The sequence below is a fragment of the Staurois parvus genome, unplaced genomic scaffold, assembly GCF_062004578.1.
Source record: "Staurois parvus isolate SC_StPar_1 unplaced genomic scaffold, SC_StPar_1.0 ptg000140l, whole genome shotgun sequence".
NCBI classification, from domain to species: domain Eukaryota; kingdom Metazoa; phylum Chordata; class Amphibia; order Anura; family Ranidae; genus Staurois; species Staurois parvus.
The window spans coordinates 2140839-2285017 of record NW_028317936.1 but is presented as its reverse complement, the minus strand read 5'-3'; the positions used below and the strand labels follow the sequence as shown (position 1 = coordinate 2285017).

The 144179-nt window shown below is 45.0% G+C and overlaps 1 protein-coding gene across 1 annotated transcript; it reads left to right on the top strand.

Moving 5' to 3' along the window:
* The first annotated feature begins 59517 nt into the window (after positions 1 to 59517).
* On the top strand, positions 59518 to 94163 carry LOC149465221 (tumor necrosis factor ligand superfamily member 15-like). Its single transcript, XM_089673550.1, has 4 exons — positions 59518 to 59942; positions 82033 to 82057; positions 87998 to 88045; positions 92651 to 94163. The coding sequence occupies exons 1-4, from the start codon at positions 59757 to 59759 to the stop codon at positions 93061 to 93063; spliced, it is 672 nt and encodes a 223-aa protein (XP_089529676.1). The 5' UTR covers positions 59518 to 59756; the 3' UTR covers positions 93064 to 94163.
* Positions 94164 to 144179: the final 50016 nt, after the last annotated feature.

Genomic DNA, 144179 nt, shown 5'->3' with positions numbered 1-144179 from the left:
ATAAAAGCTATTAGAAGGATTTTCAGCTTTATTCACTTTTTTCAACACACTGCTATTATTTTGAACACAACTGTATTCCATTAAACTGGTGGTCAGTGAAGAAGAGTCCCCTTAGATTGGTGGTCCACGGAGGAAAAATCCCACTTACATTGGTGGCCAGTGGAAGGAATGCTTCCAGATAGCTGAAAAGATCATTAGTATCAGTGATAATTTAACTAAAAGTCAGAAAGTGATCATGATATAAGGAACCTTTAGCATTTTCTGGAGGAACCCTAGAGTTCCATTGAACTCCTAGAAATCTCTGGAGGAACCCTAGTGTTACATGGAACCCCTAGAAATCTCTGGAGGAACCCTAGAGTGCTATGGATACCCTAGCAACCTTTGGAGGAACCCTAGAGTGTCATGGATACCCTAGCAATCTCTGGAGGAACCCTAGAGTGCCATGAAACCTCTAAAAATCTCTGGAGGAACCTTAGTGTTCCATGGAACCCCTAGAAATCTCTGGAGGAACCCTAGAGTGCCATGGATTCCCTAGCACCCTCTGGAGGGACCCTAGAGTTCCATGGAGCCCCTAGCACCATCTGGAGGAACCCTAGAATTCCATGGAACCCTTCAAAACCTCTGGAGGAACCCTAGATTTCTATGGAACCCCTAGCAACCTCTGGGGAACCCTAGTGTTCCATGGAACCCCTAGCAACCTCTGGAGAAACCCTATAGTACCATGGAACTTCTAACAACCTCTGGAGGAACCAGGGCTTTTTTTCAGTGGGAGCGTGGGCAAACGCAGTTCCGGCACCTTCAGCACTGAATGCACGTAATTCCAAGGAGCACTAGGGTTCTTCTGGAGGATCTATTAATGCTATAGATGGGGAATCTATTGTCACTGGCAGAAATCTATTTTTTCCTTGGGGTCTATTGTTGTTGGGAGGGACTTATGTTACTGGGGGGGGCAGTTGATGCTGGGAACAATATCTTGTTGAGGGGATGAGTCTATTGTTGCTAGGTGCTGGAGGGTCTGTTGATGCTGGCTGCTGGTAGATCTGTTGTTGCTGCTGGGGGTGTATGGTTGCTAGGGTGGTATTTTGTTGTGTGGGGTCCATTGGTGCTGGAGGGATCTATTGTTGTGCAATGGATCTATTGTTGCTGGCTGCAGGGGATCTACTGTATTTTACTGCTTCTCTTGTTATCATTACATTCAAATTACTTAGCACCACAAATGGATACTTACTTTTGTATTCTCTAAAAGGGGCGGTACTGAGAGGTGGGTAGGGGGTGGAACCAAGGGACAGTGCTGGGAGGTGGGTAAGAAGCAGAGACGAGAGTTGACTCAAAAGGTGGGGAGTTCCTGCACCTAGAAAAAAAACCCTGGGAGGAACCTTAGAGTACCATGAAACCCCTAGCAAACCTCTGGAGGAACCCCAGAGTACCATGGAACCCCTAGCAATCTCTTCTCTGGAGTAACCCTAGAGTACCACGGACACCTATCAACCTCCGGAGTAACCCTGGAGTACCATGGATCCCTAGCAAATTCTGGAGTAACACCAGAGTACCATGGACCCCTAGCAACCTCTGGAGTAACCCTAGAATACCATGGACCCCTAGCAACCTCTGGAGTAACCAGAGTACCATGGACTCCTAGCAAACTGTGGAGTATCCCTAGAGTACCATGGACTCCTAGCAACCTCTGGAGTAACCCTAGAGTATCATGGAACCCCTAGCAACCTCTGGAGGAACCCTAGAGTACCATGGACCCCTAGCAACCTCTGGAGTAAACCTAGAGTACCATGGACCCCTAGCAACCTCTGGAGTAACCCTAGAGTACCATGGAACCACAAGCAATCTCTGGAAGAACCCTAGAGTACCATGGACCCCTAGAAACCTCTGGAGTAGCCCTAGATTTCTATGGAATGCCTAGCAACCTCTGGAGTAACCCCAGAGTACCACAGACCCCTAGCAACCTCTGGAAGAACTCTAGAGTACCATGGACCCCTAGCAACCTCTGGAGAAACCCCAAAGTACCATGGAACCCCTAGCAACCTCTGGAGGAACCCTAGAGTATCATGGAACCCCTAGCAACCTCTGGAGGAACTCCAGAGTACCATGGTCCCCTAGCAACCTCTAGAGTAAACCTAGAGTGCCATGGACACTTAGCAACCTCTAGAGTAACCCTAGAGTACCATGGAACCCCTAGCAATCTCTGGAGTAACCCTAGAGTACCATGGACCCCTAGAAACCTCTGGAGTGACCCTTGATTTCCATGGAACGCCTAGCAACCTCTGGAGTAACCCGAGAGTACCATGAACCCCTAGCAACCGCTGGAGTAACCCTAGAGTACCACGGAACCCTAGCAACCTCTGGAGGAACCCTAGAGTACCGTGGATTCCTAGCAACCTCTGGAGTAACCCTAGATTTCCATGGAACCCCTAGCAACCTCTGGAGGAACCCTAGAGTACCATGGACCCCTAGCAACCTCTGGAGTAAGCTTAGAGTACCATGGACTCCTAGCAACCTCTGCAGTAACCCTAGAGTACCATGGAGTCCTAGCAACCTCTGCAGTAACCCCAGAATACCATGGAACCCCAAGCAATCTCTGGAGTAACCCTAGAGTACCATGGACCCCTAGCAACCTCTGGAGTAACCCTAGAGCACCATGGACTCCTAGAAACCTCTGGAGTAACCCTAGATTTCCATGGAACCCCAAGCAATCTCTGGAGTAACCCTAGAGTACCACGGACCCCTAGCAACCTCTGGAGTAACCCTAGAGCATCATGGACCCCTAGAAACCTCTGGAGTAACCCTAGATTTCCATGGAACGCCTAGCAACCTCTGGAGTAACCCTAGAGTACCACGGACCCCTAGCAACCTCTGGAGGAACCCTAGAGTATCATGGACTCCTAGCAACCTTTGCAGTAACCCCAGAGTACCATGGAACCCCAAGCAACCTCTGGAGGAACCCTAGAGCACCATGGACCCCTGGTTGAGAAACACTGATGTAGACCATACTGTGGTCATTTGTTTTTTTACCGATAGAAGATACCACCTCAGGTGGTCTTTTGAGTCACCTCAGTCCTTCACCAACCACAGGCGCTGATTAAAAGAATTCCACCCCTCCCCTGCTTACCAAATTCAAATTAGAAATAGCCACACATCCGTCATATCTTTTTTTTTTTTTTTCTTTCCCTAAAAACTTTGTTGCAAAATGGACATTTTTGAAGAAAAGTTGTTTGGGTAAAAGGATAAAAAAAAATAAAGGTGAAGGGTGTGCAGCATTTTTTCAATCAAAAGTTGGCGTTTATGACTGGTATCCCATGAATGGCTTTCATTTTAAGAACAAAAGACAAAAATGTGACAACACAAACATTTACGGGAACTCTGAAGGGCAAATCTTGAGTCATCACAGTGTATCCCATCTATACTGAGAGGTCACCAACTCATGAGTTCCTTCCTCTGCAGTGGTTCCCTCCATAGACCTTCCTGCCAAGAGGAAGTTACATTTCAGATAATTTCAGCCAGACTATTGAGTCACTTCAGAAGATCTTTGATAATGCGGGTGGGTGAACCTCACATTCCACCATTATCACAGCCTCTCATAGTTCATTTGAATGATTTTCGAAAATATCTACCAGTGTAATATTTAAGTAGAACTATGGACAGGATTGCAAATGCGCTATGCTATCCCACATGGAAAAAAATATATATTTTAAATATATTTTAAAAATATTCTTCCCAAATATATTGACATATTTTTGAAATACTACAATTTTGGCCATATTCAATATATTTCAAAATATATTTCAATATATATACACATATACTGTATATATACAGTTGCAAGAAAAAGTATATGAACCCCTTGGGATTACGTGGAGTTTTGCATGAATTGGGCATAAAATGTGCTCTGAATGTCATCTAAGTCACAACAATAGAAGAACACAGTCTGCTGAACATAATACTACACAAAAATTAGATGTTGCCATGGTTTAATTGCACATAATATGTAAACATTCACAGTGCAGGGAGGAAAAAGTATGTGAAGCCCTAGCTTAATGACTTCTCCCAGAGCTAATTGGAGCCAGGAGTGAGCCAACCTTGACTCCAATCAGTGTGATGATATTGGATGTGTTGCTGACAGCTGTCCTGCCCTTAAAAAACACACACCTGTTTTGGGTTTACTGGTTTCAAGAAGCACTGTGTGATGTGAACCATGCCTTGCAGAAAAGAGCTCTCAGAAGACCTACGATCAAGAATTGTTGACTTGCATGAAGCTGGAAAGGGTTACAAAAGTATCTCCAAAAGCCTTGATGTTCATGTGTCCACGGTAAGACAGACTGTCTACAAATGGAGAAAGTTTAGCAGTGTTGCTACTCTCCCTAGGCGTGGTCGTCCTGTAAAAATGACTGCAAGAGCACAGCGCAGAATGCTGCATGAGGTAAAGAAGAATCCCAGAGTGTCAGCTAAAGACCTACAGAAATCTCTGGCACATGCTAACATTTTTGTTGACACATCTACAATAAGGAAAACATTAAACAAGAATGGAGTACATGGGAGGACACCACGGAGGAAGCCATTGCTGTCCAAAAAGAATATTGCAGCACGTTTGAAGTTTGCAAAAGAGCACCTGGATGTTCCACAGCACTACTGGCAAAATATACTGTGGACAGATGAAACCAAGATTGAGTTGTTTGGGAAGAACACACAACACTATGTGTGGAGAAAAAAAGGCACAGCACACCAACATCAAAACCTCATCCCTACTGTAAAACATGGCAGAGGGAGCATCATGGATTGGGGCTGCTTTGCTGCCTCAGGGCCTGGATGGATTGTTGTCATTGATGGGAAAATGAATTCCAGAGTTTATCAAGACATTTTGCAGGAAAACGTACGACCATCTGTCCGCCAACTGAAGCTCCGCAGAGGATGGGTGATGCAACAGGACAATGACCCAAAGCATACAAGTAATTCAACAAAACAATGGCTGCAACAGCACAGAATACGTCTTCTGGAGTGGCCCAGTCAGAGTCCTGACCTCAACCCGATTGAAATGCTGTGGCATGACCTTAAGAGAGCGATTCACACCAGACATCCCAAGAATATTGCTACACTGAAACAGTTTTGTGAAGAGGAGTGGTCCAAAATGTCTCCAGATCGTTGTGCAGGTCTGATCTGCAACTACAGGAAACGTTTGGTTGAGGTTATTGCTGCCAAAGGAGGGTCAACCAGTTATTAAGTCCAAAGGTTCACATACTTTTTCCTCCCTGCACTGTGAATGTTTACATGTTATGTGCAATTAAACCATGGCAACATCTAATGCTTGTGTAGTATTATGTTCAGCAGACTGTGTTCTTCTATTGTTGTGACTTAGATGACGTTCAGAGCACATTTTATGCCCAATTCATGCAAAACTCCACGTAATCCCAAAGGGTTCACATACTTTTTCTTGCAACTGTATATATATATATATATATATATATATATATATATATATATATATACTGTATGTTGAAAATATATTTTTACATATATTTGGAAATGCATTCCAAAAATGTAGATTAAATGTAGTTTTAAAGACATACAGTATATTTGAAAATGTATTTTTAAAAATATTTTTCATATATTTTGCAATATATAAAAAAACGCATTTCAACATACTGTATATATATTTTTTTAACATATAAAAAGTCAGTTTAACATATATTTGTAAAGGCATTCCAAAAATGTAGATTAAATGTATTTTTAAAGACATACAGTATATCTGAAAATTTATTTTTTAAAATATTTTTCATATATTTTGTAATATATCAAAAAAATGCATTTCAACAAACAGTATATATATATATTTTTTAACCTATAACAAAGTCAGTTTAACATATATTTGTAAATTCAAAAATGTAGAATAAATGTATTTTTTAAAGACATACAGTATATCTGAAAATGTATTTTTAAAAATATTTTTCATATATTTTGTAATATATAAAAAAATGCATTTCAACAAACAGTATATATATATATTTTTTAACCTATAACAAAGTCAGTTTAACATATTTGTAAATGCAAAAATGTAGAATAAATGTATTTTCTAAAGACATACAGTATATTTGAAAATGTATTTTTAAAAATTAAAAAAAAATTGAATGTACGGTGTATTGTAACACTGAGAGACAGAATAGCAACAAAAAATTCAGCAGAAATGCATGTCTAACAAATGATGACTGATTTGCATGTTCATGAGGGAAATAAGTATTTGATCCCCTATCATTCAGCAGGATTTCTGGCTACCAGGTGTCTTTCATACAGGTAACAAGCTGAGATTAGAAGCAGTCTCTTAAAGGGAGTGCTGCTAATCTCATTTTGTTACCTGTATAAAAGACACCTGTCCACAGGAGCAATCAAACAATCAGATTCCAATCTCTCCACCATGGCAAAGACCAAAGAGCTGTCCAAGGATGTCAGGGACAAGATTGTAGACCTACACAAGGCTGGACTGGGCTACCAAACTATCACCAAGCAGTTTGGTGAGAAGGTGACAACAGCTGGTGCAATCATTCACAAATGGAAGAAACACAAAACAAGTGTCAGTCTCCCTAGGTCTGGTGCACCATGCAAGATCTCACCTTGTGGAGTGTCAATGATCATGAGAACAGTGAGGAATCATCCCAGAACTACACGTGAGGATCTTGTCAATGATCTCCAGGAAGCTGGGACCACAGTCACCAAGAAAACAATTGGTAACACACTACGCCGACAAGGACTGAAATCCTGCAGTGCCCGCAAGGTCCCTCTGCTCAAGAAAGCACATGTCCAGGCCAGTAAAAAAAATGTAAAAAATCGAATTTCATCATAAATTTAGGCCAAAATGTATTCTGCTCCATGTCTTTGCTAAAAAAAAAATCCCAATACGTGTAAATGAATCAGTTTAGTTGAAAGTTATAACGTTTACAAATGGCGGTATATATATATACTGGGATTTTCACATTTTTACTAGTAATGGCAGCGATCAGCGACTGACAGTATAGCAGGACTGCGGTGGGCATTCTGACACTGGGGGGGAACTGACTTGGTGTCACTGACATCCCCAGTGACACCAATACAGTGATCAGTGCTAATAAAAAGCACTGATGCTGTACTAATGGCACTGGGCAGGAAGGGGTTAACATGAGGGGCGATTAAAGGGTTAACTGTGTGCTGGATGTTTTTTACTAAGGGGCGGGCGTGTGTGCTTCACTGCAAGCACACTGCTTTGGACGGCTGTGCTGTGCACAGCCGTCCAAAGCAGTGTGCAGGAGCTGACAGGGAGGAGAACTGTATTGTTTACAAACAGTTCTCCTCCCCGTCGGAGATCCTCGGCAATCACCGGGCACCGGCGACTAATCGCCGGCCGGGACCCTGTGATTGATAGCCGTGGGCCACGAATGGCGCCCCCTACCCGGAAATGCAAAATCACATATATATGTACATGATTTTGCACCGGAAGGTACATATATATGTACAGATTTTATCGCACCGGAAGGTGGTGATGCAATTGTATCTGGACACCCTAAAAGTCCCATCTTTCCTTTTTTGTATATATTCATAATTAGTCAACAATCACCAAATTCACACACATAATTATTGTTGCTCATCATTATTGCTCATTTGTGTAGTTCTGTTTTCCATTTTCCTGTGACATATTTTGTTGCTCAAGAACATTGCACATCCAATACAGGTGGACAAAATTCAGTTCTGCTTTTCTGTTTTGTATCTTTGTCATCAGATCATTTGTATTTATGAGGTTAACCCGAAATACACATAGCATCTTCCTACCCCCAGGCAAGGAAAAGATCCCCTTAGATTTCTAGGTTTTAGGGTGGGTATTTAAGGGATGTTCAGTACAAAGGTCCATGAGGTCTACTGGTTGTGTTCATGGAATAAGAGCATCAGGAGAAGGCAACGCGTTTCGGGGGGGGAAGCCTCCTTTTATCTCAGGGCTAGTATACAAAAAAGAAGAAACATGATATGAGTGCTTCAGTTTGTGACTAACTTAGAAGTAGTTTCTATTATGAATGGACATGAGCGAATCGAACTCGGCGAAGTGGAATTCGTTTCGAATATTAGGAAAATTTCGATTCGCGACGAATCCGAAAATTAGCAGACTTCGGATGCGCGAATCGAAATTTTTCCTAAAATGGCGGCGACATGTGCGGCGACGGAGCGGGGATCTCTGGGAAGGCGCGCAGCCAAGCGCGCTGACCCATAATGCATTCATTCATGACATGTGATCGCATTAGCCAATCAGCAGCCAGCCAGCCAGCACTGTGTAATGGTCGAGCTATAAATTGCGGCCATTTTAGAATTCTCCATTTGCCTCCAGTCATTCAAGAGAGGCAGACCTCTGTGTATTGAGGGAGAGAGTTAGGGACACAGAAACGTTACTTAGGGCCACAGAAACGTTACTTAGGGCCACAGAAACGTTACTTAGGGCCACAGAAACGTTACTTAGGGCCACAGAATCGTTACTTAGGGCCACAGAAACGTTACTTATGGCCACAGAATCGTTACTTAGGGCCACAGAAACGTTACTTAGGGCCACAGAAACGTTACTTAGGGCCACAGAATCGTTACTTAGGGCCACAGAAACGTTACTTAGGGCCACAGAATCGTTACTTAGGGCCACAGAAACGTTACTTAGGGCCACAGAAACGTTACTTAGGGCCACAGAATCGTTACTTAGGGACACAGAACCGTTACTTAGGGCCACAGAAACGTTACTTAGGGACACAGAATTGTTACTCAGGGACAGACACAGAATTGTTACTGAGGGACACAGAATTGTTACTGAGGGACACAGAATTGTTAGTCAGGGACAGACACAGAATTGTTACTCAGGGACAGACACAGAATTATTACTCAGGGACAGACACAGAATTGTTACTGAGGGACACAGAATTGTTACTGAGGGACACAGAATTGTTACTCAGGGACAGACACAGAATTGTTACTCAGGGACAGACACAGAATTGTTACTCAGGGACAGACACAGAATTGTTACCGAGGGACACAGAATTGTTACTGAGGGACAGACACAGAATTGTTACTGAGGGACACAGAATTGTTACTGAGGGACACAGAATTGTTACTGAGGGACACAGAATTGTTACTGAGGGACACAGAATTGTTACTCAGGGACAGACACAGAATTGTTACTCAGGGACAGACACAGAATTGTTACTCAGGGACAGACACAGAATTGTTACTGAGGGACACAGAATTGTTACTGAGGGACACAGAATTGTTACTGAGGGACACAGAATTGTTACTCAGGGACAGACACAGAATTGTTACTGAGGGACACAGAATTGTTACTGAGGGACACAGAATTGTTACTGAGGGACACAGAATTGTTACTCAGGGACAGACACAGAATTGTTACTCAGGGACAGACACAGAATTGTTACTGAGGGACACAGAATTGTTACTGAGGGACACAGAATTGTTACTCAGGGACACAGAATTGTTACTCAGGGACACAGAATTGTTACTCAGGGACAGACACAGAATTGTTACTGAGGGACACAGAATTGTTACTGAGGGACACAGAATTGTTACTCAGGGACAGACACAGAATTGTTACTCAGGGACAGACACAGAATTGTTACTCAGGGACACAGAATTGTTACTGAGGGACACAGAATTGTTACTCAGGGACACAGAATTGTTACTCAGGGACACAGAATTGTTACTCAGGGACAGACACAGAATTGTTACTGAGGGACACAGAATTGTTACTGAGGGACACAGAATTGTTACTCAGGGACAGACACAGAATTGTTACTCAGGGACAGACACAGAATTGTTACTGAGGGACACAGAATTGTTACTGAGGGACACAGAATTGTTACTGAGGGACACAGAATTGTTACTCAGGGACAGACACAGAATTGTTACTGAGGGACACAGAATTGTTACTGAGGGACACAGAATTGTTACTCAGGGACACAGAATTGTTACTGAGGGACACAGAATTGTTACTCAGGGACAGACACAGAATTGTTACTGAGGGACACAGAATTGTTACTGAGGGACACAGAATTGTTACTCAGGGACAGACACAGAATTGTTACTGAGGGACACAGAATTGTTACTCAGGGACACAGAATTGTTACTGAGGGACACAGAATTGTTACTGAGGGACACAGAATTGTTACTCAGGGACAGACACAGAATTGTTACTGAGGGACACAGAATTGTTACTGAGGGACACAGAATTGTTACTCAGGGACAGACACAGAATTGTTACTCAGGGACAGACACAGAATTGTTACTGAGGGACACAGAATTGTTACTGAGGGACACAGAATTGTTACTCAGGGACAGACACAGAATTGTTACTGAGGGACACAGAATTGTTACTGAGGGACACAGAATTGTTACTCAGGGACACAGAATTGTTACTCAGGGACACAGAATTGTTACTCAGGGACAGACACAGAATTGTTACTGAGGGACACAGAATTTTTACTCAGGGACACAGAATTGTTAATCAGGGACAGACACAGAATTGTTACTGAGGGACACAGAATTGTTACTGAGGGACACAGAATTGTTACTCAGGGACACAGAATTGTTACTCAGGGACAGACACAGAATTGTTACTGAGGGACACAGAATTGTTACTGAGGGACACAGAATTGTTACTGAGGGACACAGAATTGTTACTCAGGGACAGACACAGAATTGTTACTCGGGGACACAGAATTGTTACTCAGGGACAGACACAGAATTGTTACTGAGGGACACAGAATTGTTACTGAGGGACACAGAATTGTTACTGAGGGACACAGAATTGTTACTCAGGGACAGACACAGAATTGTTACTCAGGGACAGACACAGAATTGTTACTGAGGGACACAGAATTGTTACTGAGGGACACAGAATTGTTACTGAGGGACACAGAATTGTTACTCAGGGACACAGAATTGTTACTCAGGGACAGACACAGAATTGTTACTGAGGGACACAGAATTGTTACTGAGGGACACAGAATTGTTTCTCAGGGACACAGAATTGTTACTCAGGGACACAGAATTGTTACTCAGGGACAGACACAGAATTGTTACTGAGGGACACAGAATTGTTACTGAGGGACACAGAATTGTTACTCAGGGACAGACACAGAATTGTTACTCAGGGACAGACACAGAATTGTTACTGAGGGACACAGAATTGTTACTGAGGGACACAGAATTGTTACTGAGGGACACAGAATTGTTACTCAGGGACACAGAATTGTTACTCAGGGACAGACACAGAATTGTTACTCAGGGACACAGAATTGTTACTCAGGGACACAGAATCGTTGAATTAAAGAGTATGTCAGACAACATGCAGAGGAGTGGCAGAGGAGGCAATGTTTTAGGAGCGAGCAGACGTGGCAGCAGAGGAAGGGGTCGAGGCAGCACTAGTCACAGCCAGAGGCCAGTGCTCCCGGTGTCATCCAGCGGTCGTGTCTCCACCGACAACCCTGCCGTCATTGATTGGTTGGCTCGGTCGTCTTCCTCTTCCCAGGTCACCTCTGACACCTACAGCCAACGGTCGGTGGGTACGTCAGACACAACCGTTAGTTGGCATGGCCCGGGAGAAAGCCCACTGAAATCACATGTCCTCTACCTGCCCCTGTCCTTTGGTGTTCCCTCACCAAGCGAAGTATCGCATGCTGTGGGCTCAGCCCCACTGTACAGTGAGGAAGAGCTAACAGAGGGCGGTCAGGAACGGGGGGAGACATCCGCCTCTTCAGCAGCCAGGCGAAGAAGTAGTGGCGAGGAGAGTGGCTCGGTAGCCGGTCTAGAGACAGGTCTGTCTCCTGACCCACACGCAGCCGAGGGGGCTAGTAGTGAGGCGGAGACCCTAATTGATGATGATGAAGCTGATCGCACTTGGCAGCCTCGTCGTCATCAGGCTATTGCTTCCGCATCATCAGGAGAAGAGGGTGGCAGCTTGGCAGCGAGCAAAACAGTCGGTGGGTTGCCCAGGAGGCAGCAGGGTCGCAGCAGTGTCAGTGGAGGCAAACGGCCACGGAGTAGAGCACCAGCTCCACTGCAGCCTACCACCACGGCCAATAGTGGTGCCGGTGTGCACGGAGGAAGTAGCAGTCAGCCAGTGAGGAGTATCGGGGGCAAAGTTTCCTACTCGGCGGTGTGGCAATTTTTCGTCAAGCCGCCCGAGGAAGTAAACGTAGCCGTATGTCGACTATGTGGCCAGAAAGTCAAGCGTGGCCAGGGGGCCCATGTTGGGACTACAGCGTTGCGTCAGCATATGCAGCGTCGCCATTTGGTGGCCTGGGAAAACCGTGATAAAGATACGGCGGTTCTGCCTGCCCCAGCCCCCGCTCCATCACCCGCTCCGTTACTTGCTCCTTCACCCGACGTCAATCGCCCTCTATCAGCCAGTCAAGGCTCCAACACCTCTGCTGAGGGGAGTTGTCGCTCGTTGGCATCTTCTGCTCGTTCAGATGCTCCTTCTCCTGCTACTCCTCTTCACGGATTCCGTCAGCAGTCTTTCTTGGAATCCGTTTCCAAGAGACAACAGTTTGCGAGCACGCACCCGACGGTGCAAAAGCTGAACGTCCTCCTGTCCAAGTTGCTGGTGCTGCAGTCCCTCCATTTCCAAGTGGTGGACTCAGCACCTTTCCGAGAAATGATGGCTTGTGCCGCGCCGCGGTGGAGAGTGCCAAGCCGTCATTTCTTTGCCAAAAAGGCAGTGCCAGCCCTGCATTCACATGTAGAAGAGATGGTGGGCCAGTCTTTGAGCATGTCGGTCTCTGCCAAAGTGCACGGCAGCGCCGACGTGTGGAGCTGTAACTACGGTCAGGGACAGTACATGTCATTTACGGCCCACTGGGTGAACGTGGTGCCGGCACAGCCGCACCAGCAACTTGGACAGGTCACGCCGCTTTTGCCTCCACGTTTGCACGTCCTTGGTCCACAAAAGATGTCCGCCTCTACCACCTCTGCTTCCGCCGTGTCTTCAGCCGCCACCCCCGTGCCAAGTCCCATTACCCGACCGGCATATCACATGTGCAGGGCGCAACGGTGTCACGCTGTGCTGCACCTGGTATGCCTTGGCGAACGTAGTCACACAGGGGAGGAACTTCTGAGTGTAATGAACAGAGAAATCGACAGATGGCTGTCTCCGTGCAAACTGAAAATCGGAACCATGTTGACCGACAACGGAAAGAACATGGTGTCTGCTCTGTGTCAAGGAAGGTTGTGCCATGCGCCATGCATGGCTCACGTGTTCAATCTGGTTGTCAAGCGGTTCCTAAAATCCACCATCCCACTGCAAGACATCCTTAAAATGTCACGTAAACTTTGCATGCATTTCAGCCATTCCTACACCGCAAAGCACACCCTCCTTGAGCTGCAGCGGCAGAACGGAATTCCACAGCATCGCCTGATCTGCGACGTTGCAACAAGGTGGAATTCAACCCTACACATGTTAGACCGCCTTTACGAACAGCGAAAGGCCATCACCGATTTCCTGATGTTACAAGCGGATAAAGGTACTCCCCTGTGTAACTTCGATGTCAGCCATTGGCAGCTCATGCGTGACACCTGCCGCTTGCTGAGGCCCTTTGAGGAGGCCACGCTATTCGTGAGTCGGCAGGACTATGGGATGAACGACGTCATTCCTCTGTTGCACGTCCTGGAACAAATGCTGTTAACAATGGCTGGTCAGGGTGCGGTAGACGTGGCGCACAGATCTCAACGCCACATGACCCCTGTGGGGGCAGGACAGGAAGAAGAGGAGGAGGTAGAGGAGGACATTTGTGCTCAGGAATTATTGAGTGAAATGGGTGGTTTTTCCACTCAGCGGACAGGAGTGGAGGAGCAGGAGCATCTGGTAGAGGAGGAGGAGGAGGAGACAGAGGACCCAGACGCACCATGGCAGTATGCTGTGGAGATGGAGGCAGGGAGTCCCTCGCATTCCTTGGCACAAATGGCCCATAGCATGCTCGGTTGCTTGCGTAGCGACAGCCGAATAATAACCATCAGACAGAGGGATGACTTTTGGCTGTCCACCTTGTTGGACCCTCGCTACCGTTCAAAAATGGTGGCCTTTTTCACACCTGCTGAGAGGGAGGCCAAAATAAAGTACTATAAAAACCACCTATGTAGTCAGTTGGTCTCTGCCTTTCTGCGCCAACGTCCATCCTCAGACACTGTGGGCCCTGTGCGCTCGCGTTCCGCTGCCATGGCAGCAGGGGAGGGGTGGGGTGGTAGGAGCAGTGGCAGCTCCACCAGCAGCGGCTGCCTCAGTCTGCAGTCGATGATGAGTAGCTTTCTTCACCAGCGCAGTGAGGAAACTACTAACCAGCCGCAGCAGCAGCATCAGGTGGACCTGGAGCAGGACCTCAAACAACAGGCTTGGGCCTACTTGGACAGCACCCTGCCAACCGAGGTAGACAATCCCCTTGACTACTGGGCAACGAAACTTGACCTTTGGCCCCAACTAGCTGAATTTACCCTTGAAAGGCTGTCATGCCCGGCCAGTAGCGTGGCATCGGAGCGCGTGTTTAGTGCGGCAGGAGGTATTGTAACTCCGCGGAGGACACGACTGTCCACCCAAAGTGTGGAGAGACTCACGTTTGTGAAAATGAATCAGGCGTGGATTAGTCTGGATTTCAAACCACAAGTTCCTGACACAACTGACTAAATCCGCCATGAATCATGCCCCAAACATGTGCCACTTTCAGGTCTCCTCACACTGCTGGTGTGTTCCATTTTTTGTCATAGGGTGCTGGCAGATTACGGGCCTCCCATTGCTGCTGCCAGGCCCGTAATCTGTCATGGGCCCCTGTACCGCCTCCTCATGCTGCTGCCAGGCCCGTAATCTGTCATGGGTCCCTGTACGGCCTCCCATTGCTGCTGTCTCCATCGCCACACTCTGCCATGTGCCACTTTCAGGTCTCCTCACACTGCTGGTGGGTTCCATTTTGTCATAGGGTGCTGGCAGATTACGGGCCTCCCATTGCTGCTGCCAGGCCCGTAATCTGCCATGGGCCCCTGTACCGCCTCCTCATGCTGCTGCCAGGCCCGTAATCTGTCATGGGTCCCTGTACGGCCTCCCATTGCTGCTGTCTCCATCGCCACACTCTGCCATGTGCCACTTTCAGGTCTCCTCACACTGCTGGTGGGTTCCATTTTGTCATAGGGTGCTGGCAGATTACGGGCCTCCCATTGCTGCTGCCAGGCCCGTAATCTGCCATGGGCCCCCGTACCGCCTCCTCATGCTGCTGCCAGGACCAGAGTGTGTCATGGGTCCCTGTACGGCCTCCCATTGCTGCTGTCTCCATCGCCACACTCTGCCATGTGCCACTTTCAGGTCTCCTCACACTGCTGGTGGTTTCCATTTTTGTCATAGGGTGCTGTATGGCCTCCCATTGCTGCTGCCTCCACCGCCACACTGTGGCTCCACACTCTGGTTTTGGCCCCGTGACTGCCCAAATGAGTGAAGTGTGCAGTGATTCTAAGATCGACGGCACTCATCTGCATGTCATACTGACTGACAGTATTATTTCTCTTCCCCAGCAGACTCCAAGGGCATTTAAATTAAAGGTACAGTGTTCTGCACTAATATGAAGGCTCTCTGAAGCCTAGAAACACCCTTTTATAAGTTAAATTCGCAGCGAATATATTCGCATCGAATCGAATTTATTCCTCGAATTCGCCGAATCAGCCGAATCGAATTTTTGAATACTTCGCTCATCTCTAATTATGAATACACATAAAATAATAGTGGTAAATACATACAATGGTAATATACACAATATTGCCCAAAGTATTGGCCCCGGATTCAATTGGATTCAGGTGTTCCAATCCAATGAACAAACCATTGCAATCTGTCAATCCTTAAAGCCTAATTCTAGGCAGCTATAAAAGGACATAAAATGAATACAACTCTGTAATCATGAATACATCAATAAATGCACTATATTGCCAAAAGTATTTTCGTTCGAAAATCGTACCTAAGAGTAATCTGCCGATTTTCGCTCTGTTAGTGGGGCAATGACACCGGCTGATTTTCATGGTTCTTCCCCATTTTGTTTATCGGGCATTCTGAAAAATTCGTGAAAAAACGACCGATTTTCGAAATCATTGGTGGCACCATTGGATTACAGAACGAACCATGTTTTTCGATTTTTGATCGGAATGGCCTGCTATACACTATATTGCCAAAAGTATTGACCCCGCCCTCCCTATCATGTGATTCAGGTGTTCCAATCCCCTCCATGGCCACAGGTGTATACAATCAAGTCCCTAGGCATGCAGATTGCTTCTACAAACATTGGTGAAAGAATGGGTCACTCTCAGGAGCTCAGTGACTCCAAGCGTGGTCCCGTGATAGGTGGCCACCTGTGCAATAAGTCCATCCGGGACATTTCCTGTCTACTAAATATTCCACGCTCAACTGTTAGTGGGATTATAACAAAGTGGAAGCAACTGGGAACAACAGCAACTCAGCCACCAAGTGGTAGACCACGTCACATGACAGAGCGGGGTCAGTGCATGCTGAAGCGCACAGTGCGCAGAAGTCGCCAACTGTCTGCAAAGTCAATAGCTAAAGACCTCCAAACTTGGTGTGGCCTTCAGATGAGCCCAACAACAGTGCATAGAGAGCTTCATGGAATGGGTTTCCATGGCCGAGCAGCTGCATCCAAGCTTTTAATCACCAAGCTCTGGAATATACAGTTGCAAGAAAAAGTATGTGAACCCCTTGGGATTCAGTGGAGTTTTGCATGAATTGGGCATAAAATGTGCTCTGAACGTCATCTAAGTCACAACAATAGAAGAACACAGTCTGCTGAACATAATACTACACAAACATTAGATGTTGCCATGGTTTAATTGCACATAACATGTAAACATTCACAGTGCAGGGAGGAAAAAGTATGTGAACCTTTGGACTTAATAACTGGTTGACCCTCCTTTGGCAGCAATAACCTCAACCAAACGTTTCCTGTAGTTGCAGATCAGACCTGCACAACGATCTGGAGTAATTTTGGACCACTCCTCTTCACAAAACTGTTTCAGTGTAGCAATATTCATGGGATGTCTGGTGTGAATCGCTCTCTGAAGGTCATGCCACAGCATTTCAATCGGGTTGAGGTCAGGACTCTGACTGGGCCACTCCAGAAGGCGTATTCTGTGCTGTTGCAGCCATTGTTTTGTTGAATTACTTGTATGCTTTGGGTCATTGTCCTGTTGCATCACCCATCCTCTGCGGAGCTTCAGTTGGCGGACAGATGGTCGTACGTTTTCCTGCAAAGTGTCTTGATAAACTCTGGAATTCATTTTCCCATCAATGACAACAATCCGTCCAGACCCTGAGGCAGCAAAGCAGCCCCAAACCATGATGCTCCCTCCGCCATGTTTCACAGTGGGGATGAGGTTTTGATGTTGGTGTGCTGTGCCTTTTTTTCTCCACACATAGTGTTGTGTGTTCTTCCCAAACAACTCAATCTTGGTTTCATCTGTCCACAGTATATTTTGCCAGTAGTGCTGTGGAACAGTCAGGTGCTCTTTTGCAAACTTCAAACGTGCTGCAATATTCTTTTTGGACAGCAATGGCTTCCTCCGTGATGTCCTCCCATGTACTCCATTCTTGTTTAATGTTCTCCTTATTGTAGATGTGTCAACAAAAATGTTAGCATGTGCCAGAGATTTCTGTAGGTCTTTAGCTGACACTCTGGGATTCTTCTTTACCTCATGCAGCATTCTGCACTGTGCTTTTGCAGTCATTTTTACAGGACGACCCCGCCTAGGGAGAGTAGCAACAGTGCTAAACTTTCTCCATTTGTAGACAGTCTGTCTTACCGTGGACACATGAACATCAAGGCTTTTGGAGATACTTTTGTAACCCTTTCCAGCTTCATGCAAGTCAACAATTCTTGATCGTAGGTCTTCTGAGAGCTCTTTTCTGCGAGGCATGGTTCACATCAGACAGTGCTTCTTGAAACCAGTAAACCCAAAACAGGTGTGTGTTTTTTAAGGGCAGGACAGCTGTCAGCAACACATCTAATATCATCACACTGATTGGAGTCAAGGTTGGCTCACTCCTGGCTCCAATTAGCTCTGGGAGAAGTCATTAAGCTAGGGCCTCACATACTTTTTCCTCCCTGCACTGTGAATGTTTAGATGTTATGTGCAATTAAACCATGGCAACATCTAATGTTTGTGTAGTATTATGTTTAGCAGACTGTGTTCTTCTATTTTTGTGACTTAGATGACGTTCAGAGCACATTTCATGCCCAATTCATGCAAAACTCCACGTAATCCCAAGGGGTTCACATACTTTTTCTTGCAACTGTAGGTGTGGAGTAACCAAATAGGCAGTCTGAATATTTCTGCAGCCAATCTAACCAATCCCTGACCAGGAGGGTGACCAGCAGGGGGCTGAGGTGTGCATAAATAGTTTTAGGCCTAGAACAGCAAGGTCCTTTTCCTGGTGGAAAGAGGTGTAGGGGCTATCTGGCCTCCTAGGCCAACCAGAAGGAGCCTGCAAGAGGTTCAATGTGGTCCCAGCTAAAAGAAGAGCTGGTAGGGGTGGGGGGGATTCCTGAGCTAGAAGAACAATCTAGAGTAAAGTCTGCAGATGACCTGGCTCACAGTACAGGGTCTGGCTGATATTGTAAGGCGGTATCCATGGATACAGGGACATAGTGAGTAAAGGCCTGAGAGAGATCCTGGAGAGGCCATTGCTGTTCTGAGCTATTTTTGTGAGAGACTGTTCCAGAGTTTGCTGCCTTAGGGCTGTTTTCAAAGTCAGATTCCCCTGAAGCTGTATGTCCACATCCTTATATAATTGAGACCTACTTTGAAGACATTAGTTCTACTAGATCAGTGATCTCCAACTACGGCCCTTTGCGTGCTCTTATCTGGCCTTTGGGGAACTGTTCCACTCACTATTCTTCCAACTGATACTAGGCTCTCAAGGAGCTCTGACAACAGTCCCTATACTGTCCCTCCTCCTCTAGAATCTTTCCCTATGCTAGGCACGCTCTCCCTGTCTGAAGAGTTCCTGTTCCTAACCTAGCCACACTCAGAATGCGCACCAACTGCAGTGAGCTACGGCTTTTTCTGAGCATTGCCCTCACTAAAGATGGCCACAAAGGTCACTTGGTGGGAGGGAGTCCTATTAGGTGGTTGGTACTGGGGCTAAGAGTTCAGTTGGACCTGGAAGCAGGAAGGAGAAGGAGGACAGCAGAATGCGTCTCCCAAAAGCTCTGCACAGCCAGACAACAGGCATTTTCTTCCACACTGCGCATAGTGGAGTCAAAAAACAGTCCTTGAGCTTGGTTTTTGCTGTTTAATTAAGAGGTTAAAAACTTGCATGGGGTCTAGGGGTATATGGGATGCCCAAGGAAACTGCAAACTTGAGGACAACTTAGTGCAACTATGTACAAAAAATGTGGGCAAAAATAGTCTCTCTTCTAAGATCATTCATAGCTCTTTGGTGTACCTCCTCAGATCCCAAATAAATCCTCCTCTTCACCCAGCTGCCTGAGGGAATTTCCTTGGCAAGGGGGCCCAAGAACTGTAGATTTAGAACAGTACCAGATGAAGACTAGTTGGCCTTCTCCTTTTATTTGGCCCAGGGGGTGTAGGAATACTCACTCTGTCTTTCCCTGTTTTCTTGGTGGGTTGCTGGCTGCCTAAGGCCTAGGCCAAGGAGACAATAGGACAGAAAATATCCTCCTTTCTAGTGAATGCCTGCAAGTAGGCCCCCTCCCTGGGGCCTCCTTTCACGTTCCTCTCTCCAGCCTTCCTCTCAGTCAATATTCCACCAGACACTCTGCCCTTGCTGCACAGGCTCTGCAATACTTAAGGGTTGTCTTGGTCACCATGCCCAGCCTCCTGCCAGGGCCAAGGTCCCTCAGGGTTGCAGATCCGAGCTTCCTTCCCTCCTCCATCCCTCCTCCAGGAATCTCTCTGGTTTCTGTAGAGTTGGAAGAGCTACAGAAGATCTGACCTTAGAGCCTCCCAAGCCTGTCCTGAAGTGACCTCTCTATCTCACTCCCAGGCTGGCTCACCCCAGGCTGATACTCGGCCCCTGCTTAAAAAAAGAAAACAAGAAACCTATCAGGCTAAGCTAGAGGGTGTTACATAGAAAAGGGTTCATCCTGTAAGTGCTATAGCCAAAGAATGGTATAGGAGGTTTCCAGATACCCTCTACAATCTTACAGGCTTTCCGGATTTAATATGCTTTAACCCCGATTATTCTTTTAATTTTTAAAAAAATTAGTATTAGATGTCTGAACAGTTTTATCCCCTACTCATTGGTCTTATCAGGGTGAAGCGCGTAAGACACCGAGTGTGGAATCCACTGGCAGGTCAGACCTGGAGGCTTCCAGCCCTGATCAACAGTGCCCCCTAATGACTCAATGGTGCCCTAGGCCAGCCTTTCTCAACCTTTTCAACACAAAGGAACCCTTGAAATAACTTTCTGGTCTCAGGGAACTCCTGCTAATAATTACAATATCTACAACTCATGATACATTAGTGCGATGATCAGTGGGAAGATTACTTCTTACTCTCGAGGTCATTGGGAAGAATTATCCCTTCACAGATAGCCAAAAAAATCAATGATGTTAGTAGGAACTTATCTGAGAGGCAGAAATTGCTCATTGCTCAAGGAACCCCTAGCAACCTCTGGAGGAACCCTAGTTGAGAAATCCTGCCCTAGGCAGTGGACATAAACTGTTGCCACACCTTTGAAGGTTATCGGACGTAATGCCGGTGTATAGACCTGTACAGATCTACAATATGGGATAATCCAGGGATATAGACATATTGTTGAGGTTTGAAGCCTCAAGGCCCGAATCCAGTGGCTGGCTCCTGGAATCAAATTCAGTATTTGCTATGCATAACATAGATAACCAGGTGACGTTTCCACTATTCAGCTTGTTTTACCTGCTTTATGACTTGCTTTGGCGTGGCATTCTCAGACAGGTTTGTTTTGCCCTTCAAGGAACTTGTTTGCATTATTTTTGTTAGCGGCCCTTTAACCCACGCTTTCTGCAAGTAGTACTATTTTTAACCTTGGTAGAAGATTCATAATTAAATTCCAGTAAATGTAGAATTGACCTTTCAGATATAAAGCTTTCAAAAGGCATTATTCCCATTTCTTTTACCCCTTGCCCTCCTCTAGTAGGGTTTTGTTTGTTTCATTCTTTAATAACCTGGTCAATTATCTTGACACCTTAAGGGCTTTCTAAAACATCTTCCAACGCCTAAACTGGGCATATTTGTATATTTTCGCTTTGAAGAATAATTATCTTCCCCGTGGATCTTCAACCTTTTTCAGCGGTGGGAACACAAAGGGTTGCTATGGTTAGGGGACTTCTTGGATGGTAATAAGCCATAGTCACTTGACTATTTTCAAATTAACTTAAAGGGGCAGTATATAGAGGAACCAATGCCCTCCATGTTCCTCCTGCAGAAGCTGGCCCCTCCTGTACAAGTGTAGAGGGGAGCCACATGGGCCCCCTGGAGCTTGGGGCTGGGTTGCAATGGCGGCCCCTGCAACTCCTTTAGTTCTTCTCCTGGGCAGTCTTAAAGACTTATGCTGTCTCAGCCAATCCCTGGTCAAGAGGGTGACCAGCAGGGGACTAAGGGGTGTATAAATAATCTGCAACCTAGAACAGCAGGGTCCTTTGCCTGGTGGAGAGATACCCACTCTGGCGGGGCTGTCTGCCCTCCTGGGCCATCCAGTGAGAGTGTACAAGTGGTTTAACACAGTCCCAGCTAAAGGAGAGCTGGGGGGGGGATTCCTAAGTCTTACAGGACAGTCTGGAGTAAAGTCTGCTGAGGATCTGGCTGGGGGACAAATGGTATAGAGTCTGGCTGATACTGGAAGGAGGCATCCATGTATTCAAGGACACAGTAAGTAAAGGCCTGAGTGAGATTCTAGAGAGACTGTTGCCGACTGACCTCTTTTCGTGAGAGATGGTTCCAGATTTTTGCTGGCTTATGGGCTGTTTCCAGTTTGGGATCCCCCTGATGCTCTATGTCCACATTGTCTTATATTACAGGCCTTTTTTGAAGAAATTAGTTCTCCTAGAGAGTGTTCTCAGTTCAAAGTGCACTAGTTCTGGAGCATCCCAAGGCTCACCCTATGCCCCATCAAAGTTCTTCAACCAATAAACCAAAAATACCCTTCTGCCTAGTTATTGAGTGGAGAGACTGAGCAATTGCTGTGTTTGTACAAATGGTGCACAATTCCTCCACCAGATGTCTGCTTACCTCCAGCAGTGCGACCTCACATATATATAATGCTTGGTCTAACCGCACGTTTGGTCCCAAAGTGGACTCTGAAGATCAGCTTGATAAGTAATGGATCCCAATGGCTCACTCCAAAGAACACCCTTCATCAGCAGTAATCCTCATGAACAAAAAACTTACCATAGTGTTTACCCTTTAAAAAACTTTATTTATCACAAAAAACTTCCACATATGCACTCACATGTGACAGGTGCCAGACCGCACCAAGTATGAAAAGCATCCAGTAAAAATCTCCACAATCACAAGGAACCTGTGCCTCCCAAGTCAGTTACAATCAACTACAGGGGTATATGCTCCAGCATGATGCCAAGTCATGAGAAAAAACATGACACACTAGCAACCAAGGGCCCTACAAGTGTTTCCAGAGTGCTCCATGGTCTGCAGAGTCCTGGAGCAATGTATATTACTGCTGTGATCAACGCCGACTTCTCGTTGCGTTGTGATGTCATACGAAGGCTACTCCCCAATGCGTTTCGTCACTGATCACGTGACTTTATCAAGGGGACCTGATTGGACCGTCCAACGCTATTCAACCTTATATATAGACCCCAGTGCCATTTTGTTGAAGCCCAAATTTCAGATGCTTACAATCTTTACAATCGGAATTTGGTCTGGGCACGCAAAAGGCCTTGCGTAAACTTTCAATTGAGCACCAAATCCAAGAAAAGGGAGGTATGGGCCCAAATACAATATAGCAATATTACTACACCACCCACATTGTTAGAATTGTGGATTGGAATTGCCATGCAGGTAACAAAGCTTGGGCTATGTTGGGACAATCCTTCTCCCAGATACCGTTAGAATGTGCTACCTGGATGCCATGATCGTGATATCCTATCTCTTTTAATACAGAAGGTAATAAAAGACACTACATTATGGTTTTTCCACTGGGTAGCTATGAAATATAATATTTCTTTAGCTCTAGGCCCACTCACTCCTCTGGCAGACAACCCAGATTTTCCACCTGAGATTAAAAATAAGCTGATCGCTACCAGAGAAATTGGTGCCCCTTTACTAGCCAAACATTGGTTCCACGCAGAATGAAAACCCGTGGTGTGTTACAGGAGGAATGCCGTACTTAGACCCTTCCATACTGGACTTCAAGACAAGGGGTGGGGAGTATGGGTATCTGCCCTGGGCACTGTGGTATCATGGGAGGTAGGAGAGAGGGGATTTGTGTTGGGAGGGGGAATTTGGGGAATGGTAGGGGGTAAGAATTGTTCTAGGAGAGGAAAGTTGGAGGGGCTGCTCCTACAGTGATATGGGGGGATTTTTGTTGGGAGGGGGGATGGGGGAAGAGGATTTGTACTAGGAGGATCGTATTTGTGCTAGAGGGAAAATCGTTTTTTTTGGGGTGGGGAAGGGTTGTGCCAGTAACGATGACTGGGGGTATTTGTGCTAGCAGGGGAAATTTGTGTAGGGAGAATGTGTGCTAGGAGGGGGGACTGGGGGGATTTGTTCTGGGACTGGGCTTTTGAGGTTTTTTGCTCAGAGGGGAAATTGTTTCTTTTTTTTGGGGGGGGGGGGATTTCTGCCAGGGTTTTTTGGGAGAGAGGCTTTGTTCTGGCAGGGAGGATGGGGGGAAGGCAAATATTTCTGCTGGGAGTGTGGATTTCAGCAGGCGCATATTTGTACTGGGAGGAGGGGGAATTTATACTTAGGAGTTAGCATGCAGATTGGAGCTTAATTTTTTTCGGGGGGGGGGGGAGGGATTTTTGTTGACACATAGTGCTCATAAATCTTGGGCAGGGTGTTATTTGGCATGTTCGCCCTGGATTCTGGAAGACCTTTTCCCAGAACTGCTGGACTATTTAAAAATTTGTGGTGATATTACCAGCACAAAAAAATATTCTTTTACAAGCTCCTACAGCTTTTGACCCACTCTGCTTGAAGGCTATTTGTAACGTACATGTAAGATTTGAACAGCTGAGATGTGACATAAATATAAAGATTAGAGTAGCTGAGATGTGACCTGTAGAAAATATGACACTGTAGATTTAGTTTCATTCCTTGTCATTAAAGAAATATTCAGTCATAGGTATTCAGAGACATGTGCTCACCTATTAGCATCTGAAAAGACAGAGCAGCTTCCAGGATGGAAGTGACACCTGGGCGCCAATAAGATTTGTCTATAATCAGACTTTGCCACCTTCCTGAAATTTAGAACGCAGACTTTAGGCTTTATGACACCAGGGGGGCTCCGATCTGTCTGGGGAGCTTTAAAGTATATCACAGATCAAAGTCCCACCCCACAAGCCAAAGTCCTAGGTGTCACTCTAGACTCAAACCTGTCCTTCCAACCCCATGTCCAATCACTGGCAAATTCATGCAGGCTCCACCTCCGCAACATCTCCAAAATACGTTCGTTCCTAACCCCAGACACTACTAAACAACTCATTCACTCTCTTATTATCTCACTTCTGGACTACTGCAACTCCCTTCTCACCGGCCTACCTCATCGCAGACTATCCCCGTTTCAGTCTATCCTGAACTCAGCGGCCAGACTCATCCACCTTACCAACCGCTCCGCTTCTGCCACCCCCCTCTGTCATTCCCTCCACTGCCTCCCGATTGCCCAACGCATTAAATTCAAATTACTAACACAGACATACGAAGCCATTCATAACGCTGCCCCAAACTACCTCACCGACCTGATACCCAAATACCACCCAAAACGTAATCTTTGCTCCTCACAAGACCTCCTACTTTCTAGCTCCCTGGTCTCCACCTCCCACGCCCGATTGCAGGACTTCTCCAGGACTTCCCCCATCCTCTGGAACTCATTACCCCAATCCATCAGACTGTCACCTACCTTCCTCACCTTTAGGCGCACCCTGAAAACCCATCTCTTCAGGGAAGCCTACCCCGCCCTCACCTAACAGCCGATCTCCTCCACTCCTCCCCCCACAGCCACTTCCTCCTGTACCACTATCCCTTCCCTCCTAGACTGTTAGCTCGAAAGAGCAGGGCCCTTGAATCCCTCGTGTTTGTTTTGTTACTATATTGTCTCATGTACTGTCCCCCACTATAATGTACAGCACTGAGCAAGCCTTTTAGCGCTATATAAATACTGTATAATAATAATAATAATCAAAGGAATAGATTTCATCTCTCATAAAAGCTAAAATATTAGTTGCAGAGAGATGAAAATACTTCCTTCTGATTGGGCACTCTGTGGGCTACATCTGCATGTAAAAACCATATTTGTGGCCTATGTAGAATGCCAAAAAATGCAGGAAATGGTTTTGTGGCGCCGGATTGCGACAGCAGAACCGTGATTGGTACTGTCGCGATCGGACTGCTGCGCTGGTGTCGGAAATTCAATCCCTGACTTGGTGATTCAAACTGTTCCTGTTTCAATCGACTCTGGGCATTTCAGCACCCAGAACATCCTGTGGGCTGATACAGGAACACCCCCCAGAGTCAATTGGCCAAGGACTAATGTCCAGCCCACATCCATATTCCCATAAATTGAGGACCCTGGGGTATGGACGTTGTGATTCGTATGGAGCCTGTTCTATTTCACTGACGTATCGTGGACTTTCTCTGAATTGCTCCAGTCGCAGGATAAATCTTGGTAAAAGTTTTATTTCTGTTTTTTATTCCCTTTTATTTTATAGTCATTAGCCAATTGTGTGTCTTCTTGTATTTTCTGTAACTTTTTTACTTTGTACACAAAAAGCAAAGTGTTGAAGAAGAAAAGCCCGGCGGGGTGGAACGCCCATCCGGGAACTCACATTTAATGCAGCGGAGAGTCAGTGGTAGTAGGCCTGAGCTACAAAGAGTAACAAAACTGTTAGAAAGGAAACAGGACTAACCTAAAACTGTGGATCTTATTGGACTTGCGGTGAGATACAGTTAAGAAACCTATAATGAAGTTTGATCTAAACCAGCCATTCACAACCAGGGTTACTCCAGAGGTTGCTAGGGATTCTTTGAGTTATGGCTGATTGACCTCCCATCTGATGGTTCCCACAGTTCAAGAGTCAATGCCACTTGGCAGAGCCAACTGCATGGCACCAGTGATCTTTTGAGCTGTCTACAGTGGTGGTCAGATTGCCATTTCTAAAAAGGGGATATTCTTCCCACTGACCACCAATGTAAGGAGTCCCACAAGCTCCCTAAGCCTAACCATCTTCCATATTCTGTACCCAGAGGTGTATTGGTATCTATACACTTTGATCACACTAAGAAATGATTCCTGCAGTGAAAAAATCAGGACCCTTCCTTTATCCTAATACTCCATGTGGTTTTTTTTTGCTGATATTTCTGCTGCTACTGCTCAAGGAAATTTGCAGCAATGACCAAGATTTTAAGGGAATACCATGTCCCATACTGGTGGGGATTCCCCATTAAGCTCCTATAAAAGTTCCTTCAACTCTGTTTGGCTTTCTCTAGAGGCTTAGAGCTGCTCTGATGAGAGCTACCTCTTTCACCTCAAAAAGCTGCACACCAGCATGTCAATAAGAACTAGTCATAAATTGCCTGTAGGTCTATTGTATGTGCACTTATGTTTTCTCTTTCTAGTTGAGGTAGAGCTCATACACATCCAATGGGAGCCATGAATCTGGAGGTTCTTGCACAGATTCCCTTCTGAAATAAGGTAGTTCTCCTTTACATCATAATGTGTTGATCTCCTTTGGTTCTCAATGTTCAAGGTCTCCTGTTATGGTCGAAACCATCTATCCATCCCCTCTCATTAATGTGTCCCGGGAGCATCCTATCTGAGCGCTATTACCCTTGTAGGGGGCAGCATCTTATAGTGGTAGTGGACATGGTCTTCCTTTATGCCCAGCGCTCCAGGCATTCAAAAATGTTTAGGACTGAATTTAAAATTGTCCACAAGCCTTTGTCAGGACAAGACTATTCTGTGGAGACTAGGATTGAGTTTGTGTTTGTTTGGAACCAGGTTCTGACCTGATCTTAGAAGTCAGCTGTCATTACTGGTCCAATGGGATTCCCCACAGCGGAGCAGATGTTACAAAGGATCAAGGATGTTCATGACATGATTGACCTAATATGGCCACATGACCAATGTCATTGAACTCATTGGACCGGGAATGACACCTGGATTCAGGGTTTGGAGCCAAACCCAATTCCAAAAACACACAACCTCATCAGTAGTGGATACTAGCTCTGTCCTTGGACCCCTTTTCTTCTCCATCTACACCTCCTCCCTGGGCACACTCATACACTCCCACGGCTTCAACTATCACGTCTACGCTGACGACACCCAAATCTACCTCTCTACCCCTCTCCTCACCCCCACTATCTCCGCCCGCATCACTCACCTCCTAAACGACATCTCAGACTGGATGTCGCTGCATTTCCTCAAGCTCAACCTCTCCAAAACCGAGCTCCTTGTCTTTCCCCCTGCCCACACCCCCCCCCCCATCCTATCCATCCTCACCAACAACACCACTATCATTCCCGCCCCGCAAGCCCAAGTCCTTGGCGTCATTCTTGACTCGAACCTCTCCTTCCAACCTCATGTCAAATCACTTACAAACACATGCAGGCTCCACCTCCGCAACATTGCCAAGATACGTACCTTCCTCACCCCAGACACCACCAAACTTCTAGTACACTCCCTCATCATCTCACGCCTTGACTACTGCAATTCTCTTCTCACCGGCCTACCCAAGTGCAGGCTCTCCCCGCTCCAGACCATCCTGAACTCAGCGGCTAGACCAGGGGTGGGCAAACGTTTTGACTTGAGGGCCGCAATGGGTTCATATATTGGACCCGGGGGCCGGACCAAGAGTAGATAAATTATGTGTATGTGTCATCCATAGTAAGTATAGTAATATTCCCCCATAGTAAGCATAGTAATTAATCCCCCATATAGTAATTCATCCCCCATAGTAATTCATCCCCCCTATAGTAATTCATCCCCCATAGTAATTCATCCCCCATATAGTAATTCATCCCCCATATAGTAATTCATCCCCCATAGTAATTCATCCCCCATATAGTAATTCATCCCCCATATAGTAATTCATCCCCCATATAGTAATTCATCCCCCATAGTAATTCATCCCCCATATAGTAATTCATCCCCCATAGTAATTCATCCCCCATATAGTAATTCATCCCCCATAGTAATTCATCCCCCATATAGTAATTCATCCCCCATAGTAATTCATCCCCCATAGTAATTCATTCCCCATATAGTAATTCATCCCCCATATAGTAATTCATCCCCCATAGTAATTCATCCCCCATAGTAATTCATTCCCCATATTAATTCATCCCCCATATTAAGTCCCCAAGTCCCCCCTGTGTCAATTCACTTACCTTTGCTCCGCGCGTTCCTCTCGCCGTGTCCCGCGCCGTTCCGGTGTACCATGAAAATCTGTCTCCTATGAGGATCTGTCCCCCTCGACGTATCTGCGCATGTGCCAGTTTCAGGCATTAGCAGCCGATCGGCGATCTCCGGCACATGCACAGATACGTCGAGGGGGACAGATCCTCATAGGAGACAGATTTTCATGCTACACCGGTCTTCAGGGCGGACTGTGAGGGGAGCCTAGCTCCGCGGGCCGGATTAAAAGGTCCGCCGGGTCGTATACGGCCCGCGGGCCGTAGTTTGCCCATTGCTGGGCTAGACTCATCCACCTCACCACCCGCTCCACCTCTGCCACCCCCCTCTGCCTCTCCCTCCACTGGCTCCCGATTGCCCAACGCATCAAATTTAAACTTCTAACCCTGACCTACAAAGCCGTTCACAACACTGCCCCTGACTACCTCACCAACCTGATCCCCAAGTACCGCCCTACCCGTGCCCTTCGCTCCTCACAGGACCTCCTTCTATCCTGCTCCCTGGTCTCCTCCTCCCATGCACGACTGCAAGACTTCTCCAGGTCCTCCCCCATCCTCTGGAAATCACTGCCCCAATCCATCAGACTGTCACCTTATGTAATAATAATACTTTATTAGTATTGTAGATTCTGCCCTGGAAACCAACAATCACACACAGCCTAATATGGCCAAATTACCATATTGGGTTAATGTCATTGGACTCATTAGACCAGGAATGACATCTGGCTTCTGGGTTTGTAGCCAAACCGAGTTCCAAACACACGCAAGCTCATCTCTAGTGGGTACTTTAGTAGTATTTGAAAATATCCCCTGGACACCAACAATCACACACAGTCATGACATCATTGACCCAACATGGCCACATGACCATATTAGGTCAATGTCATTAGACTCATTGGGCCAGGAATAACACCTGGCTTCTGGATTTGGAGCCAAACCAGTTCTAAACACACACAAGCTCATCCCTGGTTGATGTTTTAATAGTAGTTCCTCCCTGGACACCAACAATCACACACAATCATGGCATCATTGACCCAATATGGCCACATGACCAATATCAATCTCATTGGACCAGAAATGACACCTAGCTTCCGGGTTTAGAGCCCAATCCAAACACAAGCAAGCTCGTCCCTCGGAGATACTTTAATAGTAATATAGATGTAGATAAAAGCAAGCCTTAACTAATGTTCTGAGAACTGAGAACGTACCGATGTGTGGAGGTGCCACCAGCACAGCAATGAAAAAGGCTACACATTCTATTCTCCAGAGAGAGAGATATAATTTTCCTGGTACAAATCATTAGTAACACCTCATCTGGAATATGCAGTTCAGTTTTGGGCACCAATTCACAAAAAAAACATTGGGGAACTGGAGAAAGTACAGAGAAGGGCAACCAAACTGATAAGAGGCATGGGGGAGATCAGCTATGAGGAAAGATTAGAGGAACTGAATTTATTCTCTCTGGAGAAGAGGAGATTAAGGGGGGATATGATCACCATGTATAATACATAAGGGGGGATATGATCTCCATGTATAATACATAAGGGGGGATATGATCTCCATGTATAATACATAAGGGGGGATATGATCTCCATGTATAATACATAAGGGGGATATGATCACCATGTATAATACATAAGGGGGGATATGATCACCATGTATAATACATAAGGGGGGATATGATCTCCATGTATAATACATAAGGGGGGATATGATCTCCATGTATAATACATAAGGGGGATATGATCACCATGTATAATACATAAGGGGGGATATGATCACCATGTATAATACATAAGGGGGATATGATCTCCATGTATAATACATAAGGGGGGATATGATCTCCATGTATAATACATAAGGGGGGATATGATCTCCATGTATAATACATAAGGGGGGATATGATCTCCATGTATAATACATAAGGGGGGATATGATCACCATGTATAATACATAAGGGGGGATATGATCTCCATGTATAATACATAAGGGGGGATATGATCTCCATGTATAATACATAAGGGGGATATGATCTCCATGCATAATACATAAGGGGGGATATGATCTCCATGTATAATACATAAGGGGGATATGATCTCCATGTATAATACATAAGGGGGGATATGATCACCATGTATAATACATAAGGGGGGATATGATCTCCATGTATAATACATAAGGGGGGATATGATCTCCATGTATAATACATAAGGGGGATATGATCTCCATGCATAATACATAAGGGGGGATATGATCTCCATGTATAATACATAAGGGGGATATGATCTCCATGCATAATACATAAGGGGAGATATGATCAACATGTATAATACATAAGAGGGGATATGATTTCCTTGTATAATACAAAAGGGGGATATGATCTCCATGTTTAATACATAAGAGGGGATATGATCTCCTTGTATAATACATAAGGGGGATATGATCTCCATGTATAATACATAAGAGGGGATATGATCTCCATGTATAATACATAAGGGGGGATATGATCTCCATGTATAATACATAAGGGGGGGATATGATCTCCATGTATAATACATAAGGGGGGATATGATCTCCATGTATAATACATAAGGGGGGATATGATCTCCATGTATAATACATAAGGGGGGATATGATCTCCGTGTATAATACATAAGAGGGGATATGATCACCATGTATAATACATAAGGGGGGATATGATCTCCATGTATAATACATAAGGGGGGATATGATCTCCATGTATAATACATAAGGGGGGGATATTATCTCCATGTATAATACATAAGGGGGATATGATCTCCATGTATAATACATAAGGGGGGATATGATCTCCATGTATAATACAAGGGGGGGGGGTATGATCTCCATGTATAATACATAAGGGGGGATATGATCTCCATGTATAATACATAAGGGGGGATATGATCTCCATGTATAATACATAAGGGGGGATATGATCTCCATGTATAATACATAAGGGGGATATGATCACCATGTATAATACATAAGGGGGGATATGATCTCCATGTATAATACATAAGAGGGGATATGATCTCCATGTATAATACATAAGGGGGGATATGATCTCCATGTATAATACATAAGGGGGGATATGATCTCCATGTATAATACATAAGGGGGGATATGATCTCCATGTATAATACATAAGGGGGGATATGATCTCCATGTATAATACATAAGGGGGGATATGATCTCCATGTATAATACATAAGGGGGGGGATATGATCTCCATGTATAATACATAAGGGGGATATGATCTCCATGTATAATACATAAGGGGGGATATGATCTCCATGTATAATACAGGGGGGGGGGGTATGATCTCCATGTATAATACATAAGGGGGGATATGATCTCCATGTATAATACATAAGGGGGGATATGATCTCCATGTATAATACATAAGGGGGGATATGATCTCCATGTATAATACATAAGGGGGGATATGATCTCCATGTATAATACATAAGGGGGGATATGATCTCCATGTATAATACATAAGGGGGGATATGATCTCCATGTATAATACATAAGGGGGGATATGATCTCCATGTATAAATACATAAGGGGGGATATGATCACCATGTATAATACATAAGGGGGGATATGATCTCCATGTATAATACATAAGGGGGATATGATCTCCATGTATAAATACATCAGTGGTTCATATAGTGAACTCGGTGTAGAGTTATTCACCCTGAGGTCATCACAGAGGACAAGGGGGCGCTCTTTACATCTGGAGGAAAAGAAATGTAATCTCCAAACACGGAAAGGTTTCTTCACAGTGAGAGCTGTGAAAATGTGGAATAGACTCCCTCAAGAGTTGGTTCTGGCCAGCTCAGTGGATTGCTGCAGGAAAGTCCTGGATCCTTTCTTGGATACACAGAATATAACTGGATATAACATTTATAGGTAAAGTTGATCCAGGGAATATCCGATTGCCTCTCGGGGCATCAGGAAGGAATTTTTACCCTGCAGGAGCAAATTGGTTCATGTTTTGCTGGGTTTTTTTGTCTTCCTCTGGATCAACTGTGGGTGTAGGATTATAACTTTGTTTTTTTTTCTATGGTTGAACTGGATTTACTTTTGTCTTTTTTTCAGCTAGACTAACTATGTAACTATTCTTGTCCTCACAAATATTTTTCCCATTTAGATTTATTTTTAGTTCATAAAAATCTTTTGTAAGCACAAAAAATTGAATTTTAAATTCCCATAAAGCTTCTACAAGGAGGACAATGAAGGAAAGAGTCCAGAAGTGTTTAAAAGTCCCTCCAGGATATTACTTCCCACATTACCTCATCTGAGAAAGCTTCATACAAAAGCTCACACATTCTCCCACCACTACGAAGCGAAGACTCAAAATGACTAATTGTTTTTAAACCAAAACAAGTCTGGAATGTTTTGACTTTGCTACTAAAGGTAAAAGTGCAAAAAAAATCCCTAACTAATTACTCATCTGGGGACTCGACTCTAGAGTTCGGCAAGGGATTTCACTTGCAATTCTGTTTTTTTTTTGGCTGTTTTACACAAATTAGTCTCTGATAAACAAGCCTCCTGTATGGAAACTGAAACATTCCTCGGCCAAATGGAACTTCCCACTATTGTTAGAGCGCAGAGAGAGGAGCTTTGCAAACCGATTTCCACTCCTGAAATCTTAACCACTGGTGAATAAGTTGCCTTTTGGCTCGTTTACACTTGCTTCAAAATTTGGCATTGGACACACTTTTTAACCAGTTGCCGCCTGGCCTATGGCTAGATGGCGGCCGGGGGAACACTTCGTCCCTCCGGGAGGATGCCATTTAGCGTCCTTCCTGGAACGCGCACTGCGCATGCCCGCAGGGCCGCGTTGTGGCAAGATCTGTCACCGGCCATGTACCTCGGACACGGCAAATGACAGATCTGTGTACCGGCCCCCTTGCCAGTACCATGTGACCTGCTGTGACCAGGTCACATGACAGTTGTATACAATGGATGGCTTACTTTCACGCCATCCATTGTATACCAGTGTGTCTAGCTGTGAATGGTCACTACAATCATATGCACAGGCTGGGCCAATCACAGCCCTTCTGTGTCATGTGATCAGCCATGGTCAATCACAGCTAATCACAACAAAAAAAACCTGAATGAATCGATGTCATTCAGTTAAATGCTTGCTTATAGCAAAGAAATTCTTTGCTATAAGCAATCACATTGTGTAAAAAAAAAAAAAAAAAACACTGATCACTTCCCCAGAGTAGTACACTGTTACTGTGGTAACATTATACTACTTTGGTCATAGTGAAATATGAAAAAAAAATCTTAAAAAAAGAGAAAAAATTAATAAAAAATAAAAAAATAATTGAAAACAAATTGAAAACAAATTATATATTTTTTTTTTTTTGTACTGTCACCAGTCAGTGTCTCTGTTCACCGCCATGCTAGTTATATGGTGACACCGTACTGCACTGGTGACAATATGTAAAAAAAAATAGTGAAAAAAGTTTTTTAATTGTTTCATGTTCTGAAAAATTCTGACAAAAAAATTTCAACTTCAAAAAACTCGCCATGCCTGTTATGAAATACGTCGGACTGTCTACTTTGCATAAAGGGGTCATTTAGGGGATATCTGTACCGTCCTGACATTTGGGATATATCTGTACTGCCCTGACATTTGGGGGATATCTGTCCTGTCCTGACATTTGGGGGGGATATCTGTACCATCCTGACATTTGGGGGGATATCTGTACTGTTCTGACATTTGGGGGATATCTGTACTGTCCTGACATTTGGGGGGATATCTGTACTGTCCTGACATTTGAGGGGTCTCTGTACTGTTCTGACATTTTGGGGATATCTGTACTGTCCTGACATTTGGGGGATATCTGTACTGTCCTGACATTTGGGGGATATCTGTACCATTCTGACATTTGGGGGATATCTGTACTGTCCTGACATTTGGGGGATATCTGTACTGTCCTGACATTTGGGGGATATCTGTACTGTCCTTACATTTGGGGGATATCTGTGCTGTCCTGACATTTGGGGGATATCTGTACTGTTTTGACATTTGGGGCATATCTGTACCGTTCTGACATTTTTGGGCCTCAAGAAATTAGATTGGCCGTCAGAACTTCAGGATTGATCAATTTTCAGATACAGGTAAAACTCGAAAAATTAGAATATCGTGCAAAAGTTCATTTATTTCAGTAATACAACTTAAAAGGTGAAACTAATATATGAGATAGACTCATTACATGCAAAGCAAGATAGTTCAAGCCGTGATTTGTCATCATTGTGATGATTATGGCTTACAGCTCATGAAAACCCCAAATCCACAATCTCACAAAATGAGAATATTCCACGCAATCAATAAAACAAGGATTGTACATAGAACAATATCGGACCTCTGAAAAGTAGAAGCATGCATATGTACTCAGTACTTGGTTTGGGCCCCTTTTGCAGCAATTACTGCCTCAATGCGGCGTGGCATGGAAGCTAACAGCCTGTGGCACTGCTGAGGTGTTATGGAAGACCAGGATGCTTCAATAGCGGCCTTCAGCTCTTCTGCATTGTTCGGTCTCATGTCTCTCATCTTTCTCTTGGCAATGCCCCATAGATTCTCTATGGGGTTCAGGTCAGGTGAGTTTGCTGGCCAATCAAGCACAGTAATCCCACGGTCATTGAACCAGGTTTTGGTGCTTTTGGCAGTGTGGGCAGGTGCCAAGTCCTGCTGGAAAATGAAGTCAGCATCCCCATAAAGCTTGTCTGCGGAAGGAAGCATGAAGTGCTCCAAAATCTCCTGGTAGACGGCTGCGTTGACCCTGGACTTAATGAAGCACAGTGGACCAACACCAGCAGATGACATGGCTCCCCAAATCAACACAGACTGTGGAAACTTCACACTGGATTTCAAGCATCTTGCAGTGTGTGCCTCTCCATTCTTCCTCCATACTCGGGGTCCTTGGGCCTCTCCATTCTTCCTCCATACTCGGGTCCTTGGGCCTCTCCATTCTTCCTCCATACTCGGGTCCTTCGGCCTCTCCATTCTTCCTCCATACTCTGGGTCCTTGGGCCTCTCCATTCTTCCTCCATACTCGGGGTCCTTGTGCCTCTCCATTCTTCCTCCATACTCGGGGTCATTGTGCCTCTCCATTCTTCCTCCATACTCTGGATCCTTGGGCCTCTCCATTCTCCCTCCATACTCGGGTCCTTGGGCCTCTCCATTCTTCCTCCATACTCTGGGTCCTTGGTTTCCAAATGAGATGCAAAAGTTGCTCTCATCAGAAAAGAGGACTTTGGACCACTGAGCAACAGACCAGGCCTGTTTTTCTTTAGCCCACGTAAGACGCTTCTGACATTGTTTGTTGTTCAGGAGCGGCTTGACAAGAGGAATACGACATTTGAAGCCCATGTCCAGGATCCGTCTGTGTGTGGTGGCTCTTGATGCACTGACTCCAGCCTCAGTCCACTCCTTGTGAAAGTCCCCAACACTTTTGAATGGCCTTTTCCTGACAATCCTCTCCAGGCTGTGGTCATCCCTGCTGCTTGTGCACCTTTTTCTTCCACACTTTTCCCTTCCACATAACTTTCTATTAATGTGCTTTGATACAGCACTTTGGGAACATCCAACTGCAATTACCTTTTGAGGCTTTCCCTCCTTATGGAGGGTGTCAATGATGGTGTCAGGTCAGCAGTCTTTCCCATGATTGTGATTCCTACTGAACCAGACTGAGAGACCATTTAAAGGCTCAGGAACCCTTTGCAGGTGTTATGGCTTAATTAGCTGATTAGAGTGGGACACTTTGAGCCGAGAATATTGCACCTTTTCACAATATTCTCATTTTCTGAGATTGTGGATTTGGGGTTTTCATGAGCTGTAAGCCATAATCATCACAATGATGACAAATCACGGCTTGAAATATCTTGCTTTGCATGTAATGAGTCTATCTCATATATTAGTTTCACCTTTTAAGTTGCTGCACTGAAATAAATTAACTTTTGCACAATATTCTAATTTTTCGAGTTTCACCTGTATATCCCATAGTTTGTGAACTCTATAACTTTCCTGCAGACTAAATAATAAATACTAATTTGGGTTATTCTCACCAAAGACATGTAGCAGAATACATCTTGGCCTAAATTTATGAAGAACAATTATTTATTTGCAAACTTTTATGACAAACAAAGAAAAACTTTTTTTTTTCTTTCAAAATGTTTGGTCTTTTTTTGTTAATTTAGCAAAAAATAAAAACCCCAGTGGTGATTAAATACCACCAAAAGAAAGCTCTAGTTGTGTGAACAAAATGATAAAATTTTAGTTTGGGTACAGTGTTGCATGACCACGCAATTGTCATTTTCAAAGTGAGAGAGCGCTGAAACCTGAAAATTGGCATGGCCGGAAGGGGGTGAAAGTGCCCGGGACTGAAGTAGTTAAAGCACTCTGAATGCCAATCAAAGCCCCTCTACCTAGATAAAATGGTCACATTAACCCCTTCTCTACAGGGCACTTTCACCCCCTTCCTGCCCAGGCCAATTTTTAGCTTTCAGTGCTGTTGCACTTTGAATGACAATTGTGCGGTCATGCAACAGTGTACCCATATGAAATTTTTATAATTTGTTTGAGACAGATAGAGCTTTCTTTTGGTGGTATTTAACCACTAGGGGACCGCCCACAGTATATATACTGTGGCAAAGCGGCCCCTGTAGGCAGGATCACATATATAAACGTGATCCTTGTTTACATGCTAGGGGGCACGTGCGAGGCGCATGACCGCCCTGCTCACGGCAACGGCCGCGGGAGTCAATCATCAGGTCCCGGGCAGTGATTACCTGCCGGGTCCCGGCGATTGCCGGCAAACAGTAACACAGAGCACAGCTGCATTGTTTTCAATGCAGCTCTGCTCCCTGTCAGTTCCCAGCTAACTGTCCAGGAGAGCAGAGATTCGCTTTCCTTTCCAGGACAGTGTGCAACAGTGAATTACACCCCCCCCCCCACTAGTAAAACACTCCCCTCACACAGTTAATCCTTTGATTGCCTAAAAATTTTAACCCCTTCCTCCCCAGTGCCATTAGTACAGTGTCAGTGTTTTTGCACTGATCACTGTATTGGTGTCACTGGGGATGTCGGTGACCCAAAGTCAGTTCCCCCCCAGTGTCAGAATGTACGCCGCAGTCCCGCCATAGGTCGCTGATCGCCACCATAAGTTGCTGATTGCCGCTATTATTAGTATACAAAAAAAATCCAGTATCTATACCACCATTTGTAGACGCTATAACTTTCACGTAAACCAATTCATTTACACGTATTGGGATTTTTTTTAGCAAAGACATGGAGCAGAATACATTTTGGCAGAAAGTTATGATGAAATTTGATTTTTACATTTTTTTACTGGACATGTTTTATAGCAAAAAGTCCAAAATGTTTTTTTCTCAAAATTATCGGGGTTTTTTTATAGCGCAAAAAATAAAAACCGCGAAAAAGGCGATCAAATACCACCAAAAGAAAGCCCAATTCATGGGGAAAAAAATTATGTAAATTTCATTTTGATGCAGCGTTGCATGACCGCGCAGTTGTCAGTTAAAATGACACAGCGCCATAACACAAACCGCTTCTGTAACTGCTTTCTGACCGCCCTATAGCAGACATACTGCTACATTGCGGCACAGGTGTGCAAAATCACATATATATACAGTTGCAAGAAAACGTATGTGAACCCCTTGGGATTACGTGGAGTTTTGCATGAATTGGGCATAAAATGTGCTCTGAACGTCATCTAAGTCACAACAATAGAAGAACACAGTCTGCTGAACATAATACTACACAAACATTAGATGTTGCCATGGTTTAATTGCACATAACATGTAAACATTCACAGTGCAGGGAGGAAAAAGTATGTGAGGCCCTAGCTTAATGACTTCTCCCAGAGCTAATTGGAGCCAGGAGTGAGCCAACCTTGACTCCAATCAGTGTGATGATATTGGATGTGTTGCTGACAGCTGTCCTGCCCTTAAAAAACACACACCTGTTTTGGGTTTACTGGTTTCAAGAAGCACTGTCTGATGTGAACCATGTCTCGCAGAAAAGAGTTCTCAGAAGACCTACCATCAAGAATTGTTGACTTGCATGAAGCTGGAAAGGGTTACAAAAGTATCTCCAAAAGCCTTGATGTTCATGTGTCCACGGTAAGACAGACTGTCTACAAATGGAGAAAGTTTAGCACTGTTGCTACTCTCCCTAGGCGTGGTCGTCCTGTAAAAATGACTGCAAGAGCACAGCGCAGAATGCTGCATGAGGTAAAGAAGAATCCCAGAGTGTCAGCTAAAGACCTACAGAAATCTCTGGCACATGCCAACATTTTTGTTGACACATCTACAATAAAGAAAACATTAAACAAGAATGGAGTACATGGGAGGACACCATGGAGGAAGCCATTGCTGTCCAAAAAGAATATTGCAGCACGTTTGAAGTTTGCAAAAGAGCACCTAGATGTTCCACAGCACTTCTGGCAAAATATACTGTGGACAGATGAAACCAAGATTGAGTTGTTTGGGAAGAACACACAACACTATGTGTGGAGCAAAAAAAGGCACAGCACACCAACATCAAAACCTCATCCCCACTGTGAAACATGGCGGAGGGAGCATCATGGTTTGGGGTTGCTTTGCTGCCTCAGGGCCTGGACGGATTGTTGTCATTGATGGGAAAATGAATTCCAGAGTTTATCAAGACATTTTGCAGGAAAACGTACAACCATCTGTCCGCCAACTGAAGCTCCGCAGAGAATGGGTGATGCAACAGGATGATGACCCAAAGCATACAAGTAATTCAACAAAACAATGGCTGCAACAGCACAGAATACGCCTTCTGGAGTGGCCCAGTCAGAGTCCTGACCTCAACCCGATTGAAATGCTGTGGCATGACCTTAAGAGAGCGATTCACACCAGACATCCCAAGAATATTGCTACACTGAAACAGTTTTGTGAAGAGGAGTGGTCCAAAATGACTCCAGATCGTTGTGCAGGTCTGATCTGCAACTACAGGAAACGTTTGGTTGAGGTTATTGCTGCCAAAGGAGGGTCAACCAGTTATTAAGTCCGAAGGTTCACATACTTTTTCCTCCCTGCACTGTGAATGTTTAGATGTTATGTGCAATTAAACCATGGCACCATCTAATGTTTGTGTAGTATTATGTTCAGCAGACTGTGTTCTTCTATTGTTGTGACTTGGATGACGTTCAGAGCACATTTTATGCCCAATTCATGCAAAACTCCCAAGGGGTTCACATACTTTTTCTTGCAACTGTACGTGATTCGCGCTCCCGTGGTTTTCACGCCCCTTCCAGATAGTCAGATTGCCTGTCAGTACACCAGTAATCACATTTAACCCCTTGATTGCCAGGAACAAGCTCATACACAATAAACCTCCATTGCTAGTATAGTGTCTGAACGGATCAATATCTTTGATCAGATCAGCACTATACCAGCGTTCACATTAGTATAGCGTCCCCAAAAATGCAGCGTTAGCAGGATCAGCCACCGGCACCTGCCAGCACCTGCGTTTAGTCCCTACGCTTACTCCCCCCTTTTCCCCCAGCAAGTGCTGTGTCAGTAGGTCCCTGTCACTTGATACATTGCACACAAAACCGCAGTGTTTGCAGAATCAGGCCTGATCTCTGTTAGCACTTGCCGGTAAATTTTGATGACTCTCATATGCAGCAGAGTGCCAGTACTAGTGCCACGCTACGTTTTGGTGAACTGTCGAGTACTAGTGGCCTAGTACATCTTGGTCTTTCACATATCTCTTATATTGTAGGCTCCAAGGGGCAGAGCCCTCCTAAACCTCTTGTATTGAACTGTATTGTTGCTGTATTGTCTCCCATTATATTGTAAAGAGCTGAGCAAACTGTTATATAAATGTTGTATAATAATAACCAGCACTGCAGTATCACATGGTGACGTGGCGAGTCCCATAAGTGCAGTACAAGCTGGTGCAGTGGCGAGCACAAGTATTGTCCTGCAACCACCAAGAATTCGCACACAGGCCTGTAGAGCCCCTAGTATCCTTCCGGATGTGCTTGCAAATCCCGATTGACAGCCCACAAATTCTGGAGCACCTGTACTTCCCCCATTCACTGCTCAACCCGGAATTCAGGTGGAAATAGCAAATTTAACTACTCCCCTTGATGTTTTTGGAGCTGTTTTTCACAGAATATCTGTATGCGCTGATTGTGGATCAAAGCAATTTATATGCACAACAATTTATCGCCGCCAACCAAAATTCAAACCTTGCCAGACCAGTCGCATGGAAACTCATTACGGTTTTCGAATTTATATTTTTTTGGGGCCTAACCCTCAACATGGGCATTACTAAAAGAAATGAATTGCGGTTGTATTGGTCCACAGACCCGATTCATCATATCCCGTGTTCTCTGCTGCCATGGCCAGGCATAGATATGAGAGTATGATGTGTTTTATGCATTTCAATGACAACACACTCTGTTGTCCTTGAGGTGACCCTGAATTTGACCGGCTACACAGAATTCAGTCCCTCGCAAATCACCTTAATCAAAAATTTGCAGATGTCTATACTCCCCAGCAAAAAATCTGGGTTGATGAGTCCCTCATTAATTTTTCTGGCCGCCTTGCGTTCAAACAATTTCTCCCCAGCAAGCGTGCCAGATATGGGGTCAAGATGTAGAAGACCTGTGAGGGCAACAGGCTATATTTATACGTTTCGGATTTACGAGGGAAAAGATAGTCACGTGGAGCCTCCCCCAGATGCCCAGACTACATTGGGAGCAGTGGCAAGATAGTTCGGGATTTGGTGTCATCCTTTTTCCATATGGGGTACCACTTATACGTGGACAATTTTTATTCAAGCGTGCCACTATTTAGACATTTGTACAATCTTGGAACTGGCACTTGTGGCAAAGTGTGACCTAATAAGTGCCCACCATTAGAAGTTGGTGGATGCAGGGAGGTATATTTTAATGGTGGGCATACCACACACTTTTTCTGGCAGAGATTTCTTCTCTTTTTTTCATTCAGTCTACAGGCTGCATACAAAAGAAAAAAAGAACATAGCATATACACCCAACAAGGATCAGCGATGTACTGGGACTTTGAATGGTTATACCAGGATGATGCCTACAGCTGCAGGCATCATCCTGGTATAATTTTTTTCAGCCGGCGATCGGATTTCATGTAAAAGCAATCCTAGTGGCTAATTAGCTGCAGGATTGTTTTTTCAAGCAGTGGGAGATGATGTCCCCCCTCCCCCACTGCCTTCCACGGCCTTCTCGGGCAGTCCCGTGCCATCGGGGAAACCTGAGAATGCAGCCGGTGTTTCTGCCAGCTGACCATAGAGCTGATTGGAGACCAGAGTGGTGCCAATCATCTCTATAGTCTAAGAATTCGGAAGCTACAAGCATTTCATCACTTCAGTTTCGCAGGATATAAACAGCGCCATTTGTAAATTGGGAAAGCATCTGATCACCGATTTTGGTTTGATTAGATAATGTAAGGGCAGAGGAGATATCCAGAGTCTGATAGACCCCAGATTTCTGAAAAAAGAATATATGACAATGCCCATTGAAGTTATAGAGGATATTTGCATTCCTTGTGATAGCATTAAAAGTGATAACAAAAAAAAGAGACAGTGTAAAAATAATTAAAAAAATCAAAATAACTTAAAAAAAAGTACCCTCGTAACCCCCCCCCCCTCCCCACGCATGTGCGCACCTGCGTTGGCCCTGTGCCAGTATGGAAACAGCAGTTGCACCATGCATGTGAGGTATCGCCACGAACATCAGATCAAGGGCAGCAATTCTAACACTAGAGCTCCTCTGCAGATCTAAAATGGTAGCTTGTAAAGGCTTTTAAAACGTTACCTACGGATATTAAAAACATATGCAGTTTGTCGCCATTGCACGGGGCATGAGCAGTTTTAAAGCATGTCATGTTTGGTATCTATTTACTCGGAATACCATCATCTTTTAAATCTTACCAAATAATTGGCCAATATATTGTGTTTTTGTGCATTAAAAGTAAAAAAAGTGTTTGTTTTTTTTTAAATTGCGTTTAAAAAATCGCTGCGCAAGTATTATGTGACAGAAAAAAATTGCAGCACCCACCATTTTATTCACTAGGGTGTTTGCTTTAAAAAAATATATAATGTTTGGGGTTTAAATAAATTTTCTACTATACTGATTTTTTTTCATGTGAACAAAAAGTGTCAGAAAAGGCTTGATCTTCAGGTGGTTAGAAGAGTGAGTGATGTGTGGCATAAACTTCTAACGCTGGGCATAGAATGCCCCCACCCCCCAAAACGACCTCTTTTTGGAAAGTAGACTCCCCAAACTATTTGCTGAGAGGAATGTTGAATCAATAGAAGAATTTATTTTTTTACCACAATTTATTTTTTTTGGAAAATGACAAACGAAAAAAGTTTTTTTTTTTTACACAAAATTGTCACTTAAATGATTTATTTCTCACGCAGGCCATGGGTATATGTGGAATTACTCCCCAAAATACATTCTGCTACTTCTCCCGAGTATGGGGGTACCACATGTGAGAGACATTTTGGCAGTCTAGCCAAGTACAGGACCCCAAAATCCAATAAGCACCTTTAGACTTTTAAAGGGCTTTATTTCCTCATTGCACTTCCAGACTACCTATCATAGTTTCGGAGGCCCTGAAAAGCCAGGATAGCACCTAACCCTCCCCAAATTACCCCTTTTTGGAAAGTAGACACCCCAAGGAATTTGATAAGAAGCATGGTGAGTATTTTGCAGATCTTGTTTGTTGCCACAAGTTTTTGGAAAATGAGGAAAAAAAACAAAAACAAATTTAAAACCTTGTGAGAAAAAATTAGATCTGCAAAATACTCACCATGCCTCTTCTTAAATTCCTTAAAGTCTACTTTCCAAAAATGGGTAATTTGGGGGGGTTTGGTGCTATCCTGGCATTTCAGGGCCTTCGAAACTGTGATAGGTAGTGAGGAAGTGAAATGAAGAAGTTACGCACCTTCAGGCTTTCAAAGTGGTCATTGGATTTCAGGCTCCTGTATGTGGCTAGGCTCCCAAAAAGTCTCACACATGTGGTATCCCCATACTTGTTAGAAGTAGCAGAATGTATTTTGGGGTGTAATTCCACATATACCCATGGCTTGTGCGAGAAATATATCATTTAAATGACAACTTTGTGTAAAAAAGAAGAAAAAATTAAATATTCCAGAAACTTGTGGAAAAAAAATAAATCTTCCATGGACTCAATATGCCTCTCGGCAGATAGCTTAGGGTGTCTACTTTACGAAAAGGGTTCATTTGGGGGTGTTTGTACTATCCTGGTATTTTAGCACCTCAAGAAATGTGATGAGAAGTCAGAAAGGAAAAGCTGTGAAAATTCCATTATCTATACCAGGGGTGGGCAAACTTTTTGACTTGAGGGCCGCAATGGGTTCATATATTGGACCCGGGGGCCGGACCAAGAGTAGATGAATGATGTGTATGTGTCATCCATAGTAAGTATAGTAATATTCCCCCATAGTAAGCATAGTAATTAATCCCCCATATAGTAATTCATCCCCCATAGTAATTCATCCCCCATATAGTAATTCATCCCCCATAGTAATTCATCCCCCATATAGTAATTCATCCCCCATATAGTAATTCATCCCCCATAGTAATTCATCCCCCATATAGTAATTCATCCCCCATAGTAATTCATCCCCCATATAGTAATTCATCCCCCATAGTAATTCATCCCCCCTATAGTAATTCATTCCCCATATTAAGTCCCCAAGTCCCCCCTGTATCAATTCACTTACCTTTGCTCCGCGCGTTCCTCTCGCCGTGTTCCCGCGCCGTTCCGGTGTAGCATGAAAATCTGTCTCCTATGAGGATCTGTCCCCCTCGACGTATCTGCGCATGTGCCAGTTTCAGGCATTAGCAGCCGATCGGCGATCTCCGGCACATGCGCAGATACGTCGAGGGGGACAGATCCTCATAGGAGACAGATTTTCATGGTACATCGGTCTTCAGGGCGGACTGTGAGAGGAGCCTAGCTTCCCTCACGTTCGTCACGTTGCCCCGCCTACACACATCCTGACAGCCACCCTGACAGTATCAGGCTCCGCGGGCCGTAGTTTGCCCATTGCTGATCTATACCATAGTTTGTAGACACTATAACTTTCACACAAAGCAATCAATATACACTTATTGGGATTTTTTTAATCAAAGAAATGTAGCAAAATACATTTTGGCCTAAATTTATGACAAAATTTTAGGTTTTTTTATGACAGAAATGAGAACATATTGTTTTTTTCCCCAAAAAAATTTTTCTCTCAAACTTTTTTTGTTTATAGCGCCAAAAATATAAAGCGCACAGGTGATCAAATACCACCAAAAAAAAGCTCTATTTGTGTGAAAAAAAGGATATAAATTTCATTTATGTACCGTATTGCATGACCGCGCAATTGTCAGTTAAACTAGCGCAGCGCTGTATAGCAAAAAAATGGCGTAAATTGCAGTATCTATACCAATCCTTTGTAGACGCTATAACTTCCACACACAGCAATCAATATACACTTATTGGGATTTTTTTTACCAAAAACATGGAGCAGAATACATTTTGGTCTAAATTTATAACCAACTTTGAGTTTACTATATATTTTTTATAGCCGAAAGTAAAAAATATTGTTTTTCTTAAAAATTTTTGGTCTTTTTTTGTTTATAGCGCGAAAAATAAAAAGCGCACAGGTGATCAAATACCACCGAAAGAAAGTATAAAAAAAATAAAGAAAAATAAATAAATAAATTACAAATAAATATATATAAATCAAGAGTTCCCAATCGTGATCAAATAGAAATAAAATGAGTAATTGTAAACGTTGAGTGTTTTGAAATTGCAAAAAAATAATAAAAATGTAAAAACATTAGATAGATAGATAGATAGATAGATAGATAGATAGATAATAGATAGATAGATAGATAGATAGATAGATAGATAGATAGATAGATAGATAATAGATAGATAGATAGATAGATAGATAATAGATAGATAGATAGATAGATAGATAGATAGATAGATAACAGATAGATAGATAGATAGATAGATAGATAGATAGATAGATAATAGATAGATAGATAGATAGATAGATAGATAGATAGATAGATAATAGATAGATAGATAGATAGATAGATAGATAGATAGATAGATAGATAATAGATAGATAGATAGATAGATAGATAGATAGATAATAGATAGATAGATAGATAGATAGATAGATAGATAGATAGATAGATAATAGATAGATAGATAGATAGATAGATAGATAATAGATAGATAGATAGATAGATAATAGATAGATAGATAGATAGATAATAGATAGATAGATAGATAGATAGATAGATAGATAGATAGATAGATAGATAGATAGATAGAACAGTATGTCACTTATGTAGAGGCAAAAATACCATGGTAAAATATGTCTTAAAATTGCCAAAAAATTTAAACAATTGAATTATATATATATATATATATATATATACACAAAAAATATATATATAAATCAAGAGTTCCCGATCATGATCAAAATAATCAGAATAAAAATAATCAAAATAGAAATTAAATCAATAGGAATGATTATAATGGCAATAGTAATTGTAAACGTTGAGTGTTTTGAAATTGCAAAAAAATAATAACAATGTAAAAACTTTATATATATATATATATATAGTGAACAGTATGACACTTATGTAGAGAGAGGCAAATATACCATGGTAAAATATGTCTTAAAACTGCAAAAAAATTAAAACAATTTAAATATATATATATATATATATATATATATATAAAAATATATATATATATATATATATATATATATATATAAATCAAGACTTCCCGATCATGATCAAAATAATCAGAATAAAAATAATCAAAATAGAAATAAAATCAATTGGAATGATTATAATGGCAATAGTAATTGTAATCATTTAGTAAAAATTGAGGTCTTTATTGCTGTCTGTGTCCCCGTTAGGGAGATTCATCCTCATCTCGTTGTCCTGTTTACCACTATCACTGAAAATGAAAGTAAAAATCCCAAATTTGATGTTGTCCCCAGAACAGTAATAGAGGGGATATCTTCCAATGGGGACACTAGTTATGGTGACCTGGGGGATTCCCTCAATTTGTAGGGATTTCCTCCCATTTCCTGTTTTGGGTATGGGACGGGAAGTGAAGGGAAATCTACCCAATGTGGACACAGATGACGAAAAAAAAAAAAACTGAAAGGGGTTAGAACCTTCCCTTACTCTATCCAGAAATTTTTTTTTTCTACTTTAACGCCAACGCATATGCACCCTCATAGTCTTTCGCATACCACAAATAACCTGAAGACGTCCAACTGGTTTTGCAGGTTCGATCTATATTCAGCTTTAATCGAAGCAATGCGCGATCACAACTGTTTTCCAAGCCGATACTTTGACGGGACCTTACAATAGTTCTAACCCACCATTTAAATGTTTTTCCATTGTGTTTGTGACGAGTCATAATTCCAATTTAAAATATTTCCCCATTATGGGCGACAAGCTGGAATAGCACCCTATTGTTACATGTTTCAATTCACGTAGCAACACTCTTGTGGTAAGTATTTAAAAATTGCTACTTACCCTTTTAAGGCAATGTTCATGGAGGGGGGGCAGTAAAATCAGGTGGTCGGTTAAACTACCATTGGGACTGAGAAAAAAAAAACTGGCATTCAGGAAGCAGAAGCCCTAATTGTAATGTTAGGCATGGTGGTGTGGATAGTTATGTGGACTATAATTAACTTCTGTATTGTGCTGGCAGATCTTATTGTCTGTTGTAAACAGGGATGATCTGAGTTTTTGGTCCAAATGTGAATTCAGACTGGACGTTAGCTGCTTGGACTTTCGTTTGAATACTGAGTGTTTGGGGAATTTGGCAAGGATGAAAGTGGCAGCTTTCTGCTGTCCATGGTTTCTAAGGAAGCAGTGGTTGTCTGCACCCACTGCTTTCTTAGCAACCACTTACATCACCAGGTCCATTCACTCACATAGCTGGGAATCCTCCCTCTTCCCTGGCCTGCAAGGCTGCATGCTCAGGTAAGGGTCTGCTGTAGAGTTTTTTTGGGGGACCATACCCTTTCATATTCGGTGTGGATGAATGTGGCGGCTTCCTGCTGTCCATGGTTGCTAAGGAAGCAGTGGTTGTCTGCACCCACTGCTTCCCTACCAACTACTTACATCTCCAGGCTCATTCACTTACATAGCTGGGAATCCGCCCTCTTCCCTGGCCTGCAAGGCTGCATGCTCAAGTAAGGGTGTGGTGTGGATATTCTGGGGGCACCATACTTTTTCCCATTCGGCGTGGATAAAAGTGGCAACTTCCTGCTGTCAATGGTTGCTAAGGAATCAGCGGATGCCTGCACCCACTGCATCCTTACCAACCACTTACATCACCAGGCCTATCCACTAAATGGCTACTAGCTAGGAATCCCCCCTCTTTCCTGGCCTGCATGCTCAAGTAAAGATATGGAGTGGATTTTTGAGGGGGGACCATACTTTTTTCCATTCGGCGTGGATAAAAGTGGCAACTTCTTGCTGTCAATGGTTGCTAAGGAATCAGCGGATGCCTGCACCCACTGCATCCTTACCAACCACTTACATCACCAGGTCTATCTACTAAATGGCTACTAGCTAGGAAATCCCCCCTCTTTCCTGGCCTGCATGTTCAAGTAAAGATATGGAGTGGATTTTTGTGGGGTGTCTATACAATGTCTCATTCGACGTGGATGAATGTGGCAGCTTCTTGCTGTCAGTGGTTGCTAAGGAATCATCGGTTGTCTACACCCACTGCATCCTTACCAACCACTTACATCACCAGGCCTATCCGCTAAATGGCTACTAGCTAGGAATCCCCCCGTCTTTCCTGGCCTGCATGCGCAAGTAAAGTTATGGAGTGGATTTTTGAGGGAGGACCATACTTTTTTCCATTCGGCGTGGATGAAAGTGGCAGCTTCTGGCTGTCAATGGTTGCTAAGGAAGGAGTGGTTGCCTGCACCAGCTGCCTCCTTTTTTAAGGGTGTGGTGTAGATATTTTGGGGGGACCATACTTTTTCCCGTTCGGCATTGATGAAAGTGGCAACTTCCTGCTGTCAATGGTTGCTAAGAAATCAGCGGATACCTGCACCCACTGCATACTTACCAACCACTTACATCACCAGGTCTATCTACTAAATGGCTACTAGCTAGGAAATCCCCCCTCTTTCCTGGCCTGCATGCTCAAGTAAAGATATGGAGTGGATTTTTGTGCGGTGTCCCTACAATTTCTAATTCGGCGTGGATGAATGTGGCAGCTTCTTGCTGTCAATGGTTGCTAAGGAAAGAGTCGTTACCTGCACCAGCTGCCTCTTTTTTTTTTTTGTAAGGGTGTGGTGTAGATATTTTGGGGGGACCATACTTTTTCCCATTCGGCATTGATGAAAGTGGCAACTTCCTGCTGTCAATGGTTGCTAAGGAATCAGCAGTTACCTGCACCCACTGCATCCTTAGCAACCACTTACATCACGAGGCCTATCCATTAAATGGCTACTAGCTAGGAATCCCCCCTCTTTCCTGGCCTTCATGCACCACCTGCCTCTTTTTTCTTTTTCAAAAGAAAGCTTTATTGAGTTTACCCAAACTTACATGACATTGGTTCCAGAACCACAAGTCAGACAGATATAGACAGTCCTTACCAATGCTTCACATACACAAGTATGACAAGACGGCTACAGAAAAAGACATTCTGCTCTTCACACTTTAGACCTCCACCATCAGCATGCAACAGAATCCTCCACATTACAGCAATCAGCCCATAATGGTCTCAAAATCACAGAAAGACCTCACATTATTTACAGCATAGGTTACCAAATGATATCATGTTACCTCAGCAATCTATCCATAAGTAGTTCCATTGGTGCCAACCCACCCCAAACTTTTTCGAACCACCCACCCCAAACATTTTCAAATTTATAAGGACTTCCACTATGTTGATAATTAACCCGTGCATATCTAAGAACGGTTCCCACAGATGTTAACCATTCTCTATATGTGGGAGGGGAAGGGTTTTTCCAAGCGTAGTAAAATTGCTCTACGTGCCTGAAATAATGCTGTAGAAACTGCTTCTCCAATAAAAGGTGTCAGGGACCACATCATCATCCAACATGCCTAGGAGGCAGCACCTCGGGTCAGAAGAGTTTTGTGCACTGAAATGCTAGGTTGATGGTAGCAAGTATCGATTCTCCATATCTATGCAGTTTAGGTCAACGTTATGGCAGAGTCTTTCTCAACCTTTTCAACACAGAAGAACCCATGAAATAACTCTCCGGTCTCGGAACCCCAGCTAAAAAATGACTCTATCTACAACTCATGATACGCTAGTGTGATGGTCAACGGAAGGAATGCTCCTCACACTTGTGGTCATTGGAAAGAAATCCCTCCTTGCAGATAGCTAAAAAAGATCAATGGTGTCAGTGGGAACTTGTCTGAGAGGCAGAAAATGCTCATTGCTAAAGGAACCTCTAGCAACCTCTTGAAGAACCTGAGTTCCATGGAACCCTGGCTGAGAAACCCTGCCATAGCACGTGAATAAGATGGTCATGGTCTCTACTACATTTAGGACATGCTGCATCAGGAAGGAGCCCCATTCTAAACAATTTGGAGGGTGTATAATGTACCCTCAGAAAAATGTATAGTTGGGAGAGGTGTTCCATGAACTATTCTGTACCGCCTCCAGCGCCACTTCCCATTGGTCCCCCGTTATTTCCCCCACATCTAATTGCCAACGCGCCTTCGCATCGCAAGGAGAAGCTTCCAGATAAATGGAAAGCAGAGTAGCATAACAACAGGATTTCATACCTTTCTGTACTGCGCTGCATTGTAGCATACTAAAAATTGGCATGGGAGAGAAAAGGAAGTTATTTGTGATATTTTGGGCCACGACAGCATTGGCGTAATTGTAGGTAATAAAAATACATAGACTACGGCAGATGATATAGGGCCTGCAGGGCAGAGAATGTAGGAACCATCTCGAAAGACATGTCTCAAGTGGGTAATACCATAATTGCTCCACGTGGTATCATCGGAGTGGTTGGCTAGTTCCGGACAGGAATGGTTTCCCCACATTGGGCAATAGTGGGTGAAGCCCGTCACCCCTTTGCAACTTAATTCCAAACCTTATGCATTAGACCAGGGGTCTCCAAACTTTCCAAGCAAAGGGCCAGTTTAGGGGTTCAGGGTTTAGGAGGGCCGGACTGTGGCCAGTTGGGGGGTAGAAAATGCCTGACATCAGTACCCCATCATTGGTTTTAAGAGAAGAATAGTACCCCATCTATTGTGTTAGTAGATGAAAGGTGCCCCATCATTGGTGTCAGTTGGTGGAATGGTGCCCCATCATTGTTGTCAGTTGGTGGAATGGTTCCCCATTATTGGTGTCAGTTGGTGGAATGGTTCCCCATCATTGGTGTCAGTTGGTGGAATGGTTCCCCATTATTGGTGTCAGTTGGTGGAATGGTTCCCCATTATTGGTGTCAGTTGGTGGAATGGTTCCCCATTATTGGTGTCAGTTGGTGGAATGGTGCCCCATCATTGGTGTCAGTTGGTGGAATGGTGCCCCATCATTGGTGTCAGCTGGTGGAATGGTGCCCCATCATTGTTGTCAGTTGGTGGAATGGTTCCCCATTATTGGTGTCAGTTGGTGGAATGGTTCCCCATCATTGGTGTCAGTTGGTGGAATGGTTCCCCATCATTGGTGTCAGTTGGTGGAATGGTGCCCCATCAATGGTGTCAGTTGGTGGAATGGTGCTCCATCATTGGTATCAGTTGGTGGAATGGTGCCCCAAGGGCCAGATAATGGCAAGCAAAGGGCCACATCTGCAGTTTGGAGACTACTATAGTAGACGATAAGTAATTGATTAGGCTTAGCTAGACACTGTGATTCTAGGCCCTGAGGGAGGGAAAGTGACTTGGTGCCTTTCAGTACTATGGAAAGAGAGGAATCATTAAGCATCGCCCCTGGCTCTTCCTCCTGAATAAGACCCAGCCGTAAATGCTGCAGCCAGAAAATACAGCCGTGAGTTTGGAAACGCAATACCCCCCTGCAGCCTTAGGAGGCTGCAGCTGTTCCAACCTAATTCTAGGAGGGCCGAATTCCCACAACAGCTGGAGGAACATGGGGTTCGATGTCCTAAATAATAAAAGAGGCAGCATTACCGGGACTTTATGGAAGAAATTAAGTAACTGGGTCATCATAATCATTTTGACCAAATTTGCCTGTCCAGCCGTAGAGAGGATCAGTTTATTCCACGGCTTAATTTTGTCCTGAAATCTGGAAAGTAAGGGAGCAATATTGAGGTGGCAATATTCCGTGATAACCGGGGATATAACCACACCCGAGTATATAAAGAAACTGACTACCGTAACCGGGCAAAAAGAGGACAATCCTGGATTTACCTTACCCTCTAAAGGCATTAAAGCAGACTTGGACCAGTCCATTGTTAATTCTGAGTATTTACCAAACTCTGTAACTGTGGACATCGCTGCTTTCACCGAGGTGTCCATGTCAGCTAGCATCAAAAGCATGTCATCTGGATATAACAAAACCCCTTGATGTCCCGTTTCCCTGATGCGGGCCACCAATGGCTCAATAGTCAGGGCAAGCAGGAGAGGGGAAAAGAGGGCACCCCTGTCATGTTCCCCTACCCAACGAGAAAAAAAGAGAATAGAGTACCCCCCATTCTTTTGGCTGCCAAGTAAAGGAGGCGCACCCAGGAGATGAATCCTACGCCTAAACCAAAATGTTTCAAGAGTTCCCATAAATATCTCCAGTCCTCGCTATCAAACGCTTTATTGGCATCTAAGAACAGGGCTCTAGAGTCACCATTATCCAAAGGGGTATGCGTGTTCAGATACACCCGGTGAATATCGATGGCCGTTGATTTACCCGGCATAAAGCCGGTTTGGTCTGGATGAATAACGTCAGTAATCACCTTGTTGAGCATCCTAGCCTTCGCCAAAATCTTCACATCCAACTGGAGCAGAAAAATGAGGTCGATATGAGCTAGGATCCATAGGGACCTTTCCCGGCTTTAGTAGGAAAATGACTAGGCCTTGGACATGGATGTCGGCAGACACTTCCGATCCTGTGCAGCATTAAAAACATTAAGTAGATGGTGCAAAATGACATCAGCGTATTGTCTATATGCCATTATAGCAGGGGTATCCAAACTATAGCCCTCCAGGTTTTGAGGAACTGTAAGTACCATGAGGCCTTGCAAGACTCTGACAGCCCCAGGAATGACTCCCAGAGGCATGATGGGACTTGTAGTACTTCAGCAGCTGGAGAGCCATAGTTTGGAGACCCCTGCTCTACAGGGATCCCATCTTCCCCTGGTGCTTTATTAGCCTGGGAACTCAAATACCACCTCCTGCAGTTCCTCAATAGGAATAGGAGCATCAAGACGAGTTCTCTGCACAACATTTGGTCTCGGGAGAGAGATATTTTGTAAATATGCCATGAACTCATTATCTGTATGCTGCATCTTAGGATGGTACAAAGCAGACTAAAAATAACCTAGCTCATCCATCACCTTGTCTGGGGTATTCAAAGTAGTGCCCATGTGAGAATAAAGGGCTGCTATGGGTGGAGGTGTACACCGGGCATTCACTAACTTAGCCAAGAGGCGGCCGGTATGCTCCCTCTCCTCGTAGAAGGCTTGCCTCCTAAAGAAGCTGAGGAAGATGCCAAACAAGTCGAAGCATCCTGTGCAGAAAGCCAGTCCTCAGATGCATCTGCAATGCATTTACTCTCCAATCTCTGAACCGGGTGAGACAAATGGCTGTTATCTCCGATATGAATAGACCCCTTAAAAAAACATTTAAATGCATCCCAACGAACCAGTTCATCAACTTCAAGGGCCTTATCCCGAAAGAAGGCAATGGTTCGAGATTCTATACAGTCATGAGTAGTAGTTAATTGAAGCCAAAATGCATCCAACTTTAAGGGGGGCACAATTAAGAGTGGAAACCTGGTCTGGCCTTGACCTTAACAATCAACGGGGAGTGGTCTGAGATACCACGGGGCACCTAAGCCTCATCCGCAACCCCAAGTATGAGCAGCTGTATTACCCAGGCACAGGTCAATCCTGGACAGGGACGAGTGAGATATGGAAAAACACGAAAAGGTCAATTTCGTTGGGTGTCTCGCCCTCCAAATATCCACCCTTCTGAATTCCTCCATAAAGCGGGCCAACGGGGGTCTCCTGCCAGGCGGCCTCCCCACAAAAGAGAGATAAGTGCAGCTATTAAAGTCTCCTAGTAGAAATATGGGAGTATCGGGTTTGTCTGGTAGGAAGAATACCAAATGTCTCAACACAATAGTAGAGAAGGGAGGCGGGACCGGGACATAGATCATTTTAGGAACATACAACCTACAATATAGAAATATATATCTGCCTTCATCATCGGTTCGGGTTGTCAATTCCTGGAAATCCAGGTCCCTGTGTATCAGCACACTCACCCTCCTAGAAAAAGAGGTGTGATACGAACGCCCCACCCAGGCGGAACCAACACAGAACAAGGTGTCTTTGGTAAGATGGGTCTCCTGCAGTCCACATACAGCAGGTTGGTGTTTTCAAAGAGAGGCATTTATCAAAGCCACCAGCTGCATCCTTACCAACCACTTACATCACCAGGCCCATTCACTAACATGGTGGGGCATCCCCCCTCTTTCTAGGCCTGCAAGGCTTCATCCTCAGGTAAGGGTCTGGTTGTTGACTTTTGAAGGGAACTCTACCCTATACCCTCCTTTTTCTTGATTTTTGTATTGGGTTTCCCCTTAAAATTCATTCCATAGCTGAAGGGCCCTGGCATAGGGAACCCCTCATGCAATGCTTGTTTTTTTTTTTTTTGCATGTGGATTCTCCATTGTGAGGAATTAGCTCAGCTACGGCGGGCCTCTACCTGTGCCAGGGCTCGCTGCTGGGTTGTCAAGCTCTGCTGTGGGGCTGCAAGGCTCTGTTGTAAACTCGTATTTGTCTGCTGTTGATTGGCATTTGCCAGACCAAGCTGTCCCGGTGACTCGTCTATGCTGATCTTACGTCGCCTGCCCGCATCCTCCACCATATGTGATGAATTAGCTCAGCTATGGCAGGCCTCTACCTGTTCCAGGGCTTGCTGCTGGGTTGCCAATCCCTGTTGCAGGGCTGCAAGGCTCTGTTGTAAACTCGTATTTGTCTGCTATTGATTGGCATTTGCCAGACCAAGCTGTCTCAGTGACTCCTCCGTGCCGGTCTTACGTCACCTGCCTGTATCCTCCACCATATGTGATGAATTAGCTCAGCTATGGCGAGCCTCTACCTGTTCCAGGGCTCGCTGCTGGGTTGCCAATCTCTGTTGCAAGCTGCGAGGCTCTGTTGCAAACTCGCATTTGTCTCCTGTTGATTGGCATTTGCCAGACCAAGCTGCCTTGGTGACTCCTCCATGCAGACTTTACGTCACCGGCCCACATCCTTCACCATATGTAAGGAATTAGCTCAGCTATAGCAGGCCTCTACCTGTTCCAGGGCTTGCTGCTGGGTTGCCAATCTCTGTTGCAGGCTGCTAGGCTCTGTTGCAAACTCGCATTTGTCTCCTGTTGATTGGCATTCGTCATACCAAGCTGTCTCAGTGACTCCTCCATGCCGACTTTACATCACCGGCCCACATCCTTCACCATATGTAAGGAATTAGCTCAGCTATGGCGGGCCTCTACCTGTTCCAGGGCTCGCTGCTGGGCTGCCAGTCTGTGCTACGGGGCTGCAAGACTCTGCTATAAACTCACATTTGTCTCCTGTTGATTGGCCTTCACCAGAACAAGCTCCCTCAGTGACTCCTCCATGCCGGCCTTATGTCACTGGCCCGCATCCTCCACCATACACGAGGAATTCCTTCAGCAATGGATTCTACACAGGGGCGGACCGACCATTTGGAAACTCGGCACTGCTCGAGGGCCCGGGGTCAGTAGGGGGCCCCATGAGATGCCCCTGGTACCTTTTTCATAGGCTTTTTTGAGTTTGGGCAAGGACACAGGGGACCCATGATCCCCTATTGCCCGGGGGCCCTATGAAGTGTCAGTCCGCCCCTGGTTCTACGTGACTCCCTGTAGGTGACACCACGGTTAAAAGGCACGGCACACAGCAGAACTTGGTGAAACACACGTGCAGTTTACTCATAGTCTGCATACACACAGCACACGCATCAAAACAGAAAAATAAAACAAAAACAGGAAAGAAGTCCTTGCCACGCTGGGAGACTCCAAACACCGCATCGTAATTTACTGCCCTGGAGAAACCTACTGCTGCCCAGACACCCGACTGCCAAATCATAGTCTTTAGTCGCATGTTGCTGCTCTCCAAGTCCGTCCTGCAGAGAGATCGAGTTCCAGGATGGAGGCGTCCTGCCCAAGCAGCCTGGGAGTTTTGTAGACCCAGACCTGCTCCAACTGGGCCCGGTGACCCCTCAGGGAGCCAAGCAAGCTCACCACCCAGCGCAAAAAGTATCTCCCATCCTGGACACAACCAGTAGTTTTTTTCTAGCCATGGGAATCCCTGGCCATGTAAACGAAGGAGCCAGGAAACGGTCGACCATGTGACCAATGGCCGGTTACAACATGCCTGACAAAACCTTGACAGGCCTCACCGGGCTTTTTTGTGGCATTGGCGCAGTAATGGCTTCTTTCTGACAACTCCACCATGCAGCTCATTATTGTTCAAGTGTCATCGTATTGTACTCCTTGAAACAACCACACCGACTTCTTCCAGAGCAGCCTGGATTTCTCCTGAGGTCACCTGTGGGGGGTTTTCTTCAGAACTCCAACAATTCATCTGGCAGTTGTGGCTGCAATCTTTCTTGGTCTTCCTGACCTTGGCTTGGTATCAAGAGATCCCAGAATTTTCCACTTCTTAATAAATGATTGGACAGTACTGACTATCTTTTACTATCCTTTTCCATCTTTATAAAGTTCCATTACCTTGTCACGCAGGTCTTTTGACAGTTCTTTTGGAAGGCCATTCATCATTTAGGATCATATACAATGGAAGGCCATTTATAATCTAGGGACATTTATAATGGAAGGCCATTCATAATCTAGGGTCATATATAATGGACGGCCATTCATAATCTAGGGTCATATATAATGGACGGCCATTCATAATCTAGGGTCATATATAATGGAAGGCCATTCATAATCTAGGGTCATATATAATGGACGGCCATTCATAATCTAGGGTCATATATAATGGACGGCCATTCATAATCTAGGGTCATATATAATGGACGGCCATTCATAATCTAGGGTCATATATAATGGACGGCCATTCATAATCTAGGGTCATATATAATGGAAGGCCATTCATAATCTAGGGTCATATATAATGGACGGCCATTCATAATCTAGGGTCATATATAATGGATGACCATTCATAATCTAGGGTCATATATAATGGACGGCCATTCATAATCTAGGGTCATTTACAATTTAGGGCCTGTTATAATCTAAAGTAATTTATAATGGAAGGCCCTTTATAATCTAGGGTCATTTATAATGGAAGGCCCTTTGTAATCTAGAGATAATCTAGGGTTGTTAATAATCTTGGGTCATTTATAATCTAGAGATAATCACGGGTCATTTAAAATGGAAGGTCATTCATGATCTAGGGCCATTCATAATCTCAGGTCATTTATAATCTCAGGTCATTCATAATCTCAGGTCATTCCTAATCTTGGGTCATTTATAATCTCGGGTCATTTATAATGGAAGGCCATTCATAATCTTGGGTCATTTATAATCTCAGGTCATTTATATTCTCAGCCCATTCATAATCTCGGGCCATTTATAATGGAAGGTAATTTATAGTCTCAGGTCATTCATAATCCTGGGTCATATATAATCTCGGATCATTTATAATTTCGGGTCATTCATGATCTCAGGTCATTTATAATCTCAGGTCATTTATGATCTCAGGTCATTCATAATCTAGAGATAATCTTGGGCCATGCATAATCTCAGGTTATTCATAATCTCAGACCATTCCTAATCTCAGACCATTCCTAATCTCGGGTCATTCCTAATCTCAGGTAATTCCTAATCTCGGGTCATTTATAATCTCGGGCCATTTATAATCTCGGGTCATTCCTAATCTCGGGTCATTCATAATCTCAGGCCATTTATAATCTCAGGCCATTTATAATCTCAGGTCATTCCTAATCTCAGGTAATTCCTAATCTCGGGTCATTTATAATCTCGGGCCATTTATAATCTCAGGCCATTCCTAATCTCAGGTCATTCATAATCTCGGGTCATTCATAATCTCAGGCCATTTATAATCTCAGGTCATTCCTAATCTCAGGTAATTCCTAATCTCGGGTCATTTATAATCTTGGGTCATTTATAATCTCGGGTCATTCCTAATCTCAGGCCATTTATAATGGAAGGTCATTTATAATCTCAGCCCATTTATAATCTCAGGTCATTCCTAATCTCGGGTCATTCCTAATCTCGGGTCATGTATAATCTCAGGTCATTCCTAATCTCGGGTCATTCCTAATCTCGGGTCATTCCTAATCTCGGGTCATGTATAATCTCAGGTCATTCCTAATCTCGGGTCATTCCTAATCTCAGGTAATTCCTAATCTCGGGTCATTTATAATCTCGGGTCATTCCTAATCTCAGGCCATTTATAATGGAAGGTCATTTATAATCTCAGCCCATTTATAATCTCAGGTCATTCATAATCTCGGGGTCATTCCTAATCTCGGGTCATGTATAATCTCAGGTCATTCCTAATCTCGGGTCATTCCTAATCTCAGGTAATTCCTAATCTAGGGTCATTTATAATCTCAGGCCATTTATAATCTCGGGTCATTCCTAATCTTGGGTCATTCATAATCTCGGGTCATTCCTAATCTCAGGTCATTCCTAATCTCAGGTCATTCCTAATCTCGGGTCATTTATAATCTCAGGTCATTCCTAATCTCGGGTCATTCCTAATCTCAGGTAATTCCTAATCTAGGGTCATTTATAATCTCAGGCCATTTATAATCTCGGGTCATTCCTAATCTTGGGTCATTCATAATCTCGGGTCATTCCTAATCTCAGGTCATTCATAATCTCAGGTAATTCCTAATCTCGGGTCATTCCTAATCTCGGGTCATTTATAATGGAAGGCCATTCATAATCTCAGGTCATTCCTAATCTCAAACCATTTATAATCTCGGGTCATTCCTAATCTCGGGTCATTCCTAATCTCAAACCATTTATAATCTCGGGCCATTTATAATCTCAGGTCATTCCTAATCTCGGGTCATTTTTAATCTCGGGTCATTTATAATCTCGGGTCATTTTTAATCTCGGGTCATTCCTAATCTCGGGTCATTTTTAATCTCGGGTCATTCCTAATCTCGGGTCATTCCTAATCTCGGGTCATTTATAATCTCGGGTCATTTATAATCTCAGGTCATTTATAATCTCGGGTCATTCATAATCTCGGACCATGTATAATGTGCGGTCTTCCCAGCAGTCCCGTCTGTGGAGGATCTCCCATCTACACACATCTCAGGACCGATCCGCCCCGCAGCCAGATTTGGGGAGAAGCCGTCGCGCCCCCCCGTCCTCCCCGGACGTCATCTGTGGTCTCGGGACGCGGCGCTCAGCCACCATCCGGGGACTTCACAATACACAGAAAGCAGGAATCCGATCCCGGCTGAGTGGGCGGAGATCCGCACTTCCTGGTCACATGGTGGAAGTCTCCGCCCACACAGGCGGCTCCCTATCCTATCACCTCCTATGGGACTTTCCTCGCAGAGCCCCTGCAGAGTCCTCCGACTTGGGGAGTCGAGTATCGGCGCCGTATCGGTCGTAGGCGGGACACTCCCTCTCTCGGGATGGGAGGGCAGAAGTGGACGGCGGGGACGGGAGGGCGGATTTCGGTGGCTTTATTTATCGGTGAACGGACGGCGGCAGAAGATGAGTGTTGTCGGCGGCGGGGCTCTGGGATCGAGCGCACGACTCAGTGACCTATGGAGAGGGATCCGGAAGTCGGGGACATGCTGCGGGATCGGGATCGGGATCAGCGCCTGATACAGGACGGGAGGCTGCGCAGGCTGCAGTGGGCTGTCACCGGCTGTGCCGTCTGCGTCGTCGCATTGCTGGGACTCACCGTCTACCAGATGTCTCAGAGGCCCGCTCCACCCAGTACCGACAAGGTAACCAGAGGGCCATACACCGTACAATCTGATTGGACAACCTCCCGACGGTCCCCTACATAATACAATCTGATTGGACAACCTCCCGACGGTCCCCTACATAATACAATCTGATTGCACAACCTCCCGACGGTCCCCCTACATAATACAATCTGATTGCACAACCTCCCGAGGGCCCCCTACATAATGCAATCTGATTGGACAACCTCCCGACGGTCCCCCTACATAATGCAATCTGATTGGACAACCTCCCGAGGGTCCCCTACATAATACAATCTGATTGGATAACCTCCCCGAGGGTCCCCTACATAATACAATCTGATTGGACAACCTCCCGAGGGTCCCCCTACATAATACAATCTGATTGGACAACCTCCCGAGTGTCCCCTACATAATACAATCTGATTGGACAACCTCCCGACGGTCCCCTACATAATACAATCTGATTGGACAACCTCCCGACGGTCCCCCTACATAATACAATCTGATTGGACAACCTCCCGACGGTCCCCCTACATAATGCAATCTGATTGGACAACCTCCCGACGGTCCCCCTACATAATGCAATCTGACTGGACAACCTCCCGACGCTCCCCCTACATAATGCAATCTGACTGGACAACCTCCCGACGCTCCCCCTACATAATGCAATCTGACTGGACAACCTCCCGACGCTCCCCCTACATAATGCAATCTGATTGGACAACCTCCCGACGCTCCCCCTACATAATGCAATCTGACTGGACAACCTCCCGACGCTCCCCCTACATAATGCAATCTGATTGGACAACCTCCCGACGGTCCCCCTACATAATGCAATCTGATTGGACAACCTCCCGACGGTCCTCCTACATAATGCAATCTGATTGGACAACCTCCCGACGGTCCCCCTACATAATGCAATCTGATTGGACAACCTCCCGAGGGTCCCCTACATAATGCAATCTGATTGGACAACCTCCCGAGGGTTACCCTACATAATACAATCCAACCGTACAATCTGATTGTACAACCTCCGCCATCAGCTTATGTAGTGATTGGATACGTTGTGTAGATTTGTCCTGATATTGTAGTCTCACGCCGTCCACACACTATACAATCTGATTGTACAACCTCTTTTATATTTACCGTTAGGGCCTGTCTGATTGGATGCAAATTGGATACGTTGTGTGGGGTTTGTCCCTGTGTTACATAGCTTTGGTAATGCTCATGGTTAGCCATACACTATGCAATCTGATTGTACAACCTCCCGAGGGTCATCCTTCATAATACAACCCGACCGTACAATCTGATTGTACAACCTCCTGAGGGTCATCATACATGTTACAATCCGACCGTACAATCTGATTGTACAACCTCCCGAGGGTCACCCTACATAATGCAACCCGACTGTACAATCTGATTGTACAACCTCCCTTAGGGTCATCAAGTCAACGTGGCAAATCCATTGCTTGCCCATTTGATTGCAAAACGGAAGCGTGTATGGTGATTGTACAATCAGATTGTATAGTGTATGGCGGGTTCAGGAGGCAGACGCCTATTGACCTCCCACCGGCCATGTAATGTGTGTCAGTATATACGGCTCCCGGTCTCTGGTTCCGATTGGCGGCCGGAGGCTCCCGGTCTCTGGTTCTGATTGGCGGCCGGAAGCTCCCGGTCTCTGGTTCTGATTGGCGGCCGGAGGCTCCCGGTCTCTGGTTCTGATTGGCGGCCGGAGGCTCCCGGTCTCTGGTTCTGATTGGCGGCCGAGGCTCCCGGTCTCTGGTTCTGATTGGCGGCCGGAGGCTCCCGGTCTCTGGTTCTGATTGGCGGCCGGAGGCTCCCGGTCTCTGGTTCTGATTGGCGGCCGGAGGCTCCCGGTCTCTGGTTCTGATTGGCGGCCGGAGGCTCCCGGTCTCTGGTTCTGATTGGCGGCCGAGGCTCCCGGTCTCTGGTTCTGATTGGCGGCCGAGGCTCCCGGTCTCTGGTTCTGATTGGCGGCCGGAGGCTCCCGGTCTCTGGTTCTGATTGGCGGCCGGAGGCTCCCGGTCTCTGGTTCTGATTGGCGGCCGGAGGCTCCTGGTCTCTGGTTCTGATTGGCGGCCGGAGGCTCCCGGTCTCTGGTTCTGATTGGCGGCCGGAGGCTCCCGGTCTCTGGTTCTGATTGGCGGCCGGAGGCTCCCGGTCTCTGGTTCTGATTGGCGGCCGGAGGCTCCCGGTCTCTGGTTCTGATTGGCGGCCGGAGGCTCCCGGTCTCTGGTTCTGATTGGCGGCCGGAGGCTCCCGTTCTCTGCTTCTGATTGGCGGCCGGAGGCTCCCGTTCTCTGCTTCTGATTGGCGGCCGGAGGCTCCCCTTTCTCTGCTTCTGATTGGCGGCCGGAGGCTCCCGGTCTCTGCTTCTGATTGGCGGCCGGAGGCTCCCGGTCTCTGCTTCTGATTGGCGGCCGGAGGCTCCCGGTCTCTGCTTCTGATTGGCGGCCGGAGGCTCCCGGTCTCTGCTTCTGATTGGCGGCCGGAGGCTCCCGGTCTCTGCTTCTGATTGGCGGCCGGAGGCTCCCGGTCTCTGCTTCTGATTGGCAGGGCCAGGACAAGGGGTGGGCTGGAGGGGCGGCTGCCCCGTGCACTGGGTGGGCACCCCAAGGAGATTTGTGTTGAAAAGAAGAATTTGGGGGGAGGGGTTCGGGCCGGTTCATACTCCATGCGTTTCAGTTGCGTTTTTTTCTGCATCCAAAACGCACAGAAAGTCGGTGATATGGTTGTCAGGCATAGTTTGCATCAGTGCTTACCGTTCCGGTGGCAGAAATAAAAAGTAGAACAGGCGGCATTTTCCTGCATAGAACTGTACTGGAACGCGGTAAAACGCATCAAAAACGCACACGTCCCTAGAACTGTACTGTAATTAAATGCATCAAAAACGCACGTCCCTTAAATTGAAGAAAAAGAGGGGAAAAATGAATGAGCTGGAATGCAAAACAACCACAACAGAATGTGTAACAAATGCACCAGAACGCATCAAAAACGCACGTGGGGAAACGCTTCTGGAATGCATCAAAAACGCACGTGGGGAAACGCATTCCAGTGGCTGAAAAAAGTAGAACAGGCGGCATTTTTTCTGCACAGAACTGTAATGGAACGCAGTAAAATGCATCAAAAACGCACCTGAACGCACATGTCCCTATCGAAGAAAAAGAGGGGGGGAAAATGGACCAGAAAGCATTAATAACGTACCAAAATTTCACTGGAAGGCACATGTCCCTATTGAAGAAAGAGAGAGGGGGAAAAATGAACCAAAGAGCATTAAAAATGCACCGGAAAGCACCAAAATGCATCAAAAAAGCACTGAAAGCTCCAAAAACGTACCAAACCACATCAAAAACGCATTAAAAAGGCACTGGAACACACGTCTCTATTGAAGAAAAAGAGAGGGAGAAAAATGAACCAAAAAGCATTAAAACTCAAAGGAACGCACCAAATTGCATCAAAAACGCACTGGAATGCAGATGTCCCTATTGAAAAAAAAGAAGAGGAAAAATGAACCAAAGAGCATTAAAAATGCACCAGAACGCACATGTCCCTATTGAAGAAAGGGGGGGGAATGGTCCAAAAATCATTAAAACCGCACCAAAATGCATCAAAAACACACCAGAACGCACTAAATTGCATAAAAAAAAAAAAATAGCACACACCAAAAACACACCAAAATGCATCAAAAACACACTAGAACACACATGTCCCTATTGAAGAAAAAGGGAGGGGAATAGACCAGAAAGTATTAACGTACCCGAACGCATCAAAATGCATCAAAAACGCACCAAAATGCATCAAACGCACTGGAACGCACATGTCCCTATTGAAAAAAAAGGGGGGGGGGAATAGACCAGAAAGCAATAACGTACCAGAACGCACCAAAATGCATAAAAAATGCACTAGAATGCACCAAAAACGCACCAAAATGCATCAAACGCACTGGAACGCACATGTCCCTATTGAAGAAAAAGAGAGGGGGGAAATGGACCAGAAAGCATTAAAAACGCACCAGAATGCACCAAAACGCATCAAAACCATGCTGGAACACACACATCTCAATCTGAAGAAAGCAGAGGCCTTGCTGGCAGGAGAGAGGTGTGCGTTGATTATACACGGGTCTCTCCCCCACAATCGTCAGCTGGGACCCGATGATTGACATCCCCAGCCGCCAATGGTGGCGCGGGTAGACGGTGCACACGCTCACCCCCTACACAGAAATGCGATGTCACATGACTGCGCAGCCCCGCCTCCCTGGAGCAGTACTCCTACTATGGGGCGGGGAGCACAATATAATGTACACTAACAATAAACGCACATGGTGCTTTGCAGGGCCTCGGCATTTATATAGAGGAATAGTGTCCATCATTGGTGTCAGTGGGAGGAATAGTGCCCCATCATTGGTGTCAGTGGGAGGAATAGTGCCCCATCATTGGTGTCAGTGGGAGGAATAGTGCCCCATCATTGGTGTCAGTGGGAGGAATAGTGCCCCATCATTGGTGTCAGTGGAAGGAATAGTGCCCCATCATTGGTATCAGTGGGAGGAATAGTGACCCATCATTGGTGTCAGTGGGAGGAATAGTGCCCCATCAATGGTATTAGTGGGAGGAATAGTGCCCCATCATTGGTGTCAGTGGGAGGAATAGTGCTCCATCATTGGTGTCAGTGGGAGGAATAGTGCCCCATCATTGGTATCAGTGGGAGGAATAGTGCCCCATCATTGGTGTCAGTGGGAGGAATAGTGCCCCATCATTGGTATCAGTGGGAGGAATAGTGCCCCATCATTGGTGTCAGTGGGAGGAATAGTGCCCCATCATTGGTATCAGTGGGAGGAATAGTGCCCCATCATTGGTGTCAGTGGGAGGAATAGTGCATCATCATTGGTATCAGTGGGAGGAATAGTGACCCATCATTGGTATCAGTGGGAGGAATAGTGACCCATCATTGGTATCAGTGGAAGGAATAGTGCCCCATCATTGGTGTCAGTGGGAGGAATAGTGCCTCATCATTGGTATCAGTGGGAGGAATAGTGCCCCATCATTGGTGTCAGTGGGAGGAATAGCGCCCCATCATTGGTGTCAGTGGGAGGAATAGCGCCCCATCATTGGTGTCAGTGGGAGGAATAGCGCCCCATCGTTGGTGTCAGTAGGAGGAATAGTGCCCCATCATTGGTGTCAGTGGGAGGAATAGTGCCCCATCATTGGTGTCAGTGGGAGGAATAGCGCCCCATCATTGGTGTCAGTGGGAGGAATAGCGCCCCATCGTTGGTGTCAGTGGGAGGAATAGCGCCCCATCGTTGGTGTCAGTGGGAGGAATAGCGCCCCATCGTTGGTGTCAGTGGGAGGAATAGAGCCCTATCGTTGGTGTCAGTAGGAGGAATAGTGCCCCATCGTTGGTGTCAGTGGGAGGAATAGTGCCCCATCGTTGGTGTCAGTGGGAGGAATAGTGCCCCATCGTTGGTGTCAGTGGGAGGAATAGTGCCCCATCATTGGTGTCAGTGGGAGGAATAGTGCCCCATCATTGGTGTCAGTGGGAGGAATAGTGTCCCATCATTGGTGTCAGTGGGAGGAATAGTGTCCCATCATTGGTGTCAGTGGGAGGAATAGTGCCCCACCATTGGTGTCAGTGGGAGGAATAGTGCCCCACCATTGGTGTCAGTGGGAGGAATAGTGCCCCACCATTGGTGTCAGTGGGAGGAATAGTGTCCATCATTGGTGTCAGTGGGAGGAATAGTGTCCATCATTGGGAGGAATAGTGTCCCATCATTGGTGTCAGTGGGAGGAATAGTGTCCCATCATTGGTGTCAGTGGGAGGAATAGTGCCCCACCATTGGTGTCAGTGGGAGGAATAGTGCCCCACCATTGGTGTCAGTGGGAGGAATAGTGCCCCACCATTGGTGTCAGTGGGAGGAATAGTGCCCCACCATTGGTGTCAGTGGGAGGAATAGTGCTCCATCATTGGTGTCAGTGGGAGGAATAGTGCTCCATCATTGGTGTCAGTGGGAGGAATAGTGTCCATCATTGGGAGGAATAGTGCCCCATCATTGGTGTCAGTGGGAGGAATAGTGCCCCATCATTGGTATCAGTGGGAGGAATAGTGCCCCATCGTTGGTATCAGTGGGAGGAATAGTGCCCCATCGTTGGTGTCAGTGGGAGGAATGGTGCCCCATCGTTGGTGTCAGTGGGAGGAATGGTGCCCCATCGTTGGTGTCAGTGGGAGGAATGGTGCCCCATCGTTGGTGTCAGTGGGAGGAATGGTGCCCCATCGTTGGTGTCAGTGGGAGGAATGGTGCCCCATCGTTGGTGTCAGTGGGAGGAATGGTGCCCCATCGTTGGTGTCAGTGGGAGGAATGGTGCCCCATCGTTGGTGTCAGTGGGAGGAATGGTGCCCCATCGTTGGTGTCAGTGGGAGGAATGGTGCCCCATCGTTGGTGTCAGTGGGAGGAATGGTGCCCCATCGTTGGTGTCAGTGGGAGGAATGGTGCCCCATCGTTGGTGTCAGTGGGAGGAATGGTGCCCCATCGTTGGTGTCAGTGGGAGGAATGGTGCCCCATCGTTGGTGTCAGTGGGAGGAATGGTGCCCCATCGTTGGTGTCAGTGGGAGGAATGGTGCCCCATCGTTGGTGTCAGTGGGAGGAATGGTGCCCCATCGTTGGTGTCAGTGGGAGGAATGGTGCCCTATCGTTGGTGTCAGTGGGAGGAATGGTGCCCCATCGTTGGTGTCAGTGGGAGGAATGGTGCCCCATCGTTGGTGTCAGTGGGAGGAATGGTGCCCCATCGTTGGTGTCAGTAGGGGGATTGGTGCTCCATCATTGGTTCTGTTGGTGGAATTGTACCCCAAGGGCCAGATAAAGGCAAGCAAAGGGCCACCTCCGGCCCCCGGGCCACAATTTGGAGACCACTGATCTACCAGAACTCCCAGATCCTTGTCCACCATTGACTTTCCCAGCCGTTCTCCTCCTAGATGCATGCCTGTATTTGGCCACCAACTGGAGAACCCGACATTTGTCATCCTTGAACCTCGTTTGTCGCAGAGTTGCCCAATGGAAGCGTGCGTCGAGCTCTGCTGGTAAGCTGTAAACATCCTGTAAGGAAGCCAATTCCGCAACGCAGTTGGCTATGTTTTGGCATTCTTCCAGACAATTCTCTCGCTGACCTTCTTCCTCCCAGACCGTGTTGCAAACATTCCTCCTTGTGAAGTCGCACTCTCACGCTGACACATCTCTCGTTTCTGAATTCATCCCACAGAAGTAAATGATGGCGGCCATTTTGGCATAGTCTGAAATTCGTGGACGACACACTGTTAGGACCAGCGTCAGAAAACATGCTTTTGAGATTTCTCTCCTAAGCCTTTCTGTTTTCATTACATTCCTTATTGTAAAGCCATTGATGTCATCACTGGGTCTCTGGGCTTCTCTATGCAATGGAGGCAGATCATGACTGGTGGGAGGGGCTGGCAGGGTGAAAAGGAAAGGACACCAGGGGGCACCTTTAATTTTAAGACAATAAACAACTCACAAAGGTAGCAAAATCTGGTGCTTGTCATAAGGACATCCCGGTACAGATCCCGTGTGGAAGGATGGCAGGTCACTCTATTCTGGGGAACGGCCTCACCGCCGCTGGCCAGGTGGAAGCAAGCTTGGACCCAGGGACCAGGAAGCAAGGGTTGTTGGTGGAGCTCAGGACTGGACTGGACGTTGCTGGTGGGCATAAGGGTCATAGCTACGTGTTTTGGAGCCACCAGGCTCCTTTCTTAAGCCAGGTTGGGGAGGAAATGGCTTCACCACCGCTGGCGAGATGGAAGAAACCAGGAAGCAAGCTCAGATCTAGGGACCAGGGTGGGACTGGACCTTGCTGGAGGGCGTAAGGGTCATAGCTACGTGTTTCAGAGCCACCAGGCTCCTTTCTCAAGCCTGTTGGGGACAGTAAGGTTGAGGAGGAATTGGCCTCACAGAACTTGGCCAGATGGAAGAAACCAAGAAGCATGCTTAGACTTTGGAACCAGGGTGCAGGGCTGGCCTGGATGTTGCTGGAGAACAACAGGGTCATAGCCAGGGGCGGACTGACCAATTGGAAACTCGGGCACTGCCCGAGGGCCCGGGGTCAATAGGGGACCCCATGAGATGCCCCTGGTACCTTTTTTCATAGGCTTTTTTGAGTTTGGGCAAGGACACAGGGGCCCCATGATCCCCTATTGCCCGGGGGCCCCATGAGTTGTCAGTCTGCCCCTGGTCATAGCTAAATGTTTCAGAGCCACCCAGGCTACTTTCTCAAGCCTATCAGGGACAGTCAGGCTGCTCCTCACTGTTGCTGGCCAGATGGAAGAAACCAAGAAGCAAGCTAAGACCTTGGGACCAGGGTTCAGGGCTGGACTGGACTTGCTGGAGGGCAAAAGAGTCATAGCTACGTGTGTTGGAGCCGCCCAGGCTCCTTCAAGCCTATCAGGGACAGTCAGGCTGCTGAGGGAAGGGCTCCATTCCAGGAAACGTCCTCACTGTTGCTGGCCAGATGGAAGAAACCAAGAAGCAAGCTCAGACCGTGAGACCAGGATTTCAGGGATGTTGGTGGAGCACAGAAGTAATGTCAGACTTTGAGGGAGAGCATGGCAACGCATTTCGGAGCCGCTCAGGATCTTTTCTCAAGCCTATCAGGGACAGCCAGGCTGGGGAAGAAAGGGCTCCATTCCAGGAAATTACCTTACCGCCGCTGGCCAGATGGAAGAATCATAGAAGCAAACTCAGACCTTGGGACCAGGGTTCAGGGCTGGACTGGACTTGCTGGAGGGCAAAAGAGTCATAGCTACGTGTGTTGGAGCCACCCAGGCTCCTTCAAGCCTATCAGGGACAGTCAGGCTGCTGAGGAAAGGGCTGCATTCCAAGAAACGACCTTACCGCTGCTAGCCAAATGGAAGAATTCTAGAAGCAAGCTCAGACCTTGGGACCAGGGTTCAGGGCTAGACTGGAGTTGCTGGAGGGCAAAAGAGTCATAGCTACGTGTTTTGTAGCTACTCAGGCTCCTTCTTCAAGCCTATCAGGGACAGTCAGGCTGGGGAGGAGAGGGCTCCATTCCAGGAAACAGCCTCACCGTTGCTGGCCAGATGGAAGAAACCAAGAAACGAGCTCAGAAACGGACCTGGAATCCAGGGATGTTGGTGGAGCACAGAAGTAATGTCAGACTTTGAGGGAGAGCATTTCTACGCATTTTGGAGCTGCTCAGGCTCCTTTCTCAAGCCTATCAGGGACAGCCAGGCTGGGGAAGAAAGGGCTCCATTCCAGGAAATGATCTTACCGCTTCTGGCCAGATGGAAGAAACCAGGAAGCAAGCTCAGACCTTGAGATCAGGATTCCAGGGATGTTGGAGGAGCACAAAAGTAATGTCAGACTTTGAGGGAGAGCAACTAGGAACCAGGTTGCAGGGCTGGACTGGAAATTATTGGAGGGCATAAGGGTCCTAGCTACACATTTCGGAGCTGCTCAGGCTCCTTCCTCAAGCCTATCAGGGACAGTCAAGCTGCGGAGGAAAGGGCTCCATTCCAAGAAACGACCTTAACGCTGCTAGCCAAATGGAAGAATTCTAGAAGCAAGCTCAGACCTTGGGACCAGGGTTCAGGGCTAGACTGGAGTTGCTGGAGGGCAAAAGAGTCATAGCTACATGTTTTGTAGCCACTCAGGCTCCTTCTTCAAGCCTATCAGGGACAGTCAGGCTGCGGAGGAGAGTGCTCCATTCCAGGAAACAGCCTCACCGTTGCTGGCCAGATGGAAGAAACCAAGAAGCAAGCTCAGAAACAGGGACCTGGAATCCAGGGATGTTGGTGGAGCACAGAAGTAATGTCAGACTTTGAGGTAGAGCATGGCTACACATTTCGGAGCCGCTCAGGATCTTTTCTCAAGCCTATCAGGGACAGTCAGGCTGGGGAAGAAATGGCTCCATTCCAGGAAACGACCTTACCACCGCTGGCCAAATGGAAGAATCCTAGAGGCAAGCTCAGACCTTGGGACCAGGGTTCAGGGGTAGACTGGACGTTGCTGGAGGGCAAAAGAGTCATAGCTACGTGTTTTGGAGCCACCCAGGCTCCTTCCTCAAGCCTATCAGGGACAGTCAGGCTGGGGAGGAAAGGGCTCCATTCTAGGAAATGACCTTACCGCTGCTGGCCAAATGGAAGAATCTTAGAAGCAAGCTCAGACCTTGGGACCAGGGTTCAGGACTGGACTGGACTGGACTTGCTGGAAGGCAAAAGAGTCATAGCTACATGTTTTGGAGCCACCCAGGCTCCTTCCTCAAGCCTGTTAGGGACAGTCAGGCTGGGGAGGAAAGGGCTTCATTCCAGGAAACTGCCTCACCATTGCTGGCCAGATGGAAGAAACCAAGAAACGAAATCAGAAACAGGGACCTGGAATCCAGGGATGTTTATGGAGCACAGAAGTAATGTCAGACTTTGAGGGAGAGCATGGCTACGCGTTTCGGAACCGCTCAGGCTCCTTCCTCATAGCTTCCTGAAAACATTGCAGCACCCTGCCTCAGTACTCCTCAAGTGCCCTCAGTCCTGATGCAAGCAGTGGGCGGAGTTATGCAAATCTCATAGATACACCTTCGAAATCTACGGGTTAGGAAATGCTAGAACTGGCGATCGATGCAGTTGTTCGGTTGAAGCGAATCGCGGCTGCGCAAACTTTGCTCGCCGTCTGCAATCGGGATGATAGGGATGACGTGACCGCAGGCAGTAGAAACCTTTTATGGAGCTGTTAACTTCTGCAATCACACCTTTCAGATAACAGGAAAGACGAATGGAGGATTAAAGGTGACCAATGACAGAAGAGCATCGTCACCTGATCCTGCCGGAGACATAAAAGGATAAGGATGTTTGCGCTTTATTTTAGCTCACAGGAAGTGACAAGGACTCTGCGTTTCTGGCAGGATCAACAGGTATCGTTCTGTACTTGCTGAAAATGTTCTGAGCCTGCAAAAAGAAAACTAATGTAGCCACCACACCTAATTTTTTTTTTTTGGTTTAAAAGGCTTGGGTTAGAAGTGCATCACAACCCAACGCGCCTCTGAAAAGAGACTTGCATTTGGATAGCTTTTCAGAGGCGATTGGCAGGCGGTGAGGAGGCCATGTTGCTCCTCCACGCCTGCCTGTTTTAACACCATTTTTGCTGAATAAATTGCACACGGTTGCAGGACGTTCGCGACCCTTTCTCGTTCAATTGGGTCGCGATTGATTGGATAGGCGCAAAAAGGAGCGTCGTGACGGAGCCCCCCGTTTGCAACTTAAGAAGGCGTGGTCGTGGGGCACTAAGTGCGTTTCCTAACCCCTCCCCCAACCGTTAGGTATGTGAGTTTGATGCGTTTTTGTGGAGCATTTTTCAAGTGTGCTTTTTATGCAATTTCATGCTTTTTTTTTTTTTTTTTTGCAGAACCCAAAAAATGCACCCAAAAAATGTATGTACATGCGACTTTGAACATCTGTGCGTATGCAGTTGATGTGTTTTGTGCTTTTCATGCGTTTTCAAGTGTCATTCAGGCCGCCACTGTAAGTGGGGCATTGTTCCGACTTGATGCGTTTTCATGCTTCATGAGTGTTTTTTTTTTTTTTGTGTGTAGGAGGAGGCTGCTTGTTAAGTCACTGCTGCGATTTAAAATCGTTTGATTTGTGTGCGACTTCAGGTGCGATTTCTGAAGACTTTATTGATGCTTGTGAAGATTTTCAACAATTTCTTGCAATTTGCAGTGCGATTTCCATGATGTTCTACGTATGCGAAATCGCAACAAAACTGCAGAAAAAGTAATGCGCTGCAGCAAATCGCACACTGACATTCATTAGATGCGATTTCAGGGGAGATTTCAAATCGCACCGGTATAACTGTGCCAAAAACGCACCAAAAAACACATGTATGTGCGTTTTCCAAGTTTTTTTCAATGTGTTTCTATTGAGGTTTATGGAGTCAATAGCACATTGTGTCCCTGCACTTTTTCTACTTACAGGGATGGCCTGAAAAAACACCCTTGCAGTCATGAAACCTGCTCTTGGTGTTGGACCTGGAACTATGCAGGTACCATCAGATAGGAGGTCATTTAGCCACAGCTCAAGGAACCCCTAGACACCCCTGGAAGAAACCCTACAGTTCCGCAGAACTCTGGTTGAGAATGGCTGGTCCTGAAGACGCACATATGGAGCAGGGGCGGACTGACCATTTGGAAACTCGGGCACTGCCCGAGGGCCCGGGGTCAGTAGGTGGCCCCATGAGATGCCCCTGGTACCTTTTTTCATAGGCTTTTTTGAGTTTGGGCAAGGACACGGGCCCCATGATCCCCTATTCCCCAGGGGCCCCATGAGTTGTCAGTCCGCCCCTGATATGGAGTCATTAGGATCGCTAATTACAGATCCCTTTGCTTTAGCTAGCTTGTCTAGCAGTTTTAGCAGTGTAGATTTAAGGTTCTTAGAACTTCTTCCAAAGCCGAACACTCTTGATTTTAACCCTGAGCCTCATCATTGCTGGCCTGAATGACACCCTTGTAGTCTTGAAGCTGGTACTTCAAAGTGGTGTTGGACCTGGAACTATGCAGGTACCATCAGGTAGGAGATAGGTTAGCCACAGCTCAAGGAACCCCTAGACACCCCTGGAAGAACCCTAGAGTTCTGAAGAGCCTTGGTTTAGAATGGCTGGTCCAGAAGATCAGGATCACTAGTCATAGACCCCCCCTTTGCTTTATCTAGTTTGTCTAGCAGTCTTAGCAGTGTAGATTTAAGGTTCTTAGAACTTCCTCCAAAGCCGAACACTCTGATTTTTATCCCTGAACATCTAAAGTAGTCTGTAAGAAAATTCTGGCTGCAGAGATTTGGGGTCATTGGGAAAATTGCCCTTGCGTTGATGGTGGTACATGGGAACAATGCCCTGCTTACAGGGGTGGCCCGAATGTCACACTTGTAGTCTCGAAACTGGTTCTTCCAAGTAGTGTTGGACCTGGATGTATGCAGGTACCATCAGGTAGGAGATAGGTTAGCCACAGCTCAAGGAACCCCTGGAAGAACCCTAGAGTTCTGAAGAGCCTTGGTTTAGAATGGCTGGTCCAGAAGATCAGGATCACTAGTCATAGACCCCCCCTTTGCTTTATCTAGTTTGTCTAGCAGTCTTAGCAGTGTAGATTTAAGGTTCTTAGAACTTCCTCCAAAGCCGAACACTCTGATTTTTATCCCTGAACATCTAAAGTAGTCTGTAAGAAAATTCTGGCTGCAGAGATTTGGGGTCATTGGGAAAATTGCCCTTGCGTTGATGGTGGTACATGGGAACAATGCCCTGCTTACAGGGGTGGCCCGAATGTCACACTTGTAGTCTCGAAACTGGTTCTTCCAAGTAGTGTTGGACCTGGAACTATGCAGGTACCATCAGGTAGGAGATAGGTTAGCCACAGCTCAAGGAACCCCTAGACACCCCTGGAAGAACCCTAGAGCCTTGGTTAAGAATGGCTGGTCCAGAAGATCAGGATCACTAGTCACAGACCCCCTCCGTTATCTAGTTTGTCTAGCAGTCTTAGCAGCTTAGATACAGTATATGGTGCTGAGAACTTCTACTACAGTCAGACGCTGTGAATTTAACCCTGTGGGCCTGATGCAATAATCCCGAGGCTGCAGAGAATCCCCTGCTGCTGAGTTTTGTAGACAGATTTAAGTAATTTATATATTGGGGTTACAGTTTCCCCTGTCAACAGGTTTTATGATATTCAAGGGGTTTTCCCACAACCATGGCGCTGTTCAGTAACATGGTCTCTGGTCGTGTTACCACAGCCCAACCACCTGTTTCTACTGCCCTTCAGCCTCCCATGTGAACGAGGCTAAAGCTGGCCATACACTGAGCAAATTTTGTCTGGTTCCTCATGAATCGGTTGAAATTTACTCACTGTCCCAACATCTTTCAAAAGATCGACTTTTTTGTTGGGGGGAGCCCGTCGAAAGATCTTTGGTCGAACAGCAGTGGCTCTCAGAATACAATAGCCCAGCAAGGGGATTTGTCCATCTGCGCTGTTCAGAATAGATATTTTTTAGATAATAGGAGAACTACTGAGTAATGGCTGAGTCATTTGCGGGAAAATTAAGGCTGAAAGTTTATTTCCTGCATATGTAAGCGGGCTGCCCATGTTGAATAAACATGTGGCTGATGCAGATGGGCCCCACCCACACACAGGGTCTCCAGACCTGAGCAGGTCCCAGACTTCTTTCCACATCCTCCTAGTCCTCACTTCATTAACTCCCTATCACCCGGAGCACTTCTCAGATAAGGCCCTGAGAGTTTTTGTGGTCCAGGTTAGGGCTCGGAGAGTTCCATAAAGCACCTGGGGCCTGTAATACAATGGGAGCCCTGGTCACCTGGGGCCTGTAATACAATGGGAGCCCTGGTCACCTGGGGCCTGTAATACAATGGGAGCCCTGGTCACCTGGAGCCTGTAATACAATGGGAGCCCTGGTCACCTGGGGCCTGTAATACAATGGGAGCCCTGGTCACCTGGGGCCTGTAATACAATGGGAGCCCTGGTCACCTGGGGCCTGTAATACAGTGGGAGCCCTGGTCACCTGGGGCCTGTAATACAGTGGGAGCCCTGGTCACCTGGGGCCTGTAATACAATGGGGGCCCTGGTCACCTGGGGCCTGTAATACAATGGGAGCCCTGGTCACCTGGGGCCAGTAATACAATGGGAGCCCTGGTCACCTGGGGCCTGTAATACAATGGGAGCCCTGGTCACCTGGGGCCTGTAATACAATGGGAGCCCTGGTCACCTGGGGCCTGTAATACAATGGGAGCCCTGGTCACCTGGGGCCTGTAATACAATGGGAGCCCTGGTCACCTGGGGCCTGTAATACAATGGGAGCCCTGGTCACCTGGGGCCTGTAATACAATGGGAGCCCTGGTCACCTGGGGCCTGTAATACAATGGGAGCCCTGGTCACCTGGGGCCTGTAATACAATGGGAGCCCTGGTCACCTGGGGCCTGTAATACAATGGGAGCCCTGGTCACCTGGGGCCTGTAATACAGTGGGAGCCCTGGTCACCTGGGGCCTGTAATACAGTGGGAGCCCTGGTCACCTGGGGCCTGTAATACAGTGGGAGCCCTGGTCACCTGGGGCCTGTAATACAGTGGGAGCCCTGGTCACCTGGGGCCTGTAATACAGTGGGAGCCCTGGTCACCTGGGGCCTGTAATACAGTGGGAGCCCTGGTCACCTGGGGCCTGTAATACAGTGGGAGCCCTGGTCACCTGGGGCCTGTAATACAGTGGGAGCCCTGGTCACCTGGGGCCTGTAATACAGTGGGAGCCCTGGTCACCTGGGGCCTGTAATACAATGGGAGCCCTGGTCACCTGGGGCCTGTAATACAATGGGAGCCCTGGTCACCTGGGGCCAGTAATACAATGGGAGCCCTGGTCACCTGGGGCCAGTAATACAATGGGAGCCCTGGTCACCTGGGGCCTGTAATACAGTGGGAGCCCTGGTCACCTGGGGCCTGTAATACAGTGGGAGCCCTGGTCACCTGGGGCCTGTAATACAGTGGGAGCCCTGGTCACCTGGGGCCTGTAATACAGTGGGAGCCCTGGTCACCTGGGGCCTGTAATACAATGGGAGCCCTGGTCACCAGGTGCCTGTTCCTCCAGCGACTTCAGCTCCACCACACCAGCCTCAACCCTGGACACAATGGGGGAAGCAGCCTAGTATTCTTCCTTCACACCCCTTGCCATCCTAGAGGAGTCATTCAAACCTTCCGAACCACCACCTCAATCACCTGCGCCACCAATGTAGTGCTCTGCTGCTGCTGACCACTCACTAGGGTTGGTGAAGTTAGCCACCAGGAACCTCTCTCTGACCCCCCCCCCCCCCCGGGTGCAAGACTCCTGGTCGGGGGCAAGGCGCACCTAGGCCCACCTTGCCAAAAGCCCCAACAGACCCCACGCCTCATGATCAGACAAATCCAATCAACAAGTACTAGGTTAGGGGCTCTCCCAAAGAGAAACACCCCAAGACTGGAGACGAAGGAACCTAAGTGCCACACATCCTCCCCCCTAGATTTCAGGGTAGGCCCAAAGACCCCTACCCTACAATCCTGAGTGAAAAAAGCACACATATAAGTGCAATTTCACAGTTGACACTGTGCAGACAAAGGTTGTTGGAGTGCTGAGGGGGTCCCATCAAAGTTTTCTATGGGGGCCCTATGATCTGTAGTTCCACCCCTGATGTTCACCTATAAATATCATAACAGAAAATTGTATAATAAAATTCTTCATTAGAAACAACAAACATCACTTAGATTGAGTGCATCTATAGGTACCATGATGACTTTTGTGTAGCTCCAACCCAACGCGTTTTGTCCTCTAGACTTTGTCAGGGAAACAGGATACACCATGGCAGTCACTCATATAATTTGCTTAATGACCATAAATTGGCCTTTCTGCGCTGTTACTCTTCCCTGACCACTTCTATTCTCAGCCCTGGTCCCTAGTAGTTGACATTGCCTGTTGCTCCATAGAAAAGTTGCTGGGGGGCCCCAACAAAGTTTGCTATGGGGTCCAATGATCTATAGTTATGCCCCTAATGGTGGCTGACAAGTATCATATCACAACCAAAAAAAGCCTAATAAAATCCTTTTATTAGAAGCATCAAGCACCGCTGGCATGGACTGAGTGCATCTATAGGTACTGTGATGACCTGTGTAGCTCCCAACCAACGCGTTTTGTCTTCAAGACTTTGTCAGGGAAACAGGATACCCCATGACAGTCACTCATGAAATATGCTCAATGACCATAAATTGGCCTTTCTGTGCTGTTACTCTTCCCTGACAACTTCTGTCCTCAGCCCTGGTCCCCAGTATTTGACACTGCCCATTGCACCATACAAAGGTTGCCGAGGGGCCCCAACAAGGTTTTCTATGGGGTCCCCATGATCTATAGTTATGTCCCTGATGGTGGCTGACAAGTATCATATCAATACAAAAAAAATGCCTAATAAAATATTTTTATTACAAACATCAAACACCACTGGAGTGAACTGAGTGCATCTATAGGCCTGTGTAGCTCCCACCCAACGCGTTTTGTCTTCAAGAGTTTGTCAGGGAAACAGGATACACCATGACAGTCACTCATGAAATATGCTCAATGACCATAAATTGGCCTTTCTGTGCTGTTACTCTTCCCTGACAACTTCTGTCCTCAGCCCTGGTCCCCAGTAGTTGACACTGCCCATTGCACCATACAAAGGTTGCCGGGGGGGCCTCAACAAGGTTTTCTATGGGGTCCCATGATCTATAGTTATGTCCCTGATGGTGGCAGGCATTTTTTTTGTATTGATATGATACTTGTCAGCCACCATCAGGGATATAACTATAGATCATGGGACCCCATAGAAAACCTTGTTGGGGCCCCCCGGCAAACTTTGTATGGTGCAATGGACAGTGTCAACTACTAGGGACCAGGGCTGAGGACAGAAGTTGTCAGGGAAGAGTAACAGCACAGAAAGGCCAATTTATGGTCATTGAGCATATTTCATGAGTGACTGTCATGGGGTATCCTGTTTCCCTGACAGTCTTGAAGACAAAACGCGTTGGGTAGGAGCTACACAGGCCTATAGATGCACTCAGTCCACTCCAGTGGTGTTTGAAGCTTGTAATAAAAGATTTTTAGACATTTTTTTTGTATTGATATGATACTTGTCAAATAAAATGTTTTATTACAAGCTTCAAACACCACTGGAGTGGACTGAGTGCATCTATAGGCCTGTGTAGCTCCCACCCAACGCGTTTTTGTCTTCAAGATTTTGTCAGGGAAACAGGATACACCATGACAGTCACTCATGTAATATGCTCAATGACCATAAATTGGCCTAATCTATTTCGTAGAACAAATTCCAAGTTCTGCTCACGTTTGGGTCTGTCTTGCACTTGTCATATTTATATTGTTATTCTAGATCAGCAATGGGCAAACTACGGCCCGCGGGCCGTATACGGCCCAGTGGACCTTTTAATCCGGCCCGCGGAGCGTGATACTGTAGGATGGCTGTCAGGATGTGTGTAGGCGGGGCAGCGTGACGAACGTGAGGGGAGCTAGGCTCCTCTCACAGTCCGCCCTGAAGACCGGTGTAGCATGAAAATCTGTCTCCTATGAGGATCTGTCCCCCTCGACGTATCTGCGCATGTGCCGGAGATCGCCGATCGGCTGCTAATGCCTGAAACTGGCACATGCGCAGATACGTCGAGGGGGACAGATCCTCATAGGAGACAGATTTTCATGCTACACCGGAACGGCGTGGGAACACGGCGAGAGGAACGCGCGGAGCAAAGGTAAGTGAATTGACACAGGGGGGACTTGGGGACTTAATATGGGGAATGAATTACTATAGGGGGGGTGAATTACTATATGGGGGATGAATTACTATAGGGGGGATGAATTACTATGGGGGATGAATTACTATATGGGGGATGAATTACTATATGGGGGATGAATTACTATATGGGGGATGAATTACTATAGGGGGGATGAATTACTATAGGGGGGATGAATTACTATATGGGGGATGAATTACTATGGGGGATGAATTACTATGGGGGATGAATTACTATAGGGGGGATGAATTACTATGGGGGATGAATTGCTATATGGGGGATGAATTGCTATATGGGGGATGAATTGCTATATGGGGGATGAATTGCTATATGGGGGATGAATTGCTATAGGGGGGATTAATTACTATATGGTGGATTAATTACTATATGGGGGATTAATTACTATGGTGGATTAATTACTATATGGGGGATTAATTACTATGGGGGACGAATTACTATATGGGGGACGAATTACTATATGGGGGGATGAATTACTATGGTGGATTAATTACTATATGGGGGATTAATTACTATAGGGGGGATGAATTACTAGGGGGGATGAATTACTAGGGGGGATGAATTACTATGGGGGATGAATTACTATATGGGGGATGAATTACTATGGGGGATGAATTACTATATGGGGAATGAATTACTATGGGGGATGAATTACTATATGGGGGATGAATTACTATATGGGGGATGAATTACTATATGGGGGATGAATTACTATATGGGGGATGAATTACTATGGGGGATGAATTACTATGCTTACTATGGGGGAATATTACTATACTTACTATGGATGACACATACACATCATTCATCTACTCTTGGTCCGGCCCCCGGGTCCAATATATGAACCCATTGCGGCCCTCAAGTCAAAAAGTTTGCCCACCCCTGTTCTAGATGGTTGTTTTTTTTTTGGCTGTGGTTACAGTTTACGGCATACGGCAGTGTATTGTAGTTATAATAATGTAATCTGTGGTTTGGCACATGGATGCTTCCCATAGAATTCTTATCCAAAAGGCCTTGTGGGCTCCCACGTGGTTACACTTTATTGGAAAACCATATCCATGTCAGGAGTTGTTAAAGATTAGAGATCGCAATTTCATGAGTTTATATAATAACAGAAGAAAGTGCAAAGTAAAAAAAAAAAATCAGCAACATATAGTAACCAATTAGGAATCGTGTTTTATCACCTGACGCCGCTGGCCGATGACCTTGTGCGAAATCGTTTTCAAGTTGTTATTTTACAACCAGAGCTAGGAATATCAACTTGTTGTAATTTCAAACTCTAGTAATCAAATTCCTCATTCGGTTCATGGTCATGTAAAGTGTTCAGGGTATTTATTCCCATAAACTAGCTGGAGATGTCTACAAGTGTCTGAAAGAAGAACTTCTGTGTTGCCTATACTAGTCCTTTAGCTTCCCTTATCTTCCCCATTGTGAAGAAATGCATTAGAGTCAATCAAAAGGCTTTGGAGGGTTAGAGAAGCTCATCTCTCTGTCACTCTGCTCTCTCCTTCAGCATGTAAGCAAGGCCCCAATTGGCCACCAGCAACAACCATGTTGGCCAAGGACCAGTATAGGGTACACACACATGTAACGTAGAGCAAGGGTCTCCAAACTGTAGCCAAGGGGTCACATATGGCCTGTTTTTTGTTTTTTCAAACTCTAGTAATCAAATTCTTCATTCGGTTCATCGTCACGTAAGGTATTCAGGGTATTTATTCCCATAAAGTAGCTGGAGATGTCTACAAGTGTCTGAAAGAAGAACTGCCTGCGTTGCCTATACCAGTCCTTAGCTTCCCTTATCTTCCCCATTGTGAAGAAATGCATTAGAGTCAATCAAAAGGCTTCGGAGGGTTAGAGAAGCTCATGTCTCTGTCACTCTGCTCTCTCCTTCAGCATGTAAGCAAGGCCCCATTTAGCCATCAGCAACCCAGTTGGCCAAGGGCCCTTCTCAGTCCCCCTGCACAGGAACAATATAGGGTACACACACCTGTAACTTAGAGCAAGGGTCTCCAAACTGCAGCCAAGGGGCCACATATGACCCTTTGCTTGCCTCTGTCCAGCCCTTGGAGCGCTATTCCATCCACAACTGACCTCAATGCTGGGACACCATTCCTCCCACTGATATCAACAATGGGGCACTGTTACTCCCACTAAAACCAATGATGTTTATTTCCATTGACACTGGGGCATTTTCTACTCCCACTAGGCCCAGTCCCGTCCCCCCCTTATGTCTGAAGTCCGTACTCTGGCCCTTTTTTTTAGTACGTTTGGAGACCCCTGACATTGAGGAACTCCACAATCTTTAGTCATTCACAGGAGCACAATGAGCTCATCTCTCTGCTCTCACCTCCTATCAGCATGTATGCAGGGCCCCAATTTATCTCCAGCAATGACCATGCTGGCTAAGGACTCTTCTCAGTCCTCCTGCACAAGAACGAGATAAGGTATGCACTTCTGTAATATGGAGGAACTCCACCATCTTTGGTCACTCACATTCTCCACCTCCAGAAAAAAAACCACCTCCAGAAAAAACGTATGTCCACACGTTCAGCCTTTTCAAAGCTTTACAACATACAACGTACAATTCTTGGCCAAAGCACCCTTCATCATTACCTCTTTAGTCCCGTCATCAATAACTCGACACAGTGCAAGTCCAACCTGATGGCCACTCAACTCTTCCAGTGTCTTCACTGTAGGTCCCCTTAGATGGGTTCTCCAATGGAGCCTGTGCAGGGCCTACCCTGAAGAGTTCATTTCCAAAGGATACAAGCTTACATGGCAGTATACTAAGGGTAGCTTTTCCCATCACCCTCTTCCCCAGGCTCTCCGGGTCCAGCAGATATAAAAAATGTACAGTTCTTGGCCAAAGAACCCTTCACCTTTTGCCTATTTTGTCTCAAAATCAATACCTCTACACAGTGCAAGGTCAACCTTAACATAGGATGGGCACCTGACTCTTCCAGTGTTCTCACTGTAGGTCCCCATAAATTGATCCAGTGGCGGCGTGCTTTACACCACGGCATCCAACGCTTTGCATTGCACTTGGTGATGGAAGGCTTGGATGCAGCTGCTCGGCAATGGAAACCCATTCCATGAAGCTCTCTACGCACTGTTGTTGTGCTCATCTGAAGACCACATCAAGTTTGGAGGTCTTTAGCTAATGACTCTGCAGACAGTTGGTGACTTCTGCGCACTGTGCGCTTCAGCATACGCTGACCCTGCTCTGTCATGTGACGTGGCCTACCACTTGGTGACTGAGTTGCTGTTGTTCCCAGTTACTTCCACTTTGTTATAATCCCACTAACAGTTGCGCGTGGAAATTTAGGAGCCAGGAAATGTCACGGACGGACTTATTGCACAGGTGACCACCTATCACGTGACCACGCTTGGAGTCACTGAGCTCCTGAGAGCGACCCATTCTTTCACCAATGTCTGTAGAAGCAGTCTGCATGCCTAGGGGCTTGATTGTATACACCTGTGTCCATGGAGGGGATTGGAACACCTGAATCACATGATTGGGACGGCGGGGCCATTCCTTTTGGCAATATAGTGTATTTATTGATGTATTCATAATTACAGAGTTGTATTCATTTTTATGTCCTTTTATAGCTGCCTAGAATTCGGATTTAAGGATTGACAGATTGCAGTTGTTTGTTCTGTGTTTTGATAGCATTGCAAAAATTGATTCTTATTCTGTTCTTTCTTTTCTTTCAGGTTGAAAGGTCCCCTCAGATAAGTGGTAAGTTACATTGAAGCTTTCTTTAAAGTGATATTACACCCTCAGTTATTTAAGTACTTTCAGCAGCTGATTTAACCCATTACTGAGTATGCAGCTTCTTTATCTGTTTATCCTTGCTTATGTTCCAGTTTAAGTTGGGACCATGACTGCTGCCCCAGGTTTTCTGTTTCAGGGTAGCTCTTCTTGCAACATCCTATGGAGCCACCTTTGTACAGTGGGGCAAAAAAGTATTTAGTCAGCCACCAATTGTGCAAGTTCTCCCACTTAAAAAGATGAGAGGCCTGTAATTGGCATCATAGGTAGACCTCAACTATGAGAGACAAAATGAGAAAAAAAAACCAGACAATCACATTGGCTGATTTGGAAAGAATTTATTTGCAAATTATGGTGGAAAATAAGTATTTGGTCAATATGAAAAGTTCCTCTCAATACTTTGTTATATATCCTTTGTTGGCAATGACAGAGGTCAGACGTTTCCTGTAAGTCTTCACAAGGTTGGCACACACTGTTGCTGGTATGTTGGCCCATCCTCCATGCAGATCTCCTCTAGAGCAGTGATGTTTTGGGGCTGTCGCTGGGCAACACGGACTTTCAACTCCCTCCAAAGGTTTTCTATGGGGTTGAGATCTGGAGACTGGCTAGGCCACTCCAGGACCGTGAAATGCTTTTTACGAAGCCACTCCTTCGTTGCCCGGGCGGTATGTTAGGGATAATTGTCATGTTGGAAGACCCAGCCACGTTTCATCTTCAATGCCCTTGCTGATTGAAGGAGGTTTGCACTCAAAATCTCACGATACATGGCCCCATTCATTCTGTCCTCTACATGGATCAGTCGTCCTGGTCCCTTTGCGGAGAAACAGCCCCAAAGCATGATGTTGCCACCCCCATGCTTCACAGTAGGTATGGTGTTCTTTGGATGCAACTTAGCATTCTCTCTCCTCCAAACACGATGAGTTGTGTTTCTACCAAACAGTTCTATTTTGGTTTCATCTGACCATATGACATTCTCCCAATCCTCTTCTGGATCATCCAAATGCTCTCTAGCAAACTTCAGACGGGCCCGGACATGTACTGACTTAAGCAGGGGGACACGTCTGGCACTGCAGGATCTGAGTCCCTGGCGGCGTAGTGTGTTACTGATGGTAGCCTTTGTTACGTTGGTCCCAGCTCTCTGCAGGTCATTCATTAGGTCCCCCCGTGTGGTCCTGGGATTTTTGCTCACCGTTCTTGTGATCATTTTGACCCCACGGGGTGAGATCTTGCGTGGAGCTCCAGATTGAGGAGATTATCAGTGGTCTTGTATGTCTTCCATTTTCTAATTATTGCTCCCACAGTTGATTTGTTCGCACCAAGCTGCTTGCCTATTGCAGATTCAGTCTTCCCAGCCTGGTGCAGGTCTACAATTTTGTTTCTGGTGTCCTTCGACAGCTCTTTGGTCTTCACCATAGTGGAGTTTGGAGTGTGACTGTTTGAGGTTGTGGACAGGTGTCTTTTATACTGATAACAAGTTCAAACAGGTGCCATTGATACAGGTAATGAGTGCAGGACAGAGGAGCCTCTTAAAAAAGAAGGTACAGGTCTGTGAGAGCCAGAAATCTTGCTTGTTTGTAGGTGACCAAATACTTATTTTCCACCATAATTTGCAAATAAATTCTTTCCAGATCAGCCAATGTGATTGTCTGGATTTGTTTTCTCATTTTGTCTCTCATAGTTGAGGTCTACCTATGATACCAATTACAGGCCTCTCATCTTTTTAAGTGGGAGAACTTGTACAATTGGTGGCTGACTACTCTGTGTGCATCACTAGAAACACACAGTCCCATAGCCTACGATGGCAATGCTCTCCCTTGCTCCACCATGCTTCTCCCCTTTCCCATATCCAAGCTCACAGCTGGCTGGAGACTGCACTGTCCAGAAGTTCAGGGAAGCAGCACTGAGAGAGGGTTTAATACTGTTTGTAAACTATGTTTCTCTTAAGCTTCATTTCTGAGTTCAGAGTTCCGTCGACTGTAAGTTCCGACCAAACACCAAAAAGTTAAGGCATGGATGAAGAGGACTTGCAGCTGTCAGTGGTTGCTAAGGAAGCAGCAGGGAGCTTGCAACCTTACCAAGCTCTGATGTCACCTGCCCCATTCACATAAATGGCTGGGAATCCCTGACCATGTAGGTTAATGGGTGGGCAATGGAGCGGGCTTACATCATTGCCTACGCACGCTGCTTTACTGCTTACTAAAACTACCCAAAGGCACCCTCTCTTTATCATCCCCACTCTCACCTTCCTCTCTCTCTCAGCCCCCCTCTCCCTCTCTCTCACACACCCCTCTGTCACCCCCCCCCCCCCCGCCTCCTCTCTCTCACCCCCTTCTCTCTCACCCCACTCCTCTCTCCCTCACCCCAACCCCCCTCTCATCTTCCTCTTTCACTCCAACCCCCCCCCCCTCTCTCTCTCTCTCTCTCTCTCTCTCTCTCTCTCTCAACCACCCCTCTCTCTCACCCCCCTCCCCCCTGCCTCATCCTTCCTCTCTCTCACCCCCTCTCTCTCATCCATCCTTTCCCTCTCTCTCTCACTACCCCTCAGCTCTCTCTCACCTCCTATCCCTCCCTCTCTCTCACCCCCTCCTCTCCCTCTCTCTCACCCCCTCCTCTCTCTCTCTCTCTCCCTCACCCCACCCCCTCTCTCTCACCCCCCCTCCCTATTTCTCACTCCACCTTTTCTTTCATCCCTCACCCCACCCCTTCTCTCTCATCCCTCCTCTCCACTCCTCTCTTTCTCCCCCCCCCCCCCACTCTCTCACACCCCTCTCTCTGTCACCCCCCTTCAATCTTACCTTCTTCTCCCTTTTTCTCTCACCACCCCTTCTCTCTCTCACCCCCCCCCCCCCCCCCCCCACACACACACACACACACCCTATTTAATTTAACTTGTTTTAATTTATTACATTTAATTTATTTTAACAAAAAAAGTTTGCATTTTCATTTTATTTATTTCCTTAAAAAGGCCCACCAAAATACTCAGGATGCTCTTCATCTGGCTCTGCAAGCTGTTCAGCAAAAGTGGCAGTTGGAGGGCTGAGACGAACCATTTACAACTTCCAATGTTCAGCTTTCATTCATTTAAATGTATGCTGCTTTAACTCGACCCCCAAGGCCTCCTGGCTTCTATACCACCATATACTCAAAGGCCTCCTGGCTTCTATACCACCATATACTCCAAGGCCTCCTGGCTTCTATACCACCATATACTCCAAGGCCTCCTGGCTTCTATACCACCATATACTCCAAGGCCTCCTGGCTTCTATAGCACCATATACTCCAAGGCCTCCTGGCTTCTATACCACCATATACTCCAAGGCCTCCTGGCTTCTATACCACCATATACTCCAAGGCCTCCTGGCTTCTATACCACCATATACTCCAAGGCCTCCTGGCTTCTATACCACCATATACTCCAAGGCCTCCTGGCTTCTATACCACCATATACTCCAAGGCCTCCTGGCTTCTATAGCACCATATACTCCAAGGCCTCCTGGCTTCTATAGCACCATATTCCCCTCTGACGCTATTCCTCAATATCCAAAATGCTGCATCATGGAACTGGCAGGAGATGAAGGATAAAATATGAAGCCAAAGATCTGAGGTCATTGAAGATATGTATCTAGGTTGGATTTGGCTGCTTTTTTTATGCCAATGGATTTTCCAAAGTGAACCAACAACATCGAAATGTATGTCATTAAAAGGGACTTTTAGCCGGCAGTGTGACTAATTTATAGTTTTATGTGACTAAAGATACACCTAGGCTTCATTCATTTTACTTGGATATAAAGACGTATGACAGCGATTATTACAACAGTTCAAGCGACCAATGAAATTGCAAAAAAATGCCATCCCTGAAAAGAAGAGAGTCAACACAGGAGTGCCAACCTCCTGCTTCTCTTCTGCGCTCAGTGGTTCCTCCTGCCAATCTCTATTGTGTTCTGTAGGTTGGCGGGAGGAACCATGGAGCGCAGTGGGGGGGGGAATCGGATGATCAATAATCCCCAAATTGCGCTGTATGGCTGTGAGGAAAGCAGTGCTGGGACAAGGTCATCTATAGCCCAAGGTCAACATGCCAAACTGCGCCTCCCAAAATATATGAGCATTATGTGTCAGTAAAAATCTCCCCCCACCCCCTATAAAAAAAATCGAGCACTAATCTGCATACATAAACACCTAAGCATAAATTCCCCCTCCTACCAGTACAAATCCGCCTCCCTGCTGAAATACTCCTCCCAGTACAAATCCGCCTCCCTGCTGAAATACTCCTCCCAGTACAAATCCGCCTCCCTGCTGAAATACTCCTCCCAGTACAAATCCGCCTCCCTGCTGAAATACTCCTCCCAGTACAAATCCGCCTCCCTGCTGAAATACTCCTCCCAGTACAAATCCGCCTCTCTGCTGAAATACTCCTCCCAGCTCAAATCTTCTCTGTGCCCAAATCCCCCACCCAAAAAAAATCACCTCACCTAGCATGAATCTACAACTCCGATTTCCCCTCCATGCACAAATCCCTCCCCCAATCCCCCCCCCCTAACAAAACATGCCAAACTGCGCCTCCCAAGATATATGAGCATTATGTGTCAGTAAAAATCTCCCCCCACCCCCTATAAAAAAAATCGAGCACTAATCTGCATACATAAACACCCAAGCATAAATTCCCCCTCCTACCAGTACAAATCCGCCTCCCTGCTGAAATACTCCTCCCATTACAAATCTGCCTCCCTGCTGAAATACTCCTCCCAGTACAAATCCGCCTCGCCCTGCTGAAATACTCCTCCCAGTACAAATCCGCCTCGCCCTGCTGAAATACTCCTCCCAGTACAAATCCGCCTCTCTGCTGAAATACTCCTCCCAGTACAAATCCGCCTCCCTGCTGAAATACTCCTCCCAGTACAAATCCGCCTCCCTGCTGAAATACTCCTCCCAGTACAAATCCGCCTCTCTGCTGAAATACTCCTCCCAGTACAAATCCGTCTCTCTGCTGAAATACTCCTCCCAGTACAAATCTGCCTCCCTGCTGAAATACTCCTCCCAGCTCAAATCTTCTCTGTGCCCAAATCCCCCCCCCAGAAAAAATCACCTCACCTAGCATGAATCTACAACTCCGATTTCCCCTCCATGCACAAATCCCTCCCCCCAATCCCCCCCCCCCCCAACACAAAGCCCCCCCCCAAAACAAAATACCCCTCCTAGAGCAAATCTACCACTCAATTTCCCCTCCAAGCACAAATCCCCCCCCCCCCCCAATACCCCTTCCTAACACAAAGCACCCCCCCCCAAAAAAAAGCACCCCTCCTAGAGCAAATCTACCACTCAAATTTCCCCTCCGAGCACAAATGCCCCCCCAAAAAAAACACCCCTCCTAGAGCAAATCTACCACTCAAATTTCCCCTCTGAGCACAACCCCCCTCCTAGCACAAATCCTCTCCCCTCACCAAATTTCCCCTTCTAGCACAAATACCCCCAAAACAAGCTTCCCCTTCTAGTGCAAATCCCCTCCCCCTCTACCATATCACTTCTTCTAGCACAAGCCCCCCAAATTTCCCCTCCTAGAATGATTCTTACCCCCCTTCCACCCCCCAAAATTCCTCCTACCAAGACCTATCCCCTCCTCTCAATCTCCTTGCGGTACCCCCGCACCTCACATGATAACACAGTGCCCAGGTCAGCCGTCCCTCCTGCCCACCCCATGTCCCGACCCTGGGGGGGGGGCAGCATTTACCTCTTTACTAGAAGCTTATCAAACATCGATCACATAAATCAGCTCCCAAGTCATGTCTTTATTTGGTCTGTCCTTTTAGTGGTCATTCATTTTAGGACGTTTGCATGAAGAGTTGTATCATTTAGTGTTGTACTGGCAAACGTTTGGTTAATAATATTTGTTTTTTTTTGTTTTTTTTTAAGGACCTTCCCAGAATTTTAAGGACACGAAACCCAGGGCTCATTTAACAGGTACCAGTGATGTGACCATTTGGAATGTTCTTCAGATGGTTACTGCAATATGAAGGTCTCATGAAGTATTTCAATAATAGGGTTTTATTAGACGTTCTGAACAAAGGCGCTGCACTCTCTGTTTTGTTTTTGTTTTCTTTTAGTTTTTTTTTAGTTAGGAGTACATCACTGGCATGCAAAGTCCTCAAATAAGTTCCTGAACAACATGGATTGTCAGCATTTAACCACAATGCTTTAAATCTGTAGACATAAAATGGTCACGTATCAGTTGATATATATTGTAGACCAGGGGTGTCAAACTGGTGGCCCTCCAGCTGTTGCGAAACTACAAGTCCCATCATGCCTCTGCCTATGGGAGTCATGCTTGTAACTGTCAATCCTGCAATGCCTCATGGGACTTGTAGTTTGGCAACAGCTGGAGGGCCACCAGTTTGACACCCGTGTTGTAGAGTAATCTACTTAAGGTTTTGACCCATATGGTATAGTAGTATAGAGAACTGAGGCAAACCATATATTCTGATATGCTGATTAGTGGTGGTCCATTATACCATTATGTCCATTATGGTGGACATTAGTGGTGGTCTTCTGTGGGCTCATTCTGCTCACCGTACCATGCGGCCAGGCCATGGGTCTCCGTAACACAAGTTCAGTCCCAAACGTTTGGGGGAACAGACCACTGGGGCGGAAGTCAGAGAACCAGTCCCCTCCCTACCAGAGGACCCATCACCACGCCAGGTACCACTCTTCATGATAGGCTGCACTTCACTTTTCACTAGTCCTTGGTTACCCATGGGAACTGCTTGCTTCCTCCTCACCTTATGCCGAGTTAACCCTTTGTAGTGGCCTTGTTTCTGTACATGGTGTGTGTGCTTTACAGGCCCTGTTATTTCATCCGTCAGAAACCATCATGCACCCCTTTAGAATAACTTCAGACCGGGCTCAAAATTTTACTAGAAAACTTTCATAGCATTATGAACAAAACCTGTTGCAATCCAGGCCCTAACTAAGAGATGGCTGCCCAGGCATACCTTTTTAGAAGGTGCAAGTCTATAACTGGCATTTTTCAATAGCTGGGAGTGTCCTCCAGAACTTCAGTACCTTGTGGGACTATATGGCACAGCGGCCTGTGTTGGCATCCTTGGCTCCCCATGGACCAAGCCTTCCTCCTATTTATATGTACCACAGGCTAGAGGGAAGGCCCAGAAGAATAAACAAGAGTAGGATTCAAAATACTGTTCTTTTTTACAGTTTGATCTAGTCAGCTGCTAACGCCCAGAAGAAGCCCGGGAAAACCGACATCCCATCAGTTAACCTCTACCCAGCCTGAGCAGACCAACTACCAAGCTAAATACCACAATCCCTTGTAGTCACCTTCCCATGACTTAATTTTCTAGATATTTAAAGCAAACCTAATACATAGAGTTTTTGGTTGGTGTATATAGGGACCCAACAGATGCCCAATTGCCCAAGTCAATGATGCCAGGATCTAGTTTGAAAGCTAGATCCAGCATACTTTTTATAGCTCTCTTCTGGCTCCCATCCTAGGATAATGGCTATCGTTGTCTCACATTACTCTCCACAAGCCATAACTTTTAGGTTACTACCAAGAAGAACACTAACTAACCCAAGAATTAGTCCTTTGCAGTGGAGCAACAATTGCCCTAATGAGTTTGCACCAAGGCCTTCGAGATGACTGAAAGAGAGGACAGATTGGTTAGCTGGAGAATGAAGGTTACAAGTTGATTCCATGGACCTTTCATCCATGACAACCTCTGAGCTCACCTTGTCCCTAGTAATGTACTAGCCATGGTGACTCTTCTGCTTCCTCTCCAATGTAGACATACTTTATGTTGGGATCAATGACAGTAAGCAGGATATGGGGGGGAACAAAATTATGTTATGGAGCCCCAAGATTTGTAGCTACACCCTTTGTCTCTTGCCTAGTTTTCAGAAAATATCTAGAAAGGAATAGGAGTTGAACTTTAGACTTTGATATGTATCTAAAGTCAATAATTTGTTGTAGTTTAAGATTGAGTAGAGAATGGTAAGAATGCCTTCAAGGTTTTTATTGCTGCCTGTGTCTTTACTGGGTTGGGTCATCCTCTCTATTTGCCCTGGTGGTCATTGTCACTGAGACAGAAGGTTAATGGAAACCCAAAAACAGAGGAAAATTTCCAAATGGGGGGGGGGGGGGGTCACCTGTTCCAGTGATGGTTGTCTCGGAGGAAATTTTCACTCGCTTTGGAGAGATTTCCTCGTAAGTAGTGAGGGGTAACCCCAGTGGGGGTTTAACAATTCCAGACTCTATCCAAAACAAAAAGAAAATTTGACCCTACACCGAGAAATAAAAAATGCTGATAATTGTGCCCCCCTCCTCAACTGAAGGACCATATAACACAATTTTGTTTTTCAAAAGGGATGATGTAGCATTGACTAAAGCTTACCTTCCTTCACAGTTGGTCACACCCAATCTTATATTGATGACTGATCAAAGTCGCTCTTTTTGCTGGGCTCAAACCAAACCAGTCATGTTGACACCCCTTCACGCCCCTAAATGGGGAAAAAAAGCAAAAAATGATAGATGGAATTTTTTTTACAGAGGAGACCCTATTGGTTTCATCTGTCATAAACCCCTCTCCATGCCTGTCAACATTTATGTACACTGAGCAAAGCATGCCCAGCTCAGTGCACATTTACAGCATGGCTTTGTGCCGTAATGGTGTGACAACATCATTGTCCAGCCAACCAAGCAACTGAAGGTTTAGAACCCAGAAGGAAGATCGAGAGAAGATAGCGGTGCCCGTGCTTGATGGGAGCACTGACAGTGCAGTGCTGGAGGGGTTTGCTTGCCGGTTAAATCTGCCATAATGTGCTAATATGCCGTGCACATCAGGGCTAGCAGCTCCTGGGACCCCGCTCAGATTTAATTCTGCTTTAGGTGTAGCGCCCCCTCTAGTTGGGTTGGCTTGGCTAAATTTCATTTTTGGCTTCTATGCTGAGTGAAGCAGTGAACTATTGCTTTTGTCTGCTTAGTGTTTCCTGAGCAGACAAGGGAGTCGTCCAGAAGGTGGCTGGGGAGGTGATAAATGTCCAGGAGGCATTTCCAGAGTATTCTTTCCCCTCCTATGGGGGTTCCAGCCTTCTGGGGCTTCTGCAGTCTGGGCCTAAGCAGGTTCTGGCTTGAGGGCCTGAAGGCGATTGCTGATGGATATTTACTGGAGGGCACTGACCTGAAGTCCTGGTCTGGAGAAGGATCCTTTGTCTCCCTCACTGAGGAACTACCTGCAGATGCTGGGTGGCAGATGGCTACTAGGACATTGTGAGTAAAAACCTTGTTGTGGACATTTGGGTGTGCTAGAAGGGAATTAAGTGCCAGATGTTGCTAAATGGACTGAAACTGCTCTTTTCGAGTCCTAGATATAATGGCCATCCCTTGTTACCTCCACCAACAATGAGGCACTATTTCCCCCACTAACACCAACGCTGTTCTTCAGCGGGAACGCATTTCCAGCAACTACAACGTTGAGTGTATAAAATGGCAAGGGATGCTGGGGTGTTCTAGAGTCCATTGGGGGAATCTATTGTTGCCGGTGGATCTATTGTTGAGGAAGAGGTCTATTGTTGTTGCGGAGGGTCAAATGTTGCTGGACGGGATATACTGTTGAGGGAGGGGTCTATTGTTGCTGGCTTCTGGGAGATCTATTGTTGCTACTGGGGGTCACATGTTCCTGGGGTGAATCTGTTGTTGCTAAGAGATATTTTGTTGCAGAGGATCTGTTGTTGCTGAGGGGATATGTTGTTGCTGGGGGGTCTATTGTTGCCAGGGGATCTATTGTTGCTTGTGGGCTATTTTTGCTGGCTGCAGAGAATCTATTTTACTGCTTTTCTTATCATTAACACATCCTTTTCAAATTACTTGACACCACAAAATGATGCTTGGCTCTGTATTCTCTGAAAGGGGTGGCACCGAGAGGTGGGTAGGGAGTTGGAACCAGGGGATGGCGCTTGGGGTTGTTGGGGGCAGAGACAAGGGATGACTTGGAAGAGGAGAGTACCTGTACCTGTTTTCTGAGAAAAAAAATCCCCGACAAATATAAAAGAGGGGGCACTACTCCCAATGGCCACAGTCTGTCCCCCCTCCCCCCCCTTAGGTCTGAAGGATAGTAAACTGGCCTATTTAGAAAGTTTGGATACCCCTGCCCTAGACTGAGCCTGTATTGTTGGTGTGCCTGGATCTGTGTCTGTAATAGGCATCCCCTGTACTAGCAGACCTGGGCATGTTCTCAGTGGCCCCACGGGGGGTAAGCGCTGCGTAACTAAAATTTGGGAACAGAGGCCACCACTGGTCCTGCATTGTACTTGATGCCTTCAGAGTGCCTACCCATATTCAAGGATGGGAGCACCGGCTAGCTCAGGCCCACAGAAATGGTATGGATTACTTTTTGACAAAACAAGAGTTATAGTCTTCATAAGCTTTTAGTCACAAGCATTCAGCTTACTGTACCTCCTGAAACAATGAATTTGGCTCAGTTTTTTGTATTTTTTCTCTACATTGTAAATTAAACACCACCCTTTATTCATTAGAACATGTGTTTCCTTCCTCAGGCAAGAGCCAATACAATGCAAAGCCAAAGGATACTTTTCTACAGTGGGAATCGAATTTCGGGCTGGCCTACGTAAAAGATGATATGCAGTATGCAGACAAGTCGATCCACATTCCAAAAAATGGATATTATTTTGTTTATTCTCAAGTGTCCTTGAAGATTCCTTCCAACTTTGGAGATCACTTCGTATCACAGATCATAAGGCTGAATGAAAACTATGGTGCTCCGGAGGTTCTTTTCAGTGGAAAGATTCGCAAAGATGGACAGCAAACAATCTACTTGGCCGGCCTTCTTCAGCTAAACAAAAACGATTGGCTGAAGGTAAATGTAACTGCCGTTGATCAAGTGGATATCTCTTCAGATGACAAAACTTTCTTTGGAGCCTTCTGGGTCATGGATTCCACTGGCCGCTGATGTGAATAGATCCTGAGGATGTGCACAGTTTATCTTCAAGCCTTCTATGTAGACTCTGATAAAGTTAATTTATAAGCCACCTTGCTTAATATATAAATTATTTATGGCTTCTTTCATGCACACTGAGCTCTAATACATTATGGGCGAGAAAATACCTTATTTTTCCAAATACTTTATTCATTCAAAGCGGAGATACTTTTTCATGTTTGAGGAGTACATTTTTTTTGTTCTATGCAGTCAACTACATTGGTATTTACCATCCTCGGTCCTTAAGTACCTCCAACACATCAAGTTTTGGAAATTTCCCTTAAGAGAAAATAGCTGTTTAAAAAGTCAAGCCATTGATTTAACCATTTGACGTTGGTCAAGGTTGACGTTGATTTAAGCATTTGACGTTGATTTAACCATTTGACGTTGGCCAAGGTTGACGTTGATTTAACCATTTGACGTTGGCCAAGGTTGACGTTGATTTAACCATTTGACGTTGGCCAAGGTTGACGTTGATTTAAACATTTGACGTTGGCCAAGGTTGACGTTGATTTAACCATTTGACGATGGCCAAGGTTGACGTTGATTTAACCATTTGACGATGACCAAGGTTGACGTTGATTTAACCATTTGACGTTGGCCAAGGTTGACGTTGATTTAAACATTTGACGTTGGCCAAGGTTGACGTTGATTTAAACATTTGACGTTGGCCAAGGTTGACGTTGATTTAACCATTTGACGATGGCCAAGGTTGACGTTGATTTAACCATTTGACGTTGGCCAAGGTTGACGTTGATTTAACCATTTGACGATGACCAAGGTTGACGTTGATTTAACCATTTGACGATGGCCAAAGTTGACGATGATTTAAACATTTGACGTTGGCCAAGGTTGACGTTGATTTAATCATTTGACCCCCAGGCCAATTCTGACATTCCTCTCCTACAGGTAAAAATCAACTTTTTACTCGAAAATAACTTAGAATCCCCCAAACATATATTTTTCTTTTAAGAAAAGGCCCTAAAGAATAAAAGGGTGGGGATTGCAATTTTTATGTCACACTATATATGTGCAGTGGGTTTTGTTTGTGGAATAAAATTAACTTCAATGAATTTTGGCGTGCACAAACAATATAATACATACATGTTTGGAAAAAATATAAATAATTATGGTACGCCGAGTAATTAGATACCTAACATGCTTGTAGAATGGCAACAAACTACGGTACTTAAAAATCTCCAAAAGCGACGCTTTAAAAGCCTTTACAGGTTAGTAGTCTAGCGTTATATAGATGGTCTGGTGATAGAATTATTGCTCTTGCTATAACATTTGTAGTGATGTCTCGTGTGGTGCGACCACAGTTTGCAAATGCGTGCGCATCCTACATATGCGTTCACCTTTGCGCATGAGCATGGGTGGAGGGAATATTATTTATTTTATTTATTTTTTTATTTTCACACTGGCTCTTTAATTTTTTTTTTCACTTTTATGGCTATCACAAGGGATGAACAACATCCCTTGTGATAGCATGGGCAGCAACAGGTTCTCTTTACTGAGACATCCGGGGTCTATGTGACCCCAGATCTCTCCTCTGCCCTTAAAAACATCTGACCAAAGATCGGTTTGGTCAGATGCTTTCACAAGCCAGTAATGGCTTCTTTATATCCTGGCAAAACTGGAAGTGATTAAATACTCGTTGCTTCCCGTTTCTTAGATCATAGAGATGACCACAGATGTTCTGGTCCTCGGTAATCTCTATGGTAAGCCTGAGAATCCACCGGTCTCAGTCCTTGACTCCCCTGTGGAACGGGAGAGCCCAAGAAGGCGGCGAAAGGTGGCTGGCCCCTATTTCGCTGCATGTAAAAGCAAGTCAGCAGCTAGTTAGCTGCTCTGATCACTTTTACTTTATTCAGCATTGCTGGCTGAGAAAAAAAAGATGCTGGTGTAATGATTGCAGCTGCAGCCATGGCCCTTGTATAGCCACTCAAACCCAGTGACATATGGATACGTCATTGGGCGGTAAGCTACAGCCATGGGCCCAGCATAACCACGCAAACCCAATGACCTATCAGTACGTCATTGGGAGGCAAGCTACTGCCATGGGCCCTCGTATAACCACTCAAATCCAGTGACATATGGGTACGTCATTGGGCGACAAGCTACAGCCATGGGCCCTTTCATAACCACTCAAACCCAATGACATATGGGTACGTCATTGGGCGACAAGCTACAACCATGGGCCCGGCATAACCACTCAAACCCGATGACATATTGGTACATCATTGGGCAGCAAGTGGTTTTTAAAGCCTCTTTGGAACGTGAAGGAAATCCATAAAACATAACCTGTTGGTGGTACTTGAGGACTGAGATTGGGAATCACAGCTCTACATCAGTAACTTCCTCTAAGAGAAACAATAGCCCATCCCAGCTCTTCCATTCTTCCCTAGTAGTTTGGTTGGGTTGGTATTGTCTAATCTCGTCAGGTCAAGAGTAGGCCATGCTTGACAAACAAGGAGGCAATTACCCCGGCCTGTTGTGAAGTAATCTGGGGAGTTTCTTTGTAGAGAACTAATACAGGCAGGACAAGTTCTGTCATGATGACTATAATTGTCTTATATCAGAGTTAACATTCCTTGTAATGTTGATGAATGAGATTGTTCCTCAACTGCCTCCTTCTCTAGTGGACAAGAGCAAGAAAGATTATAATGAGAAGTCCTACATCGTGTCAATGGAATCAATAGGGGGGGACACATGGGTATCAGTTGTGCTGACTCAGATCATATGATGGAGTGGACCTTCTCTTAACAAACATACGAAGATATCTGAGCAGGAAGAATTGTTTTTGAAAGGGATACTCCTTTATGGATAAGCTTCAACTTGATATGTAAAGCCAACTGAAGATGTTACTAAATACATGCATTTATTGGGGTGTCATCTTCGGGCTTTGGTGAAAATTTAGGACAACATATCATAGTCTTGAGCCCGTGCTGGCAGGTGGAACCATGCGTTAGCTTCTTAGATCTGTCAACCAGATTAGATTAACATTAGACCTTTTTTGATTGCTAAGGAAAAGCAAACCAGGTATTTTATTTTGTATTTTTCCAGTGGTGCAGAAAAGGAGGAGGTCTTGGAGGTCCAATTGCCCCAGAGCATCTATGGCACACCAGCTGTCTCTGACAGTTGCAGCATGCAAATAAGGATGATAGGGGGATCCAAACTCCACCCCAGAGTGTTCACGGCACCACAGCTCTCTCTGACAGTCTCGGCAGGCTGCCTAATTAATTTCCTGTAGTTGCTGAGGCCTCCAGGAAAAGCCTTCTATTCTATATTTATTTATACTCATGAAGTGTGGAACAATAAAATATAGAAGGCTTTTCCTGGGGTGCTCAGCCTCAGCAACTACAGGAAATTAATTAGGCAGCATGCCGAGACTGTCAGAGAGAGCTGTGGCGCCGTGCACACTCTGGGGTGGAGCTTGGACCCCCCATCCTTATTTATACTCATGAAGTGTGGAAAAATAAAGGATTGGGGGTGGATTGGGGGGTCCAAGCTCCACCCCAGAGTGTCCACGGCGCCACAGCTCTCTCTGACAGTCTCGGCATGCTGCCTAATTAATTTCCTGTAGTTGCTGAAGCTGAGGCCTCCAGGAAAAGCCTTCTGTTCTATTTTTTATTGTTCCACACTTCATGGGTTTAAATAAGGATGGGGGGTGGATTGGGGGGTCCAAGCTCCACCCCAGAGTGTCCACGGCGCCACAGCTCTCTCTGACAGTCTCAGCGCACTGCCTAATTAATTTCCTGTAGTTCCTGAGGCTGAGCTTCCCCCATGAAAAAAAAAATTATGAATAGCCCTGCCACGCTTATAGGACTTTTGGAGGCAAAGAACCTTGATATGTCATAAGCCAGATCAGGGGTAGGCAACCTTGGTATTTTAGTTGTGGTGAAGCTACAAATCCCATCATGCCTCTGCCTCTGGGATTCATGCCTGTGAATGCCTCATGGGACTTTTATCTCGACAACAGGTGGAGAGCCAAGGTTGCCTATCCATGTTTCTAATTAAAGTAGAACTATGACCAAAATAAAAACACATAGCATACAGTCTGTCAATGGCATTAATGCCTTTTTTCTTTTTTATTACCACCAGAATTTTATTACCCGTTGATCCTACCAGTAGAGCCATTATTTTTCCACTTCCTCTGAAAGGCCAAGCTGTACCGCAAAAGGGGCGATTACGGGGGTTGGACAAACCATTTTGCACCAATGGGGTGCTTAGAGTACAAATTTTTGCATGTGCCTTTAGTGTTATGGGACCATCCAGAGAAAAAATAAATGCAGCAGCATGTGTTTACATGACTATTGTTTTCTGTCCCTATTTTCTGCAGCATGCTATGCTTCCAATTGTCTAGGTGCTGGTGATCTCCTCATGCACAAGACAGCAGTACCCACAGAATTATAGGGCATCTAGTCCCAAAGATCACCTAATAGTAATGGAATGGTACCTAATATCGATAGTTATTTTACATTGAGGGCTTAATGCTACTTTAAACCTTTTCTACTGGCAGGATCAACAGGTGATAAAACTATGTTACGAAGGGGGACTTAGAAAAACAACAAGTGTTGTGTCCATCCTAACGGGAGACTGTATCATATGTGTTTTTTATTTTTCCCATAGTTGACCTGACCGGTTACCTCACGTAATGGTTATCCTTCGGGAAGGATCATGGCATAACCTGCAGTCAGGGCTGCCATTGAAATCTGTCTGCCTGACAGGGCCCTAAACCCCTTCATTGGATGAGCCAATGGTTTGAACCCAACTTTTTTAGTTTGGGTTTTCAGAAGAATGCCTGAACTATTGCCTGTTCGAGACTAGCTTCTATATTTGACATCTTCCCACTGTTGATAGTTTCTAAGGCAGCAGCGGGTGCTGGCACTCACCACATATGTTGCAACCATCACAGATTCTGATAAGACCCTCACCTTCAGACCCCTACACCCACAGGGCCAGGGTTGTGGGAAATAGGCCCTTGTCCCCATCAACATGGATTAACCTTCCCTGCCAAGGGGATTACTCCTCCTACTTCTGAAAATGAGTAAAAAGTCTTCTCCCTTTCCCCGGTACCTTCTGCTGAATTGATAGGGCCCGGGGAACTTTGAAGAATGCCTGAACTATTGCCTGTTCGAGACTAGCTTCTATATTTGACAGCTTTCCACTGTTGATGGTTTCTAAGGCAGCAGCGGTGCTGGCACTCGCCATATCCCTAGCAGCCATCACAGATTCTAATAAGACCTCACCTTCAGATCCCAAAACCTACAGGGCCAGGGTTGTGGGAAAGAGGCCCTTGTGCTCATCAACATGGATTAACCTTCACTGCCATGGGGTTTACCTCTCCTGCTCCTGAAAATGAGTAGTCTCCTCCCTGTCCCTGGTACCTTCTGCTGAACTGATAGGGCCCGGGGAACTTTAAAGAATGCCTGTTTGAGACTAGCTTCTATATTTCACAGCTTTCCACTGTTGATGGTTTCTAAGGCCTGCAGCGGGTGCTGGCACTCGCCACATGCCTAGCAACCATCACAGATTCTGATAAGACCCTCACCTTCAGACCCCACACCTACAGGGCCTGGGTTGTGGGAAAGGAGGCCCTTGTCCTCATCCACATGGATTAACCTTCCCTGCCATGGGGTTTACTCCTCCTGCTCCTGAAAATGAGTAGTCTCCTGTCTGTCCCGGTGCCTTCTGATGAACTGATAGGGCCCGGGGAACTTTGATTTAATTGCTGAAAGCCAAGGCCAAACAGTACTTCAAGAGCCCCCCCTCTGCCTCCAGGCCCCCCGCTAAGCTGATGGGGCTGGGTCCCATTCGCAAGGACTGGGTCTGCCCCCCCCTATCAGTGGTCCTGTCTGCAGTCTATGAGAGAGATTTGCTAATACTGGTGCACTCAGAATTTGGTGCAGCTTTGCATGGTAGCCAATCATCTTCCAAATTCACTTGTTCAAGTAAGCTTTGACAAAAAAAAAAACTGGAAGCTGATTGGTTACTATGCAGAGATGCACCAGATTTTGCACTCTTCAGTAAATAACCTCCTATGTGTCTGTGGTATTTAATCAACTTCACCATTCCCGCCACCACCAAGTTGTCTACAATAGACTTTTTTTCTATGCAGAAAGGATGGTTGTTCCCCAAAGTCACAGTAGATGTATATAGTACTTAGCAAGGTGTATTTTTCTCTTCTATGAAGAGTAAGACAATGTAGAAAATATTCCTTTCACTCTTCAATGCCAAAGAAAATGCAGATATATATAAGATTGCAATATATCATTTTAACATGAACAATGTTTTAATTGGAACTGTGTGACTTTTTTTCTTTTTTTTTTATAAATGTTGCGGCTTTCAATACGGTTTTCACAGATATGAAAGCACAAAAATGACCAAATTATGCCATTTGTATGTAACTACAATATTTTGTATTTTGTGTTCATTTTGCACTTTAATATGTACGGCATATTTCTTTTTAAATATAACATATACTTGCACTTTTCACTGTATCAAGTACCTCATTCATTTCATATGGAGTTTACACTGATGTGTTGGTAATGGAATTTTGCAGTTACACTGTACGGCAAAAGTACGAGTTGGTTGTTGAGTTTAGGTGCTTCCAGTGAAGAGTACTGTTTAGCACTACAGAATACAAAGACTTTTTTAAAAAAAATTGTGGTCTTCCAACCTTGTGGTAACAGGTGAAGGCCCCTTTCTGTTTCAGTATGACTGTGCCCCCGTATACAAAGCCAGCTCCATAAAAACATGGTGAGATGAGTTTGGTGTGGAGGAACTCAAGTGGCCTACACACAGCCCTGATCTCAACCCTACTAAACACTTTTGGTGATGCACCAGAACACCAATTGTGAGCCAGGTATTCCCATCCAACATCCGTATCTGACCTCTTTTTTGTGGCCGAATAGGCACTCCCCAAACTCTTATGGAAAGACTTCCCAGAAGAGACTGTTATAGCTGAAAAGAGGGGGGCAATTCCATGTTAAAGCCAATCGTTTTGGAACGAGGTGTCCAAAGCACATATAGGTCAGGTGGCCATCAGTACCTGACGTCACAAAGGCTCTTTTGATTGAATGAGCACAATTTTTTTTAAAGATACGCTCCAAGATCTTTTAGAAAACCTTCCCAGAAGAGGCTGTCATATCTGCAAAAATGGGGTCAACTCCATGGTTTTAATATAAGAAGTCCAACAAGCCTCATATACAGTAGGTGTGATGGTCAGGTGTCCATCAGTACCTGACTTCACAAATGCTCTTTTGGTTGAATGAGCAAAAATTCCCACAGACACAATTCAAAATCTTGTGGTAAGCCTTCCCAGGAGAGGCTGTTATATCTGCAAAGAGTGGGGCAAATCCATACTAAGGTCCATGGTTTTGAAATGAGGCGCCTCACAAGCTCAATTAAGGGGAGGTGTCCAGGTGTCGATCAGTACATGATCTAAAAAATGCTCCTTTGGCTGAAAGGGCACAAATTCCCCCGGACACTCCACAATCTTGTGGAAAGCCTTCCCAGAAGAGGCTGTTATATCCACAAAGGGGGGGGAATCCATATTAAGGTCCATGGCTTTTGGAATGAGATGTCCAACAAGCACATATGGGTGTGATGATCAGGCATCCATTAGTACCTGACCTCAAAAATACTCTTTTGATTGAATGGGCTCAAATTCCCACAGACACAATCCAAAATGTTGTGGAAACCCATTCCAGAAAAGGCTGCTTTATCTACGAAGAGGGGGAAAATCCATATGAAGGTCCATAGTTTTGGAATGAGATATCCAACAAGCACATATAGGTATGATGACCAGGTGTCCATCAGTACCTGACCTCACCATTGCTCTTTTGATTGAATGGGCTCAAATTCCCACAGACACAATCCAAACTTTTGTGGAAAGCCTCCCCAGAAGAGACTGTTTTATTCACAAAAAGGGGGACAAATCCATATTTGGCTTAATTTTGGAATGCCATGTCCAATCAGCTCACCTAAGAAGAGGCTGTCATAGGTGCAAAAAAGAGGTCGACACAAAATGGGAAGTCCAACAAGCTTATATAGGTGCAATGGTCTGGTGTACCTGACCTGAAAAATACTCTTTTGATTGAATGGGCTCAAATTCTCACAGACAATCCAAACTTTTGTGGAAACCAATTCCAAAAAAGGCTGAGGGGGAAAATCCATATTAAGGTCCATGGTTTTGGAATGAGATATCCAACAAGCACATATAGCTTTGATCCATCAGTACTTGACCTCACAAATTGCTCTTTTGGCTGAATGGGCACAAATTCCCACACACACCCTCCAAAATGTTGTGGAAAGCCTTCCCAGAAGAGACTGTTATATCCACAAAAGAGGGAGGAGTAAATCCACATTAAGGTCCATGGTTTTGGAATGAGATGTCCAACAAGCAGGTGCAATGACCAGACGCCATCAGTACCTGACTTCACAAAGGCTATTTTGGTTAAATAGGCACAATTTTCCAAAGACACACTCCAAAATCTTTTGGAAAGCTCTCCCAGAATAAATTGTCATATCTGCCAAAAAGGGGGTAAACTCCATGATTTTGGAATGAGAAGTCCACCAAGCTCATATACAGTAGGTGCGATGGTCTAGTGCCCATCAGTACCTGACCTCAAATTCTCTTTTGGCTGAATGGGCACAAATTCCCACATACACCCAAAACGTTGTGGAAAGCCTTCCCAGAAAAGACTGTTGTATCCACAAAAAAGGGGGGTAAATCTATATTCAGGTTAATAATTTTAGAATGACATGTCCAGTCAGCTCATATAGGTGAGGTGGCCAAGTGTCCATCAGTACCTGACCTCACAATTGTTCTTTTGGTTGAATGGGCACAAATTCCCACAGCCCAACCTCAAAATGTTGTATGTTCTACTCGAACATCAAGCCCAACTCTACACTCTATGCTAAGGGAGCATACACACAGGTAATTTTTTTTTTTTTTTCTTGACGTTTGGGGTGCTCAATACGGAGATTTCTGCTGCTGGGTGCAAGGACCATTTGCACCTAACCCGCCTCACATAATTCCATCACATTCAATGCAATCCCTATCTGCATGGATAAAATAAAAGTTAGGCATACACCAGTTAGGCCTATACAATCTAATACCAACTGTCTTGCCATTGGCCAATTTTCGTTCTTGTAGTAAAGCTCTACCCTGTGCTCTTTGTCTCTACTAAATTTTGGGCTAGCCTTGCTCATTAAAATTGCCCTTCCCAATTTCTATCTACTGTCAAATATGTGCCGCCATATTTGATTGTCCATGTAAATTGTACTGTTCCAGAACACCACGTCCTCCAGGCTTGGTGTTTAAAGGATTTTTGTATTTGCCCCCACCCCGCCATGTTTCTTGGACCCGGTCCTCCCTTTGACCAACCCGGGACTGGCATGGGGAGTGCCACTGCATAGAGGGGGGGAGTCATTCATCTTCCTGGTCTTGGTGTCACTTTCCCCACCAGGTAGTGTCAGAAAAAAAGCTAATGGAGTGCAATGTCCACTCTGTTAGCTTCATTGGAAGGCAGGTGAATATTTGAACCCCTTCCCGCCCAGCCTATTGTATGACTGCCATGTGGAAGCCCTGCTGTTCTGGGAGGACATCATATGACATGCCACATGGCACAAAGGCGATGACAGATCACTGTACCGCCCTGCTGCCCTTACCATGTGATTGCTGTGGCCAATCAAAGCAGATCACGTGACAACTGTACACAATGAAAGGCTTTGATTCATGCCTTTCATTGCGCGCTATCGTGATGAGCTCTGTGATTGGTCACAGTGATCACATGGTACAGACAGGGCCAATCACAGCCCATCTGTACCATGTGATTAGCTGTGGTCAATCACAGCTAATCCCAATAGTAAACACTGAGTGAATAGTTTTTATTCAGAAAAAAATGGTTGCTTATAACTGTAAAATTCAGTTATAAACATTTATAGTGTGTTAAAAAAAAAATCCTGATCACCTTCCCCAGAGTAGTACAGTGTTACTATGGTAACACTGTATTGCTTTGGTCACTGGATGTAAAAAAAATGTAATAATAAAAAATATATTTTTTTAAAAATGTAAAGAAATTTTTTTTTTTTTTTTTTACATGCAGTCCCTGTCCCTGATCACCGCCACACCAGTGACATGATGACGCTGTACTGAAGTGGTGACAGTACGTAAACATTTTTGTAAAAATTGTGAAGAAAAACATTTTTTTTTTTTCAATTTCACTTTTATAATAATTGGTACAAAAAAAATACAATTTCAAAAACTCACCATGCCTCTTACTAAATACCTTGGATCATCTACTTTCCAAAAAGGGGTCAATTGGGGGGGTATTTGTACCGTCCTGACATTTTAGGGCCTCGAGAAATGAGATCGACCATCAGTACTCCAGGACTGATCGATTTTCAGATATATATCCCATAGTTTGTAGACTCTGTAACTCTTCTACAGACTGAATAATAAACACTGATTTGGATTATTTTCACCAAAGAAATGTAGCAGAGTACATTTTAGCCCAAATTTATGAAGAACAATTATTTGTTTTCAAAATGTTAAAACAGAAATTAAGAAAAATCGTGGGATAATTTTTTCAAATTCTTGGTCTTTTTTTTTTTCGTTTATTTACCAAAAAATAAAAAAAACAGCAAGGATTAAATACCACTAAAAGAAAGCTCTATATGTGTGAAAAAATAATTATAACAAATGTCATATGGGTACAGTTTCATTTCACCAAAGAAATGTAGCAGAATACATGTTGGCCCTAATTTATGAAGAACAATTATTTATTTGCAAAATGTTATAACAGAAATTAAAAAAAAAAACGTGGGATAATTTTTAAACATTTTTGGTCTTTTTTTTGTTTGTAGAGGTGATTTGTCATTCGATTTGAACGGTCAGATCTCATGACAAGTCTCTTCAGTGTGAACCGGAGCTTTCAGCTGCTGTTTGTATTTAAAAACTGTAAATCAGCTACTTTCATTGAAATGTTTTTGGAAAGCTACAGTCCAAAAACTACTTGGGGAACATAACTTTTTCAGCCAGTTCTGCATCAGAAAATAAAAAGGAGGGTGAATGGATACTCAAAGAACGTATAACAATTTTTCGAGACCTGGCTTCTCTATTAACCATGCAAACAATAAAATTACATAAAATAAAATGTAAAAACAAAATAAATAAATAAAATGATACTTTAAAGAAAAAAAAAAATTTAATAAAAGTTATCTAACTGCTTTACTACTGCGCTATAGCCGAATGATGGCTACAGCATGGTAGTCCAGTTTTGGGAGGGTGTCATATGATGTCCTCCCGGAACCCCCCCCCCCCCACCACAACCACGCCCCAACTCGTTTGGACACAGCTGATCACATGACACGGTAAAAGGCCAATCACAGCTGATCACCATGTAAATACACTTGCCGGTTATCGGCAGTACTTTCCTTATGCTGTCACAGTGTGAGGAAAGTACTGCCGATAACCAGCAGCTGCCAAAGCAGACATCTGTACTGATAATTAGGGCACTGAATATCAGTGCCTGATTATCAGTGCAGCCCAAAAAGTGCCCAGCAGTGTTGCCAATCTATGCCCTTCAGTGCCCCCAGTCAGTGACCTTCAGTGCTACCTATTAGTGCCTTTTAGTGACGCCTATCAGTTCTTATCATTGCTGCCCATCAGTGCCCAGCAGTGCTGCAAAGCAGTGCCCAGCAGTTGTGCCAATCTGTGCCCATGAGTGCTGCCAGTCAGTGCCACCTATCAGTGCCGCCATTCAGTGCCACCTATCAGTGTTGCCAGTCTGCTGCTAGTCAGTGACCTAGAGTGCTACCTATTAGTGCCCTTCAGTGACACCTATCAGTGCCCAGCATTGTTGCCCAGCAGTTGTTCCAATCTGTGCCCGTCAGTGCCCTTCAGTGACACCTATCGGTACCCATCATTGCTGCCCATTAGTGCCCAGCAGTGCTGCAAAGCAGTGCCCATCCGTTGTGCCAATCTGTGCCCAGCAGTGCCGCCATTCATTGCCAGCTATCAGTGTTGCCAGTCAGTGCCGCCGGTCAGTGACCTTCAGTGACGCCTATCAGTGCCCATCATTGCTGCCCAGCAGTTGTGCCAATCTGTGCCCATCAGTGTCACCAATCAGTGCTGCCAGTCAGTGCCCTTCAGTGCTACCTATTAGTGCCCTTCAGTGATGCCTATCAGTGCCCATCAGTGCTGCCAGTCAGTGCCCATCATTACCCATCAGTGCTGCAAAGCAGTGCCCAGCAGTTGTGCCAATCTGTGTTTATCAGTGTCGCCAGTCAGTGACTTTTAGTGCCCTTCAGTGATGCCTATCAGTGCTCATCAGTGCTGTCTATCAGTGCAGCCTCATAAACGCACATAAGCGAAGGAGAAAAATTACCTGTTTGCAAAATGTTAGAAACAAAGAAAACCTCTCTTTTTCAATATTTTCACCGTTTTTTTGTTTATAGCGCAAAAAATAAAACCCCCAGCGGCGATTAAATACCACCAAAAGAAATCTCCATTTGTGTGGAAAAAAATATGGGTGCAGTGCTGCATGACCGCGCAATTGTCATTCAAAAAGTGAGTCCACGCTGAAAGCTGAAGATTGGCCTGGGGGCAGGAAGGGGGTGAAAGTACCAAATAGGCGAGGGGTTAATCATCTACTCAGAAGCTGCATACCATCGTCTAATAAAGTTGGTTAAGAATCAAGAAAACCTTCATGTGATAAGGACGATTATTGCGTCGTTTATAGAGGATCGGTGGCTGCGAACGGAAGAGTTTTTAGGAGAAGCGCTTTACCGCCTGGCATTAACCTCGACAAATACTGTCAATATAAGTTTTATATTAATGCTTGCTGTTTGTTATTTTTGCGCTCACTGAACTCTCTGAAATGTTATTATGTTTCTGCTTTCATTAGTGAACGGATGGAATATCAAACAGGTGTCGTAAAACTGCGCTTTGCATATAGCGATTTACAAGGGATTTACAATAAAAACAATAAAAACAAAATATGTTTCTTTTATATACTTATTTAACAGACCAAGAAGCTATTTCCTCCATACATAAACAGACCGGGAACTCAACATAATGGGCTCCTGCTTAGCTGGGGCCAAGGTCCAAAATGATCATTTTGTATACGTACATGTCTAGTCCATATATAGTCCATATATAGTGAAAAAAAAAAAGAAACAATCCATCTAATTCAACCAATAAAGAAAAATAAATAAATAGAATAAAATGCAGAAACAGAATTAAAATAGAAAATCTCCATATGCCCACAATTGGTCCAGAGGGGAAAAAAAAAAACATATTTAGTACATCTCTGCAAAACATAGTTCCGTAGTAAAAAAGACACATCTAGTTCACCTGGGTCAACCAATGAAAAAAAAAGGATATACAGAATCTTATACCAACAGAAAAAAAGGATATACAGAATTTTATACCAACAGATGATCCAGAGGAATGCGAAAAAAACCCCCAAGAAAGCATGGTCCAATTTGCTCCAGTGTGGGAAAAATAAATTCCTTCCTGATCAACCCACAGTTGATCCAGGAAAAGGCAAAAAAACCCAAAGAAAGCTTGGTCCAATTTGCTCCAGTGGGGAAATAATACATCTCTTCCTGATCCTCGATCCATCGTTGCTTGATGTAAGTATCCATAGATGACATCAGTTGGTCAGGTTGAAAAGAAGACACATCTAGTTCATCTGGTTCAACCAATTAAAAAAAAAAAAAGGATATACAGAATTTTATACCAACAGATGATCCAGAGGAATGAAAAAAAAAAACCCAAGAAAGCATGGTCCAATTTCCTCCAGTGTGTGAAAAATAAATTCCTTCCCGATCAACCCATAGCTGATCCAGGGGAAGGCAAAAAAAACTCTTTTAAAGTTTGGTCCAATTTGCTCCAGTGGGTAAAAAATACATCTCTTCCTGATCCTCGATCCATCGTTGCTTGGGGTAAGTATCCATAGCTGATATTTGGAGGGCCATGGCCATAGTTACGTCGTTGGGTTGCGAATAAGACAGAAATCCATTTTGTTCAACCAACAAAAAATAAACCAAAAAAACCTCCATATACAGACTCCTCTACCCAGAGTTGATCTAGAGGAAGGCAAAAAAAAAACGTATAAAGCATGGTCCAATTTACTCCAGCAGGAAAAAAAATAAATGCCTTCATGATCCCCATACATCTTGGTTTGATGTAAATATCCATAGCTGATATCTGGAGAGCCATGGCCATAGTTACGTTGTTGGGTCGAAAATAAAACACAGATCCATCTAGTTTAACCAAAAGAAAAACAAATACATGGAAAATTTCCATACACAGAATCCTCTACCCACAGATGATCCAGAGGAAGGCGAAAAAAAAACCCCAAGAAAGCATGGTCCAATTTGTTCCAGTGTGGGAAAAATAAGTTCCTTCCTGATCAAACCACAGTTGATCCAAGGGAAGGCAAAAAAACTCTATAAAGCTTGGTCCAATTTTCTCCAGTGGGGAAATTGTCAGGAATGGACTCAGCACTGGTGGTGGGACTCACCTGCCGTGTGGGCTGCAGTACCAGGGCTGACCAGCGGGTGCTCTCAGCAGCCAGAAGCTCACTCCAGGCAATCAGCCAACACCTGGGGCTGATTGCAGGGGGTGTATTTAAGGAATGGCCAGACCTGTGATCTGGGCCTTGGTGTATGTTTTCCCATGAGCCCCTGTACCTGGTATCCTGTGTTCCTGCCTCGTTGCTGACCCTGCTTGATCCTGACCTCTGCTGACCGTCTCCTGTTGAACCCCTGGCTTGCCTGACCATCCTTCTGCCTGATCCCCTGTACCACGCTGTCCGTGAGTTACTGAACCCGGCTTGTGACCCTGACTATTCTCTGCCTGCTCCCCCTGTACCACGCTGCCCGCACGATACCGACCCGGCTAGTCTGACCTCGCCTACTCCTGACAGTCGCCCATCCATCCCGCTCGGATCGGGGTCTGTCATCCCATCCATCCCGCTCGGATCGGGATCTGTCATCCCATCCATCCCGCTCGGATCAGGATCTGTCATCCCCTTCACAGCAGGCTCAACCCGGGCACATACCCTCAGCGGGACCCCTCTGCCACTGCCGGGGGTGCCCAGGAACGCGACCTGGTTTCAGTCTTGCACCAAGTCCATCCCCACCATCAGGGGCTCTGGTGAAAAGGCAGACTGGGACTTAGACTCCGCGTCCTGGGAAACCCCGTGCCGTGGACCACTAGAGATCCCGTTGGGCGGAGCCTGACAGTACCTTGCGGCCTGCCTGACCATTCCACCTCTCCAGCCCTGACTACGCCTGTGTTCCTGAAGCCTGCTACTTCCCTGTGTCAGTCCACACATTTCTGGTCACACCCGGATCCCTAACAGAAATAATACATCTCTTTCTAATCCTCGATCCATCGTTGCTTGATGTAAGTATCCATAGATGACATCAGTTGGTCAGGTTGAAAAAAAAAGACACATCTAGTTCAACTGATTCAACCAATAAAAAAAAAAAGGATATACAGAATTTTATACCAACAGATCATCCACAGGAATGCGAAAAAAAACAAAGAAAGCATGGTCCAATTTGCTCCAGTGTGGGAAAAATAAGTTCCTTCCCGATCAACCCATAGCTGATCCAGGAGAAGGCAAAAAAAACCCAAAGAAAGCTTGGTCCAATTTGCTCCAGTGCGGAAAAAATACATCTCTTCCTGATCCTCGATCCATCGTTGCTTGATGTAAGTATCCATAGATGACATCAGTTGGTTAGGTTGAAAAGAAGACACATCTAGTTCATCTGGTTCAACCAATAAAAAAAAAAAAGGATATATAGAATTGTCTACCAACAGATGATCCAGAGGAAGGTGAAAAATCCCCCAAGAAAGCATGGTCCAATTTGCTCCAGTGTGGGAAAAATAAATTCCTTCCCGATCAACCCATAGCTGATCCAGGGGAAGGCAAAAAAAACCCCTATAAAGTTTGGTCCAATTTGCTCCAGTGGGTAAAAAATACATCTCTTCCTGATCCTCGATCCATCGTTGCTTGGTGTAAGTATCCATAGCTGATATTTGGAGGGCCATGGCCATAGTTACGTCGTTGGGTTGCGAATAAGACACAAATCCATCTTGTTCAACCAACAGAAAATAAATAAACCAAAAAAACCTCCATATACAGACTCCTCTACCCAGAGGAAGGCAAAAAAAACGTATAAAGCATGGTCCAATTTACTCCAGCAAGGAAAAAAATAAAAGCCTTCATGATCCCCATCCATCTTGGTTTGATGTAAATATCCATAGCTGATATCTGGAGAGCCATGGCCATAGTTACGTTGTTGGGTCGAAAATAAGACACAGATCCATCTAGTTTAACCAACAGAAAAACAATAAATACATGAAAAATTTCCATACACAGATTCCTCTACCCACAGATGATCCAGGAGAAGACAAAAATAACCCCCAAGAAAGCATGGTCCAATTTGCTCCAGTGTGGGAAAAATAAGTTCCTTCCCGATCAACCCATAGCTGATCCAGGGGAAGGCAAAAAAACTCTATAAAGCTTGGTCCAATTTGCTCCAGTGGGGAAATAATACATCTCTTCCTGATCCTCGATCCATCGTTGCTTGGTGTAAGTATCCATAGATGACATCAGTTGGTCAGGTTGAAAAAAAAAGACACATTTAGTTCAACTGATTCAACCAATAAAAAAAAAGGATATACAGAATCTTATACCAACAGATGATCCAGAGGAAGGCAAAAAAACCCCCAAGAAAGCATGGTCCAATTTGCTGCAGTGTGGGAAAAATAAATTCCTTCCCGATCAACCCACAGTTGATAGGAACGTCCGTGTGAAAGGGGCCTTACTCAGAACTCAGCTCACCAAGAGTCAAAGTGCAGAGCGCCAACTTCATAGCAGAAAAGAAACACGATCCATAGTGAAGATCAGCAGATACCAGGGGCGGACTGACAACTCATGGGGCCCCCGGGCAATAGGGGATCATGGGGCCCCTGTGTCCTTGCCCAAACTCAAAAAAGCCTATGAAAAAGGTACCAGGGGCATCTCATGGGGCCCCCTACTGAACCCGGGCCCTCGCGCAGTGCCCAAGTTTCCAAATGGTCAGTCGGCCCCTGGCAGATACCAAGGATTTATTGAGGGTATGCACTTACAAGTAATAGAAGACAAACCAGCTCTTCCAAACATAAAACATACCTTCTTCATGCCAGGATCGAAGATGGACACTGCGTTTCACGCTGTGTTCTGGCTCCGTCCTACGTGTTTTGTCATGCATGACGTCATCGGGGGCTCTTCTTTTATGGATGATTAGCATGAAATAATATTATTTGCATGAATTAAACATAGTAAGGAAATGATTATATATTTAATTTCTAGCGCTGCACTTTTGTACACTAAATTTGAGTACTATGTATTGAAGTTCAGTGCCAGCTGCTGTATATTATTTAGGTTTGGGTCTCAGCCTGATTTTTCTTTCTGTTTTATTCAGGGATTTTTTTCAGCGGGAACATGAGGGAACGCAGTTCCAGCACCTCCAGCACTGACTGTACACTATATTGCCAAAAGTATTGGTCGGCCGGCCTTTCCACACACATGAACCTTAATGGCCCCCCAGTCTTAGTCCGTAGGGTTCAATATTGAGTTGGCCCCGCCCTTTGCAGCTATAACAGCTTCAACTCTTCTGGGAAGGCCGTCCACAAGGTTTAGGAGGGTGTCTATGGGAAGGTTGGACCATTCTTCCAGAAGCATTCTTCCATTTGTGAGGTCAGGCACTGATGTCGGGGGAGGAGGCCTGGCTCGCAGTCTCCGCTCTAATTCATCCCAAAGGTGTTCTATGGGGTTGAGATCAGGACTCTGTGCAGGCCAGTCACGTTCCTTCACCCCAAACTGGCTCCTCCATGTCTTTATGGACCTTGCTTTGTGCACTTTTGTGCAGTCATGTTGGAACAGGAAGGGGCCGTCCCCAAACTCTTCCCACAAAGTTGGGGGCATGAAATTGTCCAAAATGTCACCTTAAGAGTTCCCTTCACTGGAACTAGGGGGCCAAGCCCAGCCCCTGAAAAACAACCCCACACCATAATCCCCCCTCCACCAAATTTTACACTTGGCACAATGCAGTCAGGTAAGTACCATTCTCCTGGTAACTGCCAAACCCAGACACGTCCATCGGATTGCCAGAGAAGCGTGATTGGTCACTTCAGAGAACACATCTCCTCTAGAGTCCAGTGGTGGCGTGCTTTACACCACGGCATCCAACACTTTGCATTGCACTTGGTGATGTAAGGCTTGGATGAAGCTGCTCGACCATGGAAACCCATTCCATGAAGCTCTCTACGCACTGTTGTTGGGCTCATCTGAAGGCCACACCAAGTTTGGAGGTCTTTAGCTATTGACTCTGCAGACAGTTGGTGACTTCTGTGCACTGTGCGCTTCATGTGCTGACCCCGCTCTGTCATGTGACGTGGCCTACCAGTTGCTGTTGTTCCCAGTTGCTTCCACTTTGTTATAATCCCACTAACAGTTGAGCGTGGAATATTTAGTAGCCAGGAAATGTCAGGGATGGACTTATTGCACAGGTGACCACCTATCACAGGACCACGCTTGGAGTCACTGAGCTCCTGAGAGCGACCCATTCTTTCACCAATGTTTGTAGAAGCAGTATACATGCCTAGGGGCTTGATTGTATATACCTGTGGCCATGGAGGGGATTGGAACCCCTGAATCACATGATTTGGAGGGCTGGCCCAATACTTTTGGCAATATAGCGTATGTAATGGGAAGGAGTGCTGAGGTGGGCTGGAGGATCTGCTGCTAGAGGGTCTATTGATGCTGGCTGTTTGGAGATCAATTGTTGCTCTTGGGGTCTATTGTTTCTGGGGTGGATTTATTGTTGCTGAGGGGATCTCTTGTTACTGGGGGGGGTCTTTTGTTGCTGGGGGGAAATATTGTTCAAAGGGGGTGTATTATTGACGGCTGCAGGGAAATATTACGTATCACCACAAAATGATACTTGATTCTGTATTCACTAAAAGGTGCGGTACTGTGAGGTGGGTAGGGGGATCAACCAAGAGATAGTGCTGGGAGGTGGGTAGAGGGCCAAGACAAAGGGTGACTTGAAGGGCGAGTTCCTACACCTATTCTCTGAGAAAAAAAAGTCCTGGTTTTATAAAATAATATAGTAAGAAGAGCCAAGCGGATTGTGACTGATATTCTGTCGTATTTTCATTGCAGAGTGGAGACAGACTATCGGACTATGGTGGCCAGCTCCCAGATTGTCCATGCGTAGCGCACCTCAAGTTTAGCTAGAGGGAGCTTGTTAGTTTTTTTAGATAGAGGCTGTTTGCCTGGGATGAGTCAGCTTGGGTGTAAGTCAGCCATTATTTTAGATCAGGGCTGAGGGCTCTGCAACTCAGTTCCCTGATACCTCCCCCTGCTCTAGGAGCTGAAGAAGTTTCTAGAAGTAAGTGGGTGAGGGTGAGGAAGGGCTGATCTGCATACTTGAGGGATCTTGGCCAATCCCCAGGCAGGAGGCTTGGCGTGGGGCCAGGACAACCCTTAAGTAGCGAGAGCCTGATTAGCAGGAGTAGAGTCGGGTGGAAGATGCAGTGAAGGCTGGAGTGTGGAGTCTGGGAGGAGGCCCAGGAGAGGGGCCTACCTACAGGCTGGTGCTGGACAAGGGAGTTTCCACTGTACCACCGTCTTCCTGGAAGGACAACTTGATAAGCAGGAGGAGTGATGTCGGGTGGAAGATGGGGTGAAGGCTGGAGTGTGGAGTCTGGCAGGAGGCCCAGGAGAGGGGCCTACCTACAGGCTGGTGCTGGACAAGGGAGTTTCCACTGTACCACCGTCTTCCTGGAAGGACAACTTGATAAACAGGAGTAGTGTCGGCTGGAAGATGGGGTAAAGGCTGGAGTGTGGAGTCTGGGAGGAGGCCCAGGAGAGGGGCTTACCTACAGGGTGGTGCTGGACAAGGGAGTCTCTCCTGTACCATCGTATTCCTGGAAGGACAACCTGATCAGTAGGAGGAGTAGTGTCGGGTAGAAGATGGGGTGAAGGCTGGAGTGTGGAGCCTGGGAGGAGGCCCAGGAGAGGGGCCTACCTACAGGCTGGTGCTGAACCTAAACGAGGGAGTCTCCACTGCACCACTGTCTTCCAGGAAGGACAATTTGATCAGCAGGAGGAGTAGTGTCAGGTGGAAGACAGAGTGAAGGCTGGAGTGTGGAGGCTGGGAGGAAGCCCAGGAGAGGGACCTACTTACAGGCTGGTGCTGGACAAGGGAGTCTCCATGTACCACCGTCTTCCAGGATGGTCAACCTGATCAGCAGGGAAGGAGCCAGCCCAGTAAACGGTGTGAAAGTAGTCACCTACCCATTGAGCTGTCAGGAAGGACAATGTTACTAACCTCAAGGACTGTTCCCTGTCTACAGGGTGAAGGTGTGGAAGAAAATGCGTGTTGCCTGGCTGTGCAGAGCTGTAGGGGGACCCAAAACTCAACGACTCCTAAGGGGGCAGTGCTGCATCTGTATAGGAGAGGTCAGTCTTGAGCGGAACCGTTGAAACGATCAGGTAGATACTTTGCGTTCGAAGTCAGCCTACATCATTTTCTTTTGAGAAATGTATTTTATATACTGTGGCTCCGCACCCATATGGAAGAGAAATATATTTCCAATATATTTAGAAAAAAAAAATTATACGTGACATATATTTACAATATATTGGCCTACACTAATATATTTTAACATGTATTCCAAAAATGTAAATTAAAATATATTTTCCAAAAGGCATATATTTAAAAATATATTTTTTTATATATATTTTCCAAATATTTTTGAACATCTGAAAAAATACATAGATTTTTAAATATATTGTAAATGCATTCCAAATTACACTTTGATATATATTGCAGCAGGTGTTCTGAATATATTTTTAATAATATATTCGAAAATATATTGAAATAGATTTTTGAAATACATTGAATATAGCCAAAATTGTAGTATTTGAAATATATGTCAATATATTTGGGAAGAATATATTAACCATTAGCCGCCCGGCCAATAGCCGTTTGGCGGCTTGAAAAGCGCTGCAGCTTTCCGGGTCCACGCCATTTGGCGTGCTCCCGCACATGCGCCGTTTGCGCTATTGCAGAGCGGCGCAGCAGCGGGATCTGTCACCGCCCTCGGACACGGCCGATGACAGATCCGAGTACCGGCTCCCGTTGCCGGTACCATGTGACCTGCCGCGACCAATCACAGCAGGTCACATGACAGTTGTATACAATGGATGGCTTCATTCATGATGCCATCCATTGTATACTAGTGCCTAGCTGTGAATGGTCACAGCTAATCACATGCACATGTCATGTGATTAGCTGTGACCAAATCACAGCTAAGCACAAAAAAAAAAAAAAAAAAAAAAAGCTGAATGAATCGATTTCATTCAGCTAAATGCTTGCTTATAGCAAAGTAATTCTTTGCTATAAGCAAATTGTGTAAAAAAAAAAAAAAAAAAAAAATACTGATCACTTCCCCAAAGTAGTACAATGTTACTATGGTAACATTGTACTATTTTGGTCATAGTAAAATATGAAAAAAAATCTTAAAAAAAATAAAAAAAAATGTAATAAAAAATTAAATATAATAAAAAAATAAAAAAAAATTAAAAAAAAATATAATTTTTTTTTTTTTTCATACTGTCACCAGTCAGTGTCCCTGTTCACCGCCATGCCAGTTATATGATGACGCTGTACTGCACTGGTGACAGTATGTAAAAAAAAAAATAGTGAAAATAATATTTTTCATTTTTTCATTTTCGGAAAAATTATGACAAAAAAATACAACTTCAAAAAACTCGCCATGCCTCTTATGAAGTACGTCCGACTGTCTACTCAGCAAAAAGGGGTCATTTGGGGATATCTGTACTATTCTGACATTCTTGGACCTCAAGAAATTAGATTGGCTGTCAGTACTTCAGGATTGATCAATATTCAGATCTATACCATAGTTTGTGAACTCTATAACTTTCCTACAAACTAAATAATACATCCTAATTTGGGTTATTTTCACCAAAGACATGTAGCAGAATACATCTCGGCCTAAATTTATGAAGAACAATTATTTATTTGTAAACTTTTATAACAGAAACAAAGAAAAATGTGTTTTTTTTTCAAAATTTTTGGTCTTTTTTTGTTAATTTAGCAAAAAATAAAAACCCCAGCGGTGATTAAATACCACCAAAAGAAAGCTCTAGTTGTGTGAAGAAAATGATAAAATTTTAGTTTGGGTACAATGTTGTATGACTGCGCAATTGTCATTCAAAGTGTGAGAGCGCTGAAACCTGAAAAATGGCCTGGGCAGGAAGGTGTAAAATTGCACGGTATTGAAACGGTTAAGAATGTATTTTTTAAATATATTTAAAATATATTTTTCTTCCATGCGCTCTTCATCGCAGGTTTGGGCAGCGTTGCACCGGTCCACTTATGGCAAGCCATGCTCAACCGTGTAAAATCAAAATCATGTAAAAAAATATATATATATATAGTAAAGGAAAAAAAGAGGTTAATCTTTTACAAAAGTTGTTTGGCAATAAAGAACCTCATAGAGAGGTAACTTCTCTTTTCATTTCCTTGTGAGGATTAACCAGAGGAAATTGATACACAGTCCATCGACCAGCTACCGTGACGAAAGATCTGTTAAATGAGCTGCAAGGATGCTCATAAAATGTGTAATAAAGAAACAAATGGTGAAAATGTTGATGTAGCATCACCCACATGGAAGAAAAATATATTTTAAAAAATATTCTTCCCAAATATATTGACATATATTTTAAATACTACAATTTTGGCCGTATTCAATATATTTAAAATATAAAAATCTAATATATATACAGTTGTGTTGAAAATAATAGCAGTCAGACATCACTAACCGGATCAATCACTGTTTTTGGTGGAAATGATATTTCTACATGGCAAATAATTTACTAGCAGGTGTAGTAGAGTAATAGAAATCCAACAGACCCAACAGTCATGACATGCATGCTGCTGATTCTGTGTCATTGAATCACTCATTGAAAGGGGCATGTTCAAAATAATAGCAGTGTGGAGTTCTATTAGTGAGGTCATTCATTCTTTGAAAAACAGGTGGCAATTATTGCCCTTATTTAAGGAAGGAAGGCAGCAAATGTTGTACATGCTGGTTACAGTGCATTTCTCTCTGAAATTCTGAGGAAAATGGGTCATTCCAGACATTGTTCAGAAGAACAGCGTACCTTGATTAAAAAGTTGATTGGAGAGGGGAAAACATATAAAGAAGTGCAGAAAATGATCGGCTGCTCAGCTAAAATGATTGCAAATGCTTTAAAATGGCAACCAAAACCTGAAAGACGTGGAAGAAAGCGAAAAACTACCATTGGAATGGATACAAGAATAGCCAAAATGGCGCGGACTCAGCCAACAATCAGCTCCAGGAAGATGAAAGAAGGTGTGACGTTCCCTGTGAGGACTGTTACAATTAGAAGACGCCTATGTGAAGCCAAGCTATCTGCAAGAAGCCCCCGCAAAGTCCCACTGTTGGAAAAAAAGACGTGCTGAAGAGGTTACAATTTGCCAAAGAGCACATTGACCGGCCTAAAGAGAAATGGCGCAACATTATGTGGACTGATGAAAGTAAGATTGTTCTTTTTGGGTCTAGTGGGCGGAGACAGTTTGTCAGACGACCCCCAAACACTGAATTCAGGCCACAGTACACTGTGAAGACAGTGAAGCATGGTGGTGCAAGCATCATGATATGGGGATGTTTCTCATACTACGGTGTTGGGCCTATTTATCGCATACCAGGGATCATGGATCAGTTTGAATACATCAGAATACTTGAAGAGGTCATGCTGCCTTATGCTGAAGAGGAAATGCCCTTGAAATGGGTGTTCCAACAAGACAACAACCCCAAACACACCAGTAAACGTGTAACATCTTGGTTCCAGACCAACAAGATGGACGTTATGGAGTGGCCAGCCCAATCCCCGGATCTTAATCCAATAGAAAACTTGTGGGGTGACATCAAATATGCCGTTTCTGAGGCAAAACCAAGAAATAGAGAAGAACTGTGGAATGTCGTCCAATCATCCTGGGCTGGAATACCTGATCACAGGGGCCAGAAGTTGGGTGACTCCATGCAACACAGATGTACAGCAGTTCTCAGAAACAGTGCGACTACAACCAAATATTCATGAAGTCATTCAAAGGAAAGCAAAATCTTCAAACATTTTCAAACAAAGAAGAATACAAACACTGAGATTTTTTTGAACCGTCTAATATTCACTTTTCTTCAATTTTGTTAGAGGAACAACACAAATTTGATGTATTTTTCTTCATGTTTTGATTTGGAATAGAATGTGTCGTGTTCCCAATGCATTTGTGTGGATGGAAATAAAAGCTATTAGAAGGATTTTCAGCTTTATTCACTTTTTTCAACACACTGCTATTATTTTGAACACAACTGTACACACACAGAAACCTAATCAATAAATATAATAAAATATTAACAAATAAATATAAGAATAATAAAATGTTAAGATGTTATGTATATACATATAGTTGATTAGGTTACAATAAAAATATATTGAAATACAAATAAACAAATAAATATAAGAATAATAAAATATTATATATATATATATATATATATATATATATATATATATATATATATATATATACACAATAAAAATATATTAAAATACATAATAAAATATAAAAATAAATAAAACATGAAAAAAATTGAATGCTTTTAGCAAAACACATTTCTTCTTTCTTACAAAAATGTTTTAATCTAGGCACCTTTCCAGACATGGACCCAGGTCAGAAAAGGCAAAAATATATATATAATGAGAGAATAATATTTTTACATACACAAGCCAACATAATAAAATCTAAAAATATTTAATACATATATATTATATATATATATATATATATATATATATATATATATAAAAATACATAATAAATATGAAAGATAAAACATAAAGGGAAATTTGACTGATGCCCTTAGCAAAACACATTTCCTCCTTCTTACAAAAGTTTTGATCTGGGCACCTTTCCACACATGGACCCAGGTCAGAAAAGGCAAAACATATATATAATGAGAGAATAATATTTTTACATACATTAGCCAACATAATAAAATATAAAAATAATATATATAGATACACAGATAAATAAAATGAAACCTAATCAACTAATAGAATAAAGTAACAAATAAATATAATAAAATATTAACAAATAAATATAAGAATAATAAAATATTATAATATTATGTGTATATATATACACACAATAAAAATATATTAAAATACATACTAAAATATAAAAAATAAAACATGAAAAGAAATTTGACTGATGCCCTTAGCAAAACACATTTCCAAAAGTTTTGATCTGGGCACCACACATGGACCCAGGTCTCAGAAAAGACGGGTATATGATCTCAACATAGGTGCATTTTTATCCTTCTGAATTTTCACACAAAATAAAAGGGTTCCTCTGTCGAAGCTCACACCTGGAACATGCGTTAGTAACAGGAGGCGTTTTACATCCGGAACATGCGTTAGTAGCGGGAGGCGTTTTACATCCGGAACATGCGTTAGTAGCGGGAGGCGTTTTACATCCGGAACATGCGTTAGTAGCGGGAGGCGTTTTACATCTGGAACATGCGTTAGTAGCGGGAGGCGTTTTACATCCGGAACATGCGTTAGTAGCGGGAGGCGTTGTACATCCGGAACATGCGTTAGTAGCGGGAGGCGTTTTACATCCGGAACGTGCGTTAGTAGCGGGAGGCGTTATACATCTAGAACATGCGTTAGTAGCGAGAGACGTTTTACATCCGGAACATGCTTTAGTAGCGGGAGGCGTTTTACATCCGAAACATGCGTTAGTAGCGGGAGGCGTTATACATCTAGAACATGCGTTAGTAGCGTGAGGCGTTATACATCCGGAACATGCGTTAGTAGCGTGAGGCGTTATACATCCGGAACATGCGTTAGTAGCGTGAGGCGTTATACATCCAGAACATGCGTTAGTAGCGTGAGGCGTTATACATCCGGAACATGCGTTAGTAGCGGGAGACGTTTTACATCCGGAACATGCGTTAGTAGCGGGAGGCGGTTTACATCCGGAACATGCGTTAGTAGCGGGAGGCGTTATACATCTAGAACATGCGTTAGTAGCGAGAGATGTTTTACATCCGGAACATGCGTTAGTAGCGGGAGGCGTCTTACATCCGAAACATGTGTTAGTAGCGGGAGGCGTTATACATCTAGAACATGCGTTAGTAGCGTGAGGCGTTATACATCCAGAACATGCGTTAGTAGCGGGAGGCGTTATACATCCGGAACATGCGTTAGTAGCGTGAGGCGTTATACATCCGGAACATGCGTTAGTAGCGGGAGGCGTTTTACATCCGGAACATGCGTTAGTAGCGGGAGGCGTTTTACATCCCGAACATGCGTTAGTAGCGGGAGGCGGTTTACATCCGGAACATGCGTTAGTAGCGGGAGGCGGTTTACATCCGGAACATGCGTTAGTAGCGGGAGGCAGTTTACATCCGGAACATGCGTTAGTAGCCGGAGACGTTTTACATCCGGAACATGCGTTAGTAGCGGGAGGCGTTTTACATCCAGAACATGCGTTAGTAGCGGGAGGCGTTTTACATCCGGAACATGCGTTAGTAGCGGGAGGCGTTTTACATCCGGAACATGCGTTAGTAGCGGGAGACGTTTTACATCCAGAACATGCGTTAGTAGCGGGAGGCGTTGTACATCTGGAACATGCGTTAGTAGCAGGAGGCGTTTTACATCCGGAACATGCGTTAGTAGCGGGAGGCATTTTCCGCAGTAAAGCCGATGCCGGGGTTGCGTTGGGTCAAAGCTGTGACGCAGCAGATTATTAGACGCCCGTTTTTCCTTGTTCCGGCAGAAGGCGGATTCGAGGCGACATCGGTTCTCCGTCATCCTGAAAAACTCTTTCATGTAATTCACCAGAAGTAACAAATGATTTGAGATGTGACGGTTCTTGGCTGCGCCTAAAGAAAACAAAACATAAAAGTCGATGCTTCGGGGTGATAATGGCGATGAGTAAATCGGACCAGCAGGAGTAGTAAAAAGATAAAGTGACGCTACATCCGGAACGGCAGGATTTCTGGGACGCGTTTGAAGGCCGTGTGAGATGATGGAGTTCAGATGTTTCCAGTGAAGGGAACTGTTGGCGCTACGAAGACATTTCGGCCAATGTGGGACCTTCCAACTTCCGACTTTGTGGGAACGGCTCGGGAACAGCTCTTTTTTCAGCACGGCTGGATTGGAACTCCAAATGAAAGTCAGATCCCCCATTGGCTGGTGGGCAGACATCCCCGCGGACGTACTAGAGAAACATTCTGGAGTAGAGGAGGCCGGAAAAGGAGGACAACTCCATATCATCCATGGTGGCTTCGGATTGGGACGGCCAACCGGTTCCTATAGGTGCCATGGGCAGGTGTCCAAAAACGTTCGGCCATGTGGCGCATGGATGGGGCCCTTTCTCCTGTGTGTGCAACCAGAGAAAGTCGTTCATGGCATTGAAGGCCCCATTCCCACCTCAACCTCACGCATAGGGCAGCCTATTTATTTGAATCGCAACAAAAACCGCCAAAGAAGCTCCTATGCCTTTTTTTGGGCATTGAGCTTTGCGTGTTTTTTTCACGCGTTTTGTCGCACATTTTCTGGCCATGTTTGGGGTGCCATTAACAATTAATGCCACCGCAAATGTTGTGTAGCACCCTCCTAGTTAGCTAGGGGGAGCTAGACTCCGATTGTTAGTGAGGAGTAGCAAGGGGGTCAAACTATGGCCGAGAGGCTCTGCAGACCAGCCCTCTGGAGATTCCCCCCTGCTCTAGAACTTTGGAGAAAGATCTAGAAGCAGTGGGTAGATCTGAGGAGTGGCTTGTCTGCACTTTTGAGGGATCCTGGCCAAGCCCCAACAGGAGGCTTGGCAAGGGGCCAGGACAACCCTTAAAAGTGAGAGAGCCTGCTCAGCAAGCAGGAGAGTTCTGGTAGAAGTCAGGGAGGATGCTGAAGGGAGGAGCCTGAGAGGGGCCCGGATGGAGAGAGGGGCTTGGAAGGAGGCCAAGGTAGTCCCTGTACTGCATTTCATAAGTGTTTGCAACAGATCGAACGTACTTAGGGTAGGTTCTCCTCTGATTGAATGTTCTTAAGTTAGTTTTTCTTCTGATCGAATATTCTTAGCTTAGTTTTTCTTCTGGTCGAATGTTCTTAAGTTAGTTTTACTTCTGATCGAATGTTCTTAGCATAGTTTCTCTTCTAATTTAATATTCTTGTGGCAGTATTTCTTCTGATCGATTGTTTTTAGGGTAGATTCTTTTCTGATCGAATGTTCTTAGGATAGGTTCTCTTCTAATGGAATATTCTTGTGGCATTTTCTCTTCTGATCGAATGTTCTCAGGGTAGTTTCTCTTCTGATCGAATATCCTTAGGGTAATTATTCTTCTGATCAAATGTTCTTGTGGCAGTTTCTTCTCTGATCAAATGTTCTCAGGGTAGGTTCTCTTCTGATCGAATGTTCTTAATATATTTTTCTTCTGATTGAACGTTCTTAGAATATTTTTTCTTCCGATCGAACGTTCTTAGAATATTTTCCTTCCGATCGAATGTTCTTAAAATATTTTCCTTCCGATCAAACGCTCTTAGAATATTTTCCTTCTGATCGAATGTTCCTAGAATATTTTCCTTCCGATCGAACATTCTTAGCTTATTTTCCTGCCAATCGAACGTTCTTAGAATATTTTCCTTCCGATCGAACACTCTTAGAATATTTTCCTTCCAATTGAACGCTCTTAGAATATTTTCCTTCTGATCGAACATTCTTAGAATATTTTCCTTCCGATCGAACGCTCTTAGAATATTTTCCTTCCGATCGAACGCTCTTAGAATATTTTCCTTCCGATCAAACCCTCTTAGAATATTTTCCTTCCGATCGAACGTTCTTAGAATATTTTCGTTCCGATCGAATGTTCTTAGAATATTTTCCTTCCGATCGAACGTTCTTAGAATATTTTCCTTCCGATCGAACGTTCTTAGAATATTTTCCTTCCGATCGAACGCTCTTAGAATATTTTCCTTCCGATCGAACGCTCTTAGAATATTTTCCTTCCGATCGAACGCTCTTAGAATATTTTCCTTCCGATCGAACGTTCTTAGAATATTTTCCTTCCGATCGAATGTTCTTAGGACAACATCTCCTGGGATCGAATATTCTTACTTGTGACTATTCCATGAATACATTTTCACTTTCCTACATTTTTATTAAAAATAAACAAAATACATTAAAAAAATTATAAAATAATAAAATAAAATAATACTTAAAAAAAACTAAAAATAAATGACAAACGGTATCAATAAAAATCTTATTAAAATAATTTTTTTATTAAAAATAATTAAAATAAATAAAAATGAAATTGAAAATAATATTAAAAACAACCTATAAATAAATGAAAAATTGTATCAATAAACATTTTATTAAAATAACATTTGATTAAAAATAATGAAAATAAATAATAAAATAAAATTGAAAATAATATTTTAAAAAACCCTAAAAATAAATGACAAACAGTATCAATAAACATTTTATTAAAATGAATTTTTTTATTAAAAATAAATAAAATAAATAAAAATGAAATTGAAAATAATAATAAAAACAACCTATAAATAAATGAAAAATTGTATCAATAAACATTTTATTAAAATAACATTTTTGATTAAAAATAATGAAAATAAACAAAAGAATAACATTGAAAATAATATTTAAAAAAAAACCCTAAAAATAAATGACAAATTGTATCAATAAACATTTTATTAAAAGAACATTTTTGATTAAAAATAATGAAAATAAATAATAAAATAAAATTGAATATAATATTTAAAAAAAAAACCTAAAAATAAATGACAAACAGTATCAATAAAAATGTTATTAAAATACATTTTTTTATTAAAAATAATTAAAATAAATAAAAATGAAATTGAAAATAATATTACAAACAACCTATAAATAAATGAAAAATTGTATCAATAAACATTTTATTAAAATAACATTTTTGATTAAAAATAATGAAAATAAACAATAAATAAAATTGAAAATAATATTTTAAAAAAAAACTAAAAATAAATGACAAACTGTATCAATAAACATTTTATTAAAATAACATTTTTGATAAAAAAAATTACTAAAATAAATAAAACTAAAATTGAAAATAATAATTTAAAGAAACGCCTAAAAATAAATGACAAACTGTATCAATAAACATTTTATTAAAACATTTTTATTAAAAAATAACTATAGTAAATAAAAATGAAATTGAAAATAGTAATAAAAACAACCTATAAATAAATGACAAATTGTATCAATAAACATTTTATTAAAAGAACATTTTTGATTAAAAATAATGAAAATAAATAATAAAATAAAATTGAAAATAATATTTTAAAAAACCCTAAAAATAAATGACAAACAGTATCAATAAACATTTTATTAAAATGAATTTTTTTATTAAAAATAAATAAAATAAATAAAAATGAAATTGAAAATAATAATAAAAACAACCTATAAATAAATGAAAAATTGTATCAATAAACATTTTATTAAAATAACATTTTTGATTAAAAATAATGAAAATAAACAAAAGAATAACATTGAAAATAATATTTAAAAAAAAACCCTAAAAATAAATGACAAATTGTATCAATAAACATTTTATTAAAATAACATTTTTGATAAAAAAATTACTAAAATAAATAAAACTAAAATTGAAAATAATAATTTAAAGAAACGCCTAAAAATAAATGACAAACTGTATCAATAAACATTTTATTAAAACATTTTTATTAAAAAATAACTATAGTAAATAAAAATGAAATTGAAAATAGTAATAAAAACAACCTATAAATAAATGACAAATTGTATCAATAAACATTTTATTAAAAGAACATTTTTGATTAAAAATAATGAAAATAAATAATAAAATAAAATTGAATATAATATTTAAAAAAAAAAACTAAAAATAAATGACAAACAGTATCAATAAAAATGTTATTAAAATACATTTTTTTATTAAAAATAATTAAAATAAATAAAAATGAAATTGAAAATAATATTACAAACAACCTATAAATAAATTAAAAATTGTATCAATAAACATTTTATTAAAATAACATTTTTGATTAAAAATAATGAAAATAAACAATAAAATAAAATTGAAAATAATATTTAAAAAAAAAAACTAAAAATAAATGACAAACTGTATCAATAAACATTTTATTAAAATAACATAATAATATTTAAAAAAAACCTCTAAAAATGAATGACAAATTGTATCTATATACATTTTATTAAAATAAACATTTTTATTAAAATTAATTAAAATAAAAATAAAATGGTAATATGTAGTACCCAGAGATTGCATGTTCAGTCATTTTTCAGACATCACTCGTGTGTTGCTTTAAGAAAAAAAAAAAAAAAGGGAAATTTCCTTGGAGTGGAAGAATGTGAGAGCCAGAAAAGTCCCTTCTCCCGGGAGGGGAAGATCAGCGAGGTTAAACATTGTTTCTTTACGTTGATTCTCGCCGGATGACGTCCTTCACCGAGTCATGTGATGGATCTGGCATTTCTGCAGTTGTCGGCTGTTTTCCTGCGGTCAGCGGTAGGACATTCTGTGGTCACTCGGTGGACTGAAGATCTCAGGTTCTAGCAGATGCACCCGGCATCACAAACAATCACCATTTTTAATACTTTTTTGATCCTTTGTTGCATTTCAGTGCTGCTGATCTCCTGCTGCCTCTTTGCAGCCACGTCCTGTCTACATTCACCGCAGCGATGGCTGTCTGGCATTTCTCGTGGCCGGTCTCCTGGTGGTGACAACAGTGGACCATGCCTGGGTAAATGTGTGTTGAAACCAGGGGTGGACTGACAACTCATGGGGCCCCCGGGCAATAGGGGATCATGGGGCCCCTGTGTCCTTGCCCAAACTCAAAAAAGCCTATGAAAAAGGTACCAGGGGCATCTCATGGGGCCCCTACTGACCCCGGGCCCTCAGGCAGTGCCCGGGGTTCCAAATGGTCAGTCCGCTCTGGTTGAAACAGACCTTGTAGTCTCCATCAGATGACTGTGTGACGGGGTGACAACTCAGCAGCTCATTGGAGGACAAGGACAGAGCCCTGTTTTGATAGTTTGGGATTAGGGAGGGGCTTGGATTGGGTCTGAACCTGAGCTGAGCCAATCAGCTGTGGGTGGGGGGATTCCTCCCCTGACGTGTGTGTAACATCAATTGGGCGATGTGACCCTATCACATGACCCATCACATCAGAGATCCCCCCATCACATTAGAGATCCCCCCATCACATTAGAGATCCCCCCCATCACATCAGAGATCCCCCCCATCACATCAGAGATCCCCCCATCACATCAGAGATCCCACCATCACATCAGAGATCCCCCCATCACATCAGAGTTCCCACCATCACATCAGAGACCCCACCATCACATCAGAGATCCCCCCATCACATCAGAGATCCCACCATCACATCAGAGATCCCCCCATCACATCAGAGATCCCACCATCACATCAGAGACCCCACCATCACATCAGAGAACCCCCCATCACATCAGAAGTCCCCCCATCACATCAGAAGTGTCCCCATCACATCAGAGATCCCCCCATCACATCAGAGAACCCCTCCATTACATCAGAGAACCCCTCCATTACATCAGGGATCCCCCCATCACATCAGAGATCTCCCCATCACATCAGAGATCTCCCCATCACATCAGAGAACCCCCCATCACATCAGAGATCCCCCATCACATCAGAGAACCCCTCCATTACATCAGGGATCCCCCCATCACATCAGAGATCTCCCCATCACATCAGAGATCTCCCCATCACATCAGAGATCCCCCATCACATTAGAGATCCCCCCCATCACATCAGAGATCCCACCATCACATCAGAGAACCCCCCATCACATCAGAGAACCCCCCATCACATCAGAAGTCCCCCTATCACATCAGAAGTGTCCCCATCACATCAGAGATCCCCCCATCACATCAGAGAACCCCTCCATCACATCAGAGAACCCCTCCATCACATCAGGGACCCCCCCATCACATCAGAGATCTCCCCATCACATCAGAGATCTCCCCATCACATCAGAGATCTCCCTATCACATCAGAGAACCCCCCATCACATCAGAGATCCCCCCATCACATCAGAGATCCCCCATCACATCAGAGAACCCCTCCATTACATCAGGGATCCCCCCATCACATCAGAGAACCCCTCCATCACATCAGGGATCCCCCCATCACACCAGAGATCCCCCAATCACATCAGAGATCCCCCCATCACATCAGAGATCCACCCATCACATCAGAGATCCACCCATCACATCAGAGATCCCCCCATCACATAAGAGACCCCCATCACATCAGAAGTCCCCCCATCACATCAGAGATCCCCCAATCACATCAGAGATCCCCCCATCACATCAGAGATCCCCCCATCACATCAGAGAACCCCCCATCACATGTCCCCCCATCACATCAGAAGTGTCCCCATTACATCAGGGATCCCCCCATCACATCAGAGATCTCCCCATCACATCAGAGATCCCCCCATCACACAAGAGATTCCCCCATCACATAAGAGATTCCCCCACCACATCAGAGATCCCACCATCACATCAGAGACCCCACCATCACATCAGAGACCCCCCCATCACATCAGAGATTCCCCCATCACATCAGAGATACCCCCATCACATCAGAGATCCCCCCATCACATCAGAGATCCACCCATCACATCAGAGATCCACCCATCACATCAGAGATCCCCCCATCACATAAGAGACCCCCCATCACATCAGAAGTCCCCCCATCACATCAGAGATCCCCCAATCACATCAGAGATCCCCTCATCACATCAGAGATCCCACCATCACATCAGAGATCCCCCCATCACATCAGAGAACGCCCCATCACATCAGAGATCCCCCCATCACATCAGAGAATGCCCCATCACATCAGAGATCCCACCATCACATCAGAGATCCCCCCATCACATCAGAGATCCCCCCATCACATCAGAAGTGTCCCCATCACATCAGAGATCCCCCCAACACATCAGAGATCCCCCATCACATCAGAAGTGTCCCCATCACATCAGAGATCCCCCCATCACACCAGAGATCCCCCCATCACATAAGAGATTCCCCCATCACATAAGAGATTCCCCCATCACATCAGAGATCCCACCATCACATCAGAGATCCCCCCATCACATCAGAGAACCCCTCCATTACATCAGAAGTGTCCCCATCACATCAGAGATCCACTCATCACATCAGAGATCCCCCCATCACATCAGTGATCCCCCCATCACATAAGAGACCCCCCCATTACATCAGAAGTCCCCCCATCACATCAGAGATCCCCCCATCACATCAGAGATCCCCCATCACATAAGAGACCCCCCCCATCACTTCAGAGATCCCCTCATCACATCAGAGACCCCACCATCACATCAGAGATCCACCCATCACATCAGAGATCCCACCATCACATCAGAGATCCCACCATCACATAAGAGACGCCCCCCCCCCCCCCCCATCACATCAGAGATCCACCCATCACATCAGAGAACCCCCCCCCCCCTTTTTTTTTGCTCCATTTTTTATTATATTGTATTATTATTTTTATTGTTTTTATTGCCCTGTTTCTGTATTGTTTCCCCATTTTTTTATTGTATTGTTTCATTTTTTTTATTTCTCCTTTTTTTATTGTATTGCTCTGTATTGTATTATTATTATTATTATTATTATTATTATTGTTTTTATTGCCCCATTTTTATTGTTTCCCCATTTTAGTATATTGTTGTTTTATTATATTTATTGTTTTTCTTGCCTGATTTTTTTATTGTTTCTTCATTTTTTTAGCATGTTGTTTTATTATCTTTGTTGTTTTTTTATTGCCCTATTTTTTTACTGTTTTCCCATTTTTTTTGTCACATTATTTTATTATTTTATCTTTTTTTTACTGAGCCACTTTTTATATTGTTTCCCCATTTTCATTTATTTATTTTTTTATTGTTTTTATTGACCCCCTTTTTTTTGTTTTGTTTTGTTTTCTCATTTTTATTTTTATTTTTTTTTTGGTGTACCAAGCAAACATAGATCCATCCAGTCAGACAGCGAGCTCGCGATGACCTCTGCGCACTTTGTATATTGCATAATCGCTTCCTGAACACCTGGAAATGAAGGCGTGTGATTATTTTGGGAGAGCGCCAGCATTTCACTGAGCAATAGGAAAGTACAATAATCAATCTCTGACAACACAAATATGAACGTAGTCACACCTCCGCCTGAGACAGGAATGATTGATTATTTAGACACGCCCCCGCCACGCCCCCATTACAAGGACTGCAAATAATGAAGGGGCAAAAAATAAATCAATTGTACATCCAGGACAGAAGAGTGAAGGAGCAGCAACCGACCAATGAGGTCAGTGCTGGGAAAAGGTCATACAGCGCCCAGGGCAAGGATGCCACACTTTACCACTCCCCCCCCCCCAACCTGTGTGAACATCATGTGTAAGCAAAAATTGTCGCCCCCCCCCCCCCCCCGAAAAAAATAAGGCACCGATCTGCACATTCACCCCCCCCCCCCCCCCAGCACAAATTTCCTTTGCAAGCCAAAGTTCTCCCCAAACATACTTCCCTTCCTTTGCATCTTTGCACCCCCTCCCCTCCTCCAGCTCAAATTCTCCCCCCCCCCAAAATTTCCCCTTCTAGAACAAACCTCTCCTCCCAAATCCCCCCTCCTAGCACAAATTCTCCCAGCCCCCCTCCAAGCATAACCCCCCCAAATCTCCCCTGCTAGCATTAATCCTCTTCTCCGCAAAACTCCCCCAGCACAATTCCCCCCCCAAAATCCCCTCTCCTAGCATAACCCCCCTGCCAATTCCGCCCTCCTAGCACGAATTCCCCCAGCTCCCCTCCTAGCATAACCCCCCCCCCCCCAAATCCCCCCTCCTAGCACAAATTCTACCAGCCCCCCTTCTAGCATAACCCCCCCAAATCTCCCCTGCTAGCATTAATCCTCTCCTCCGCAAACCCCCCCCAGCACAAATTCCCCCCCAAAATCCTCCCTCCTAGCACAACCCCCCCAATCTCCCCTACTAGTATTAATCATCTTCCTTTGCATCTGTGCACCCCCTCCCCCAGCTCAAATTCCCCCCAAAAAATTTCCCCTTCAAGAACAAACCTCCCAAATCCCCCCACCTAGCACAAATTCCCCCAGCCCCCCTCCTAGTATAACCCCCTCCCCAAATCCACCCTCCAAGCGCAAATTCCACCAGCCCCCCCAGAACAAATTCCTCAGCCCCCCTCCTAGCATAATCCCCCAAAATCTCCCCTCCTAGCCCAAATTCCCCCAGCCCCCCCCCGCACAAATTCCCCCAGCCCCCTTCCTAGCATAACCCCCCCCAAATCCCCCCTTCCTAGCACAAATTCCCCCACCCCCCCACCTAGCACAAATTCCCCCAGCCCCCCTCCTAGTATAACACCCTCCCCAAATCCACCGTCCTAGCACAAATTCCCCCAGCCCCCCCCCAGCACAAATTCCCCAGCCCCCCTCCTAGCATAACCCCCCAAATCCCCCCTCCTAGCACAAATTCCCACAGCCCCCCTCCTAGCATAACCCCCCCCCCCCCATCAAATCCTCCCTCCTAGCACAAATTCCCCCAGCCCCATTCCTAGCATAAAACCTCCCCCCCAAATCTCCCCCCTAGCATTAATCCTCTATTCCGCAAACCCCCCCAGCACAAACCCCCCCCCCAATCCTCCCCCCCAGCACAAATTCTATCCCCCCCAAATCCTCCCTCCTAGCACAACCCTCCCCCCAATCCCCCCTCGTCGAATAAATCCTCCCCCCCACTCCAATCTACTCTCCTAGCAAAAATGCGCAGAAAAATGCGCAAAAAAAAGTACCTCCTACCATGAACGGGTCCGCACTGAATACACGTATCCTCCCGCTTTACACGCATTCTCCCGCTTTACATGCATTCTCCCGCTTTACATGCATTCTCCCACTTTACATGCATTCTCCTGCTTTACACGCATTCTCCCGCTTTACGTGTATTCTCCCGCTTTACACGTATTCTCCCGCTTTACACGCATTCTCCCGCTTTACGTGTATTCTCCCGCTTTACATGCATTCTCCCGCTTTACATGCATTCTCCCCCTTTACACGCATTCTCCCGCTTTACATGCATTCTCCCGCTTTACATGCATTCTCCCGCTTTACGTGTATTCTCCCGCTTTACACGCATTCTCCCGCTTTACGTGTATTCTCCCGCTTTACACGCATTCTCCCGCTTTACACGTATTCTCCCGCTTTACGTGTATTCTCCCGCTTTACACGTATTCTCCCGCTTTACACGCATTCTCCCCCTTTACACTCATTCTCCCGCTTTACACGTATTCTCCTGCTTTACATGCATTCTCCCGCTTTACATGCATTCTCCTGCTTTACATGCATTCTCCTGCTTCACACGCATTCTCCCGCTTTACATGTATTCTCCCGCTTTACACGTATTCTCCCGCTTTACACGCATTCTCCCCCTTTACACTCATTCTCCCGCTTTACGTGTATTCTCCCGCTTTACACGTATTCTCCCGCTTTACACGCATTCTCCCCCTTTACACTCATTCTCCCGCTTTACGCTCATTCTCCCGCTTTACACGCATTCTCCCCCTTTATGTGTAGGATAGCTAATATATTTCATTGGGTTTCCCCACCTGTGAAGAACGCTGGGAAAGAAGTTCCCGCCCCTTTTGTAAAATCGTGCCACACGGAAACGCGCGGCGCTGCAACACTACGGGGGGGGGTTTGGCATGCGCGAAAACGCACGCGGCTGCCGATGTGTGGGGGTGCCACTAACAAAAAAGGAGCATGCCAACAGATGGAGAGAGAGAGAGCAGAGTGACAGAAAGCTAAGCTGCTCCTCTCTTCCACTGTCCAGTCACAGGCTGGGGGTGTGAGGAGACCTGAAAGTGAAATTTCTTTATATTCTGTTCTATTTTATTCTATTCTTATTTTGAAATTCAAATTGTTTTTCGGACTTGAAGTTGTTTTTTAATTTGTTTTCGAACGTGTTTTCAAATTCAAATTTCGACCCGAAAAATCGGAGCTATTTTATCCTTCACGCAACTTTAAGCCTTGACACGTTGGGTATCTTTTTACTCATCTTTTATATTTTTATATATTTTTATTCTTTTATATTTTACCAAAAATAGGTATGATATTATGTCTGTTTGCACTAAAATTTATTCTCTTGTATTTTTTTTGTTTTTTGTGAAAATATCATGCAATATAAAAAAAAATGCAACTGACATTTCTTTATTCTTCAGGGTCTTTGCTAAAAAAAAAAAAAAAGGGCAAAATTATTGCAACTGTATGCCCTAAAATTAACTTTAGTGTATTTTTAAATTTCTTTTTTAAAAAATTGCTATGAACATGTTAAAGAGTATATATGAGGCTTTAATAATCGGGTTTATATCTGCAATTTAACAATCCATTCTATGCGTTTCCTGCTGGAGGAAGAGGTTCCTATTTATTAATGACTCGTCATGGGTCCTAGTAGTTTCACCACACGCTTACGCAATTGTTGCTGTCTGAGAGCCAAGACTTTAAATCATTACTTCCCCGACACACATGCTCCTCTCTGCTGTAGTACTTTTTTTTTTTTTTCTTGGCAAGTACACACTATTTCATAATCTTAGTCCCTCCCAACACAAATGTCCAGAATACATAACACTTAACCCTTTCACTGCCACTAAAGTTTTTCCATTTTTTGCAAACATGTTAAAATGCACGTTAGGCTTAAAAAGTAGTGATTGTGCCCCCCCCCCCCCCATATATCCCATAGTTTGTGAACTCTATAACTTTCCTACAGACTAAATAATAAATACTAATTTGGGTTATTTTCACCAAAGACATGTAGCAGAATACATCTCGGCCTAAATTTATGAAGAACAATTATTTATTTGCAAACTTTTATAACAGAAACAAAGAAACATGTTTTTTTTTTTGTTAATTTAGCAAAAAAAAAAAAAAACCAGCGGTGATTAAATACCACCAAAAGAAAGCTCTAGTTGTGTGAACAAAATGATGAAATATTAGTTTGGGTACAGCGTTGCATGACCGCGCAATTGTCATTCAAAGTGTGAGAGCGCTGAAACCTGAAAATTGTCCTGGGCAGGAAGTGCCCGGTATGAAAGTGGTTAAAGGGGACCCTGCACTAATTTACTAATTAACGAAAGGAAAAGTGTTGGATCCTTCCCTTTTTCCTCATTATTCTTTGTGTTACCATTTTGAGGAACTATCATCTACACCAGGGGTCTTCACATTTTCTGAACAAAGGGCCAGTTTTCTGGTCTTCTGACTTAAGGGGGGCTGAACTGTAACCAGTGGGAGTGGAAAATGCAGCAGAAACAGTGCCAAGTCATTGGTGTCAGTAGAAGGAATATTATCAGTGGAAGGACCGGTGCCCCAACATTGGTGTGAGTGGAAGGAGTGGTTCCCCAACACTGGTATCGATGAAAGAAAATTTGCCCCAATACTGGTGTTAGTGGAAGGACCGGTGCCTCAACATTGGTGTGAGTGGAAGGAGTGGTTCCCCAACACTGGTATCAATGAAAGACATTTTGCCCTAATACTGGTGCCCGTGGAAGGACCGGTGCCCCAACATTGGTGTGAGTGGAAGGAGTGGTTCCCCAACACTGGTATCAATGAAAAAAAATTTGCCCCAATACTGGTGCCTGTGGAAGGACCGGCACCCCAACATTGGTGTGAGTAGAAGGAGTGGTTCCCCACCACTGGTATCAATGAAAGAACATTTTCCCCAATACTGGCGTGAGTGGAAGGACCGGTGCCCCAACATTGGTGTGAGTGGAAGGAGTGGTTCCCCAACACTGGTATCAATGAAAAAAAAAATTGCCCCAATACTGGTGTCAGTGGAAGGAATAGTGCCCCATCTTTAGTGTTAGTGGCAGTAATAATGCCCTATATTGTATATCAGTGGCAGGAATAGTACCCCAATGATGGTACCAGTGGTAGGAAAAGTGCACCATCTTTAGTGTGTGTGGAAGTAATAGTGTTCTGTAGTTTCTATCAGTGGGAGGAATTATGTCCTAATGTCGGTGTTAGTGGAAAAAATGGTGCCTCATATCAGTGGGAGGAATAATGCCCCAAGGGTCAGATAAAGGCAATCAAAGGGCCGCATATGGCCCCGAGCCACAGTTTGGAGACCACTGATCTACATCTTAAAGTGTTACTAAACCCACAATCAGTCTATATATGTAGTAAAGCATTCTTGTTATCCTCACTGTGGAACCTAAGGGGTTAATCCTCTGCTTTGTGTAAAAAGGCTGTTTGATCCTGTCTTCTCTGCCCCTCCTCTTGCTGAAATGACCACCTGATACAGAATGAATCCCTAGTCACATGCACATGCTTAGTTTAGTGTGTATTGCTAGAGAGGGTTTTTTTTTTCTTTGGAGAGTGCATGTGATCAGCACAGGGCCAATCAACACTGTCCAGACAGAGGGTCAAGGGTTTCACATCCTCCTAAAGCAGAAAGAAAACTCCTCCTACAAGCTTTAACCAGTGCTCTGCTGAAGTCACAGGACTGTTCTAACTGCTGATGAGAAAAGATATTTAGCATTTTATATTTATTAAATAATTGCATTTCCATGTTCTGTGTACTGTGGGAGACAAGATATAGTGAATGCAGGGTCCAGGGTTTAGTATAATTTTAATTCAATTTCATACCAACTGGGCAACAGCAAGCGCACAGAAGACTCTATAGTATTCTTAAAGGGACATTGATCAATTATAAATGAGGGCTTTACATTTAATCCCTGTCGTCTAGTTCTGAGAACCCACAGTGAGCTTACCTTTTTTGCTAGGTAGGCCGCAGTTTGGAGACTACTGATCTACACCTTCATTCAATTTCATACCAACTGGGCCGCAACAAGCGCGCAGAAATCTATAGTATTGTTAAAGGGACATTGATCAATTATAAATGAGAGCTTCAGATTCAATCCCTGTCGTCTAGTTCTGAGAACCCACAGTGAGCTTACCTGTTTTGCTAGGTAGGCCGCAGTTTGGAGACTACTGATCTACACCTTCATTCAATTTCATACCAACTGGGCCCCAACAAGTGCGCAGAAGACTCTATAGTATTCTTAAAGGGACATTGATCAATTATAAATGAGAGCTTCACATTTAATCCCTGTCGTCTAGTTCTGAGAACTCACAGTGAGTTTACCTGTTTTGCTAGGTAGGCCGCAGTTTGGAGACTACTGATCTACATCTTCATTCAATTTCATGCCAACTGGGCCCCAACAAGTGCGCAGAAGACTCTACAGTATTCTTAAAGGGACAATGATCAATTATAAATGAGAGCTTCACATTCAATCCCTGTCGTCTAGTTCTGAGAACCCACAGTGAGCTTACCTGTTTTGCTAGGTAGACCGCAGTTTGGAGACTACTGATCTACACCTTCATTCAATTTCATACCAACTGGGCCCCAACAAGTGCGCAGAAGACTCTATAGTATTCTTAAAGGGACATTGATCAATTATAAATGAGAGCTTCACATTCAATCCCTGTCGTCTAGTTCTGAGAACCCTCAGTGAACATACCTGTTTTGCTAGGTAGGCCGCAGATTGGAGACTACTGATCTACACCTTCATTCAATTTCATATCGACTGGTGGAAACCCACGCAGGCACAGGGAGAGCATGCATGCTTTAGTCAGGTGTTGCTGTGGTTGGGATTCGAACCAACGACCCTGGTGCTGCCAGGCAGAAGTGCTCGCCATTTTGCCACTGTGCTGCCTACACCTCCTATTGGTTTCTACAATCTAGTGAGTGAGTCCATTTTACAGTTGCGGGCTCATTGTGGTCACAAGAGTACGGTGGTGTCAGCAGAGGTCGGGCTTTCAAAAGGAGGTCCAGATTGATAAGGGAACCCAAAAATGACTAAGCGACCTTTAAGGGGGTAGAGCTACTCTTGCGTTCCACCCCTTTCCATTCTGTCCTCGTAGGGCCCTTTAGACCATGAGTCCACTTTAGGACCACAGGTGGCCCAAATCCTTTCATTCCGAGGTCCGTCTATAATGAGTCAAAAAAACAAAAACGACGGTAAAACTATTTTTTCTTTTGTTCTTTTTTGCATTAAGCAGAGGTTAATCCCCCCCCCCCAGTCTTCCCCGTTATCTATTGACTCATTTCATTCATAATACACGCGTTCCTCCCCATCCCGCACTTCTGTACAAGGGTTCAGAAAGCTAATTGCGGAATTTTTTAGCTGAATGTCAGCTCTACCTTTACATCTAAATGTTTTAACTAGCATGTCTGTTCTCTGGGTGACCTTTTAAAAACTGATTACTGGGCACATTGACATTTCAATTTTGACATCGCTGACTTTTTAGGCCTTCAGCATTCTGTAAAACTTGTAACGTATCCGAGATTCTTGGCAGCGACATACAAGGTTGCAGTACAGGAGCGGAATACCACCGACACAGAAAGCGGTGTACAAGTCCGTCCTGACAACTAACCCTGTGTACTCCGGGGTCCCGGTGCTTAGGAATGGAAGCGGAGTGCCAAGATGGTGTCATTACCCACATGGAAGAAAAAGATATTTAAAAAATATTCTTCCCAAATATATTAACATATATTTGAAATACTACAGTTTTGGCCGTATTCAATATATTTATATATATATACTGCGTGTTGAAATACGTTTTTTATATATTACAAATAGAGATGAGCGAATCGAAGTATCCGAAGTGGAATTCGAGTCGAATATCGGAAAAATTTCGATTCGTGCCGAATCCGAAAAACAGCCTAATTCGGACGCGCGAATCGAAATTTTTCCGAAAATGGCGGCTGACATGTGCGGCGACGGAGCGGGGATGTCGGGGAAGGCGCGCAGACAAGGCGCGCTGCCCCATAATGCATTCCTCAACGACATGTGATCGCATCAGCCAATCAGCAGCCAGCCAGCCAGCACTGTGTAATGGTCGAGGTATATATAGCGGCCATTTTGGAAATCTTCATTTGCCTGCAGTCATTGAACAGAGGCAGACCGCTCTGTACTAGGGACAGGGACAGAGTTAGGGCCACAGAAACGAGAATTGGGGACAGAGAGAAGTTACTTAGGGACAGAGAACCATTACTCAGGGACACAGACTTGTTAATGAGGGCCACAGAATCGTTATTTAGGGACAAAGAAACGCTAGTTAGGGCCACAGAATTCATACTCAGGGACAGACAGAATTTTCACTCAGTGCCAGAGAATTGTTACTTAGGGCCACAGAAACGTTATTAGGGCCACAGAATTTTTACTCAGGGACAGACAGAATTGTTACTGAGTGCCAGAGAATTGTTACTCAGGGACAGACAGAATTGTTACTGAGTGCCAGAGAATTCTTACTCAGGGCCACAGAATTCATTCTCAGGGACAGACAGAATTGTTACTCAGGGACAGACAGAATTGTTACTGAGTGCCAGAGAATTGTTACTCAGGGACAGACAGAATTGTTACTGAGTGCCAGAGAATTGTTACTCAGGGACAGACAGAATTGTTACTGAGTGCCAGAGAATTGTTACTCGCACAGACACAAAATTGTTACTTGCACAGACACAGAATTGTTACTCGCACAGACACAGAATTGTTACTGAGTGCCAGAGAATTGTTACTCAGGGACAGACAGAATTGTTACTGAGTGCCAGAGAATTGTTACTCAGGGACAGACAGAATTGTTACTGAGTGCCAGAGAATTGTTACTCAGGGACAGACAGAATTGTTACTGAGTGCCAGAGAATTGTTACTCAGGGACAGACAGAATTGTTACTGAGTGCCAGAGAATTGTTACTCGCACAGACACAAAATTGTTACTTGCACAGACACAGAATTGTTACTCGCACAGACACAGAATTGTTACTCAGGGCCACAGAATTCATACTCAGGGACAGACAGAATTGTTACTGAGTGCCAGAGAATTGTTACTCAGGGACAGACAGAATTGTTACTGAGTGCCAGAGAATTGTTACTCAGGGACAGACAGAATTGTTACTGAGTGCCAGAGAATTGTTACTCGCACAGACACAAAATTGTTACTTGCACAGACACAGAATTGTTACTCGCACAGACACAGAATTGTTACTCAGGGCCACAGAATTCATACTCAGGGACAGACAGAATTGTTACTGAGTGCCAGAGAATTGTTACTCAGGGACAGACAGAATTGTTACTGAGTGCCAGAGAATTGTTACTCAGGGACAGACAGAATTGTTACTGAGTGCCAGAGAATTGTTACTCGCACAGACACAAAATTGTTACTTGCACAGACACAGAATTGTTACTCGCACAGACACAGAATTGTTACTCAGGGCCACAGAATTCATACTCAGGGACAGACAGAATTGTTACTGAGTGCCAGAGAATTGTTACTCAGGGACAGACAGAATTGTTACTGAGTGCCAGAGAATTGTTACTCAGGGACAGACAGAATTGTTACTGAGTGCCAGAGAATTGTTACTCGCACAGACACAAAATTGTTACTTGCACAGACACAGAATTGTTACTCGCACAGACACAGAATTGTTACTCAGGGCCACAGAATTCATACTCAGGGACAGACAGAATTGTTACTGAGTGCCAGAGAATTGTTACTCAGGGACAGACAGAATTGTTACTGAGTGCCAGAGAATTGTTACTCGCACAGACACAAAATTGTTACTTGCACAGACACAGAATTGTTACTCGCACAGACACAGAATTGTTACTCAGGGCCACAGAATTCATACTCAGGGACAGACAGAATTGTTACTGAGTGCCAGAGAATTGTTACTCAGGGACAGACAGAATTGTTACTGAGTGCCAGAGAATTGTTACTCAGGGACAGACAGAATTGTTACTGAGTGCCAGAGAATTGTTACTCGCACAGACACAAAATTGTTACTTGCACAGACACAGAATTGTTACTCGCACAGACACAGAATTGTTACTGAGTGCCAGAGAATTGTTACTCAGGGACAGACAGAATTGTTACTGAGTGCCAGAGAATTGTTACTCAGGGACAGACAGAATTGTTACTGAGTGCCAGAGAATTGTTACTCAGGGACAGACAGAATTGTTACTGAGTGCCAGAGAATTGTTACTCAGGGACAGACAGAATTGTTACTGAGTGCCAGAGAATTGTTACTCGCACAGACACAAAATTGTTACTTGCACAGACACAGAATTGTTACTCGCACAGACACAGAATTGTTACTCAGGGCCACAGAATTCATACTCAGGGACAGACAGAATTGTTACTGAGTGCCAGAGAATTGTTACTCAGGGACAGACAGAATTGTTACTGAGTGCCAGAGAATTGTTACTCAGGGACAGACAGAATTGTTACTGAGTGCCAGAGAATTGTTACTCGCACAGACACAAAATTGTTACTTGCACAGACACAGAATTGTTACTCGCACAGACACAGAATTGTTACTGAGTGCCAGAGAATTGTTACTCAGGGACAGACAGAATTGTTACTGAGTGCCAGAGAATTGTTACTCAGGGACAGACAGAATTGTTACTGAGTGCCAGAGAATTGTTACTCGCACAGACACAAAATTGTTACTTGCACAGACACAGAATTGTTACTCGCACAGACACAGAATTGTTACTCAGGGCCACAGAATTCATACTCAGGGACAGACAGAATTGTTACTGAGTGCCAGAGAATTGTTACTCAGGGACAGACAGAATTGTTACTGAGTGCCAGAGAATTGTTACTCAGGGACAGACAGAATTGTTACTGAGTGCCAGAGAATTGTTACTCGCACAGACACAAAATTGTTACTTGCACAGACACAGAATTGTTACTCGCACAGACACAGAATTGTTACTCAGGGCCACAGAATTCATACTCAGGGACAGACAGAATTGTTACTGAGTGCCAGAGAATTGTTACTCAGGGACAGACAGAATTGTTACTGAGTGCCAGAGAATTGTTACTCAGGGACAGACAGAATTGTTACTGAGTGCCAGAGAATTGTTACTCGCACAGACACAAAATTGTTACTTGCACAGACACAGAATTGTTACTCGCACAGACACAGAATTGTTACTCAGGGCCACAGAATTCATACTCAGGGACAGACAGAATTGTTACTGAGTGCCAGAGAATTGTTACTCAGGGACAGACAGATTTGTTACTGAGTGCAAGAGAATTGTTACTCAGGGACAGACAGAATTGTTACTGAGTGCCAAAGAATTGTTACTCGCACAGACACAAAATTGTTACTTGCACAGACACAGAATTGTTACTCGCACAGACACAGAATTGTTACTCGCACAGACACAGAATTGTTACTCAGGGCCACAGAATTCATACTCAGGGACAGACAGAATTGTTACTGAGTGCCAGAGAATTGTTACTCAGGGACACCTAATCGTTGAATTAAATAGTATGTCAGACAACATGCAGAGGAGTGGCAGAGGAGGCAATGTTTTAGGAGCGAGCAGACGTGGCAGCAGAGGAAGGGGTCGAGGCAGCAGTATTCGCAGCCAGAGGCCAGTGCTCCCGGTGTCATCCAGCGGTCGTGTCTCCACCGACAACCCTGCCGTCATTGATTGGTTGGCTCGGTCGTCTTCCTCTTCCCAGGTCACCTCTGACACCTACAGCCAACGGTCGGTGGGTACGTCAGACACAACCGTTAGTTGGCATGGCCCGGGAGCAAGCCCACTGAAATCACGTGTCCTCTACCTGCCCCTGTCCTTTGCTGTTCCCTCACCAAGCGAAGTATCGCATGCTGTGGGCTCAGCCCCACTGTACAGTGAGGAAGAGCTAACAGAGGGCGGTCAGGAACGGGGGGAGACATCGGCCTTTTCAGCAGCCAAGCGAACAAGTACTGGCGAGGAGAGTGGCTCGGTAGCCGGTCTAGAGACAGGTCTGTCTCCTGACCCAGACGCAGCCGAGGGGGCTAGTAGTGAGGCGGAGACCCTACTTGATGATGAGGAGGTTGATCGCACTTGGCAGCCTCGTCGTCATCAGGCAATTTCTTCCGCATCATCAGGAGAAGAGGGTGGCAGCTTGGCAGCGAGCAAAACAGTCGGTGGGTTGCCCAGGAGACAGCAGCAGGGTCGCATCAGTGTCAGTGGAGCCAAACGTCCACGGAGTAGAGCACCAGCTCCACTGCAGCCTACCACCACGGCCAGTAGTGGTGCCGGTGCGCACGGAGGAAGTAGCAGTCAGCCAGTGAAGAGTAGCGGGGGCAAAGTTTCCTACTCGGTGGTGTGGCAATTTTTCCTCAAGCCGCCCGAGGAAGTAAACGTAGCCGTATGTCGACTATGTGGCCAGAAATGCAAGCGTGGCCAGGGGGCCCATGTTGGGACTACAGCGTTGCGTCAGCATATGCAGCGTCACCATTCGGTGGCCTGGGAAAACCGTGATAAACATACGGCGGTTCTGCCTGCCCCAGCCCCCGCTCCATCACCCGCTCCGTTACTTGCTCCGTCACCCGACGTCGTCAATCGCCCTCTATCAGCCAGTCAAGGCTCCAACACCTCTGCTGAGGGGAGTTGTCGCTCGTTGGCATCTTCCGCTCGTTCAGATGCTCCTTCTCCTGCTACTCCTCTTCTCGGATTCCGTCAACAGTCTTTCTTGGAATCCGTATCCAAGAGACAACAGTTTGCGAGCACGCACCCGACGGTGCATTATTGAGTGAAATGGGTGGTTTTTCCACTCAGCGGACAGGAGTGGAGGAGCAGGAGCATCTGGTAGAGGAGGAGGAGGAGGAGACAGAGGACCCAGACGCACCGTGGCAGTATGCTGTGGAGATGGAGGCAGGGAGTCCCTCGCATTCCTTGGCACAAATGGCCCATAGCATGCTCGGTTGCTTGCGTAGCGACAGCCGAATAATAACCATCAGACAGAGGGATGACTTTTGGCTGTCCACCTTGTTGGACCCTCGCTACCGGTCCAAAATGGTGGCCTTTTTCACACCTGCTGAGAGGGAGGCCAAAATTACGTACTATAAAAACCACCTATGTAGTCAGTTGGTCTCTGCCTTTGTGCGCCAACGTCCATCCTCAGACACTGTGGGCCCTGTGCGCTCGCGTTCCGCTGGCATGGCAGCAGGGGAGGGGTGGGGTGGTAGGAGCAGTGGCAGCTCCACCAGCAGTGGCTGCCTCAGTCTGCAGTCGATGATGAGTAGCTTTCTTCACCAGCGCAGTGAGGAAACTACTAACCAGCCGCAGCAGCAGCAGCAGCATCAGGTGGACCTGGAGCAGGAGCTCAAACAACAGGCTTGGGCCTACTTGGACAGCACCCTGCCAACCGAGGTAGACAATCCCCTTGACTACTGGGCAACGAAACTTGACCTTTGGCCCCAACTAGCTGAATTTGCCCTTGAAAGGCTGTCATGCCCGGCCAGTAGCGTGGCATCGGAGCGCGTGTTTAGTGCGGCAGGAGGTATTGTAACTCCGCGGAGGACACGACTGTCCACCCAAAGTGTGGAGAGACTCACGTTTGTGAAAATGAATCAGGCGTGGATTAGTCTGGATTTCAAACCACCAGTTCCTGACACAACTGACTAAATCCGCCATGAATCATGCCTCAAACATGTGCCACTTTCAGGTCTCCTCACACTGCTGGTGTGTTTAATTTTTTGACATAGGGTGCTGGCAGATTACGGGCCTCCTATAGCTGCTGCCAGGCCCCTAATCTGCCATGGGCCCCTATATACCGCCTCCTCATGCTGCTGCCAAGTCCAGAGTCTGTCATGGGTCCCTGTATGGCCTCCCATTGCTGCTGTCTCCATCGCCACACTCTGCTGCCATGTGCCACTTTCAGGTCTCTTCACACTGCTGGTGTGTTAAATTTTTTGACATAGGGTGCAGGCAGATTACGGGCCTCACATAGCTGCTGCCAGGCCCCTAATCTGCCATGGGCCCCTATATACCGCCTCCTCATGCTGCTGCCAAGTCTAGAGTCTCTCATGGGTCCCTGTACGGCCTCCCATTGCTGCTGTCTCCATCGCCACACTCTGCTGCCATGTGCCACTTTCAGGTCTCTTCACACTGCTGGTGTGTTAAATTTTTTGACATAGGGTGCAGGCAGATTACGGGCCTCACATAGCTGCTGCCAGGCCCCTAATCTGCCATGGGCCCCTATATACCGCCTCCTCATGCTGCTGCCAAGTCCAGAGTCTCTCATGGGTCCCTGTACGGCCTCCCATTGCTGCTGTCTCCATCGCCACACTCTGCTGCCATGTGCCACTTTCAGGTCTCCTTCACACTGCTGGTGTGTTAAATTTTTTGACATAGGGTGCAGGCAGATTACGGGCCTCACATAGCTGCTGCCAGGCCCCTAATCTGCCATGGGCCCCTATATACCGCCTCCTCATGCTGCTGCCAAGTCCAGAGTCTCTCATGGGTCCCTGTACGGCCTCCCATTGCTGCTGTCTCCATCGCCACACTCTGCTGCCATGTGCCACTTTCAGGTCTCTTCACACTGCTGGTGTGTTAAATTTTTTGACATAGGGTGCAGGCAGATTACGGGCCTCACATAGCTGCTGCCAGGCCCCTAATCTGCCATGGGCCCCTATATACCGCCTCCTCATGCTGCTGCCAAGTCCAGAGTCTCTCATGGGTCCCTGTACGGCCTCCCATTGCTGCTGTCTCCATCGCCACACTCTGCTGCCATGTGCCACTTTCAGGTCTCCTTCACACTGCTGGTGTGTTAAATTTTTTGACATAGGGTGCAGGCAGATTACGGGCCTCACATAGCTGCTGCCAGGCCCCTAATCTGCCATGGGCCCCTATAAACCGCCTCCTCATGCTGCTGCCAAGTCTAGAGTCTCTCATGGGTCCCTGTACGGCCTCCCATTGCTGCTGTCTCCATCGCCACACTCTGCTGCCATGTGCCACTTTCAGGTCTCTTCACACTGCTGGTGTGTTTAATTTTTTGACATAGGGTGCAGGCAGATTACGGGCCTCACATAGCTGCTGCCAGGCCCCTAATCTGCCATGGGCCCCTATATACCGCCTCCTCATGCTGCTGCCAAGTCTAGAGTCTCTCATGGGTCCCTGTACGGCCTCCCATTGCTGCTGTCTCCATCGCCACACTCTGCTGCCATGTGCCACTTTCAGGTCTCTTCACACTGCTGGTGTGTTAAATTTTTTGACATAGGGTGCAGGCAGATTACGGGCCTCACATAGCTGCTGCCAGGCCCCTAATCTGCCATGGGCCCCTATAAACCGCCTCCTCATGCTGCTGCCAAGTCTAGAGTCTGTCATGGGTCCCTGTACGGCCTCCCATTGCTGCTGTCTCCATCGCCACACTCTGCCATGTGCCACTTTCAGGTCTCTTCACACTGCTGGTGTGTTTAATTTTTTGACATAGGGTGCAGGCAGATTACGGGCCTCACATAGCTGCTGCCAGGCCCCTAATCTGCCATGGGCCCCTATATACCGCCTCCTCATGCTGCTGCCAAGTCCAGAGTCTCTCATGGGTCCCTGTACGGCCTCCCATTGCTGCTGTCTCCATCGCCACACTCTGCTGCCATGTGCCACTTTCAGGTCTCTTCACACTGCTGGTGTGTTAAATTTTTTGACATAGGGTGCAGGCAGATTACGGGCCTCACATAGCTGCTGCCAGGCCCCTAATCTGCCATGGGCCCCTATATACCGCCTCCTCATGCTGCTGCCAAGTCTAGAGTCTCTCATGGGTCCCTGTACGGCCTCCCATTGCTGCTGTCTCCATCGCCACACTCTGCTGCCATGTGCCACTTTCAGGTCTCTTCACACTGCTGGTGTGTTAAATTTTTTGACATAGGGTGCAGGCAGATTACGGGCCTCACATAGCTGCTGCCAGGCCCCTAATCTGCCATGGGCCCCTATATACCGCCTCCTCATGCTGCTGCCAAGTCCAGAGTC

Excerpts from the sequence above, each read along its gene's own strand:
- LOC149465221 (XM_089673550.1), top strand. The coding sequence starts at position 59,757 with ATGGAGAGGGATCCGGAAGTCGGGGACATGCTGCGGGATCGGGATCGG. Across the intron at positions 82,058-87,997 it reads AAGGTCCCCTCAGATAAGTG|GACCTTCCCAGAATTTTAAG; the intron begins GTAAGTTACATT and ends TTTTTTTTTAAG. Across the intron at positions 88,046-92,650 it reads ACCCAGGGCTCATTTAACAG|GCAAGAGCCAATACAATGCA; the intron begins GTACCAGTGATG and ends TTCCTTCCTCAG.